Raw genomic sequence first — 144,179 nt, 5'->3', positions numbered from 1 at the left:
TTTGATTCCTGGTCAGGGCACATGCCCAGGTTGTGGGCTCGATCCCCAGTGTGTGGCATGCAGGAGGCAGCCAACCAAATAATTGATGTTTCTATATCTCTCTCCTACCTTCCTCTCTGAAATAAAAAAATATATATATTAAAAAAATAAAAACATGGTAGATGTTTTATTTTAAGGGTAAGAAAGTACTTTAAAGCATTGATTTTTGACTTGGGTCTCAGTTGTGATTGGATGGACATACAAGCATACATGTGCATATATATATATATATATATATATATATATATATATATATGGTAACCCTATTTTTTATTTTTTTTTAATTTAAATTCTTTACTGTTAAAAATATTTCATATGTCTCCTTTTCCCCCCATTAACCTCTCCCCAGCCACTCCCACCCCCCAGCACATGCCCTCACCCCCCTAGTGGCTGTGTCCATTGGTGATACTTATCTGGATGCATACAAGTCCTTTGGTTGATCACTTAACCATATTTTCAAGGTAATAATTTTTTCCTCTTTTACATTCTAAGTTTATGCTTCATTAGATCATTTTAAATAAATCTCTGTTTTGGTTCTTCTTCTTGGCCCTCAGTGTTTCTCAAATAATTGACTTAAAAATGGTACTATTGATTTAGTCCACTGACCCTATTTGACTCTTTCTAAGACTCACTGTGTGAGTAAATGTTCAAACTCTTAATGTTTTTCCCTTAAGGCACAAGAAAAACATTTTGTCACCAAATATGCTAGACTCATGCACATTAAATAAAACTACATTTTACTGTGTTTTTTTTTTTTTTTAAAAAAGACAGCTTCCACAGAAAAATGAAGGGCTTTTATGTCTTGAACACGATTTTACAGCAAAGTAAATCAGACCATTACCTTAGGTCAGTGGTCGGCAAACTCATTAGTCAACAGAGCCAAATATCAACAGTACAACGATTGAAATTTCTTTTGAGAGCCGAAAACCGACTTCTGCGCATGGGCCACAAAGTTTCAATCGCACTGTACGTGCGCGCCCGCATGTGGTGTTTTGTGGAAGAGCCACACTCAAGGGGCCAAAGAGCCGCATGTGGCTCGCGAGCCGCAGTTTGCCGACCACTGCCTTAGGTCTTTTTTTTAAATTTCTTTATTGATTAAGTTATTACATATTTGTCCTCATCCCCCCATTACCTTCCCAACCCCGCACCCACTCATGCCCCCACCCCCTGTTGTCTGTGACCACTGGTTAGGCTTATATGCATGCATACAAGTCCTTTGGTTGATCTCTCCCCATTACCCCTACCCTCCTCTACCTTCCCTCTGAGGTTTGACAGTCTGATCGATGCTTCCCTGTCTCTGGATCTGTTTTTGTTCATCAGTTTATGTTGTTCATTATTTACCATAGATGAGTGAGATCATGTGATATTTATCTTTCTCTGACTGGCTTATTTCACTTAGCATAATGCTCTCCAGTTCCATCCATGTTGTTGCAAATGGTAAGAATTCCTTCTTTTTTAGCACAGCGTAGTATTCCATTGTGTAGATGTACCACAGTTTTTTAATCCACTCATCTGTTGATGGGCATTTAGGCTGTTTCCAGATCTTAGCTATGGTAAATTGTGCTGCTATGAACATAGGGGTGCATATATCCTTTCTGACTGGTGTTTCTAGCTTTTTGGGACATATTCCTAGAAGTGGGATCACTGGGCCAAATGGGAGTTCCATTTTTAGTTTTTTGAGGAAACTCCATACTGTTCTCCACAGTGGCTGCACCAGTCTGCATTCCCACCACCAGTGCACGAGGGTTCCTTTTTCTCCGCATCCTTGCCAGCACTTGTCATTTGTTGATTTGTTGATGATAGCCATTCTGACAGGTGTGAGATGGTACCTCATTGTTGTTTTGATTTGCATATCTTGAATAATTAGTGACTTTGAGCATGTTTTCATATGTTTCTTGGCCTTCCTTCTGTCTTCTTTCGAAAAGTATGTATTTAGGTCCGTTGCCCATTTTTTTATTGGGTTGTTTATCTTTCTTTTGTTAAGTTGTATGAGTTCCCTGTAAATGTTGGAGATTAAACCCTTATCGGTGATTACATTGGCAAATATGTTCTCCCATGTAGTGGGCTTTCTTGTTGTTTTGTTGATGGTTTCTTTTGCTGTGCAAAAGCTTTTTATTTTGATGTAGTCCCATTTGTTTATTTTCTCTTTATTTTCCATTGCCTTAGGAGCAGTATCAGTGAAGAAATTGCTTTGGCATATGTCTGAGATTTTGCTGCCTGTGGATTCCTCTAGTATTTTTATGGTTTCCCGTCTTATGTTTAAGTCCTTTATCCATTTTGAGTTTATTTTTGTGTATGGTGTAAGTTGGTGGTCTAGTTTCATTTTTTTGCATGTATCTGTCCAATTTTCCCAACACCATTTATTGAAGAGACTGTCTTGACTCCATTGTATGTTCATGCCTTCTTTGTCGAATATTAATTGGGCATAGTGGTTTGGGTCGATATCTGGGTTCTCTATTCTATTCCATTGATCTATATGTCTGTTCTTGTGCCAGTACCAGGCTGTTTTGAGAACAGTGGCTTTGTAATACAGCTTGATATCTGGTATTGAGATCCCACCTACTTGTTCTTCTTTCTCAGGATTGCTGCAGCTATTCGGGGTCTTTTTTTATTCCAGATGAATTTTTGGAGAGTTCGTTCTAGGTCTGTGAAATATGCTGTTGGTATTTTTTTTAAAATATATTTTATTGATATTTCACAGAGAGGAAGGGAGAGGGATAGAGAGCTAGAAACATCGATGAGAGAGAAACATCGATCAGCTGCCTCCTGCACACCCCCCGCTGGGGATGTGCCCGCAACCAAGGCACATGCCCTTGACCGGAATCGAACCTGGGACCCTTCAGTCCCCAGGCCGACGCTCTATCCACTGAGCCAAACCGGTTTCGGCTATGCTGTTGGTATTTTAATGGGGAGTGCATTGAATCTATAGATTGCTTTGGGTAGTATGGACATTTTTTTTTTTTTAAATATATTTTATTGATTTTTTACAGAGAAGAAGGGAGAGGGATAGAGAGCTAGAAACATCGATGAGAGAGAAACATCGATCAGCTGCCTCCTGCACATCCCCCACTGGGGATGTGCCCGCAACCAAGGTACATGCCCTTGACCGGAATCGAACCCGGGACCCTTCAGTCCGCAGGCCGACGCTCTATCCACTGAGCCAAACCGGTTTCGGCAAGGGTAGTATGGACATTTTAATGATGTTGATTCTCCCAATCCATGAATATGGTATGTTCTTCCATCTGTTTATGTCTTCCTCTATCCCTTTATTCAGTGTCCTGTAGTTTTTTGCATATAGGTCTTTTACCTCCTTAGTTAAGTTTATTCCTAGGTATCTTATTTATTTTTTTTTTTTTGGTGCAATGGTGAATGGGATTGCTTTTTTAGTCTCTCTTTCTGTAAGTTCACTATTGGTGGGCGGTGGGGGAGGGGGATTGGCTTTGTTACTCACAGAAATCTGCAGCCGGGTGCCTGGAGTCCTGGTGTCCCTGGGTCTGCAGGTGTGGTTGCAGGTCTTCTACCAGAGCGGCTGTAGGGTCCCGGTTTGCTATAGAGACCAGACTGGGTGGTGGTGAGACTAGGATCCTAGTCTCAAGCAGTTCTATTCTTCAAGATGGCATGGTCTCTGTGCTGCTGGTGTTCTCCCCAGAGTGTTTGCAGCGGCAGCGGGGTTTTGCTGTCTAAGACTGCCTGGATTGGCAGCCCCTTGGAGGACCTGCAGGGTCTAACTGTGCCTATTTCACTCACACACACACCTCAGGTCCACACACTGCTCTATCGCTCCCTCACTCTCTCACACACTCTCCCTCCCTCCCTTCCTGCTGGTCGCCATCTTTTTTTTCTCTTCCAAGGATGCCTTAGGCCTTTATTCTCTCCTGTTATAAAAACAAAACTTCTCTACAGAGAATCCACATAGGACAGCACATCCTCAGATCATGCTCTTTGCAAACCTGGAAGGACTGTGGGACTCAGGATGTCTGATGACTTTAGCCAACATTTTTTTGAAAAACAAAAATGAGAAGCCTCTGTCAAACATGGTAGTTTCAATCCAATGCTTCTCTCTGTTCCATCTCGAATTCCCACTAGAATGACCTAAAAGAAATTAGTAAGAAAGGAATAAGACTGCAAGAACAGAGAGAGCTGGAGAGGAGGACAACAGCAGGAGAAGCCCAGGAAGCTGAAACCTAGCAGTGTACAGGGTGGATACTAATGAGAAATCAATGCCCCTTGCTCCACCCTGGAATGTTCCATGAACTGGAGAACCAATGCAATATGGATAAAGCCATGATGCTGAAGAGAAATTAGTTAAATTAATGTATAAGGTGCTTACCATTCTCACCTTCTGTAAGCAGCTCTCCCCATTCCTGAAAAAAATGTAGAGGTTCATTGCAAAGAAAAATGGAAACAGAGAGTGTTGAAACTTTAGACACATAGCACTGATAAAGTCAAAGGTGAAGAAAACAAAATAAAAAACAGGGAGATTACATGAAATGATGGGTCTCTGAGTTAGCCTTTCTCCAGGTCCTCAGAATAGCAGAATCAAAGCTTATAATTGCCCAAAAAGAAGATGATAGAATTCTCTAGATGCCAATGAGTCTCTCAATAAAACCTACAGATATTGACATTTGGAATGCCATAATAAAAGGCTGTATATGAATGACGTACTGAAATTGTGTTAAATCTACCTTCTCTCCCTCTCTTTCCCTCTCTGAAACACACACACACACACACACACACACACACACACACACACACTCACTCACTCTAGAGGCCCGGTACATGAAAATTCATGCATTAGAAGGGGGGGGGTCCCCTCAGTCCAGCCTGCCCCCTCTTACAGTCCAGGAGCCCTCAGGGGTGGGAGGCGACCCAGTGATCAGGGAAAGGTGATGTCCTATCACACCTCTGCTGCTGCCACTGCTAGCAGTGCAAGCCTTGGCCGGCCCTGGGTGGCTGGGGTGCTGAGAGGACTGGGGGACTCCGGAGGCAGGCACAGAGTGGCCAGGCCCGCCTGGGGTGGGCCCAGCCTTGCTGCGCACCTGCCACCTCGGCAGGGTTGAGGGGACTGGGCACCACCATTTTGTGGCTGTGAACACCGCCATCTTTGAGGAGTGTGTGGCAGTCAATTAGCATATTCCCTCCTTATTGGCTGTGGGTGCTGCCATCTCTGAGGGTGGGGCAGTCAATTAGCATATTCCCTCTTTATTAGATAGGATATATGTATATATATATTAAAAGTGTTGATTCATTCCACGTGAGAATTAAATATCTGAACAATTGCGAAATAGATGAGCAATGGGCTCATGATGTATTTTTTGGGGTCTCCCAGAAGCAAACCCTGAGACAGGGATGAAAGACTGGAAACCTATTTGGTAGGTGATCTTGGAGATCACTAGGAGGAGAATGAGGAAGTTAGAGGAGGAAGACAGCCAATAAACAGTTTGTTATTAATCCAGTTACCACTGTGGGTAAATGAAACTTAATCCTTCTGGGACCATGGAGCCAGTGTAGGACACACTTCAGAGTTATCCCTCTTGAGATGGGAGACAGCTGGGGTATTCACACAATGCCTCCAATCCTGCATTGCTGGAGGGCTGCTCCAGGGGACCATTATCTCTCTGGCCCATCCAACCTGCCATGTACTCAGCAAAGAGCTCCAAGAGCCAGGGAAACGTTTCATGTAAAGTAGGGATGCAGTTGGAAGGATAGCAGATTTGCAGAGTGGAAAGAGCTAGGAAATTTGGGTGGGGCACCAATATCACTTATTACACAGAATGAATTATTAATTTTCTCCCATTTGCTACATGGATTATGATCTATTTGGGCCCCACAGATGGTTAAAGACCATAACAATACACAATAGGCTTCTTTTTTTTTTTTAAATAAATAGATGATCTTTGTATAGGAGTCCTAATGAGTCTACTCAAGTTTGCACAGAAGACTGCTTTCAATTATTTTCTGTGAAATTTTCCCAATATTTAAAAGTATATTTTAAACAATCTGATCATAAACTTTCTCTTCTCTTAACTAGATCCCATCTTTATTTCCAGAAAAATAATATTTAAGATAAAAGATGGTGCTGGTCCCAACACTGCCTTTATTTTAAATATATTTTTATTGATTTCAGAGAGGAAGGGAGAAGGGGGGGAGAGAGAGAGAAACATCAATGATGAGAAAGAATCATTGATCAGCTGCCTCTTGCATGCCCCCTCCTGGGGATTGAGCCCACAATCCCTGGCATTTGTCCTTGACCGGAATTGAACCTGGGATCCTTCAGTCTACAGGCTGACGCTCTATCCACAGAGACAAATCGGCTAGGGCCTGCCTTTATTTTAAAATAAAAACCTTAGAATCTCTTTATATAAATAGAGGCAGGGTCTGAGGGTAAAATAAAACTAGAGGAGGAAAGGAACATCCCTTACTAATACTGGGCCAAGATGTACACAGGACAATCAGTTAAAAGTCTTTGCAGGTTTTGAGGTTGGGGCAAACAGCCTACCTGGAAAAGACTGATTTATTATGGCCCCAGCACACATAAGACACATCAGATTTTTATCCGAGAGCAATAGTGTTTTCAGCACATATGCCTGTATTTATTTCTTGTCACTGATTACACCCTAGGTTAGAGCTGGGTTATTTTTCATTATAGCCAGGCAGTGTTTCTATCTTTCTCAAAATGAAGTTTATAAATTTATTATTTGGATTAGTTGATGCTTGGCTTGTTTTGCTTCTATATTCTGAGGCAGGATGTTAGAAGATTATTTCATGAAATATTTTGAAGTGTTACAAATGTTTGGAGTTATGCACATCTTCATCATTTAAAGGCTATTACATAAACTTTTTTTTTTTCTTTTCCATTTGCTAAATTAATTGCCTGTTTTGCATTGGAATCATTACTTCAAAAAATAAATAACTTCTCTCAGCTCATTCCAGGTACTTTTCCAGGTACAGAATTATACTCACCCTCCCATTTTTCTTTTCTTTTCTTTTTTTTTTTGGCTTAATTTGATATTCCATAGGAGGGTGTGTTTAAAGTGTTTTATTGTATTATTTATTTTAATAACACAATAAAACAAAATCAATGACTCCTCTCCAATGAACTCAAGGTGTTTTTTTTTTTTTAAATAAACAATTCTTTACTACTTGTTATGGATTGAATGTTTCTGTCCCCTCATCCCCAAATTCATATGTTGAAGCTCTAGCACTCCAGTGTGACTGTGTTTGGAGATAGGATCTTTATGGAAGTAGTTAAGGTTAAATAAAGTCATGAGGGTGGTCCCTGATCCAGTAGGATTGGTGTTCTTATAAGAAGAGACAGCAGAGAGCCCTCCTTCTTTATCTTTGGTTTTCTGCAGTTTGACTATGATGTGATTGTGCTTCTCTTTTAATTTATCTCACTTAAGGTTTATATGATAGTATGGATAACAAGGCAGATGTCACAGAATAAATAGCTCAACAACAGACCCATATTTATATAGACAGTCCCTTGATCTTATGAAAAGGGTGCCACTGGAGGGGAAGTAGGAACAGGTGGTCTTTTCAATAAATGGTGCCAGGACAATAGAATACCCCATGAGAAAATGAAATCTTGACAATAACTTATAACACACACATACAAATGCACACACGCACGCACACACACACATGATAATTGGAGCTGCACTATACAGGAATAGCACCTAAAAAAGTGGAATTTTATGCTAGTGAGGGGCAGGTGGTGGGGAAGGCCAGTGGTAGAACAGTCCTTTGACAGGATGAAGAATGAAAAAGATAGAGCCAATAAGATAGAAGAAAACAGGAGAGAGTATAACATCCTTCCACATCCTTCAAGTTTTCATTAAAGTTAGGAAATTCTGAGTATGATTTAATTCCTTAGGGGAAATGGCTACAGGATTTACATCCGTCTACTGGTTGGCATGGGTCTGAGACAATAAATGTGCAATGATGCATGAATGCAACCTCAGAAAAAATGAGGAAAGAAATATTGGAAGTTATTGGAAGGATTCTGAAATGAAATTGCAATTGAGATTAATTAAGTTTTCCATGTACATGAGGCTATAGCAGATGTTCAGACTCCATTCATTGCCCAGTTCTTATCACATTAGCTGGCATAAGGTACGCACTCAATATAGGTATGTTAAATTGAATCACTGCTGAGAAACTGAGTAAAAGAAAGCATTGCATCCTCTTTTACAATGATCAGTGGATTCTGGAAAATGAATTGTTGAATGAATTCATTCTCTCTTAGTCCCTTTTAGTCCAAACAAATAGTGCATCTGCTGATATAACATCCTTAAAAAACTTTTGGGTCTCCTGTTTTATCTCAGGGATTGATTTCAGTAGACAAGTTGTTCCTCCATGAGTCTTTTCTAGATAATTTCATCTCTCTTTTTGGTTTCTTTTGGGATGGCTGAGGGGGTGCATAATTTACACACCTAATCACTTCAAAAAGCCTCCTGTGAGGCTGACTATTGTGCCCTTTTATCTCTTTCAAGGATCTAGAAAAAAACTGTCTCGCCACACCCTTGGATTTCTCTTTAGAGCATACCTTCCTGACAGGGAATCTCCTAATGATTGACATTTCAAATTTAATAAGTTCAAAACTGAACTATTGATCCACTTTATCAAACCTGCCCCTCCCAGAGATTTCCTCGTTTCAGTGGATGGTGATTTCATCCCTCCAGTTGCTCAGACCAAAATCTTGGAATCAGTGCCAACCCCATTCTTTCTCTCATATCCTACCCATTATGACCTTCTGTTGGCTATAGATCTAAATATTCTCAAAACCTGATGACTTCCCCCCATTTCTACTGCTACCACGTGGTGTCAGCTCCCCATCACCTCTCAGCTCTAATTGGACCTTCTCATGGAAGCTTAAGAAAAGTCATTCTCCTATCTTTCCTTTCTGGCCAGCCCCACCCTCCCTCCTGTGGCTCATTAAAATATACTAGTTTTTATTCCATTTGTAACTATTTTGTAAACTTTATAAAGTAAATTGGCAACATTTCCCTGGCTGGTATTATCATTGGAGAATCTAAAACATTAAACATCAGTCATAAAATCATCACAATGTACACAGGAAATCTGCCTACGAAAACATGAGGGTGATTTAAATGTTCAGTGGATGGTTAAGTTCCCATACCTTACCACATGCCAGGTAGAAGTTTGCTCCATAGGGTCCAGTTCCCTCTTCCCCCTAACGAAGAAGTGGTAAATCCAGGCGGGTCTGGAACTACAGTGAGGCCAATGAGGTGTGTGCAAAACTTAAGAGAGTCCCAAAAGCTCCGCAGTGAAGAGAAATACTATTGTCATGTACCATTCCAAGAGAAACAAGGCCGTAAACTGTGGTTCTTGGCATAACTACTTCCCTTTGTCAGTGACATTTAATGAGAAGAGAACTCTTCATTTCTGAGGGAGATGAGTGCCAACCCTGGAGGAAGAGCAGTAGGGCTCTGCGGGCAAGATGACCAGCAGTCTCTGTACCTGTCATCGAATCCCACCAACAGGCATCACCTTCCAAACGACCCTCATGCAATGGAAAGGAAATTAATTGGCTTGGGACGCTAATGCCCACTGCCCTGGGGCAAGACTTGTAAACTCTCCTCATCCACAAAATTAAAGGCTCAGACTCCATCATCCTCAAAGGTCTTGTACTTCCAAAATTCTACAAAATATATTTGCTGAACATTCTCTGCGTACTTAGTCATTGTTCCCTGAATCATCTGCAATCACACTTTCCTTTTTTTTCCAACCCAGTTCCTTTCATGCTTAGCTTAAACTTTGCAGTTGGTGATGAATCTTGATGCACTGTAGTTAAAGCGTACCCTGGAGCAGCCTCCAAGTCCCACAGAATACTGACCTACTGGCATCTCCCAACAGCACCCTCTTGCTCTTCTTTTTGTGTGACGATCAGGTATATGCTAGAATCCTCTGATTCTGTTACTTTCATTCTGCTTTTACATCCTGTTCATAAATCTGCCTAATGGGGGAAGGTCAATGGGGAAAATAAAGGAGATATATGTACTAATATATGTAATACTTTAAACAATAAACAAAAAAATAAGTCTGCCTACTAATGACAACTCTAAATTGGAGGCTCCTGGCTAGCATCCTTATTCTGCTCTGAAGGTTAGACCAAAGTGAATAGACACAAAGCAGAAAGATTTACAGGACCAAAAGGAAGAATGTGGAAGAACTCACTCAAGCAGGTGAGATACTCCTTCCCTGAAGAGTTCCAATCCTGGTTCTGATGAGTGGGATCAAAGCAGGGAGTAAGAATGGAAATTAGGACACATAGAGTTCAACACCCTTGAGCATTGCAGCTCATTCCAAAACTTCATCCAGGCTCTGTGGGGTGCAGATGGCTCTCTAAAAATCTGTTAATTTGCCATTATTTTAACCATGTGAAGACTAACAGAGAAGACAATATAAATGGAGGTCCCCATCCTCAAGCATATCAGCTTTTCTCCACCAATAAGTCTATTTCTTCCTCAAACGTCTAATGAATTTGTATGGATACTAATAGAAACCATTCCTTTACCTATCTCTCATTGGTTTCATTTCTAACAAAAAAGAAAGGTAACCACTCAGCTCAAATTAGCTTTTCATTAACCAATAGCAATCTCAATTTTCCACACTTTTCCTGTCAATGAAAACATTTTCCATTCACCACTCAGGGAACAATGTGAGAGCCTGGGACTGATTGCCGGGCATATATCTTGTACTAACTCCAGTGGCCAATAGGCAAACAGCCAATTAATCCAGTATCATTTGTCATTAGCGTTGGCTTAGGAAATATCTCTTCCTTTCCACCCAAAATGATATTTGACAGGTCATTAGTCTTCAGGTGACCTTTACATACACCCCTGACCCCCTGATCTGCCCCAAGCTAACCACTTCTTCATGAATGTAGAGCCTGGCCCCATCCACCTCCACAATCCATTCCTGGGAGATTCCCCAAAAGGAGGATGAAAGAACTAAGGATAATAAACTGTTAAGGCAAGCATTTGGGTTCCCTAGGAAGATATTAATTAACAGAAAAAATTATCTAGATGTTATTTAATATTTCATTTTTAAAAATTCAACACAAGTTTTTCTCTTATTTTTAATTCTACCCATACATCTTTTATTATATTTATAAATGTAGCAAAATATAAAAGTCAGTTTTAAAGGGACTTCAACTAATATTCTGTCCTATTTGAAATGTTAAATGTTAAACTCTTTTGAACACTTTAAACTCACTTTATAAATTAAATTTTCTTATTAAGAATTTCCAATAACAGACATGTAAAACATTTTTGAACACTTAAATCACTCTTTCAAATCTATAAATTAAAAATATAAAAATAGAAAATTTAGAAAATTTAAATTTATATTAAACAGTCCCACAATGTATATTGGCATAGTACAATTTTAACTTCAAATTACATGGCTAAATCAGTCAGTTACACATTTCACATTGAAACCATAAAGTTGATATGTTACTCTCAAAGGCATAATTCTTTTAAATATTATAAACTCTTAAGAAATTAAGCACATATTTAATACAAAATCATAAATCTCTTAAAAAAGCATGTCTATATTTTTTTCAATTTTCTCAAGGTTAAGATTCTTATTCGCTAACAAGGATTATATTATCTAAATACATTTGAGTTTACCTTCTCAACTAGTGAAGGTTACATAAACATTGGAGAAACTGTCTAGAACCTTAATTAAAATTTATTTGCAGGCTTTTAATGATGGCTATGGCAGGGACTCCAGAATTTCAACAGGGCAGATTGCCCATCATTCTGAGTGTCAGTCCTAATGGTATTTTCTTCTTTCACTATTTAAGGAAATTTGCAATCCATGCTACCTTACAGCTTGATTGGACTCATCTACTTGGTTATATTCTGAATTAATTTTATTCCTAGCTATGAGGGCTATACAACTCGTAGCTGTGTCTGATTCCACATATCTCTAGAATCAGACATATCTTTATAATGGCATGAACAAAAGAGGTTGGGGATGTATAGAAAGAGAAAAGGACTTAGGAAACTAGACTCAGAGTCTAGTTAACTAGTTTACTCTGAGGGTGTTTTTAATCTGTCAAGCTCAGAACCACTGCTATATTATGAAAACCCATCCTCTTTCATTCATACAAACATTCCACATTGACACAGTTAGTATTGGGCCAAACCAGATACAAACCTAGTAATGAGTGCATCTAAAATGTATAGACTTTGCCCCCAGAGAGGAACACATCACTGAGGGAATGGGAGATGGCAGTGACAGTGAAAAAAGAAAATAAATAGAAAATAGAATCTGGAAAATGAAATGCTCAATGCTTATAGACCTTGCCCCTAGAATTCAGATTGAGGGGTGTGTGTTGTGCCTCTGTTTCACACTGTCAATGGGAACAATAATACCTACTTCATATGTTTACTATGCGGATTAAATGAGCAGCTATATTCAAAGCATTTGCAAGCATGCCAAGTGTGTAACGAGTGCTAGACAAATATTCATGATGAATCTTATTTTATTAGAGCAAGGGCTGACACAGGTTGAGTAGAGAATGTAAATTTTGGGCAAAGGGTGCTGCTGTGGATTTTCCATTGGTCTGGCTCTCTGGACCATGAGGCCATGATTAGATGAGCATCAGCTGTGGATTTAGTTGCACTCCATTAGAATGAAAAATGTGCTAGAATTATTTCTATTTGGCCTGGATCCTTATCACCTTTCAACAGTGCCTCTTTTCTATGCTCAGAGCTTTCTTTGACTCAAAAATTAAAAATCCAACAACCACAATAGCAACCAAAAGTGAGCTGTGTCCAAGGAAAACATAGAGACTCAGTGGCCAAAGAATAGGAGCTGAGTGGCTGGAGGTATCTTTTTTGTTTGTTTGTTTTTAAGATTTTCAAATTGATTTTTAAAGTGAGAGGAAGAGAAAGAGCGAAACATCAATGTGAGAGGGAAACATCAATGTGAGAGCCAAACATCCACTGGCTGTCTCTTGCATTCCTCCCACTGGGGATCAAACTCACAACCTGGGCATGTGCCCTGAATAGGAATTGAATTGGCAACCTTTCGGTGCACGGGATAACACCCAACCAACTGAGCCATACCAGCCAGGGCCGGAGGTATCTTGATCTGCTCTGTCGGCACCATATTCTGAGGCCCAGAGATAACAATGAGTTGCATTTTCATTTTCTTCGAGGTTTGCTGGGAAGTTGAATCTATAATTCTGGCTTCTTTGGGGCAGGTTCTTTTGGAGTTTTGTTCTTATAGCATAAATCATGTTTTAAATTGTGACTCATCCTGAGTTACAAGTTATTAGTGAGTATACAATAAAGCCCTTGTTCTCTGAGGGCTGGGTCTAATATTTCTGCCCTTTCCTGAGGGTTGACCAAGTGGGAGGTTTGGGAATGGGGATCCAGGAGTGCCATCTGGCCAGCCAGCTCTCTCTTTTATTTCTCTTTGGTGGGGTTTTCCATTGTGTTCCTTGTTGCATCTGCTTGGTGGGTGAATACTGATCCCAGCCAATGCCTCCCTATTCTCTTACAAATGCCATCCTCATTATCATGTTTAGCAGACAAAGGCTACTGTTCTAGGCCAGAAGTCCATGCCTTGTCATCCTGCATTACACAGATGGTATGTGGGCATAGATTCAGAATTGTCATGTTAGGAAAGACCGGACCCATCATCTCTACCAGTGCTATTCCAAAGAACTCTCTGTGATGATGAAAATGGTTTCTAATCTGTGCTATCAATATGGTAGCCACCAGCTACATGTGGCACTTTAAATTTGACTGATGTTACCGAGAACGGACATTTTAATTTAATTCACATGTAGCTAGGGGCTATCAGAACTCTACTTATTTTATAAAGGAGAAAGCTAAGGCCCAGAGAGAGGAAAAGTGACTTGCCCAAAGAGCTGGTGCAGGGCAGAGCTGGGGGATAGGAGATTAGGGTCCCACACCTCCAGCTACTGCTTTCCCCTTTTATCCTCCGGAAGCCAGGAACACAGTTCTGGAATCCCAGTGACAATAGAAGACCCCAGGATCCCTTACTGCTGTGATATCCAGCTCCCAGGAGACAGATCTCAATCTCCTCCATCCTCCTGACATGTTTCCCTTCTGTGTCCATCAGGGCTGACAGGACAGTGTCTCCATTAATTCTATTGAGAGACTTTACCAAAGGCTGGATTGCATGAAACACTTGCTAACCTCATCTGCAGCCTGATGGGTTTTTTCTTCTTCAGAAATAATGTAAACTCATTCACTTCAGGCCCTGCATCTGGGTCCTTGTGGAGAGCTCTAGATGGTGAGATGAGATCGTGGTCTTGAATACCTTCCCCACAGCATCTTCTGGGGTTTGTCAGCCTCGGCAAATCCCATGATGAGTACGATCCTGATTGTCTGGCACGTTTCAAAGCAAATGTTTTCTTGTCAAAGTTTCCTGGCCTCTGGGTAGTTGCATATGAGAACATCAGTGTTTGTTGAAAGAGCCATTTTAAAACACTGGCAATTGGCTAAAGGCTCCAGCTCAGGAAGGTTTTCAGCTGCTGAGCAGAGAAGTGCAAAATAAATTAGTAAACAGTTTTTTAAAAGATTTCTTCCTGGGATTAGATACATATCCACCCGAGGTGGAATATTTCTCAGTTATCACGCTCTCTGGGACACAAAAACCATCATTCAGGACCTTTGCCCCTGAAACATGGCCCCTGCACCTGCTTTGAGGATGATCAGCATTGACAAGTTGACCAGCACTGAAAGGCACCGAGCCATCACAATTCACACCTCCTCCTCCTGCTTCTTGTTCTTTTAATGGCAATGCAGAGGGTCCCTACAAACAAAAGCAACCACATCTCACACTTTCTGAGTTGTTTTTATTGCATCATTTTTTTCTTCCTGGAAAAGTTTTATAGCCAAATCTATTTTTTCCACCTTGGCGTACAGTAAGTTCTTGGTAAAGCATTTTTAAATGTTGAACTCATGCAGTTATTCTGTGTGTGTTTTAAATCAATTTCTGGGAAGTGGGGTGCATGGCAAATAGTAAGCATGCTTTTGTGGAATTTCTTTCTCAACAAGCAGTTCCTTAGCGCCATAGTAGACTCAGAGTCTCTCCCAAATCACCTTGAGCCAAATGGAATGTTCTGCAAAGGCTAATATATGGGGAGTTGTTCAATGGACATAAAATTTCAGTTATGCAAGATGGGTAACTTCTAGAGATCTGCTGTACAAAATAGTTCCTATCATAATCTATTGTGCACTAACAAATTTGAGAGGGCAGTTCTTGTCTCAAATTTCTTTTTTCCCACCCCCACTCCCAACACACAGACACCAAAGAACACAAGGAAACCTTGGGAGGTGATAGTTATGTCACCTTGATTGTGGTATAGTTTCTTAAATGGGTATATGTATATGTTCAAACTGTGTACATTAAGTCAAATATACTTTGACATCAAATTGTATATATTAAATATGTCCAGTTTTTTGTATATCAATTTACTTTAATAAAGTTGTATAATAAGGTTCTTTCTTTAAAAAAAAAAAAAAAAGAACCTGAACAGAATGAGTCAAAGCAAGGACCCACAGTTAAAAGGAAAAACAATTTTCTCTCAGTTAAATAGATATAAAATGTTTCTGTCCCTCGTAGGTGTGAAGGGTAAATGCTCTTGGAAAAGGTGTGTATTTATATAGGTGAATTTATGTTTCTTTTTTGCAAAGTCAGGGAACAATTTTATCCCCACTTAAAATAACCTCAGATGCACCTGCAGACACTTGGTTATCTGATGGAGGATGAAGGATGACGATGCAGCTGAGATCACTTCCGTGGGCCAGTGATGACTCAGAGTTCTCCAAGGCCCCACACACTTGATAAACTACTAAATTCACTTTTGAACTTCATGAATCTTATAAAAATGCTGTGTCTGCAGAGTGTGAATCAGACGGCTGAGTAGGTTCTGGATAATTTTAGTGTAGATAAGCAGTAGAAATAATAATGGGACAATAAGCTGTCTCTTCTCCAGAACTCAGCTGGTGGTGTCCGATGTTATGGTCTGGTCTACACAGCAGGCCCAAGATCAACAGAGGAGGTATCAGCAGGCTTTGGAGTCAGTCAAGCTTTGGTTTCAATACTTCTGGGCAAGTCGCTTTTCTTTCTAAGCCTCTTTTTTTCCCATCTTTAAAATGCAGATAACAGTATTCAGCTTGAAGAATTTTCATGAAAAACTATACATATACATTATTTAGTGCACAGCTTGATGTGTCACCATCAAAGCATGGGCCAAAGTTGCAAGGTGGCAATGTCTATATTTTTCCTGAATTAATAACTAGTTTATATAAAACTATATAACACTCACTAGGAGTTAAAAAATCTGGAACACATGTCCCTGCTTTCCCAGAACGTTCCAGCCTATGAGGACAGAAGAAGAAAATGGTGGTGACATTCAAATTTCCCAAATTCTTACCCCTTTTGCTCAGGCCCTGAGAAGTATGAATTTCTAAGAGCCCTCTGGGGAAGTCCCCCATATACTCCAGAATGAATCTACACCCCCAGGCATTTTCTGGAATCTGTCATGTCTCTACTAGACCCAAGAGCCTCAGAATGACATGGCTGATGTGACATGATAGGGCTTCAGCTTTCTTTAATACATGTATAAAAATAGTATCACACCTCCCATCAAAGTTGCTTAGATGGATGAAAAATAATCAAATAGTCAAATCATTTTGGAACTTAGTTTTGCAAACTGATACACTCCTTTTCCTCATGCTTCCCCATGGCGATGGCATTGCCTCCCGCTGGAATCCCCTGCCGTCTGTTCTATTGCAGTAAAGGAAGATTTGTTGCTTCTTTTGTGCTACACACTGTTAGAGCCCCACACAGTACTGCTCAGGTCACAGAGCTTCTAAAAAAATAGCCAACTCTACATACAACTCACACATCAATAGAAGGTCTGCTGCTACAGGACCATTGCATATACATGTGATTTAATACACAGTCCTAGTTGGTGCCATTCTCATAGATGGTGATGTGAATGGAACCCCGTGGGTTGTGCAGGGTACAGCCTGCCCAACTGTGCACAGTGCTCCTGCATGGGGCATGGAGAGCAAGCTCCCCTCTCCTTTTCAAGATCTGTCCATGGTAACGATATACAAACCTCTTTCAGACCAATTTCTTCCGAGTAGAAATCAGTCCATGCAAATAGATGCTCAAGAACTGATATCCCTAGTGTCTCCATGGACATAGAAATGTCTTACTACCCTCTACTACCAGAAAGAGTTTTGAAACCAATTTGCTCCTCCATCACCCAAAGAAAGATCTTAGCTGGTGACTCACTGCTGAATGTAGCCTGAAGATAAACCTTGTTTTGTCAACATAATGCACACACATACATATACATACACACAACCACCCCCACCGCCCCCACAATTGGGAGAAGAAGTTCATGGGGTCTTTTGCTGTACTGTAACATTCTATAAAATGAAAATGTTCACATAACATTTGCTCAAGATTCTAGTTTGAGGAGTCTATGCTTTAAAAACTTGTCCATTGGAAATTTCCTTTACAGGCTCAGCACTGGATTTATATCTCAAAGAGTCTCCCTACAAAAGAGATTGATTTACCAGATTTTCCAATCCCCTACAGCATTGTAGAGTGGAATACACATAATGAAATTTTTATAAAGCCAGTACTTATTCTGCACTTATTAGGGAAGAGAACTACTAGCTAATATGTATTGAGTACAAACTGTATGTCAGACTCTTTATTATCATATATAATCTATGAAATAAACCTAGGAGTTAGGTACAAACTTACCCTCATTTTATACAAAAGTAAACAAACAGAGAGTTTATGAATTTGCCACCCTATTAAGTTCCCACCCTATCTAATAAAGAGGGAATATGCAAATTGACCATCACTCCATCACAAATATGGCAGCACCCATAGCCACAAGATGGTGGAATCCAGTCCCCTCAGCCCCGCTGGAGTCCCCCAGTCCCTGGGAGGGGGGCGTCGTGGCAGGCGGGCGGCATAGCCAGATCACCCCCAGGAGGTCCAGCTGTGCCACTTGTCTGCTGCTGGAGTCCCCCAGTCCTTTCAGTCCTGCCGGCAGCGAGCAGGCAAGCAGGCCCTGCAGACAGCAGACAGCAGGGCCTGCTTGCCTGTCACCCTGGCATCAAGCAGGCAGGCCCCCACAGAGAGCAAAGAACCACAGGGAGTGGGCCTAAGCTGTCAGTAGGACATCCTCTGAGGGCTCCCGGATTGGAGAAGGTGCAGGTCAGGCCAAGGGACACCCCCCCCCCCCCACACACACACACACACACCTCGTGCATGAATTTTGTGCACTGGGCCTCTAGTATTAAGCATATAAGATCAAGAATATAAACCTAAGCAGTCAAATTCTAGAACCCATGCTCTTAACACCAATAGTTGCCAGACCCTATTTTTATATCAGCTCATTATCTTCGGAACCACCTTTAATGGTCCATTTGACTGCAGTCATTTTAGGAAAATTAAATCATGCATCAAAATTCCATGTGTATAGTGCTGAACCAGAATTGAAACCTAAATCTGATTCCGAAGTTTGGACTCTTAATCACAATGAGATATCCCTTCCTCAATCTCTAGACCTCTGTTTTGAGTCTGCCATTAACAACACATGGAAGAAGTGTCTCCCTGTCTCATCTAGAATCTGCTCTGGCCTGTAGAAACAGAAGAGAATTTTTTTTTTTTTTTTTTTTTGCTTTGCTTCCCCAAAGTCATTCCAATAGACATGGAGCTATGGAAGAGGTGAGGTGCCTCTAAAGAATAGTGGAAGAATAAGTGTGCAAAGGACATCTTCTCTTATTCATGCCCCCACACAACCCAGTGAAAGAGTAGGGAGAACAATCTATTCAGAGTGTGACATATCTGGGTGTGAATTTCATCTTAAACTCTTACCAGCTATGCAATGTTGGAAAAAAAATTCTAACCTCTCTGAACTTCAGGTTCTGTATCATACAGCTATTCCCAACATGCTTTGTAACAAAACTCAGTTACAACAGAGGGTATTTATTCTAATGTTCATTGCCTGTAGTTCCACTGTATATTAGCCAGGCTCTTTTGAGTAGTTCTGTTTCAAGTTTTGAGCTGGGCTTACTTCCTCCCTGTATCTTAGAATTTCTCTACAGGGGTCAGTTGTGAGGCCTAGGCTGAAGGCACAGCAGCTATTTGGGGTAAAACTCTTCACATGAAAATCGGAAAGGCACTAGAGCAGGGGTGGGCAAACTTTTTGACTCGAGGGCCACAATGGGTTCTTAAACTGGACCGGAGGGCCGGAACAAAAGCATGGATGGAGTGTTTGTGTGAACTAATATAAATTCAAAGTAAAGGAGTGGAGGGGAGAGCAAGAGAACCGGATAGAACAGCCGGATAGTTTGCCCAAGGCTGCACTAGAGGCATGCCCATATCACAAACTTGATTCATGGCTTTGCTTACATTACAGACACTAAACATTTCATTGGCCAAAGCAAGACACGTGACCAACCTCGACATCAATAAGGATAAGGAAATATATAAGAGAAGTTAAATATTTGACAGATAATTAAAACAATCATGGTTTTCTTTTAAATAAATGGGAATGATAAAACTAATTTTAAGAAATATGAGGATAGAATGAAATAACATGCATCAATAGGTTTGTAAGGCACGAAGAATTATTTAAAAGCCAAGTATTGCAATTATTTTTCCAATGAGAGGTGTTGATAATGTCTGCAGAATGTATTTCTATCTTGGGAGAAGTTGATATTTCCCAAAGCAATAGAGCAGCTAGTGCCTAAGCGATGATAGCTGCTGAGCCCTTTAAAGTAACTGGTGAAAATGCCATTTATAGACAATAGGCTATGTCTGCCAGGCTTGCCATTTTAATAGTTCTTTTACTTTTTAGGGCAATTAAATGCTGGCAGTAAATATTCACACATTGCAGTGAACTGGCTAGTTGATTGAAATTTAAAATTAGCATTAGGTTAGATTGCAGGGAATCAAATCTGAAAGTACGCCTAGGTGTGCTGAGGGTGTCATTGGAGTAGCTGAGGATGAAGACATGAAATCAAATTGATTACATCAAGTCTTGGTAGGGAAGATAAAAGTAAGTGGGAATCATTCACTGCTTTCTCCATGAATCAAGTGGCCTCCATAAAGTTCTCTGATGGCTCTTCTGGCATTTCCTCACTTCCTCTCTGGAAACATTTTTCTGGAAGATGAAACTGATGTACAAACAAGCGAAGGAGATTGACTTCTGAAACTCTTAAAGAAAATGCTTACGCCTTTCCTGAATAAGATTGGGGGAACCCTTTTAATGGGGAGAGAGTGGTTTCTGTAGGTCCTTCCACTATAAAGATCTGAGCCTTGGGCTGGCTGGGGTCTTGCCCTGTGTCCCTATCCCCAAACCCCACCTTATACCCACAGCATCCTCCATTCATTTGCATTTTGTCAAATGCTTTTTCTGCATCAATTGATATGACTATGTGATTTTTATCTCTCAATTTGTTTATGTGTTGTATCACGTTTATTGATTTACGAATATTGTACCATCCTTGCATCCCCAGGATAAATCCTACCTGGTCATGGTGTATGATCTTTCTGATGTACTGCTGGATCCGATTTGCTAGAATTTTGTTGCGGATTTTGGCATCTATGTTCATGAGGGATATTGGCCTGTAATTCTCTTTCATTGTGTTGTCTTTATCTGGTTTTGGTATTAGGCCTTCATTCATTTGCAACCCGAGAACCACTGAATTTGGATCTGAGTCTGGGCTCCAGTTTCAGATTCATATTTAGACAATACACATCTTGGGGAAAGTTCATAACTGCCTAGGGGTTTATACACACAGTTGAGGGCTAATACTAACCTCAAGGTTGATCAGTGCATATGAAAGCCTGGGACACATCAGGCTACTACTGTGTGCCTTCAATATGTGGTCCAGGAACCTGAGTGGAAGGTAGGGCCATTTGATGCAGCGTCATGTCATGCCTGGGCCCTGTGGGGGCATCAGAACCCCAGGAGCCCCTTGCTGGTGGCTCCTCACCAACTCTGGAGGCCAACAATGTTGTGACGTGTTTCCTCGCCTGCATGTCACCACAAAACCCAGCCACAGCAGACCTCACGAGGATGCAACCCAGCATCCTGCCAGCCAGGTTTTCTAGGCTGTGGGGCACTTTTTTATGATGTTCTGCTTATGTTATTGTTATGACTTTCATTTTTAGTGGTTTTTATGCCTCCCAGCGCTCTTGAGCAAAGGGCAAAGAGGAGCCTTTAAAAAATGTCAAACCTCCTATTTGTGGCAACATGAAAGAAAGACGACAGGAAAACAAACCCTGGTGATGCTTCGGCAGTGCTTCCAGCACAGTCGCAGGGATTAATTTGGGACTTTGGCTGCAGAGTGTCTTAGTATGTTCTCTCTCTCTCTCTCTCTCTCTCTCTCTCTCTCTCTCTCTCTCTCTCTCTCTCTCTCTCTCCCCCCCCCCGCCCCTCTCCTCCTCCTCCTCCTCCCCATTTTCTCCTCTCTCTGCTGCTTCCTCCTCTTTCATCCTTGTGTCATTTCTATCTTCCTCCGACAGGGCTCTCGTCCCCACGGTCCTCTGTTTGTGCCGGATCCCAAGCTAAACCATCAATCCAGTGCTGCAGAAAACCAGTTCAAGCTTCTTACTAAGTTATCAGCTAAGCAGCACCCCCTTCCTTGGTCCAAAGTTTTTCTGACCTCCTCTCTTTCCATCACTTCTGAATATAGTAATAAAAATAAACATTCATGCTTATAAGGGCTTCATGTGCACTTTTTATTCTTCACTAATCTAGTACGAGATAAGCATCCTTCTCTCATTTTCAAGTCAAGGAAGTGAAGGCCTGGTGTATATACTGAATAGCTTTAAATATTTGCTCTGTTTCATTAGTTAAAAGTTGTGGCGGTTCCAATTATGAATATGATGGATTCTTTAACTTTATTATTTTTCTCTATAATCTATCTTACTCTTTCCTTCATTTCCATGTCCTTTCATTCAGTGTTCTTATTTCTATCCTTTAGTTGTCCCCTGTGACTTTTGCAGAGTCTGTTTTCCATTTGCTTCTTTCAATTCCAACTTCATTTCTGTAATGGTTCTGCTTTGCTTTATTTACTTCTTTCTCGAGCCCTGTCAGATCGCATCTCATTTTCTCCTTTTGCCTCAACATCTCTAGCTTCTAACATTTCTTCTTTGTGATCTTCCTGAATAGAGACGATTGCCTCAATAAGGTTTATAACATTCTTTTTAAATCCATGAAACAATGTTGGAAAAATGTATTATCTGCAACATGGTTCTAATATTTGCTTGGTAAGTTTGGGTTCTTTTCTCATATTTTTCTTTCTTTTTTAAAATATATTTTTTATTGATTTCAGAGAGGAAGGGAGAGGGAGAGAGAGAAACATCAATGATGAGAGAGAATCATTTATCAGCTGCCTCCTGCACGCCCCACACTGGGGATTGTGCTCACAACCCAGGCATGTGCCCTTGACCAGAATTGAACCCGGGACCCTTCAGTCCGCAGGCCGATGCTCTATCCACTGAACCAAACCAGCTAGGGCGTTTCTGTATTTTTTTTACTTTAGCTGTCTTCCATGGTAGACCCATCCCTTTTCATTGCTCATTAATGAGTAAGTTGGAAGAGATTACTTTGAGGAAGAAACTTTCCAAATCCCACTCAAAGGTTCTCTTTGTCTTTGCTGCTGCCAAGACAGACTGCCTCTTCTCAATATGGTGGGTAGGGGAAGCAGGGGGGAGGATTTTTGCCACTAGCGCTGCTCACCTCAGATCTGACACTGGTTGCTGCAGATGAAGAAGGCTCCACAGGCTGAGTCCTTCACCTTCACCAAGGACGGGTCTGTTGGGTGTTCTGATATCTGCCTTTAGTTGGCCAGCTCACCACCCTCTGAGCTGCTTCTTTCTCCTGAAAGGCTTTTGCACAATTTGGTTTGCTTGGGAAGCCCTTGGACATATTTTGGAGTCTGCAGATTAGACATAACTTGATTTGTAGTTTTGCTGAAAATTAATTTTATATTTTCTTGGTTCCCTCTGTAAGATACTCAGGAGGTAAAGAGGAAAACTACAGACTGATACAGCCATATTTATGCTGAAAGTATTGTATGTTTAGAAAATAATATTTCCAATACCTTGGTAGTTCCCAAGTCACAAAGGCTTTAGTGTAAAAGGTTTGCATTCATGGTTCTTCTGTTAGAGATGAGAGAGGAATGAGAAATAGGTAATAAGTGATATCTCTGTGCCACTGTCTGGATTAGGGTCTCTGCAGTTTGGCTCAAAATCAGCAACCGCCATTGGTGTTCACTTGGCTCAAGGGAAACTTACCCATCTCTGTCGTGCCACACCATGAACCCGGCATGTCTCCAATCTTTTCTCTCATGGTTCAGATAGGGAAATTGGGATTGCATGTATATTCTAATAAAGTAAATCACATTAAAAATGTAGTGAGTCCCACATAGAGAGACATGGTAGGTACATCTCTTCATAATGTGAAAAATACCCCCGTGTGATTTTTTTTTTTTTCAGTGAATCAGACTTGTATCCATCAGTTGTCGAAAAGAAGAGCGTATCTGCTCAGTTTGGTGTCCATGAAACATGCTACAAAATTGACTGAAATTTTTGAATAAAATAATAAGATTGAGACAAGAACACAAGAAGCTAGTATTTTTCTTGGCTGGAACCCTGGATACCCCCACATAAATATACCACTGTCAGATTTTCTACGTAAATGCTTGTTTATCTTCTCTTGCAATGCCTTTGGTGTCAAGTATCATTTTCAAAAACATTAAAGCTCGCCTATGATTTTTGAGTAACTTTCTCAAATGGGGCTGGGAAATGTCCTTTTTGCTAAACAATGGGAGGAAATGACTGATTTTACCTTTTAAAATATGAACATTTCTTAAAGAAAATGCTTAGGTCTTTCCTGAATAAGATTAGGGGAACCCTTTTCATGGGGAGAGAGAGTGGTCTCTGAATGTCCTTCCACTAAACAAACTAAATTGGACTGATGGAAAACAAACTAAATAGGACTCAGGGGGCTGTTCCTAGTTCTGGTGTCATCCGTGGGCTCAAAAAGTATTTATTAAAGTCATATAATGTTTCAGGCCCCACACTAAGAGCTGGGTGGAGATTTTTAAAAACTGTAAATAAGACATTGCCCCAAGTCTTATAAAGTGAAGTGTAGGAGACAGATGAGAAAGTCAGCAAGCAAAGAAGAGTAGAATGAACATCTTAACGGCTCCATTAGAGAGAGGTCTAGGAGCACGGGGTCGGGAATCCTGGTAAATGGGGTAGGGCAGTGGTCGGCAAACTCATTAGTCGACAGAGCCAAATATCAACAGTACAACGATTGAAATTTCTTTTGAGAGCTGAAAACAGACTTCTGCGCATGGGCCATGAAGTTTCAATCGCACTGTACGTGCGCGCCCGCACGTGGTATTTTGTGGAAGAGCCACACTCAAGGGGCCAAAGAGCCACATGTTGCTCGTGAGCCGCAGTTTGCTGACCACTGGGGTAGGGAGAATAAACTGCAGGAGGACAATGTTGCAGACTGTGAGCTCTGAAGGAACAGGAGCTAGAGCCCCGTCATAGAAGAAGGCAGTGATTTCAGAAAGAGGGAATTGCATGTGTGTGTATATGCAGATGGACCCCCATTGAGGTCTCTCTTTCCTTTTACTTTCCTGCCCTTGTCCCCTTCTCTTTATCAGCTTCTAAACTAGGCCTTCTTTTCCTCTTCTCACTACACTGACCATACAGTGTAGTCAGTACAGAGAGCTGCTAAAGCAGAGAAAATAGGAAAACTGTTCCCATTATGTGCAGGAGCCACTAGCCTGGACATAAAATTGCCCCTAAGATCAACCAATGAATGCATAAATAAGTGAAACAACAAATCTCTCTCTCTCTCTCTCTCTCTCTCTCTCTCTCTCTCTCTCTCTCTCTCCTTTTCTATCTTTCTCTCTCAAATCAATTTAAAAAATATATTGCCTCTAAGGACCCTGGCCCTGACTAACAGTGGAGCTGGGAACTGGGCCGACGCAAAGAGCACAGTGCAATCAGATACAAGTGATGGCTACAATGACCTCTGCCTGGAAAGGTGACTGAAGATTTCCCAGAAAGAGAGGTTCTGGGAAAGGAAGTCTCCCCCTTTCTGGAGCTCCCCACCGGGCATCCCAGAATTAAATCCAATTTCCTTTCGCTCAGAGGTACGCGTCAACCTATACACCTAGTGTGGGACACCCAAGAGCAAAATTTGGGATTCTTTTTTGGCTTCTCCTCCAGGGCAGCAGGAGGGTAACTTCCGTGGGAAGCCACAGGACCCTCCAACACTGCTGTGAGGGAGACAGAGTAGATAGCAAAATGCTAAGGAACTGCTCACACCTGGATTGATTTTTGTCTTGCAGCATTGAAGCTTTTTCACAGGTTAAATTCCAAGAGAGAATATGGACAATGTGCAGGCTGTAGTGGAGGTTAAATTAGAGACAGAGCTTCCCCAACATTGAGCAATGCTATTGTGAGGATGGGACCAGTTCCCTGGGGTACTGAAGGAGAAGGAAGAAGTATTCCCTTAGCGTTGCGAACAAAACATTTGAGTACAGGCCTTTCCGAGTCATTCCTATTCTCTAAGACTTTAAATAATCCTTTCTGAAAGTGAGGCGCCATCTATCTTTGCAACAGTAAATTTAGGTGCTTGTCTCTTTTCTGCTTCATTGTTATGTAAGACTGTACAAGTTTTCAGGATGCAAAGTTCTCTGAAAACTTTCTTGAATCCTGGCTTTGCCCTCTGCAGTGTCTGCATAACCTCCTGAGTTCATCTCTCTGAGACTTATTTTCTTCATCTGTAAATTAGGGAAATATTAAAAGCCTCAAGGACTTTCTTTAAGATTAAATGAGAAAAATCCTTCTTAAGGGGTTGCCTAATGATTCTGTGGCAGAGATGTCTCAGGGACAGTAATTGATGGAAAATGATTATCCATCAGGGAGTACATTTTCCAGCTCTCTTGCATCTAGAAAGAATGATAGGGTCAGTTCTGGCTAATAGTTGAGGGGTCTATTCTTGGTCCTAGGCATTAAACATACCTATGTACCCTCCTTACACTTTCTTCACTTCATCTTGGGCTGGTCATGCCCCAGGAACATTGGAGCTTCAGGGTGGAAGTAAATGTGTTCCTGAGTCAACCCTCACATGATAGTTACTCAAAAAAACTTCATCATAATGGGCTTTTCAGAAATGAGAAGGAAAAAAAAAATGCCTTAAAGTGCTGAGGTTTTCAGGTTATTTGTTATAAAGTTAGCATACCTTGATTAATAGGAGTTATTATTCCACAGGGGAGTCACTAATCTATTATCCACATAGTTACTAACATCATTTCACATTTTCCCACATAGTAATAAGCTTTAACATACTTTAATGTTAAAAAGAGCTACCAGTAGGTTTTTCACTAAATATCAGAAAGATGTTTAAGAACACTATACATTTTATGAGGGAAAAACTCATCTCTTCTTTGCCATTTTACTAGAGCCTAGTATAGTGTAAGTGCTTAATAAATACTTACTCATTAAATAATGTATTAGTTAGGGAGGATAACTATTGAATAACAATATACCCAAGATTTCAGTGGCTGACCCCATTAGAACTTTTTTTCTTTTTTGCTTATGCTTATACATCATTCACTGGGGTTCTTCGGTGAGCCACTTACCATGTGGAGATTCAGGGGAGCAGGATCCTTCCACAGTCTGGCTCTAGCCCCTCATAGAGTCTTAGAGATCTCTGCTGCATCATTTTCATAACTCTAGCAAAAGGAGATCATTAAAGATCACTAAAAGTATTTTATTGCCCATCAAAAAAGTGATGCAGCTCACTTTTTTGGCTATTCCATTGTCCAGAACTCAGTCACATGGCCACATGGTATCTCAGAGGAAGTTGGGAAATGTAGTCCAGCTGTGTGCCCAAGAGGAATGTATGTGTATCCTCTTGCTGTTGTAATAAATTACCACACATTTAGTAAATTAAAACAGCACAACTTTATTTACCGGTACTTACAGTTCTGGAGGTCAAAGTCTTAAAATCAAAGTGTTGGCAGGACTGGATTCCTTCTGGAGGTTCTTAAGGAGAATCTTTTTCCTTGACTTCTCTTCGAGCTTCTATAGGCTGCATGCATTCCTTGGTCCATGGTACCGTCTTTCATTTATAAAACCAGCTGAGTAGAGTCTTCCATCTCTACCTCTCTGACCTATGCTTCTGTCATCACACCACCTGCTCTTACTCGGACCCTATTGCTTTCCTCTTATGTGGACCCTGGTGATTACATTTGGCCCAGCCAGATAATCTAGGGATCATCTTTCCATCTCAAGATTCTTTTTTAAAAATTAATCCTCACCTAAGGATATTTTTTCATTGATTTTTAGAGAGAGTGGAAGGGAGGGAGGAAAGACAGAGAGAAACATCCATGTGAGAGAGACACATCAATTGGTTGCTTCCTGCAGATGCCCTGACCAGAGCCCAGACTGGGACTTGAGCTGCAACTGAGGTACGTACCCTTGATCAGAATCAAACCCGGAACCCTTCAGTCTGCCAGCCGATGCTCTATCCACTGAGCCAAACCTGTTAGGGCCCATCTCAAGATTCTTAATCGCATCTTAAAATTTCCTTGTTTCTACATAAGGTCACATATTCACAGGTTCTAGAAATTAGGTTGTAGATATCTTGAACATCTTAGTGGTAGGGGGTAGGGGTGTCATTCTTTTAACTACAAAGTGGGAACAGTTTGGGGTTGAATATATAGCAGCCTCTGACACAGATTATTTAATTATGAGAAGATAACAAGCATTTCCCTGGGCAGACAAGATAATCTTTGACTTTTTCAACAGAATACAGTTTCCTAGCAAAGTGATTAAGGTTGAAAGAAAGACTACACTCTGAAGAATTTAAACAAAAATAAAACAAGGACCTAATTTAAAAGAAATGGGACAAGTGTCCAGCTTCTGTTCTGAAACTAGGGGGTAATGTGAGGCCTGCTATCCTTCCCTCCCTCCCCCTCTCTCTTTCTCTTTCTTTCTTTCTTTCTCTTTCTTCCTTTCTTTCTCTCTCTCTCTCTCTCTCTCTCTCTCTCTCTCTCTCTCTCTCTCTCTTCTTTCTTTCTTTCTTTTGAAACATCCAGTTGCTAGAATGACCTTTGGCTAGCTTTCTCATCTAAAGTAAATACAGGTATCTCTGCCTTTCAATTATCTTCCAAGACTCAAGCCATGATTTATACATAATGTCTCAAAACCCTGAACCCAAAAAACTGAGAGTCCTCCAGCAGAAAGTCCCCAGAAGGGCAAAATATGATGAATGCTATTTAATTTTACAAATCACAATTTTAAAATATCTATTTGCAAATTAGGAGGCCCTCCTAACACCAATTAAAATATCCTTATCAACTTTTGGCAGGAAGCACTGTTCTTAATTTGAAGACTGGGTTTAGAATGAAGGTTTGGGAATATTAAAGGAAAATAGACTTTACTCCTCCCCCCAAAAAAAATTCTGACTACATAAACTTTGTATACATAGATAACTATATTGATTCCAATCATAGGAAAAAAGGACTCCCTCTCTCTACTTTATAATATTAGAGATATTATATAGAAATCATTATATATATACAGTATATTATATATATTTTTTACATTTATTTAACAAAACAAAACAAAAAATACACATGTCATTTGACCTTTTCCAAATGTTTAGTTAAATCTGAAAGCAGTGGTTCTTTTTAATTTTTGTAAGGATGCCATGATGGAGTACTCTTGGTTGAGGCTGTTAGTCACTGACAGCAGAATCCACTGTGGCTATTAATCAGAAAGAGAGATGAGATGGTAGTAAGCAGTAAACAGGGATTCAGGTTTAGATGTCACTCAATGCAGAACAATGCAGCCAAATGGATCAACACATACCCAGGAGCTCTCTACTAGGAGCATCACTGCTGACACCCCTTACCAGTCAGCAATATGAGGCCAAGGATTAGACCTTGAGCCATCCCTTTGGTCTTCAATAACCATATATCTGCTAGCCCCAAACTGGGTCTTTCCATTGTGGGGCACTGCTTTCATTTTCTCCCTTGACCTCTAAGACATATGGGTGGAATTTAGTTCCTCTGTGGATTTCGACCTTCCTGACAGTTTTAAAATGTAATTTTTAGTTTGACCAACTCTATAGCTTAGGAAAGCAAGCTAGAATCTGTGTTGAGAAAAGCAATATATAGTATAAGCCATAAATATAAAGTTTCCCTCTTTTGGAGTCTCTCCCCGCTAAAAGTAAAGCATTTACTGAGCACATAAAGGCATGCACCTGGCATTATGTGCTTTTGCCAGGATGGAAGGTCAATACTACCAATTACATGGACCCTGGGTACCCTTGACCCCTGCCAGATCTACAAGGATTCTGTGGCATCTCTGTGAAACAGCGATTGGATACTGTTTCCACACTGAAAGATTCTGTGATCATTGCAGTGCAGGATTGTCCTGCAATTCAGAAAGCAGGAGGAGAGAAGAGTTTTCGCCCCCGATGTTGTAGAAGATACATGTCATAGGGTGCATGAGGATAGCAGCCCATGGCAGCTCAGAAGAGCCTGCATGTGTTCTTCCTTCTGATTTCCTGTTGTCAATGAGGCCACGAATCAAGCATAAATCCTGTCAGGGAAATGGAGGGATAAATCATATTCATACACATTCATAGAACACTCATACTTATCAAGCACTTTCTTAAGACTCTTGGTAGGCAGTTGCAAGGGAAGTCTTTGATTTCAAATAGTGAATAGCTACTTGAAGGGTAGGGTAAGAGCATAGAATACAATGTGTTAAGTGCTGGTGTAGAATTAATGCATAGCATTTATTCTACTAACAGCCTCAACATATTTAATTGACCAGGATAATTCCTCCCTGGATAATTCTACATAAAAGGGAGATTGGCTGTATCTTGGCCCTGAATTGAGCTATTAGCTCTTGGCTAAGTTGGCTGCAAGTGCCAAACTCTATTGTGATGGGTCTTCCAGGAGTGGCCACTGTTTTCCCCAGTGGGTGGCCTCCAGTTGAGTGATAACAATTTCTATCCTTGGACACCTGGTCCTTCTCCTAGAAGAATGCTGTAGAATTCCAGAGGCCTCTTCAATGAAAGCATTTGTCCTTGAAAGGGCATTAGTTCTACAAGATTGCAACAAATGCTGCAGATTTCTTTCTTCTTTAGAAAGTAAATGGATCCATCTTTGTCCTCCTGAAACTTTTAAAGTGATAAAAATCATCTACAAGTGGAGCCTTGGACTGGAAGCGTCACAGCTAAAAATAGCAAACTTCCTGCCAGTCAGTTTCCATTCTTCCCCTTCATCTGCAGCTCCAAAGAACCTGAGAAGTCTTGAAGCATCCTGTAACCCAAGTGCCACATTTCTTTGTAAAGGAGATGTGATTGCAGGAAAAGAAGCTGTTGCTTTGAAAATTCAGAGGAAAAAAATATATTTCTCTAGAAATTACATATGGACTATGTGCTAATGTGTCTCTGTACGTCACGCTATTGCCAGGTTTACTTTCCTTCCTGGATTTGCAAGTCTGGACACCTTGGAAAAACTATTCCTCATATTTATTTAACGTTGACTTTCTTAGGAAATAATAACTTGGAATTATAATGACCAAGAAAATATTTACTGTTTCCCCTGAGTTATATGGAAAAGCATCTCATATTACCATGACAATGAGACTCTCTAAACCCAAATCACAAGCCCCTAATCCCTAAAAAAGTCTCAGTCAACATCACAGAGAATTTTTAACTAAAGAAAGGAATTATATACTTCAGATTATTTGGAAATAGTGAGATATTGAAACAAATTCATCAGACATAAACAGATGAAATTGTATGCTTGCATTAAAATGAAATCTCTATTCCAAAATAATAACTAAGGAACAGTGTGTGTGTGTGTGTGTGTGTGTGTGTGTGTGTGTGTGTGTTTAGCTTAAAAATTGATACTCAGAAGCTATTTACATCAGTCATAAAACATTTGTAAATTGCCCGTATCTTTCCTATCTACAATGGCAGTGGGATAATTTCTCAAGCTGTAACATTTTTTTTCTTTTTTTTACTCTGAAGGTTACCAACTCTTTTTAGGTTTCTAATGAAATTTTGTCCATTAATCCAGGCTTTTAATACTGTATTTCAATTTCTAATTCTAATATTTTGACACAGAACCACACCTACAGAGTAGAAGAGAAAGAATTGGCTTCAGGTCTTTTCCTAAAAGCATGACTCCTGTTTTTTTAATTCCATAATGAGATTTTTTGAAAGTTTGAAAGGAACCATTATTTTCCTTTAGTGATCGTATTTTATGTCACATTTCAACTTCTATGCCTCAGATATTTGTCACCTCAATACTGCTTTGTCAAGTCTTCATTGTACCATGGCTCGCTTTTTATTCTGCACATAATGAAAAAGAGCATTGAGTGGAAACTGACACTTTTCATGAGTTTATCCTGAGGTAGGAATTCATTTACATTATCTCAAGGATATTTTAGCATCACAGTGGGTACACTAAATTTCACAGATGAGAACATTTAAAATTAATAATGCTGCTGTTCAAAAGAAAGCTAAATGGGACACAATTGCTGCCTCTTTTCACAAGATCTCCTTTGATTTAATTTGCATGTATAGAGGTAATTTGTTTTAAAGGCTCACAGGCATTTCCTGCAGGACCTCATGTGGCCAGTCATCTACATTTTTTGCTTTCTTCTTCTGGAAATAGGGGCAAGGAACAAAGAGGATATTCTCCAATGGGAACACACAGGCATGTGTCCACCCTGTTCCACTCCCAGCTGACTCCTTGTTTTATCCTCATTCTCTTCTCAGATCTTTTTTTTTTTTTTAATTAAAAAATATTTTTTTATTGATTTCAGAGGGGAGGGGAGAGGGAGAGAGAGATAGAAACATCCATGATGAGAGAGAATCATTGATCGGCTGCCTCCTGCACGCCCCACACTGGGGACTGAGCTTGCAGCTCAGGCATGTGCCCTGACCAGAAATCAAACTGTGATTTTCTGGTTCATAGGTTGATGCTCAACCACTGAGCCATGCCGGCTGGGCTCAGATCTTTCAGATTCCATTCCCCACCTTCTGCAAGGAGCCACCACCAACTCTTTCCATATTGAGTTCCTCCAGCTCCACATGTTTTTGGATTTGGTCTCCTTAAGTTTAAGGACCACGTTTTAAAAATTTTACTCTCCTCTAGTGCTAGGTGCATAGTAAATTTGTTTTCTCTGCATTTATTCAATCAATAATTCATGTTTGCTGAGAGCCCTCTAAATGTGAGGCATCACGCTAAGTGCTATGAAGGCAACAGTGAACAGCATGGTCACTGCATCTTACTTCAGTAATGACTGAACCTTCAAAAAGAAGTGTTCCTTGGGAAGTAGTAGCGGCCAGCAACTGACGAAGTGTTGTCTCCATTTCTAGCCTCCTAAGACTCCTTGGAGGTCCTCTTTGCACTCCAGCTTCTCCTCATCCACCTGGGGTTTATGTTCAGGCTCACAGGCCAGAAAGCTCCCAGGATGCTGGGACACAGCCAACAACAGAGCCAGGATGCTCTGACACATCCCTTGGATGGTCCCAAAGGATCTCAGTGGGGCGAGATACCCTAGATATGGTGAAAGAATTATAGTGACTGTGGAACCTGGTATTTTTTATTTCTGTTTCCTATACATTATGGGTCACATGAAGCAGAAGTATAGAGGCCAAAGGCCCCTTAATCTCTCCCCATTTGTGGTCCTTACTCCCATCCTTTAGTTCCAGTACCCAAATTTCAGCTTCCGGGTGAAAAAGTACAGAGGAAGACCACCTCTCTGCTTTGGGAAAAGCAACTTAAAGGAATTTCTTAAGAGGCTGGGGAGCAATATTAAGGTTTAGTTTTTAATTCTGATATCATTTTCCATTTATTATTTGCATTGTTAAGTATGTGTTGTGATAATTTCCTCTTTACCTCATTGGTAAGAAAGAGATTTTTCCCTACAGGGATGGCCAAACACAAGACATCCAACATTGGACAAATAAGGTTGACAGCCTTTATTAGGCACATGTACTCACAGCCCAGAGGACACACGCTATGCAAGGTTACACAGGGGTTGCACCTGGGCACCGAGGAAACAGCCAGGGGCCATGGGCAGGCTTTGGAGGAGTAAGAGACTGAGGTGCTCACTGGTTTGCATGGGAGGAAGTAGTTGACTTGTTTGAATAATTCAGTGGCTGGCAGGAAATTGAAGTACACGGCTCAGGGATAATCAAAGACTGTGCCTGGTCCTGATGATAAAGGAGAATTGTTTGGTGAGGGGTTCTTATCCAGGGGATCAGAGTGTTCACAAGGGAACTTATCAGTTGGTCCACTCATTCCTTTCCAATTTCACCAGATGTCAAAGCAGCACATAATAATGAACCTAAATCTTAGGTCTTATATCTAAGCACTCTATTATGCACTTGACACACAATATTTCATTTAACCTTCATAATAACCCCAATAGATAGTTATTATTATTTCTCACTTTATGATCCAAAAAACTTAAGTTCACAGAATTTAAATCACCCCAGGTGATTTCCCAGGAAATAGAAAACTGAGGATTCAAAGCTGGATCTGTCTCACTGGATAGCTGGGACATGTGTAGTGATACAGCTTGTGAGGGATTTTTTGCAGGTCATACCAGGCCACACTTTGGACTATCAACGCATTTTGACACAAGGATGTGAACGAGGAAGCGAAGTGAAAATTCTTGGTGTTCCTCCCACCTACTTAGCATCTTTTCAATGTACTTTGGTCCTTAAACAAAGCACTAATTACTTTGCAAAACCTCAACATATTCCATTCCCCATGGATGACATGTTCTTTACGTTTAATGAAGGTTTCAGGCAATCTCGAGGAGATAGTCCAGATAAAATATAGACATATATTAGAATGATTCCAATAAACTTATTTATGGTGACTTTTGCAACTGAGCTGAACATTTGCTGATATTTATGCCTACCATAATTTGCCTTTTATGTGAGAATCAGATAAAACACACGAGAGTGACATTTTGTATTGAAAGAATTTTCCAAAGGAAGAACTAGGGTTGCTTCTATGCACATTGTTTACATAGTATATATCCTTTTAAAATAAAGGGTGTCCTCCAGGCTTAGAATGCAGTGGCATTAATCATTTTCTTGCCACTTATGTTGGGGACTATTAAATTAAAGCAGTAGACAAAATTCTTGAAGGAATTCTTTCGTTCAAACCTTTAGCTTTAGATAAACTGTTAGAGTTATTTCTTATAGATTGTAACAGTCAGCTATTGTTGCCATAATAGTGCATAACAAGAAACCTAAACATCTCAATGGTTTAAAAAATGTTATGGACTGAATTGTGTCTTCGTAATACCCATATGTTGAAATTCTAACCCCCAACGTGATGGATGGCTTTAGGATTGGGCCTCTCCAAGGTAATTAGGATTAGATAAGGTCATGAGGGCTTTGCCCTCAGGGACTGAGTGCTGTCTTAAGAATCATGGGAGAGCTTGCTTCTGACTGCTCTCCACCTTGTGAGGGTAAATGAGAAGATGGCCATCTATGAACCAGGATGTGGCCTCTTGCCAGACAACGTATCTGCCTGCATCCTGATCTTGGATTTCCCAGCCTCCAAAACTGGGAGAGTTTGTTTTCTGATATTTAAGCCACCCAGTCTACAGCATCTTTGTTATAGAAACCCAGACAGACTAAGACAAGGAGGGAACATTTATTTTTCTTGTTTATAGTTCTGAAGGTCAGCAAGGGTGGTTCTGCTTCAAGCTATGGTGATTTGCTCAGGAAGTTCGGGAATTCTGTTTCATGAGTCTCTCATTCTCCTTAGACCAGTGGCTACCTAAGATATGTTTTTCTCATGATGAATAGCAAGAGCACAGGAGGGTGCATGGAAGCATTTGATGTCTCTGAAAGCCTGGACGGTGAACTGGCACACTGTTACTTCTTACAGGGAGAGGTGCTGCAAGTCATAGGGCATCAGGTCATGGTCCAATCTCTACAGCGGTATTTGTTTTCCTCCCAGTGGCTCTTTACATGGTGCCTTCTGATTCCTATACTACCTATATGAACAGCCACTTTAAAATGTCATTTAAGCCCTAGCCGGTGTGGCTCAGTGGGTAGAGCATCAGCTTGAAGACTGACGGGTCCCGGGTTCGACTCTAGCCAAGGGCACATGCCTGGGTTTGCGGGCTCAATCCCCAGTGTGGGGCGTTCAGGAGGAAGCCAAGCAATGATTCTCTCTCATCATTGATGTTTCTATCTGTCTGTCCCTCTCCCTTCCTCTCTGAAAGAAATAAAAATATATTTTAAATGTCATTTAAGTTAGATAGGGCTAAAACTCTAAGAAAAAGAAGATTAGTATTATATGGCAATTACTTCATCCCCAAAGCTGCTATTTTTCTAATTTTTTATTTTTGCTCCCAGATGAATCCCAAAGTTGTGTTTTGGACATATCTCTCTTGTTTAGGAAAAATCAAAAACTAAATTTATGCATATTTCCCCAAGAAAAGAGTATACTTTATGGATGACATACCCAATGCTGTGATAGAAAAGTACAATTGGGATTCAGCATGCACCCATAATGTGATCATTGTAGTTTATTGTCTTAAGCAAGACCGTTTACAGAATCTCAGTACTGGCAGTGCAATGTAGTATAGATGAAAATCAAACATTCAGGTAGTTATTAAATTGGATATTCTATTACTTAGAATGACCAAGAGTTATTAAGCATGGCAGCTTGGTCAAGACATACAGATAATTAACACTGATGAAGTTCAACATCCCTTAATTTACAAAATGCCCAGCTATGCCTCCCTATGACAGGTGGTAGTTACCTTCAGGAGTGACAGCCAGACTTGGGATGGGACATGTGATGTTGACATAAGGAGATGCAGCCCAGAACTTTGAGTATCAGAAGATTGAGGTCATGGTCCCTGCTCTGTCTTACTAGCTCAGGGACCCCGGGGAGTCACTAAAGGTTTAGGGTGTATATACAGATCCTTACTTAGAGAATGAGGATGATAATGATGCATAGTGTTCTTGGGCTTAAATGAATTAGCCCAAGTGTTAAATATTTTGATGATGAGAATGTAGACCCATGTTCTCCTGGTCTGGAGCAGCACTGTGAAGCTGCCGTTTGGCCACATGGCCCCTGGAGTTGGATTGCTTGTACTGAAATCTCTGCTGCACCTGGAGGAGGTGTAACCTCAGGTGAATTGATTTTCTCTCTATGCTTCATTTCCCTCCTCTGTAAAATGTGAACATAATAGTATCTACCTCAGAAGTTTGCTCTGAAGAGTAACCAAGGAAGGCATGAAAAGTGCTTAGCATGATGGTACATACTAATTGCTTAGTATATACTAGCAACTAAAAAATAATTACTTTCATTATTTTGTGGTATGTGTTAGATTTCTGCAACAGAAAAGGACCCCAGAGAGCATTTGATTTTATTGAGTCTTAAGAACAATGCACTTCATTTTACTTTTTGACAACTAGACTTTAACCTTTTACAACAGTTTAGTTGCCTTTTAGACTCTGTGTAATGAGATTTGAATGGCATGGGAAAGAATATTCCAGTTGTTTTCATCCACCCTTAAAGAACATCTCTTTTTGTGAGCTCAAGGTACAAGCATCTAGTATCCTTGTCTCCTGAATGAATGCTCAAAGGTTGCCCAGACCACCTAAGAAACAGGTCCCCACATGGATGGAGATGTAGGAGGAGCTGTGAGGATGAAGATTCCAGCTGATTATGACTCTCAGGTCAAAGATTCGACAATAAATTTAATAATCTGCATTAACACGAGCTCAGTTATTTCCCTGCAAGGTGACAAGCGGGTAGTTTTTGATTTAAAGCCTTCATTAAAAGAGGTCATTCAAATAAAAGGAACTTCATCCTTTTCTGACAACCAGATCTAAGACCATTTAATTTCTGATGAAGTTTAAATCTATTTTTGGCTACCTCAGGTTAAACTCGACAGTGAAACCATTTTGCCTAGCTAGAGTAATTAGGCTGGTTTCATGAAGCCTCTTTGAGTCCATGTATTTGACCGATTCCATTCTTTTCACGTATCGTCATTAAACTTTAAGGCCATGGACCTGCCTTCTCTGTGGGCAGCATGGTTTTTATGGAAAAGGGCTTAGCTATGTTGGGGATGTTGTGGAAGGTGAAAACTCAGGAAGAGCCCAGCCGGTGTGGCTCAGTGGTTGAGCATCGACCTATGAACTAGGAGGTCATGGTTCAATTCCTGGTCAGGGCACATGCCTGGGTGGGGTGTGCAGAAGGCAGCCTATCAATGATTCTCTCTCATCATTGATGTTTCTATCTCTCTCTCCCTCTCCCTTCCTCTCTGAAATCAATATATATATATATATAAAAGACAAGCAGGTCGGCAAAGCCATGCCAGAGACTTACTAGTGAGAAAGATGAGGGAACTCCAGGGCACGTATTTGGAGAAGTTCCCACCTGTAGGACAGAGAGGCCGCAGCTCAAGAGGCAGGCCAGGTCCCTAGACGGGCTCACCTCTCAGCATGAAGGTCTCCGCGAGGACCCAGACCCCACTGACTGCCACCACCAAGTCTGCAATAGACAGAGAAGCGCAGGCCCGCAGGGAAACCTACAGGTCATGCCTGGTTAATTTCTGGGCCACTCCACACCCCCATGGGACAGGTGACCGCTTAGTGCTTTTACCATATGAGCTAAATCAACTGCTGGTTTCGCTTAGAAACAGCTACGAATTTCTAAAAGTCCCCTCTCTATCACTGCAGGGATACCGGTTAAGATGTTTTAGTAAAACCTACAGATTATTCTAAGTATCAATGATGGGCAATACACAAAGGATTGAGTATTGAATGTACTTGTTTTTCCTTAGAGATGCCTGGTTTTTAAAATGACTGTAGAGTTAACAAAATGCATATGGATCTGGCAGTTCACTAAGCAATCCCACTGCTAGGAACCCATCCCAACGAGACACCAGCAAACACACAACACCAGGTACCCAGAAAGCCATTCACTTGAGAACTACTTGTGACAGCAAAAAGTCAGTTACAGACATCCCCCTTTTCCTACCTCCCACCCAACTCTCACCCATTCTTCCCTCTGGCCATCACCACACCTAATTATATGGTTTTTATTGCTCATTGAGAAAAGAGAGAGGAATGAGCCACCAGTTACCATCCTGGTCAGAGTTTTTGAAGCCCCTAATCAGAGGATTGATCATTGGCATTGTAAACTGAGCTAATCTACTGTGAAAACTGCTGGAAAGGAACTGATTAAAAACCTTTCCATTTCAAAGCCCCTGATCTTTTTTTTTTTTTTTTTTTTTAAATATATTTTATTGATTTTTTACAGAGAGGAAGAGAGAGGGATAGAAAGTTAGAAACATCGATGAGAGAGAGACATCGATCAGCTGCCTCCTGCACGCCCCCTACTGGGGATGTGCCCGCAACCCAGGTACATGCCCTTGACCGGAATCGAACCCGGGACCCTTGAGTCCGCAGGCCGACGCTCTATCCACTGAGCCAAACCGGTTAGGGCTCAAAGCCCCTGATCTTAAGGACAACTGTTTTATGGCGTCCTTGGGATTTTTAGCTCTGAGAAAAATTCCTAATGAAGCTGGGAAAGGAAGTGGTGCAGGATTTTATTTTTATTTTTTAATTTCTTTATTGATTAAGGTATTACATATGTGTCCTTATCCCCCCAACCACCCCTCCCCCCCACTCATGCCCTCACCCTCCTGTTGTCTGTGTCCATTGGTTAGGCGTATATGCATGCATACAAGTCCTTTGGTTGATCTCTCCCCCTTACCCTCACCCTCCCCTACCTTCCCATTGAGGTTTGATGGTCTGATCGATGCTTCTCTGTCTCTGGATCTGTTTTTGTTCATCAGTTTATGGTGGTGCAGGATTTTAGATGTAATTTGGATATCATTAAATATGGGGCACACAGATAATTATATTCTTCCAATTAAGATGCTTTATTACCTATGGCCAAGTTTCCCTTGAAAATAGTCTGAGTTATCTGGAAATGAAGCAGCACAATCAGATCATTGATTCATTTTGTCTCCTTTGCTCTCATGTATCTGTTGTAGGTTTGGTCTGACTAGTGGAGTCAGACCAAACCTGGGTTCAGCAACCTCGGTATTTGGATTCTCGCTAGGAAAGAATTCAGAGTAAGACCCAAACTGTAAGAGAACATTTATTGGGTAAATTACAGAGGTAGAAGAAGTAATTCTTAGAAGAAATGGGCTTAGGAAACGAGTTAAGGAGATAAAGGCAGGGCCACTGGAGTTTGGGAGTGAGGAAGCTAATGGTAACATGTGGGGGGTAGGGGGCGGGGAGAAGAAAGAGAAGGTAAAGGCACGGGCATGCTCCCAGAAGGGAGAGCACACTGGGTCCTCCATCCTAAGGGTTTTAAGGGTGGAGATTTAGGGGAGCTCCCAGGGAAAGATCTTAAAAGAATATTCAGTCGTTTTCCAGGTGTGTCCTTTCAGGGTTGTGGTCTCTACTGATTGGCTAGCTGGCAAAAGGGCCGGGGGTCATTATTCAATGCAGCTGGTCCTGATATCAGCTAAGGCTGGTTTTGCTGCTTATCTGGACCTGGATCTGAAAGACAACTGAGGTATAGATGTTATCTCTAGGGAGGAAAGGTCAGGGGGTCCAAACCTCTTAATCAGCGATTTGCTATGGGAAGGAAAGTCACCCTCGGGGGAAATCCCACCCTACAATTGATTGTCTGATTGTAGGCACCTGGGGCTTTCCATCCCGATGACCTTCTGCACCTGACCCATAGTCCTCGCTCTGTTCATGTCTGTCTAACTGCGTACAGTACCGGTATCTATATAAACGTCACCTTTCTCAGTTATTATGCTTACTTTTCAGCAAAGGGGCATTTCTGTAGGACAGAGGTAGATCCATTTCAAAAGCAAAATTGTCTGTAAAAACTAAGGACAACACAGAAAAATCCAGGTGTGTGATGGCATTGATTAATTGCATTTCCTGCAAAATACTCCCTGGAAATCATGATTAATATGATGTGTTTGTTTGTTGAGGCTGCCATAATAAAATACCATTTGTTAAACAACAAAAATTTATTATAGTTCTGGAAGTCTAAGATCAGAATATGAGCAGGTTTGATTTTTCTGAGGCCTCTCTCCTTGGCTTGCAGTTGGCCACCTTCTTGTTGTGTCCTCACATGTCCCTCTAGTACACACATCCCTGTTGTCTCTCTGTATGTTCTAATCTTCTTTTCTTATGAGGACACCAGTCATATTGGATTAGGGCACACCATAAAGGCCTCATTTTAACTTAATTATCCTTTTAAAGGCCCTATCTCTAAATATAGTCCTATTCTGAGACACTGGGTGATAAAACAACTCTTGAGGGGAACACAATTATGGTGATAACTATGGCAGCAATTGGAAAGAGTAAATGGGGTGGGGGGGGAGAATCCCACAATAAAGTACTAACTATTTATTGCTTGTTGTCTTATAATATCATGAACAATGATGATATAATCTGCCAACTTTGAGTCAAGGTAAATGTGAACCTTTTCACCCACCAAAACTGGATGATGTCTTGAACCAGATCATTACTCTTCTCCTTGCTCTTCCCTGAAGTTTCTCCAAAGGCATTCATGTCTCATAAGTGAGAAGTGAATAGAGCAAGAGCTTTGTTGTCAACAGAGCTTCCTGCAAGTCCCAGCTCTCTCACTTGTTACCTGGAGACACTGTGGGTGGGTCACTTAGCATCTCTGAATCTCAGTTATTTCACTTGGAAAATGATGTTAACATATTCTCTTCTTTCAAAGTGGGTGGGGCAATCATATGACAAATAGCTATTGGAGGCTGTGGGATTGTGAGGCTTAAACTTGTGTTTGATCCTGAATCTTGGTGATTCAGGGATAGTTTCATAGAAAAGATAATGGATATCAAACTGTTTTGGAACATGAAAGCATGGGGAAACAAATTATAAGAAATCAGAACTTAAGCAATATAGAACAGGAAATGAGTCTGGAAAAATCTATAAATTTGAGGAAAATGTAAAAGGTAGGAGATAAACAACAATTTTTTCCCTGTTTCATTACATAAAGCATTTGAGGAGTCTTAAAGATACATGTAATAAAATAGAAAATTTCCAATAATAAATTTAAAACAATCAGAATAACTGATGTTGTACATATTGCAGCAGATGAAAAGTAGAGGAAATTAAACTGTAGCTTGATGAAATACAGCTACTAAATTAGAAGCACAGATTTCTTCTTTTTCTCTTTTAATTTCCTGGCATGTGAGGCAAAAGAGGAACTTTATCATGGGTTCCTATGACACTGTCTATGATGGACAGCAGTTTTTTAAGGCAGCAAAGTTTCCTCAAGCACAATGTTGGAGAAGAAATTCCCTGTAGAGGCTGTCCTATTGATTGCTGATCACTGACTGGCCACCCTAGATCTCCAGAGAAGAGAGGAGCCAACAGGAAACACAGAGACCCGAACCCAACCTTCAGGGATCACAGATCAGGAGGTCTGGGTCAGGCATAGGTACCCAAATCTTCCACAAACTGTCTCAGTCTGTCAGATCATTAGCCAGGCATGGGAAGCACTGATGTAGGGTATACTCAGGTATCTTAGTTTGAGTTCTTCCAATTAGTAGAGACTGAGGCAAGGATTGGAGTCCAAAGAGTTTATGTGGGAGATGGAGGGGATGCTGGTAGGGTAATGTAGAAATGAGACAAAGCAGGAAAGACCCCCAAAATACCTGGTAATGCCTCACCAAACACGTTATCATGATGGGCAAGCGGAGCTTCATCATGCTGGGGAGACTCTGCGACACGGGAAAGCAGAGTTTTGTTGTGGGATACATGCTTCCAGGAGCAAAAGAGCATGTTGTTTATATATCAAATCCCCAGTAGTCATCAGTTGAAGGCTGCTCCTAGAGGGTAGCAACTCCCTAGCATCTTCAACCTTCTTTGTAAATGGCCAGAGAAAATCCTCATGCAAATGCACGCAGGAGGTGCCAGTTAGAATTTGGCTGGTAGGAGTGAGGGTAGATGTGGCTTCCATAAAGCAATGCATTGGATACCACTGTCACCACCATCCCAGGAGCAACCATGGAACCAAAGGACATAATTTTCATGATTGAGCTATAGACATGTCTTCCCTTCCCAAGACCATGGTTTACTGTCAGTACACATGGGATTTCAGGGTTGGGCACAGAGGGATGGGTGTGAAGAGAGGATGAACCATTGTGGTCCCCAAATACCAGGTTCTGCTCACTGGCTGAGTAAGCTAAGGCTTGCCTTTTTCTTTTGAACCTCATGTCTCTCTTGAACAAATTAAGACAAATGTCTTACCCTACCCTCCTCCATTTTTTATCGTGGGCCTTAAGATGAGACTTCATAAAACTAAAGGATGACGCATGACTAAGAAGTGTGCCTTAGATGAAACAAAGGACATTGCAGGTAGCTGGATCTGGCTCCACTATTGCATATTAGCTGTGTGATTTGGGGCAGAATACTTTCAGGGTCTTAGTTTTCTCATCTGTAAGATGGGAACAATGATAATGTCTACGTGGCAGGGCTATTGTGAAAACCAGGGAAGGTAGGAACAGATGGAAGGAACACTATGCCAAGTGAATGATAACTTTGGTTAGGGAAAGGTGAAACCTTTTTCATTTGTAAAAGTTTATTTGTGATTTATACACAGGACTTCCTCAGTTCATGTTTCAATGTGAAGATAGGTCTTGTCAATAGTGAAGTACTGAAAAATGTCAGTTTAAGTCAGTCCTGCTTGTTCCCCCAAAGCCTTGCTTCTGGGTAGCACTTTTCCAAGTTTTTGTACTTTCTTTCTCATTTTAGATTCTCTTCTTGTTACTGCATTTCGCTCCTCAGAGAGACAGGGAATTGGCAAGACTGTCTGTGAGGATGAAAGACTTTGAGAGCTGACCAGTATCTTTCATGTATTTTTCATCCAGAAGAAATGTGGGCAACCCTAAGGAAGGTGGATTGGCCCCATCCTACTCATTATGGGCCTTTTAAAAAAATTGTTATTGATTTCAGAGAGGGAGAGAGAGATAGAAACATCAATGATGAGAGAGAATCATTGACCTGCTGCCTCCTGCATGCCCCACACTGGGGATCGAATCTGCAACCCAGGTATGTGCCTTGACCGGGAATCGAACCATGATCTCCTGGTTCATAGGTCGCCGCTCAACCACTGAGCCACCACGGCTGAGCACTATCAGCTATTTAAAGAAAATCTATTCAGCATTCAAGGCCACCAGCTGGCTTGTTCATCTTTAGACCAACAGCCAGATTTCAGATTGCCCTCCATTTTATAAGCTCTTCTCTGAAAAAAAAATAATAAATGAAATATCAAAGCAAAAAATAGAATGCTGATCCCAACTAGTGTATTCTTTAGGGGCCTAGCTTTTAAGGTCAGATCTAAAAAACTTTTTGTCAGTTGGATGCTCAGACATCCACAGGGAAAGAAAGTAAATGCATTGATTCTTTTTTTTTTTTAATAATGAGCAAAATTTAGAACATTTATCAGTCAAAGGAGGAGCACAGCTCACAAGCATGATCAACTCAGTTGCCATTAGTGAGAAGCATGACATTTTCACTGAACTTGGGGAACACATACACACACACACACTTCTTAAGTGATTCATACTAGCTTTGGTTCTTTCAATGTTGAAGAAGTTAGAGCCATACATAGAAGTGGATTTCCTTTTATTGTCACCCCTCTTCTCTGGGTTGGAATGCAAAAGTTTTGGACCTTGAGATGTACTCCTTGCTGTGTCTATGTGACCCATTAATTCAGTTGGTGCATTTGGGACCATCCATGTAATGAGTTTGGACAAATGTGGAATGAGGAATTCAGGTCTTCCTTTTCCCTGAATTCTGATTCACCTGTTTGGCTTTGGGAGAGGGCTGGGAGGGCATTTCCAAATGTGTCATAAATGAGTTTGCCTCTGGTTTGCTTTGTCTGGGTCAGACCCAGCCAACCTGGTGAATCAGTGATACCACTTTGGGAAAGGGCTCTGGAAATGGAGAAGAACACTGCTTAACCACACTCCCTCCCTCTCTGCCAGCAGGGCTGCACTTGACCACTCAGGATCTATGGTGTTAGTCAAGGGAATAAATGCTAATCAACTCTTCCTCCCCAGGAAGTTGCACCAAGATCATTTCCTTCTGTATGCGCTGGAAAACGAGATCGTTCACTATTTGTGAAAGGGAAACAGATCCTCTCACCGTATCTGAAAAAAAAATCAGAAGTTTTTTAGAATCATAGCTATTTCTTATTATAGCTCTGTGACAATGTAGAAACCTTAAATGCCTTCTGAATCCTCAAGAAACAGCTGCTGATAGCCAGTGATATTTTCATGGTGTATATTATAATGCTGTTCTGTTTCTCTGAAGATTGGGAAATAGTTTATTGGGAGAGGCAATTGGTTCTCTGAAAGGGATGCTTGAGGAGGACTATGGAGGAGGACTACGGAGACAACCTAAGCCTGCAAGGGTTTCAATTTCAACACTTTCAACACCTGTGAAATCAGTGCGTGAGATGATCTCTAGGACTCTTCCAGTCCTGACATTCTAAGACTTTGCCTGTCTCTAGTACCTTGAACAGTTAATTAAGCAGAGTTTTTCGTTCTCTAACTGTGCCAGATAAATGAGCGAACTTACTCTATAAACTGAACGTCTCAAGCCAATAAGGAAAACCTACCCACATCTCAGACTGCCTTATGCTTGTTGATGTCAGAACAAGAATTATTGTGGTTAATCAGAGGAGGACACGGAAAAGGACAGCGTGTACCTGGCAGAATTTGTATATCAGTGCATTACAATTTGCCAGAGTGTTCTTGAAAGTTAAATCTTGCATTACATAATTTTTTAGCCCTTTCTTCAAAATGTTCCAGTTGGGTTGCAATGTTTTATGATTTCCCTTGCTTCACAGATGAACGTATTGTCCATGATAAGGCTAAAATCCCAGATATTTTTTAATGTAAAAGGTTGAGGTTATGAAGCTAAAGGAGAAGGTTGAGCAAAGAAGCTGCTATTAAAAACACTTAGAAGGTAAGAAGGTATACGGTATTTGTGAAAGCGTTTCTAAAGTGAATGTGACTCACCACTCAAATACAAATTATTTAAAATTATAAAGGGTTATCTTAGCAAAGGCTTGATTTTCCTTTCTTTAGGGGCTCAAAGGGGGTATATCTAGGTAGGCATCTTCTATGGTAGTACTTCAGAGATATATTATAATGTTGTCCTCCAGGGGGCATTAAATCTTCAGCAAAGCTCCAAATTCTCTGAAGGTCTTCAAATCCATTAGCCTTCAAAGCAGTCTGGCTTCCTTCTCACTGGAATGCAGGAGTTCTGGGGCCCATATCCTGAATTTCACATCTCAGGCTTCTAGATTAGGCTTTACACTTTTTAGGAAGACTAGGGTGGGCATGAAAAGCCAGTGGCCTTTGGGGGTGGGGAGGAGGGAGTTGTCCCAATGTAGCCTGGTCTGAAAGCCCTACAGCAGGTCTGACCCTCATGGTTCATGCCAGTAACACTTTTAGAGACAATTGATATGTCTAAAATTATAGTGCTTTCTAAGGGCAGAAATGTGATTCCTGGAGGCCCAAAGCTAACCTAATATGGATTTAAAAAGGTGATGTAGGTAAAAGTATAGGCAAAGGATACTTCCTTCTTACCAAAAATGTAGGCAAAGGATACTTCCTTCTTACCAAAATACCACAAAGGGCTGTGTTTTTTTTTTTTTCTTTCTTATTTTTTAATGCAACCATAGCTCAGAAGTGTGCAAACCTCTAGGTCTGGGAAGCCAGCAACTTTATGTAGTAAAGTCTATGACTGTAAAGTAATACAGTACAGTGGTTAAGAGGTCTATAGGTTCTGGATTTGACTGACTGGGTCTCATTACCTGCTTTACTTATTATAAGCTCTAGGGAACTGAATTCATTACTTAAACTCCCACATCTCTGATTCCTCATTCACAAAAGACTATCTCATAGGGTAATTGTAAGGATTAATTAAGACAACCTCAAAAAAGTATTTGGTACATAGTAAGTGTTCCATAAATACCATCAGTTACTCCTCTTCCTAAGTCTGGAACTGAGATCCCCCTGGTCTGCCTCTAATTTGTCTTTCACTTCTCCCCTACATAGATTCCTTCATCCCAAATACCTCCCTACACTTTTATCCCCTTGCTCTCTCTGCTTCCTCTGCCTTCCTTGGCTACATCACCATCTGATGAAATCCCACCCAAATATTGAGGATTATCTGTAATGGCACCCTAACATCTCCCCGACCCCCCAAAAAAACACACACGCACACACAATTCCCTACTCCAAGAACTAAATAAGCTTTCTCCTATCGCTGAACAATATCAGGGACATAATATCTTGAGGTATATACATTTGTTAAACCCAATATGGGTGCATTTTTAAATATGTAGCTTATATCTCTTTAAACCAACCCAGTAGGAACATAATGAGAAGACCTCAATCTTTGGAAAGAGGAAGACTTGGTTCAAATTCAAGTTCCAATACAGGCAAGTCATTGAAACTGTTGCAACCACAGTTTCCTCCTACGTAAATGGGATACAGTTGTCACTTTTTCATCCTGTAGTGGGGCTTAGAGACAGAATAGTAGTATTAGAATGCCTTGCACCGTGCTTGCACACAGCTGATAGTTATTAGGACCTTCCTTTTTACCTTCTGTTTGTCACACACCCCTGTTCACCAGAAGGTAACATTGAAGACAGAATATTGTCTTTTTCTTTTCCACGTTTCTAGAATAGAGTAGAAGTAGTGTGTTTAGCTATAACAAGACCTTTATAGCTAAACACACCAACTTTTAGATAACAAACACCTGGAGGCATCCCAATTGATTAAGCCTCTGCAGAATGTGTATTCCCACCTGGGTTTACTAAGGCTCAGTATTCTAAAGTCTGACAGATACTTCACTTGGTAAATAATTCAGCAATGGCTCCCCAGTGTACAGTAGGGTTTATTCATTGTGATAGTTCTTTAGGCTCACCAGAGTTGTCTGTTTCTTTTTAAAGCAATGGAATGACTATACTGTTTTCTTGACCAATAAGTCACTCTGTTTTCCATGGTTCAAAGTTAAGCTTTTATTTGGTTTTAAATTAAAAAAATAAATTTCATTATTAAATAGTGAGATGGAGCTAACTAATGTTCAGATAGTAGCTGACTCGGGAATATACCACTGGGGGTACAATTAAGGGGTGGATCACCTAAACTAAAATCATTTGTTGTGTTGTCATGTCTATTAAAAGACCAACAGTGGCATAATTCAAAAGAAATGGAGATACAAAGTTTTAAATGTTTACAATGGGTGGGAGAAGTAAACCACTTATTCTACTGCAATTGCACATGAATTGCTTTCTCAATGCCAGTCATTTTGGACACTATACCACAGTGCTAATGTCATCGGGTTCATCCGCTTTCTTTTGCCTGCTTGGCAGGGATTTCAAGTATTCAAGGTGTCTCCGGGCATCCTCCTGATTTTGCCTCACGTAATACACCACATATGAGATCACCATGGTGAACCAGCCAAACATGGTAACCAGCATGGCATAATCGGTAGTTTTTTTAGGGAGGTTACAAAGGTCAGCATCATTGGCAGCATTGAGAAATGGTCTCCCGGCGTGTTCATCCAACACAGAAGTCTTACAGATCACATTGTGGGCTGTCTCATGATTGGACGCCATGCTCCTCAGAACTTGCTGTAGAGTACAGTCGCAGTGCCAGGGGTTGTTGGCAATTCTGGCCCTGGCCTTCAGGTTATTGAAGGCATTTTTGTGCACACTTTGAATCCGGTTGTCAGACAAGTCCAGAGTCTGCAAAGTTTCAGCAACTCCTTTGAAGGCATGCTCATCGATAAACTCAATGCCATTTTTGGACAGGTTGAGAACTCTTAGTTGATGGAGGTCCTTAAAAATCTCATTGGGAATAGATGTGATCTGATTGGAGTCCAGGTACAATAAGACTGTTTCAGGAGGAAGATCTCTAGGTATTTCCTTGAGATTGGCATTGCTGCAGGTGACATTCAAACCCCCAGAGGAAGAACAAAGACAGCCCTTGGGACACATACTGGCAGAATGAAAGCACAGTATCATAAGAACAAAGCTTTGTAGGAGGAGACACATGGAGAGGGAACGGGTCAACCACAGGTCTACCAGATTCATGCTGGAATGTCTGCATAATCACAAGCCCATTCCTCATTTGCTCCAACAAACAAGCATGGCAACGGTTCTAGCTCTGTCCACACCGTTGGTTTCCTTCTTGTGTAGTTCAAAAGGCTGCCGCTAGCACATGTGTCTCTTCATTATTCCTGTCCTTGCTTGAATACCTAAAGGAAAGGGAAGCAGATGCAATTAGCTTTTTTTTTTTTTTTTTTTTTGCAAAGGGAGGTACATTGCAATTAAAAGTGCTCTCAGGCATCTGGCATTCTATCTGGGCAGGAGGGTTGGTTACACAGGTCATTTCCATTAGCACCACTGGGAGTTATCTGCGTAATGGGAGTCTCCTGTTCAAATTCCAGTTGCTGGGGGAGAAAACTGTCAGTAAATGACAACATTTCTGAATTATGTCACCTTGTTTTAGTTGTGCAGAATTAGAGCAAACAGTCCAGATTTCTTACATCTCTACTGGTTCTTTTCCTGAACCCCTTCAATTCTACAGCTGTAAAATTTTAATTCCACCTTCCTGCCTTCCTACAATAATATGCATTAATGCAAGTTAGCCCTGCATTTGTGCAGCAATGAGAAATATTAATAATATTTCACAGGTAATGACCAGTATCTGTCAGGGCTTTTTAATGGATTTCCAATTTGGAATATTTTCTCTATAGACATATCTTACTTGAATTAAGAAATGAATAAATGCATTCCAACCTTCACCACAAAATGTTGCTAAAGACTGACAGCCCAGAATCTCCATAAGAATTGCCTCTCATGTGACCTCCCGAGATTACATTATGCCTAGAGGATGCCCTTAACTGAATTTCCAAAGGATTCTCTCTCTAGTCTCCAAATAACATATCCCTCCACAATGGATTTTCAACTATGATACATACCTACAAGCCCTTTTTAAAATATAAGATGAGAAATAAAAAATACTAGCCTTTATGAATTCCCCAATAGCCTATTTTTTCTTCCCAATCATAAATACATGTTAAGGCAAAAGTAGGTTTACAGTTGTTGAGTATGCAAAACAGAGTTTATTCTTGTATTATTATGTATTAATTATTGTATATTGCATATGAACAACTGTAAGTCTACCTTTGCCCCTTTGTGAATATAAGTTAATCCTCAAACCTACTCTGTTCTGCAGAGGACAAACATCTTCAGGGCCAGTATGTAGAGGAGGTAAGTAGATCTCAGAGAGATTATATGACTTGCCCAAGGTCAAATAGCATGTAGGTGGTAAAGAAAGGACTCAAGCCAAAGACTTTATTCTGACTCATTTTATTCTCACAACTCTCTCTTTCTGTCATCTCCACACCTCTCTTCCCAAATCCATTTGTCCCATGAGGACAATCAAGATCCAAGTAACATTGCTTGTTTTGATTTCTGATGCTGTTATGTTGTAGCTCAATCCCAAATGGAGGACCCCATGGACCTCCACTGAGGGGTCCCTCTGCACTGTGTAGGGAATCCATGCCTGCCTTCAGAGGATTCTCTCACAAGATTGGAGAAACATTTATTTCTCTCACAGCAGTGAGCAACAAACGTCTTTCAGCATGAGCAACAAATAACTCTCTGCAAACTTATCTTTTCTAAACATCCCAGATGGATAAATACAGAGAGAAATGACTCCAAATGTTACCACACTCACAGAAGATTAATGTGAGATGAAAATATAATGAACTGGGTTGTTAATCATGGAAAACATGAGATTGGCCACAGCAGAATAGTGTGAATGTGCTTTTAGAATCCTAAGTCCCTTAAATGCCAGAGAATGCTAAAGAAGGACCCCTAGCCTTACTAAGCCATCCATCAATAGCTCACATCATTTACAGTAAAATTTTCTCTTCCTTTCATGTTTTCCTTCAGAATTGCATTGCATGGCATTTATAGTGTCTAGTAATTGTCTAAATGGGAGAGATAAAAAAAAATAAACAGGTATGAGGGGAGAACATAGACAGGAAAGAGGGCAGCAGAACAAGGCAAAGGATGCTGGGAGTGGTACATGAGGAGGACACAGAAGATGGGAGAAATGAATGTGATTAGAGAAAATAAAGGGTGTCCATGTGATCAAGCAATTTCCATCAAGTCTTGCTGAAAGGTGGGAAGCCTTCTCTGGAGGACACTCTACATCTCTTCTGAGACAAATTAAGACTCTGTCTGAAGAAAAGTGTTCTCCAATTTAGACTGCAAGCTTCATGAAGGCAGGGACTTGTTTTGTCTCATGTAGAAACAATAGTTAACAAAAAGTAGAAAGTACTCTGGGTTTGTATTCTAGCAATAGTCTTTATTAGTAGTGTGCTGCTGAGCAAGTTATTTAAACCTCACTTCCCTTATCTTCACATAAAGATTTAAAAAGCACCTAATTACAAGGTTGATTTGAGAATTATAAGAGATAATCCACAATGCCTAATAGGTAGTTAAGAGCTCAATACTTTTTAGCTATAGTTACTATTATTATCCTAGATATATTCCCAACTCCTAGCCTAGTGCTTGACATATAGTAAGGGCTAAATATCTATTGTATGAATGAACCAATGAAGTACTAAAGAATCTAACTGTGCTTTTTCTTCCCTATGGTAATTACTTTTATTATTTTTAGCATAAATATTGGCTCATGAAATGTCTGTTGGTTTTAGATCTCAACACAATGGTTTTGAAAAACATCCTGAGTGCAGGCTGCTAATTGATGAAAAGCAGAATAGAATTTTTTCTTAGTAGGCTCCTCTAGACTTACTCATGTTTCTCCAGAATAGTCAATCCAATGGTCATAGTCACAGATAAGAAATGGCTAGGGCATATCTTGAGTTCTCCACATCAGTGTGCAATCCCTCTTGAAATGGAACGCTTCATGCCCCACATGGTCCACCTATACACTGGATGGAATGCTTATTAGCAGTACAAATCCAGAGTGTCCCTTTCATTAAGAGGTTGGATTCAAACAAAGAATTTCACTTTTATCTCTATGATGTTTGATAAAAGGGGAATAAAAGTTTTGGAGATTGGATAGATTGCTGGGTTGCTATGATTCAGACTCTAGAGCTTCCACCCTCAGCCAGGACAAAGTGACGAGATGCAGGATATAGAGAGCTGAGCCCTTGGATGTCCAGGAGGCAGACAGCCAGGCCAACAATAGCGAGTCAAGATCATCTCCAGCAGGGAGGATGCAAGAGCTGCCTCTCTACTCTAGTATATTGAAATACTATTTCCCAAAGAGATTACCATCTTGCCATTGCCCTAAATTACTGGATAAGTCAACAGTGGCTCTTGGAACAGGAAGACATGGGGATATGTGCCTCAGAATAAGAGTGGCTATTCTTCTGATATCAGTATTGTGCAGCAGAGTACAGAGTTAAAGACAAGCCTGAAAACCTACAACTGATTTGGGTAACAATAGCAGCAGCAGCCTACTTACTGCCTGTCCTGATAAGGAACAAGACCCACCAAAGGGACAGACCAAATTCAACAGCATCTTTTCTATTTCCTAACTCCCTATGTGCAATTCTCAATTCATTGGACTACTTTATCCTTATCCCTTCACCCCCTTCCAATAGGTCTGGGGGAATCAGGAAGCTACTGTATTTCTGGATATGATGTCCAGGGATGAGATGTTCCCTGAAAGAGGGCCATGTTATCCCCGGCCCCAGGCCTTGCTCACATTTTCCTGTCACCCATGTTTCTGAGCTACAGGAATTAATGCCAGGATTGGATGTCAACCATCAAATACTGCTTCCAGAAGGAAAGAAAGTGCCCTTAGCAGACTCTCCCTGAGAAGACTGTTCTTTCAGTGGTTGATTAACAATCCTGTCTTGTTTCCTGTTTCTTTCTTCTCGTCATTAGGGGACACTCAAAGCTTCTAAACCCAAAACTTTCATAAGCTCTTCTGAGATAATAGAGCACAATTCAGAGAGAAATACCAGACACTCCAATTTCTTCCAATTACATCCCATGCAATTCTGCTACCAAACAGAATAAGTTGATTAAAAAGCAAAATTGAATCTTTTAATTCAGGACATACAATTCAAATTAACGAGAAAAAAAACTTTGTGACTGATCCAGCCAGGTGTGGCTCAGTGGTTGAGTGTCAACTCAGGAACCAGGAGGTCACCAGTTCAATTCTCAGTGGGGTACATGCCCTGGTTGCGGACTCGATCCCCAGTAACTTGGGGCAGCCGATCAATGATTCTCTCTCATCATTGATGTTTTTATCTCTCTCTCCCTCTCCCTTCCTCTCTGAAATCAATAAAAATATATTAAAAAAAACAAAAAATTAAAAACCTTATAAATGTAATAGTTAAAATTAAAATTTATGTATGGCAAAGAGTAAGACCATACACAAAGTGAAAGAACAGATGATGGAATAAAGGCTTTAACAAACAATACAAGAAGTTCTTACAAGGACATAAGAAGCGGATCCAATGGAAAGATGGACAGAAAAATGATGTATACAAATGACCAATAAATCATATGAAAAGATTCTTGATCTCACTGACAGTAAAATACAAGTTAACACACCTATCATTTTGATTTAAATTAGGAAACGTATTTAATGTCAATAAAAGTGTGAACAACACACCCTCAAACACTTGATGAGGGGATAAGTTGGGGACTCTTTCTGTATGAGCAATTTAAGAATATCCATCAAAGATTAAAATTCAAGAACAAGGTAGACTGACCGGTACCAATGTAAAATTCTCCAAAGATAACCACAAAAAGCTCCTTGAAAAAAGGGGTTTGTATAGTATAATCCTATTGGTGTAAAATTTTTAAAAAGAGGGGGTAAATATGCAACTGTAGAATTTATATGTTTACATATGCACAGACCATTTCTAAGTGGATGTAAAACAAGCTATTAATAATGGTTAATTTCGAAGAATGGCACTCAGGGACTGGCAGGGGGAAAGGAAGTGTCTTTATTTTATGCCCTCTGTATGGATTTTTGTTTTGTTTTGTTTTTTAATAGAAAAGAACTTTCCTCAATTTTTTTTAGTTCTAAGTATTTTTATTTTATTTTATTGTTTAAGGTATTACAAATAGTAGTACATATGTCTCTCTTTTTTTTTTTTTCTCCCATTGACCTCCCCCTGGCCTCCCCTACCCCCCAGCACTTGCCCTCGTCCCCCCACCCCCAGTGTCTTGCATCTACTGGTTGTGTTATGTTTTAACTTACAGTATAAAGATGTTTAGTTTGTTTTTGTTTTACAATAAAGATTTAATACAAAATAATGAGGGATTAGCTAGAAACCCAATTCAAATGTACAGCTCAGAAAGCAACTTTTAAAAATATTTATTATGTTTTTATTGATTGAGAGAGAAACATCAATTGGCTACCTCCTGCACACCCCTTACTGGGGATCGAGCCTGCAACCCAGGCATGTGTCCTGACTGGGAATCGAACCAGCAACCTTTTGGTGCATGGAATGATGCTCAACCAACTGAGCCACACAGGCTGGGCAGAAAGCAACTTTTGAGCACATAAAAGAGTTGGACAGTGGTAGCTAAGAGGGTCAGATAAATGTGAAGACAATGAATTTTTAAAAGCTGAACATGTTTCAACAAGAGAGACTGGATAGCCCTGGACTATATTTGGCTCAGTTGGATTGAAGGGTCCTGGGTTCAATTCCATTCAAGGACATGTATCTTGGTTGTAGGCTCAATCCCCGGCCCTGGTCGGGGCATATGCAGAGGCAACCAATGATGTGTCTCTCTTACATCGATGTTTCTCTCTCGGTCTCTCCTTCTCCCTTCCATTCTCTCTCTAAAAAAAAAGAAAAAAAAAAGAAAAAAAAATCAATGGGGAAATATCCTCTAGTGAGGATTAATGAGAGAGAGAGAGAGAGAGAGAGAGAGAGAGAGAGAGAGAGAGAAAGTGAATACACCAGTGGGCAATCATGAGGCCCTATATAAAAATAGAAGTCTAATTCACAACCTGTGGCAACCAGACCCAGAAATCAAACTACAACCTCTGCAGCAGCCAGCCCAGATCAACCAGGTCTTGGTCAATAACTGCCAGCTTCCCTAATTTCTGTCCCCATTTCCAGCTTCAAAATAACCAGGGAAACCTCCCCTAACCAATCACAGAGGATGCTCTCCTACTTAGTCTGCCACCACCTTCCCCAAACCCAGAGCCTCCATCAGAGCATAATCTGAGGCTTTTCACTTTTCCTCAACTTTCTTTCCCATGTTTGAGTCCCTGCCAAATGCAAGTGATTGTGTTCCTTGCTATAAAAAGCATGGAAAAAAATGGCTTTTGCTTGTTCTCATTTGGGTAGTGTTTATTTTCACAAACACTAAAGTTTGAGTGCGTGATATTTTTCAATGCAATATTTCCAAAATTAGCTTTATACTCTATAATAGATGTTATATACTTATTTTATAATATGTTCAGATTTTCTATAAACTAACTATGGATTGCATAAGCCATCAATGTATGTAATTCCTGACCAAAAATTTAGGGAGAGTTGAGACCTGAATAACTCAGGTAATTTTCTCTACTGCTGTATTGAGATCATGTTGGTAGATAAAACTCTTTAGTTCACATCTTTAGCCCTGCAGCCTGCCATGAATTTTAGTTCTACATTTCTATTCGCAACCACCTCTCACCAGAAGATTTCACCAAGGGTTCAAACTGGGCACACCTATAAGTAAAATCATTTTCAAGCATCATCCCCACCCAAATACATGCCTCCTCTGCTATACATCACCTGTTCTTTCCTCCTGATTTTTAAAGAGTTTTCATTTTTATTTGTCCTTCTATATCTCTCCTATGCTTTATATTTTCACTGCCTCTTTTCTGTTTAAACCTCCATCTTATTATTGCAAAAGAAAGCAAAAATGCCTCCTTTCTGGACTGCCTGTGTACAGTCTTGCCCTGCTCTCAGTCCCCTCTCATATCAGGTTAAAAAATACTCTAATCATGGATTCCCACTGGTCAGCAATGACCCCCTGTTGTCCATAAGAATCCTTCTATTCTTATCCTATCTCCCACACTTCCTTACCCAGACACAGACACCTGAGCTCAATAAACATAGATCAATGATGTGAAAGCTGAAGATGAATGGCACTTCTCAAAGACATCTGTTTATTTTTATTATCAGACTGTGAGATTTCAGAGGGTAAAGTCAGTGTCTCACCCATTTTTATATTCTCACATTGCCCACAGTAAGAATTTAATAAATATTTATTGAGGCCTGCTGGCGTGGTTCAGTGGTGGAGCATTTACCTATGAACCAGGAGATCGTGGTTTGATTCCCAGTCAGGGCACATGCCCCGGTTGTGGGCTTGACCCCCAGTGTGGGACATGCAGGAGGCAGCCGATCAATGATTCTCTCTCCTCATTGAGGTTTCTATCCCTCTCTCTTCCTCTCTGAAATCAATAAAAATATATTTTAAAAAGGAAATGAATTAAGACCCATTCTCATTTCATTATAAAACAGTTGCCATTCATTTGGCATTTATTGCATGCCAGGTATTAAGCGATGATCTAATTTAACAGGATGGTAAAATTGAAATTCTGACTTGGTTCCTGGTTAAGTGGATATAGAAATACAAAGTGAGGTGGCAAGTTGCCATGTGAAGGTTGACTGAGATGTGTATCGCATCTCCTTGCCCACTTTGAGGGTAAAAAACATCAAGAGTTACCTACCCTATCACCTCCCCAAGAAGAGGAGAGTTATTACATGACCCATGGAGCTGTGGGGCAGAATGTCCTAAAATAATAACCATGTTGATGCATTGTTTAGTGGTGGGATTGGGTGATATTTTGATGCTGAGGTGAGCCTTTACTCCCAGACTTTGCCAGACAAGGGATGGCATCCTATTTCCTCTGGGTCAGATATGGCCACATGTAGGATGAGATCCGCAATGGAGAGTCTCTTGTGTTCTGTCTCATTGTCCCTTCAGGTTCCATGGTAGGACAGAAGGACCCCAGCAACAAGAAAATGAAGGGTAGATGGTTAGATATTGGGTAAGGGGCCATCTGGAATATAACCACTACAAGGGTCAGGGGAGACCTATGGGTGAGAGTTGGGGTGGGGGGAGTGAATATAAAAGAACCCTGGGAGGGAAGCACCAGGTTCATCCTATTATACCTTCCAGTGAGTCTCTGAGCATAGCAGCTAAAACCCAGTTATGTCAATGGCCTGGGAGAGGGATGGGGTGGAAGAGCAGAGAGGAGAAATCAAGCCACTCGCCACATCCCTTTTCCCTTCCCCCTGAGTTTGGAACAAAGAGGAGGGGAAAATAGTTGAACATTAAAGAAATTCAGAGCACAGGTTAATCTCTTGAACTAGACTTTGAAATTATCATATTTAATTTGTACTTTGGTTTAAATTAATTGAGTTTATGACAAAGTAATGGTAGGACAATCTATTACCTAAGACTAAGCACAAGATTGTGGGACTGATGGACATTTTCACTCAGAGACTAAAGGAGGATGATCATTCACACAGAATAGAGATTGAAGAAATGGTTAGGCAAAAGGTGAAGTTGCATTTTATTCTGGATACACATATATCTCCTTACACAATTCTCACAACAGCCCCGGAAGAGTACAATTATGACCCTTGTGCAGATGAGCAAATCAAGGCATAGAGAGGTTATGCAATCTTCCCACTGTCTTAGCTGCTCAGTGACAGAAGCAAGATCTTAATTCAGTCCTTTGGCTTCCAAAGCTTGTGTGGTCAAAAATGTACCACGAAGCTCTTTACATCCCAACTACAGTGGTTTTCTTTCTCCTTCTCAACTGATTCTACTAAGATGAGGAACCAGGACCAGGATGCATTTTACATTGGGGGAATTACTGCATGCTGAAAAGAAAGATGGGCGGACAGGAGGAAGGAGGCAGAAAGGCTTTGGAATGCCTACATTAGATGCTGTGGGGCAAGTCTATGGATATGCTCTCCTTATCTCTCAACAGCCCTGTCGGATACCTATGGTGGACATCATGAGTCTTACTTTAGTACAGCAGGGGGACTCACTGAATGGGCACTGCTCAAAGTGACACAGCTGATGAGCAGAGGGACGAACCTGGATCCCTTAGTCCCACAGAATAGATCCTAATCAATGCTCATTGGTTTATGTAATTCTTATACTGGGCGCTTTTTGATATAGAGAGTCTGTAAATAGAAGTGCTGAGTTTCAAATGCCAAGCCAGCTCTCTGCTGACAGCTTCCTACAAAGTTTGGGAAAGTCAATAAAAGGAGAAAAAACTCCCTTTTCCTGTGAGAATCTCTTAGAAGCTATAGGGATATAAAACTTTGGTCAAACCAACATGAAATCTATATGTTCCAGATCTTAATTAGTTTCAGGTACTAGTTTTCCTCTTTTAAAACCTATCTCATAAAATAAAGCTGTAAGCAAACTCTCAGTGTATTGGGGGAGGAGGGGAGGAGCACTCTTATGAACAAGTTGCCTCTTTCCTACATGATCTCCAGGGTGGATTTTAAAGTTCTTCCTACCCAGGAGCACACTGGAAAAACAACCACCACCACCAACAACAAAAAAATCACTTTATTTTTTGGACCCACCATCTATCTCTCTGTGGGTATTAGACATAGAATAAAGATAAGACTATGTCTTTGCTAATATCTGTGTTTATTATTCAACATGCCCATGTTTATAGGAAGATTGAGTGGGAACCCATCCATCTCAGTTTCTTTCTGCTATTCTATTATTTCCCAGAAAATGCCTATGGTATTAAAAATAGTGTCAGCTCTGCAAACTCTTAACACAGAATCTACATAAATGTAGACTCCCAAAGACTTGCCAGGATCCATAGGCAACTAGAAAGCTACTTTTAGAAAGCACTAACTTATGTTGAATTCTGTTGCATTTCTGAGTAGAATGAGTGATTGTTACCACTTTTTAAAAAATTGATCCTGCTAAAATTCCCTGGGAATCTACTATGTGCAAAGCACTGGACCAAATGCTTTAATTTGAAGACAAGAGAAATTTTGCCCTAGAGTGTTCCCATGTCTGCTTTAGATGACTCAGTTTATAAGATTTGGGACTTTTGAGCTGATGATATTTAGATGAGATTTTGAATTTTGAGTTGTTGCTATAATGGGTTAAGACTTTTGAGGATGTTGGGATATGATGAATATATTTTCCATGGGGGATGGATGTGAATCTTTGGGGGCCAGAGAGTGGATTATAGGAGGCTGAAAAATGTCCACCAAAATATCTAGGTCTGAATCGCTGAACCCTTAAATGTTACATTTTATGGAAAAAGAGACTTTGCAGGTGTGACTATGGATTTTGAGATGAAGGGATTATCCTGGATTATCTGGGAGTGCCCTTATATGAAAGACAGTTAGGATAGTTGACACAGAAGAGAATGAGGCAAAATGACTATTGAAGAAAGGATTGCAGTGATGTGGACACAAGCCAAGAAATGCTGGCAGCCTCCAGAAGCTGGAAGCAGCAAGGAATAACTTCTCCCCTAGAGCCTCTGGAGGGATTGGTCCGGTGAAACTGACTTCAAACTTCTGGCCTTCAGAACTGTAAGACAATAGATGTGTGTTATTATAAGCTACAAAGTTTGTGTTAATTTGTTACAACAGCTCTAGAAAATGAACACAGTAGTAAGTGGGAAACAGAACTCAAAGTCAGTTCTTCTGACCCCCTATTATACTGGGTTAAGGACTTTTGCGGCAACTACATGCCTGGCTTAGCTCAAAGTCTCTTGGCAGCCAAAGGAAGACCAGAATATCAAGTTACAAAATGGTTATTATCTAATATAGTAAAAGATGATTAGTATTAGCAGAGAGAAACTTCAAATTTTCAGAAATTTTATAAGATCCTTTAAAAGGGCTACCATATATAATATAATGAATATTTTTAAGTTTTCACTGATGATGCATATATAGTCTTCTTTGGCTTTTGGCATAAGGTGAAATCACTGCTCTGTGAAAGACTTTCTAAGCCATAGAAAGCTAAATTATCATCTAAGGATGATGTATACTAGAGATGCATAATAAAAAAGGGATAAAATAGCCCTAGCCAGTTTGGCTCAACAGATAGAGTGTTGGCCTGTGGACTGAAGTGTTCCAGGTTCGATTTCGGTCAAAGGCACATGCCTGGATTTCGAGCTTGATCCCCAGGAGGCAGCTGGTCAATGATTCTCTCTCATCATTGATGTTTCTCTATCTCTCTCTCTCCCTTCCTATCTGAAATCAATAAAAAATATATTTAAAAAAAACAGGGATATAATAGAAAATGGGGTAGAACAGGATGGTTAGCATGTCCCTTCAGGATGGTTAGCATGTCTTTTATAATGTGTGTGTGTGGCAGGGAGTGGTTCATAGAATTTATTATACAAACCAAGTCACTCTGACAGTGAAAAGAAGTACTGGTAACAATTGTACTGGGGCAACAGGCTCAAACAGAAACTGATCCAGACAAAATGAGACACGTGGTCATCTTTTTTTTTTTTAATATATTTTATTGATATTTTACAGAGAGGAAGGGAGAGGGATAGAGAGCTAGAAACATTGATCAGCTGCCTCTTGCACACCTCCCACTGGGGATGTGCCCGCAACCAAGGTACATGCCCTTGACCGGAATCGAACCCGGGACCCTTCAGTCCGTAGGCCAATGCTCTATCCACTGAGCCAAACCGGTTTTGGCATCTTATTATACACAACATCCTTAAGAGTGAGGAGAGAGCCTTGTCAAATCTATAGTGTCCCTGACTAAGATAAAAACAGACTTTTGTTCAGGGCTCACGCTCTTCTTAGCCATCAACAAATTATCTTCTGTGGACTATTAACTTTTAATTTTACAAATAATATTATAAAACAAATACAATTTTTATAAATTAAAAAAAACTATGCAAAATATAAACATCTAACAAATCAAATATTTTATTCTTCCAGGCCTTATAAAATATGCATATACACATATCTACACTAATAGAAGAGAAAGATGCAAATTGACCGTACCTCCGCAACACCCAGCAGCCATGAGTATGCAAATTAACCCAACAAAGATGGTGGGTTACTTTGCATACACAGGCACAGAGTGGCCAGGCGGGACGGGACGCCTGCTATGAGGGGGAGGGCAGGGGGCGGAGGGAGCTACAGGAGCGGTGCTCTGCCGGGAGTGAGGACTTGCAGGCTCCCGGGCTGCTGGGAGCGAAGCCAGGGAAAGGAGGGCCTATTCTTGCATGAATCTTTGTGCAACGGGCCTCTAGTATTTTATATTTGCAATTTTAGCATAGGTAACTTTTCTTTTTCAAGATTCTAAATTGTCATAACATTTATCATTTTAATGCCTGCACATATTAGACCTATTTAAACATTATTCTTTTGTTAGATATTTTGGTCTTCTCCCATATTTTGCTAAAAATGTACCATAAATAATGTGCAATTGAAATGCATGTTTTGAGTCAATACAATTTCCCTGTCAGATTATTTCCTTAATATAAATTCCTAGAGGTGAAATTACTTGAGTCAAAGGATTCTCAGCTTCTCATCTGAATTCTGCTCATGGTCTACATCATTGAAAGGGCCATTACATAACATGATGGGCAGTGTCTTTAAAATAACAGAATTGGCCCAACTGCTGTGGCTCAGCAGTTGAGCATCCATAATCAAACCAAGAAGTCACTGGTTTGATTCCAGGTCAGGGCACATGCCTGGGTTGTGAGCTTGATCCCCAGTAGGGATGTGTAAGAGGCAGCCAATCAATGATTTCCTCTCATCATTGATATTTCTATCTCACTCTCCCTCTCCCTTCTTCTCTGAAATCAATAAAAATATATTTATAAAAATAAAATGACAGAGTTGGTTACAACTGTCCAGATTATACTGAATCTGTGTCCATAATGTCAGAACCAAACTATGGAGAGTTGTTCCGGGCAAAGTGGCAGTTCCAGGAGGCTGTCTCCTTCTCCTAGTTTTAGCCATTGTGGATCTCAGCCAGAATGTTATCTTACAGGACCACTGGCTCAGTCCATTTCCTCCTGATCAGAGCAGACCAGACCAGAGAAGCAAGCTACTATTTGTTGGTCAACATTTGTATTAAAAAACCAACAACTGTTGCCCTAGCCAGTTTGGCTCAGTGGATAGAGCATCGGCCTGCAGACTGAAGGGTCCCAGGTTCGATCCGGTCAAGGGCATGTACCTTGGTTGCAGGCACATCCCCGGTGGGGAGTGTGCAGGAGGCAGCTGATTGATGTTTCTCTCTCATCGATGTTTCTAACTCTCTATCTCTCTCCCTTCCTCCCTATAAAAAATCAATAAAATATATTAAAAAAAAAACAACAAAAAAACAACTGTTTATTTATAGCCCCTTTAACATTTTTTTCAATAGTCCTGTATATAATGCCCTGTATATATATTTTTTGTTTTTCATTCAAAATATAACTGTGCAAAGATATATGCATAAGATTGTTACTTCAGTGAGGCACTGTTTGTCAGAGAAAAAGCAAAATAAAAAAGAATTAAAAAATAAACTAGAATTATCCTAAAAATCCATCAGTCCATCGCAAAAAGATTAAAAATGGTACATCAATACAAAAGAAAGATGCAATCTATAAATCATAATTTTAAAAAATCTAAAATATATGTTAGGTGAAAAGTGTACATGTAAGATCATACTTATGTAAGACAAAACAGAATGATCTACACACACACACAAGCACACACATACACATAATTAAAAAGTTATGGAAGAACAGTAATAATGGATAATAGTCTTACCTCTTTGGGCTGGTTCTGGAGCTGATGGTATGAAGAACAATTTTTACTTTTTATCTTATATCCTTTTCTACTATTGCAACTTTTGGCCACGAGCATGATCATAATAATTAGGCAATAAAAAGTTCCAAGCCTAGGCCTCTCTAAGAGTCCATGCAGACTCTTGCTTTTGCTCTTGGAATTGCCCCCACCCCCATCCCCAGCTACCATGTGAAAAATCCCTGGCTAGCCTGATAGATGATGAGTGATCATATAAAGGAGAGGCCAGTTGTCCCAGCAAAGGTACTCCAACCTAGAGCCAGGCACACTCCAAACATGTGAGAAAGCTCAGCCTAGACCAGTGGTCGGCAAACTCATTAGTCAACAGAGCCAAATATCAACAGTACAACAATTGAAATTTCTTTTGAGAGCCCAATTTTTTAAACTTAAACTTCTTCTAATGCCACTTCTTCAAAATAGACTCACCCAGGCCATGGTATTTTGTGGAAGAGCCACACTCAAGGGGCCAAAAAGCCACATGTGGCTCGCGAGCCGCAGTTTGCAGACCACGGGCCTAGACCATCACAGCCAACTCTCTGACCTGCATCTGACCATAGACTCACGATTGAGCACAGCCAAGGACTAGAATAGAGAACTCATTTGCACTAGGATTATATTTCCTTCTAGAATTTCATAATTTTTCCTTTCCAGAACCCCTATCAAACCAAGTAGGATTACTACTCCTAAAATTTGTTAGCAGAAAACAAGTGGTGTATAAATCATCTCCAACCTTCATGCAATTTGCCTTTTGATTTCACATTTAGATTCTTCATTCTGTTAAGCACTTTTAAATTTCATCTTCTCCAATATTTTGATCATGTAAGATCAAAGTTTACCTCATTTATTTTATCCTTAAAGAAGAAAACAGAATGGAAAAACCAACCAATATCCATAGAACAATAAAGTCATATGAAGAACGCACCTGGGTACTATTGATTTAATTATATCAGAAGGATCATCAGACAGGCTGCCTTCTGCTTATCTAACTATGCTAATGGATGAATGAGGTAGCCCTTTTTAGATCAATGAATTGGATATAGTCTTGAAATATTCTTGTCTCTTCCTGTTCTCCACCTGTGCTCTCTACCTTCTCAGTTATACATAGGCTTCTCCCAAATATAAGAAATCTTCCCTTCATAGTGAAGAAAATCCACAAAACAAAAAAGGAAGTCAGAACTGAGATGTATGGTTTATCTTTTCCATACTGTGTAGTTCATTGAAGTTCCACAGGGAAATGGGCGGTTTGATTTACCTCTGGGAATTGCCCGGAAAAATTAACAGCTACCCAGGGACTTAGCTTGTGTCAACAACAACCCAAATACAACTTTCCAAACTCATTTAATTGTCTGCATGATGCAATAGGACTTCTCTTTCTCCTTGCTCAGACATGATACACAAGTTGATTTTATTTTTTTGATACGCCAGTTTACATAAATAAAACTAAATTGGTATTCTCCATCCTAGCATTTACTCTAGCTCAGTGAACCAACCATCCAGAAAGAGCAGTAAAAAGTAGGACTCGGTCCAGGCACAGCTAAGAAAGCCAAGCCGGGGCGGGGGGCGGGGGGGGGGGGGGGAGGGCAGAGAGAGAGAGAGAGAGAGAGAGAGAGCCATTTCCAGAAAAAGATAACATAACACTTCACCAATTCCTACTAAAGTCACAAATGGGAGGGCTGGACAGAACAGCAAAACATTTATGTGTGGGTGAGCCTGTGGAGAATCTGAATGTGTCAGCCGCGGGGATGCCCACAGCTACCTTGGGGCCAAAACCACAGTGGATGCTCAGGGCATGTTTGCTCAATGAAAGACTGGGTGGCTGAAAACACTGCAAAAGCTTCTCAGGAACCTAAGAGCCAGATGGGGTGGTGGCTGAAGTCCTGGGACTAAGTCAGCCTCCCCTCACCCGCTTCTGTATGGCAGTCCCCATGGAAATGGAGGAGTTCAGAGAGCCATTAACTGTGAGCTGCTTCTTGTGCAATCAGGTTCAGAATGAAAACAGAGAGCCTCTCACACTGGGGAAATGAAGAAGGCAGCATCTCATTCATGAAAACCAGCATCTAGCAAGATCACAAGGATGACGCCACCGCTGCCCACAAACCACCCAGGGATGGGCATGGTCACAGGAGGTCATGCTCTGAGATGGCTTGTTATTCAGAACATACAGTCAAAATATGTAGGTAAAGTGTTTATGGGGAGTCCTGGTGGTGTGGCTCAGTGGTTGAGTGTTGACTTGTGCACCAGGAGGTCACAGTTCGATTCCCCGTCACGGCACATGTCCTGTGATTCCCTATCAGGGCACATGCCCAGGTTTTGGGCTTGGTCCCCAGTGGAGGGCATGCAGGAGGCAGTGATTCTCTCTCATCATTGATGTTTCTATCTCTCTTTCCCTCTCCCTTCCTTTCTGAAATCAATAAAAAAAAATCAATATATATTTTTAAAAGTATTTATGGGGAGCAAACAGCAGAGAGAGTGAATCTGTAGTAAGTGGATTTTTCACTTTAAATTTGCCTGCACTGTGTCTCAGCTCTAGCAGGTGAGCCTGCATCAGCATCCCTGAGGGATGTGGAGCATCTGAGAGTCTACAAAGCCTCCCTATGCTAGAACCCCCTGGAGTGGAGGTGAAGCCATGACCTTGGTCACGTGAAATGCTGATTCTTCTATCTAGGTAGCAGATTGTTGTCTGTTTAGGGGAGCCAGGTAGGTCTGTCCCCACTGGCCAATAATTATATAGGACAGAGGCAGCCCTTGCCCTTTAATAGCCAGAACTAGGCGGAGTGACTGAAAAGGGTACTCCAGGCAGTAATTATGGGGGTGAGATGGAAATGGTCATTATTCTCTACTGGTGCTGGTGAATATTCCCTGACTAGGCTGGACTTTTGCCCCTGGCGCAAAGAAGCAGCAGTTCCATTCTTCCTGTGATCCCTTATCTGAAATGTGTGCCTGTTTTTGCAGGGAGCATTCTCTTATCTGCTTACCAGAGAAGGACAGATGCCTGACTGTCTGGGTATGAACATATTTGTAAAGGTTAATCCCTTTTCTATGAATCTATCACTGTAAAACTTGCATGTTTTGTCTCCCCAGGTGCACCTGGGGCATCTGAGCCTTTTCTGAGAGGACCAAGATGGAAGCTTCCATGAGCTGTCTTTATAGTGCCAACAAATGGACAGAAATCTCTCCAGAGGCCACTTGCGGAACGTCTCCTTGTTTGGTGGCACTGTCCAGTGGCTGCACGAAATAAAGCTGTGTGAGATGAAGGAGCCAGGGCTAATTCGTGATTATTCAAACTATGGATTATCTCAATCCCTGGATTCTCTCCTCCTCCTGGGTCACTTTCACTGCTTACTATCACCAGCATCAGAGGGAAGGCAGAGGAAACCAGGGGAGATGAAATTCAAATGAATCCACTGTGCTACTTGTTAGCAGCTCAGCTCCCAAATACACAAGGGGAGGCGGCTGCAGCTCTTCTGTGGGTTTCAATTCTTCATGCTATTCTTGTTCCCCCTGCTGCCTGCAACATCGAGTGGGCTGCATGGAAATGATCTGTGGGATGAAAGAAGAAAGGAGGGGGAAGTTTTCTCCAACAGTAGCTTCTTCAAAGAAAAGGAAAGGGAATTATATGCTCAGTGGCAGCATGCCACACAGATTAGTCCACATTTTATTAAACAAACTCATGTTTGGAAGCATCTTATCCCCTCAGAACTAGAGGAGCAGGGATGCTGAGACCATATTTAGAGCAATTATAATGCAGAGGATGTGCTGATTGTCATAGCAGCACACAAAAAAATGAGAAAGTATTCTTAAAATATTATGTCAAGGATAGCAAAAGCAGAAACAAGCAAAGGCTGTACCAAAACCTTAAAGGATAATGAAAAGAAAGAAAGATACAGTAAGATGTTTAAAGCCACTATCACCAACACAGGTAAGATGGCAGGGAGAGGATAAGAAAAATCTACGGCATAGGAAGGGGTTGGACTATGGTCACCAATGACCTGTCCTTCTCTGTGGTGGACACTGAGATATACCACCAAGATGCCCCTGCAATGAAGGGTTTATCCCAGCTGCAGGAAATGATGGTGGTAGGGAATTTTCAGCTATGAGACCCTTTAGGGATCGTCTCCATGGCCGAGAGTTACTTTGCCTTCCAGCCAAATGACTGACCAAGTCCAATGACTGACCTTTACGTAGAAAGATTAAGGCCTGGCCATTCTGGCCTAATTTGGGTCAGCTCTGAAAGGCCATTCTAGATCAGGGCTGCCTGTGGGGATGGCTGAGGCTACCGCTGGGTCTGCATCACAGCTTGACTTCTCCCTCTCTCTAATCTGTCCCATCCCATCCACAAATGTTGATCTCAAGGGCATTTCTCAATAAACCTCTTGCATGTGGACTCCCATTTCCAGACTCTTCTCCCTTAGAAGCTTGACATGCAGTGGTCACTACTTGTTCTTCATCCTGTCTGGGATGTATAGCTTATCACATTCTCTGAGCTGAAGATTCACGTTTGTGTATGCTTTGATATATACAAGAAGAGAAGCTATAAAACACATCAAAGAAGAAATGCAAGTTTGTGGGGGAGGGGGAGTGGGGAATGCAGGAGAGAAAAAGGCTTTCAATGAGCCAGATGGAAATGGAATAAAGAGATTTGGCTTCAAATTTAATATTAAAAGAAATGTTAAAGTAACCATAAGGATCATGGAGCACTCAAAGTCAGTCACAACTATATAAGTCAAGAAATGTTTATGGCACCCATATCAGGTGCCAAGCATTGGAAAGAGAACAGTGAAGGGGACAGCATGGTGTTTACCTGGGAAAGGTAAGGGGCATCGTCTGTGTGAATCCTCTACCACAGCTAAATCCATTAATGGGCAGGTAACCTTTTTTTTGGCTAAGCCTAAGAACATGATTTTCTATTGGGGGTGAGGGAACTGCTTGCAGTTCAATGAAGAGCATATCCTTGGGTGAGAACATTTGCCACCAGATAAAGATATCAATAGCAGAGAGACTGGACTAAAGTATTGATTGATCTGGACATACTCCCCCACTGAATGTCATTAGACACAGCCTTTAGACCCTACGTCTAAGAGCAGTAATGCAGAAAACAGCTCAATCAATGGAGATTCATGAAACCAAGAGCTTCCTGAGTTGTCTTACAGGCATTTTCCATTGATTGAACTGCCTAAGAAATTTAAGGTAGAATAATATGCAGCTATTTTTAGAAATAAAGCAATACACACACTTGTACACGAGCACTCACATACATACATAGATAAAGTCTACCACATCCTAATATTTTTTAAAGCCAGCTGTAGAATAGTGTGGTTAGTAGTATAATTTCATTTTAATCAGCAAATACATATATGGCATCAAGAACTACATCTGACAATTTCACAATTACTAAGTCATTTACTACACATAACCACCCTTCAAGAAATTTACAAATATAGTCCCCATTTTTTTCCAGGTGGAGAAATTGAAGCACAGGAAAGTTAATTTCCCAAGGTCAAAGAGTTAGCAAGTGGTTAAGTCAGGCTGGGAACTGTTCTCTCTCTCATCAGCACATTGAAGCTGGCCCTTGCAAGCAGGAAATATAGTGGCATCCCTTAACATCTGGATGATGTCTTAGGGTTTACCATGTGTTTTACAGAGGTGTCATTACAGTGCTTCATAAAATTTCAGTGCTCCTTCTGGGTAGTAGGATTGCCTTCCTGACTGGGGATCAAACCTGCAATCTGGGCATGTGCCTGACCAGGAATGGGGCTTATTTATTATTGCAGCACTATCAAGTCCATCATCACCATTACAGTTGCTTCACCTCCTTCCACAGATAAAGAAACGAAGGTTCAGAGAAGTTTAATGACTTGTCCATGGTCACATTAGTAAGATGAAAAGCCCTTTGACAAGCAGAAATTGAGAATCAAGATCATTTTAGAAAAGAAGAATAACTTGAGCAATGTCAAGAAGGCAAAAAAGTATATTTAAGCAAGTATTAGTGTGTGGGGGAATGTTGAAGTGCTGACCAGGGTAGAATCAGAGTGCTGACTACCATCATGAACTTATTAAATATGTTTATAGAAAGTTAGTAAGAGAACTGGAGCCAAGGACCAGAAATTGTCAGAGAGGAGATAGAAAAGTGTAAGCGCAGATGCAGCTTGTGCCATGGTCAAGGCCAAGTCGTCATCAAGATTTTCCCACCAATTTGCCCAATCCCTGATGCTCCACTGTCCTTTCACCACCATGCAGATGGAGATTCAGCTGATTCTCTGGGAACTAGCTAAACTGACCAGTCCATGCAATCTGCTTTTACCTTTGCGTCCTTGACCACTGCCTTCCCAGAGAGGGCTGGAACTTTCCCAACTTTATTTTTAGAGAGAGAGAGAGAGAGAGAGAGAGAGAGAGAGAGAGAGAGAGAGAGAGAGAAAGCTTCCAAGGGAATGTTCATCCAGCCATCCTGACTGAGTAACCAGCAAGCCATCTAACCTGGCTGATCCATGAGAACGAATGGGACAAATCCCCCAGCAGACAATTCAGCCAGAGCATCCTGAGACAGCATTGAGAGGAACAAGCCTGTAAGCTAAGGATCAGCCAATGTCAGATATCACCATGCTTATACTCAGAAGAGTCTGAAGAACTGGCCAATATCTGCCTGGCAAGTTGCTGGAAAGTGAGAATAGAGGTTTATTTACATGAAATTCTGCTGTAGGGAATTTAGGAAGACTGGGTGTCCCAGCTCTGCATAAATAAGCAGAGGAATACAAAATGGAAGTCTGGCCAGGTTGCTCCTGGAGCCAGAAGAACTGGTGACTGCTAGGCTGCAGAGTGGGGGAATCTGTCCTGCAGAGTGGGGGAATCTGTCCTGCAGAGTGGGGAATCTGTCCTGCAGAGTGGGGCAATCTGTCCTGCAGAGTGGGGCAATCTGTCCTGCAGAGTGGGCAATCTGTCCTGCAGAGTGGGCAATCTGTCCTGCAGAGTGGGGCAATCTGTCCTGCAGAGTGGGGAATCTGTCCTGCAGAGTGGGGCAATCTGTCCTGCAGAGTGGGCAATCTGTCCTGCAGAGTGGGCAATCTGTCCTGCAGAGTGGGGGAATCTGCCCTGCAGAGTGGGGAATCTGTCCTGCAGAGTGGGCAATCTGTCCTGCAGAGTGGGGAATCTGTCCTGCAGAGTGGGGAATCTGTCCTGCAGAGTGGGGCAATCTGTCCTGCAGAGTGGGGGAATCTGCCCTGCAGAGTGGGGCAATCTGTCCTGCAGAGTGGGGGAATCTGTCCTGCAGAGTGGGCAATCTGTCCTGCAGAGTGGGCAATCTGTCCTGCAGAGTGGGGAATCTGTCCTGCAGAGTGGGGAATCTGTCCTGCAGAGTGGGGAATCTGCCCTGCAGAGTGGGGAATCTGTCCTGCAGAGTGGGGAATCTGTCCTGCAGAGTGGGCAATCTGCCCTGCAGAGTGGGGAATCTGTCCTGCAGAGTGGGGCAATCTGTCCTGCAGAGTGGGGGAATCTGCCCTGCAGAGTGGGGCAATCTGTCCTGCAGAGTGGGGCAATCTGTCCTGCAGAGTGGGCAATCTGTCCTGCAGAGTGGGCAATCTGTCCTGCAGAGTGGGGGAATCTGCCCTGCAGAGTGGGGAATCTGTCCTGCAGAGTGGGCAATCTGTCCTGCAGAGTGGGGAATCTGTCCTGCAGAGTGGGGCAATCTGTCCTGCAGAGTGGGGGAATCTGCCCTGCAGAGTGGGGCAATCTGTCCTGCAGAGTGGGGGAATCTGTCCTGCAGAGTGGGCAATCTGTCCTGCAGAGTGGGCAATCTGTCCTGCAGAGTGGGGGAATCTGCCCTGCAGAGTGGGGGAATCTGTCCTGCAGAGTGGGGGAATCTGTCCTGCAGAGTGGGCAATCTGTCCTGCAGAGTGGGGGAATCTGCCCTGCAGAGTGGGGGAATCTGTCCTGCAGAGTGGGGGAATCTGTCCTGCAGAGTGGGCAATCTGCCCTGCAGAGTGGGGAATCTGTCCTGCAGAGTGGGGGAATCTGTCCTGCAGAGTGGGCAATCTGCCCTGCAGAGTGGGGAATCTGTCCTGCAGAGTGGGGCAATCTGTCCTGCAGAGTGGGGGAATCTGCACTGCAGAGTGGGGAATCTGTCCTGCAGAGTGGGGGAATCTGCCCTGCAGAGTGGGGGAATCTGCACTGCAGAGTGGGGAATCTGTCCTGCAGAGTGGGGGAATCTGTCCTGCAGAGTGGGGGAATCTGCCCTGCAGAGTGGGGGAATCTGTCCTGCAGAGTGGGGGAATCTGCCCTGCAGAGTGGGGCAATCTGTCCTGCAGAGTGGGGGAATCTGTCCTGCAGAGTGGGGGAATCTGTCCTGCAGAGTGGGGGAATCTGCCCTGCAGAGTGGGGCAATCTATCCTGCAGAGTGGGGGAATCTGTCCTGCAGAGTGGGGGAATCTGTCCTGCAGAGTGGGGGAATCTGCCCTGCAGAGTGGGGCAATCTATCCTGCAGAGTGGGGCAATCTATCCTGCAGAGTGGGGGAATCTGTCCTGCAGAGTGGGGGAATCTGTCCTGCAGAGTGGGGAATCTGTCCTGCAGAGTGGGGGAATCTGTCCTGCAGAGTAGGGAATCTGTCCTGCAGAGTGGGGAATCTGTCCTGCAGAGTGGGGCAATCTGTCCTGCAGAGTGGGGGAATCTGTCCTGCAGAGTGGGGGAATCTGCACTGCAGAGTGGGGCAATCTGTCCTGCAGAGTGGGGCAATCTGTCCTGCAGAGTGGGGGAATCTGTCCTGCAGAGTGGGGGAATCTGCCCTGCAGAGTGGGGGAATCTGCACTGCAGAGTGGGGCAATCTGTCCTGCAGAGTGGGCAATCTGTCCTGCAGAGTGGGGGAATCTGTCCTGCAGAGTGGGGGAATCTGTCCTGCAGAGTGGGGGAATCTGTCCTGCAGAGTGGGGCAATCTGTCCTGCAGAGTGGGGGAATCTGTCCTGCAGAGTGGGGAATCTGTCCTGCAGAGTGGGGGAATCTGTCCTGCAGAGTGGGCAATCTGTCCTGCAGAGTGGGGAATCTGTCCTGCAGAGTGGGGGAATCTGCCCTGCAGAGTGGGGAATCTGTCCTGCAGAGTGGGGCAATCTGTCCTGCAGAGTGGGGGAATCTGTCCTGCAGAGTGGGGAATCTGTCCTGCAGAGTGGGGAATCTGTCCTGCAGAGTGGGGGAATCTGTCCTGCAGAGTGGGCAATCTGTCCTGCAGAGTGGGGGAATCTGTCCTGCAGAGTGGGGGAATCTGCCCTGCAGAGTGGGGCAATCTGTCCTGCAGAGTGGGCAATCTGTCCTGCAGAGTGGGGGAATCTGTCCTGCAGAGTGGGCAATCTGTCCTGCAGAGTGGGGGAATCTGTCCTGCAGAGTGGGGCAATCTGTCCTGCAGAATGGGGGAATCTGTCCTGCAGAGTGGGGCAATCTGTCCTGCAGAGTGGGGCAATCTGTCCTGCAGAGTGGGGGAATCTGTCCTGCAGAGTGGGGCAATCTGTCCTGCAGAGTGGGGCAATCTGTCCTGCAGAGTGGGGAATCTGTCCTGCAGAGTGGGGGAATCTGTCCTGCAGAGTGGGGGAATCTGTCCTGCAGAGTGGGCAATCTGTCCAGCAGAGTGGGGGAATCTGTCCAGCAGAGTGGGGGAATCTGTCCTGCAGAGTGGGCAATCTGTCCAGCAGAGTGGGGGAATCTGTCCTGCAGAGTGGGGGAATCTGTCCTGCAGAGTGGGGGAATCTGCACTGCAGAGTGGGGGAATCTGTCCTGCAGAGTGGGGCAATCTGTCCTGCAGAGTGGGGGAATCTGTCCTGCAGAGTGGGGCAATCTGTCCTGCAGAGTGGGGCAATCTGTCCTGCAGAGTGGGGAATCTGTCCTGCAGAGTGGGGCAATCTGTCCTGCAGAGTGGGCAATCTGTCCTGCAGAGTGGGGGAATCTGCACTGCAGAGTGGGGAATCTGTCCTGCAGAGTGGGGAATCTGTCCTGCAGAGTGGGGAATCTGTCCTGCAGAGTGGGGAATCTGTCCTGCAGAGTGGGGAATCTGTCCTGTAGAGTGGGGGAATCTGTCCTGTAGAGTGGGGGAATCTGTCCTGCAGAGTGGGGGAATCTGTCCTGTAGAGTGGGGGAATCTGTCCTGCAGAGTGGGGCAATCTGTCCTGCAGAGTGGGGCAATCTGTCCTGTAGAGTGGGGGAATCTGTCCTGCAGAGTGGGGGAATCTGCCCTGCAGAGTGGGCAATCTGTCCTGCAGAGTGGGGGAATCTGTCCTGCAGAGTGGGGAATCTGTCCTGCAGAGTGGGGAATCTGTCCTGTAGAGTGGGGGAATCTGTCCTGTAGAGTGGGGGAATCTGTCCTGCAGAGTGGGGGAATCTGTCCTGTAGAGTGGGGGAATCTGTCCTGCAGAGTGGGGCAATCTGTCCTGCAGAGTGGGGAATCTGTCCTGTAGAGTGGGGGAATCTGTCCTGTAGAGTGGGGGAATCTGTCCTGCAGAGTGGGGGAATCTGTCCTGTAGAGTGGGGGAATCTGTCCTGCAGAGTGGGGCAATCTGTCCTGCAGAGTGGGGGAATCTGTCCTGCAGAGTGGGGCAATCTGTCCTGCAGAGTGGGGCAATCTGTCCTGTAGAGTGGGGGAATCTGTCCTGTAGAGTGGGGGAATCTGTCCTGCAGAGTGGGGAATCTGTCCTGCAGAGTGGGGAATCTGTCCTGCAGAGTGGGGAATCTGTCCTGTAGAGTGGGGGAATCTGTCCTGTAGAGTGGGGGAATCTGTCCTGCAGAGTGGGGGAATCTGTCCTGTAGAGTGGGGGAATCTGTCCTGCAGAGTGGGGCAATCTGTCCTGCAGAGTGGGGCAATCTGTCCTGCAGAGTGGGGAATCTGTCCTGCAGAGTGGGGCAATCTGTCCTGCAGAGTGGGCAATCTGTCCTGCAGAGTGGGGGAATCTGCACTGCAGAGTGGGGAATCTGTCCTGCAGAGTGGGGAATCTGTCCTGTAGAGTGGGGGAATCTGTCCTGTAGAGTGGGGGAATCTGTCCTGCAGAGTGGGGAATCTGTCCTGCAGAGTGGGGAATCTGTCCTGCAGAGTGGGGAATCTGTCCTGTAGAGTGGGGGAATCTGTCCTGTAGAGTGGGGGAATCTGTCCTGCAGAGTGGGGGAATCTGTCCTGTAGAGTGGGGGAATCTGTCCTGCAGAGTGGGGCAATCTGTCCTGCAGAGTGGGGAATCTGTCCTGTAGAGTGGGGGAATCTGTCCTGTAGAGTGGGGGAATCTGTCCTGCAGAGTGGGGGAATCTGTCCTGTAGAGTGGGGGAATCTGTCCTGCAGAGTGGGGCAATCTGTCCTGCAGAGTGGGGGAATCTGTCCTGCAGAGTGGGGCAATCTGTCCTGCAGAGTGGGGCAATCTGTCCTGTAGAGTGGGGGAATCTGTCCTGTAGAGTGGGGGAATCTGTCCTGCAGAGTGGGGAATCTGTCCTGCAGAGTGGGGAATCTGTCCTGCAGAGTGGGGAATCTGTCCTGTAGAGTGGGGGAATCTGTCCTGTAGAGTGGGGGAATCTGTCCTGCAGAGTGGGGGAATCTGTCCTGTAGAGTGGGGGAATCTGTCCTGCAGAGTGGGGCAATCTGTCCTGCAGAGTGGGGCAATCTGTCCTGCAGAGTGGGGAATCTGTCCTGCAGAGTGGGGCAATCTGTCCTGCAGAGTGGGCAATCTGTCCTGCAGAGTGGGGGAATCTGCACTGCAGAGTGGGGAATCTGTCCTGCAGAGTGGGGAATCTGTCCTGCAGAGTGGGGAATCTGTCCTGCAGAGTGGGGAATCTGTCCTGCAGAGTGGGGGAATCTGCCCTGCAGAGTGGAGGAATCTGCACTGCAGAGTGGGGAATCTGTCCTGCAGAGTGGGGGAATCTGTCCTGCAGAGTGGGGGAATCTGCCCTGCAGAGTGGGGGAATCTGTCCTGCAGAGTGGGGGAATCTGCCCTGCAGAGTGGGGCAATCTGTCCTGCAGAGTGGGGGAATCTGTCCTGCAGAGTGGGGGAATCTGCCCTGCAGAGTGGGGGAATCTGCACTGCAGAGTGGGGGAATCTGCACTGCAGAGTGGGGGAATCTGTCCTGCAGAGTGGGGGAATCTGCCCTGCAGAGTGGAGGAATCTGCACTGCAGAGTGGGGAATCTGTCCTGCAGAGTGGGGGAATCTGTCCTGCAGAGTGGGGGAATCTGCCCTGCAGAGTGGGGGAATCTGTCCTGCAGAGTGGGGGAATCTGCCCTGCAGAGTGGGGCAATCTGTCCTGCAGAGTGGGGGAATCTGTCCTGCAGAGTGGGGGAATCTGTCCTGCAGAGTGGGGGAATCTGTCCTGCAGAGTGGGGGAATCTGCCCTGCAGAGTGGGGCAATCTATCCTGCAGAGTGGGGCAATCTGTCCTGCAGAGTGGGGCAATCTGTCCTGCAGAGTGGGCAATCTGTCCTGCAGAGTGGGGCAATCTGTCCTGCAGAGTGGGGGAATCTGTCCTGCAGAGTGGGGAATCTGTCCTGCAGAGTGGGGCAATCTGTCCTGCAGAGTGGGGAATCTGTCCTGCAGAGTGGGGAATCTGTCCTGCAGAGTGGGGAATCTGTCCTGCAGAGTGGGGGAATCTGTCCTGCAGAGTGGGGGAATCTGTCCTGCAGAGTGGGGGAATCTGCCCTGCAGAGTGGGGGAATCTGTCCTGCAGAGTGGGGAATCTGCCCTGCAGAGTGGGGCAATCTGTCCTGCAGAGTGGGGGAATCTGTCCTGCAGAGTGGGGGAATCTGTCCTGCAGAGTGGGGGAATCTGTCCTGCAGAGTGGGGCAATCTATCCTGCAGAGTGGGGCAATCTATCCTGCAGAGTGGGGGAATCTGTCCTGCAGAGTGGGCAATCTGTCCTGCAGAGTGGGGCAATCTGTCCTGCAGAGTGGGGCAATCTGTCCTGCAGAGTGGGGCAATCTGTCCTGCAGAGTGGGGGAATCTGTCCTGCAGAGTGGGGAATCTGTCCTGCAGAGTGGGGCAATCTGTCCTGCAGAGTGGGGAATCTGTCCTGCAGAGTGGGGCAATCTGTCCAGCAGAGTGGGGAATCTGTCCTGCAGAGTGGGGGAATCTGTCCTCAGAGTGGGGGAATCTGTCCTGCAGAGTGGGGAATCTGTCCTGCAGAGTGGGGCAATCTGTCCTGCAGAGTGGGGGAATCTGTCCTGCAGAGTGGGGCAATCTGTCCTGTAGAGTGGGGGAATCTGTCCTGCAGAGTGGGGAATCTGTCCTGCAGAGTGGGGAATCTGTCCTGCAGAGTGGGGCAATCTGCCCTGCAGAGGGGGGAATCTGTCCTGCAGAGGGGGGAATCTGTCCTGCAGAGTGGGGGAATCTGTCCTGCAGAGTGGGGGAATCTGTCCTGCAGAGTGGGGCAATCTGTCCTGCAGAGTGGGGAATCTGTCCTGCAGAGTGGGGCAATCTGTCCTGCAGAATGGGGGAATCTGTCCTGCAGAGTGGGGCAATCTGTCCTGCAGAGTGGGGCAATCTGTCCTGCAGAGTGGGGGAATCTGTCCTGCAGAGTGGGGCAATCTGTCCTGCAGAGTGGGGCAATCTGTCCTGCAGAGTGGGGAATCTGTCCTGCAGAGTGGGGGAATCTGTCCTGCAGAGTGGGGGAATCTGTCCTGCAGAGTGGGCAATCTGTCCAGCAGAGTGGGGGAATCTGTCCAGCAGAGTGGGGGAATCTGCCCTGCAGAGTGGGGGAATCTGCACTGCAGAGTGGGGGAATCTGTTCTGCAGAGTGGGGCAATCTGTCCTGCAGAGTGGGGGAATCTGTCCTGCAGAGTGGGGCAATCTGTCCTGCAGAGTGGGGCAATCTGTCCTGCAGAGTGGGGAATCTGTCCTGCAGAGTGGGGAATCTGCCCTGCAGAGTGGGGAATCTGTCCTGCAGAGTGGGGAATCTGTCCTGCAGAGTGGGCAATCTGTCCAGCAGAGTGGGGGAATCTGTTCTGCAGAGTGGGGAATCTGCCCTGCAGAGTGGGGGAATCTGTCCTGCAGAGTGGGGAATCTGTCCTGCAGAGTGGGGAATCTGTTCTGCAGAGTGGGGAATCTGCCCTGCAGAGTGGGGAATCTGCCCTGCAGAGTGGGGGAATCTGTCCTGTAGAGTGGGGCAATCTGTCCTGCAGAGTGGGGGAATCTGTCCTGCAGAGTGGGGCAATCTGTCCTGCAGAGTGGGCAATCTGTCCTGCAGAGTGGGCAATCTGTCCTGCAGAGTGGGCAATCTGTCCTGCAGAGTGGGGAATCTGTCCTGCAGAGTGGGGAATCTGTCCTGCAGAGTGGGGGAATCTGCCCTGCAGAGTGGGGGAATCTGTCCAGCAGAGTGGGGGAATCTGTCCTGCAGAGTGGGGGAATCTGCCCTGCAGAGTGGGGGAATCTGCCCTGCAGAGTGGGGGAATCTGTCCAGCAGAGTGGGGGAATCTGCCCTGCAGAGTGGGGGAATCTGTCCTGCCCTGAGCAGGCAGTATTTTAAGAGTGGAATCTGGGATTGGTTTTACTTCTTCAATAGGGTAGAAGTCTCAGGCACCGATGGGTCCACATAGCCACAGCCTCTCTGTATTGTACTGTCGAAATGGCTGTGCTTTCATTCCTGATCTGCATCCTACAGCCTCCCCATGGGGCCCTGCCATGACTCTCTGCTCCTTGGGGATCCAAGTCCCTGTATATCCTTGCCAACCCCTTCTTGATTTATCTAGACCTTACGAGACCTTATGCTTCATCTAAACTGATTGGGGCCCCAGGAACTGTGATGCTGCAACTGCTCAAATCTGCCTTTGCCAATGTCTGGGATTCCAGCTGCTGCAACTTACCCGACAGATAAGATGACTGTGGTGTTAATGCCATCCGCATTCAGCCAGTGTTTACCATGCCCCTAGTGGCATGATCTGAACTGCTGTCCCCTTCCTTGATGGAGCAAGGGAAGCCCTATAGCTTCATTCATTTCTCTTTCCCAGATCCTGACTTGTCTTAACCTTCCATTTCCAAAAGGGACGGCTGAAGTGTCAGCATGCCTTGGGACTGAGCATGATTAAAATATAACTGATCTCAAAATTGAGTTGCTCTGGTTTAACAGGGATAAAAAAAAAAAGAAGACAGATTGCTTTTGCATGTCACTTTTTAAATACATGCTGCAGAATCCCTGTGTAGAGAGACACAGGGTGTAAATTAGGAAATCTCAGCTCTTGCATTGTTTTGGGTAAACACAATGGAGAAGTGAAATAAGAAATAGAGAGCTAATTGATGTAGAAGAAAGTAAAACAGCAATCTTTTGATGCTAACATTCTGTGAGTGAACACCACATGTGATACTCAATGGGAAGGCAATGAACCAGCCCACTGGGATAATGACACTCTTGTGTGAGAACCATGAAGTGTGTGTGTGTGTGTGGGGTGGGGGGGATTTCATCGAGGTCCAGTGGGGCTTTAAAGTGAACAATGCCACCATCAAAGAGAACATTTGATTTTTCTCCAGGCCTGGAACTGTCTTTCTGGAGGCTCCTGGCCAGAAAACCTATTTTCCCATCTCAGTGACAGGACTTCCTGGGGAAAATAAATAACTCTTCCTACCAGGAACAGAGGCAAAAGGCAAGGTAGTCATGAACTAAACCAGATGACTAGAGAGTAACCAAAGAAGTTCTCTTCTGCAGGTGACAATGTGTGTATGCAGAGATGGAGGTGGGTAGGGAGCAAAGCAAAAAGAGAAAGTAAACTTGAGAATTTATGAGGGAAAGATGGCAATAAAGGGACACAGATTGCCCCGAGAGGAGGTCTAAATCCTAGTTAATGTAGAAGGAAAACAAAGCAGCATGAAGTAAATGGGTTGGACAAAGAGGAGGGGCTAGCTGCAAAGCTGTTGCCACATCCTGAATAAGAAAAGATTGAGGGTTAACTGTACAACTTGCCTATGGTGTAAAATGGATCTGGTTAGCTGCCAAATCGGTAAACATTGCACATACTGATTTATTAAATGAACTGTTCTGTTTCTTCAATTCAAGAATCTTTGCCCATTTCAGATATATACCTGTACTCATACCAGGTTCATCAACCATCTCAGTTCCAGACAGTGATTGACATTAATGATAATATAGTGATAACAATGATTATTATAATGGCAGTGGATAACATTTATTTAGTCCTTACTTTGGAGTCTATGCTTTAATTTATTTTTTAAAATATTTTTATTGATTTCAGAGAGGGAGAGAGAGATAGAAACATTAATGATGAAAGAGAATCATTGATTGGCTGCCTCCTGCAAGCCCCCTACTGGGGATAAAGCTTGCAACCCAGGCATGTGCCCTGATGGGAATTGAACTGTGACCTCCTGGTTCATAGGTTGATGCTCAACCACTGAGCCATACCAGCTGGGCTGGACTCTATGCTTTACACACGTCCTATCCCACCCTCAGAGTTATCAGGAAAGGTGGGAGCCATTATCGTTCCCTTTTACAGATAAGCAAATCAAGGCCACTGCAGACCCAGAGATACTGACTGCAGAGCCTGAGCTCCTGAATATTATGGAATGTTATCTGTTGCTGTGCAGAAGTAATGGGTTTATGTCGATTCTTCCCTATTAGACTGTGAAGAAGAAAGTGTCATGAGCTGCAAATAGGTTCTCATAAATATATTTTATTTAGCCTTGGTTTTCAAATTGATTTCCCTGTTATAACTGCATATTCAACATTATACTTTTTTAACCATAAAATCTACACCTATAATTTTTGTTAACACAATTTAATGCAATCCCAAAGGATTGACATCAGGTTATCTCTGCCTAAAAGAGCTTCCAGATGCACACAACACAATGAAAAGGACAAGCAAATGCCAATGAGAACAGGAACTCTGTATTTGTTACCTCACTTTCTAACCTCTTCCTAGTTCTGTCTCACTCCTTCAGAAGCTATATTTTTAAAAGCCTAGTCCAGACCACATTATTTAAATTGTCTTGCATAGTATGTGACAGAAAATATATATTTGAGAAAATAAAAGGCTAGGTTTTCTCTTCTTGGTCCAGTGTTACCTTTGGGTTGTAGCTTTCAAAGGGAAATCCTATGATTAAAAATGAAGTAGGAAAGATAAAGCCATAGTTCTAAATTAGGGTACTTCTCTGAAATATATGGAAACCTGTGTTTAAAGATATGCCCAAATAGGTCTCCTGCTCTGGGCTGGACCACACTTTGATTTTTTTTTGATGACAGGGAAACAAAAGATCTTGGAGACCAAGAAGGAGGAGCCAGCTATGGAGTTTGCCAAACGCAACGCCCAAACAATCTGTACACGGGCTTTTGGCATTCTGTCTGAACGTGTAAAAGGTCAGTCGTTTGACCACTTCTGGGCTTCTGCAGTGAGGGAACTGCATGTTTGTGACTTGGGGTGACATACAGAGGCTTCAGGAAACTAAAGAGGTGCCTTATGTGTGACATTTCTGGGCTACCCTTTCAGCAAGTGGATAAAAATGTAAAATCATATTTCTCAGACCCATTGAGAAGTTTCCAACCTCTGCCCATGGCATTAGATCTCTCTCATCCAGATGAAATGCCATCAAAACTTTTTAAAATTGTATTTGTTAAACAAAAAATGTAGTCGATTCTTAAGTAGATTAATGAGACATTTTTCAGGATTCTTAAACACAGACAGTTCAAGCAGAACATTTATGCTTGCAATTCTTCTCTGTTAGGAAATGTTTTTAGTGGGAAAGTTCTTGTGACCTTAGGACAATAGTCATTATTTATTGATATCTTTAGAGTAATGTAAGAAGGGATAATTTTTACATAGCAAGAACCAGGAGATTCAGATTCCTATGGAAAATCTCCTGAGATCTCCCAGCAATTTCAGTTAATACTAAAGCTCTGTACATCCCCTTTCCAATGAAAAAAAAGAGAGAGACTTAACTATAAGTACCTTTGCCATTTCTTCTACAAAAAACAAAATAGCTATTCCAAAAGCTAGAATCTGTAAGTTATCAACTATGTAACTTTCAGCAAGTTAGTTTAATCTCTCGGTACCTCAGTTTCCTTACCTGCAAAATGGGGACAACAATTGTCCCTACCTTAAGATTTACTTATCTGCTTCCACAGGTATTCTACTAATTCTCCATTTGATTCTTTGGTAGAGTAGTAAGGACCTGTGATCCAAGCCTGCAGGTGAAATGGAGGCGAACCTCACATGGACCAGAAAATTTTTTATATTCTTGCAAAGTTAGTGTTCAGAATGTCCTCCTCATAGAGTAAAAAACAAAATAATAATAATGATAACTTGCAGTGAAATGGATCCTCAGGGTAGCTATTTTCTGCATCTGGACAAAAATAACATGGATGTTACCTATATTAATCTAATAATGCATCCTTGAAGTTCTGAAAGAATGGATTTTCATGCTGGATTGTGATGGGTAGGTGGTAAACTGGTGTCTGGTTTCTAAATCACAGCCCTCTTTCATAAAGCCTCCCTCTGGGCTAGACCTGGCTTCTCTTGCAGGCCTCTGGGAGTGGTGGTGGGAGAACAAGGGTCTGAGGTTTCAAATAAGGGATACTGGACGAGGATGCCAGGGATGCCCATGTGCCCCTTGAGTTTTAGAGAAGAGAATAAACCTTTAGAAGACAAGGAGGATGTGGAATGCTACTGGAGGGGAAGAATGTGACAAGTGAAACAGCCACAATGTGTCAGAATCTTAGGACAGGTATTGCTCTATCTTGTGAGTCTGAACAGTTCCCTACAAAATGTAATATTCATCTTAGCAAATAGTAATGACATCCATTCATTCAGCAACTACTTACCCGGAGCCTACTATGGGCCAGGCACTGATTAAAGGGCTGTAGATGCAGAAATAAATACAACAGTGTAAATCCCTGCCTTTACAAGGCTACAGACTTCACACAAGCAAGACGGCACCACCTCTGTATTTGACAAATAGTTCCTAGGTCTAAATCTTAATGACCGCTAGGCATCACGGGAGGGGGGTGGGCGGGGGCGGAAGAAAGAGCTCAAGGTCGCATTCCAGGCTTGGCTATGTGGTTCTGGGCAGATGACCTAAGTGATCTGAGAGTCTGAATGTACTTACAAAATGAAAGCAAGACCATGAGGTCTCTCATGTATCTTCTTTAGTCTTCACCTGTTAATTATAAATAAAATACAGGGAGAGGATACTTTCTTGTTCTGGCGAGAAAATCTTTAGGACAATCATTAGAGAATGCTTAACACCATAGACATAGGATTCTTAATGCTGTCCCCCACACAGTTTTCATTCCCTAGAGCAGTGGTTCTCAACCATTCTAATGCCGCGACCCTTTAATACAGTTCCTCATGTTGTGGTGACCCCCAACCATAAAATTATTTTCGTTGCTACTTCATAACTGTAATTTTGCTACTGTTATGAATCGTAATGTAAATATCTGATATGCAGGATGTCTTAGGCGACCCCTGTGAAAGGGTCGTTCGACCCCCAAAGGGGTCGCGACCCACAGGTTGAGAACCACTGCCCTAGAGGAAAAGATCACCCACCATCACATTCACTGGCCACCGAGGACCCTGAGCTCTTCAAGGAATTAGCCAGTTGTGCTAACATTGTACCGAATTCCTAACCAGACTGTCACATCAGGTGTCTTTCTCCACTACCAGTGGAAGCAGAGTGAGAAGGGTAAAAAATTATTTATAAATTGATACCCAAATGCATTAAGGAACTATCCACATAAAAAGGTCCTATGTTATTTTGGCTCTCAGCAGAGATGAGACACATGAAAATTGAAAGCATATAATTTTAAGAGAGGAGGAGGATCCAGGACAAGCTTTTTTTCTTTCCCCCTAAAATACAAAACAACACCTGGCAAAGCAAGATTTATATTTTAAAATAAAAAATAGTCAAAAAAAGTAAATTCCAGAATTCCAAGTAGCCTCGGTTTTTGTTATTTTACAGTTTCCTTGACATTTAGTAACTTGCTTAAAAATAGAAAATAGCATGGAAATAGATACTCAAGAGAACTAATTCAAGGGCCATTTTTCTTAGTTGCCCTTGGGTGAGAAGCTGGTTCACACCTGGACCTTTGCCTCTTATCCTCATGACTCCATCTCACTTAAGATCTAAAGGTGCAGGCAGGGTATGGGTGAGACCAGGAGGGCTGGGAAGCTCCTGTGCCCTAGGGTGGCTTTGGTCCTTGTCCTCCCCTGGGCTGTGGTCCAGCATTCCTTGCATCCCTAGAAATGCAAAGTCTTAGGTCTCACTTGAGACCTATTACCTAAGGATCTGCATTTTCACAAAATCCAGGTGATGTGATGCGCATGAATGTTTGGTTCTCTCTGCCTGGACCTCCTCTGCAGGCTGAAGGAAGAAAGCAAGTGAGTGTTGTTAGGAGTATGGTGATGGCTGATGGAGAAAATGTAACAAAGGAATCCCTACTCTCCATGTAACATTCCTTTGCTTTTTCCCCAAACTCAGCCCTTTGATCACTCCCCTTTCATTTATTTATTTGCCTTTTCAATAAATATTTTATCAGGAGCCTCCTTTGTACCAGGTTGAAGATACAGCAGTGAACACGACAGACGAGGTCCCTGCTCTCATAAAGCTTCACATTCTGGTGGAGGAGGGAGGGCCAAACAAGAGACAAAGAAATCATTTAAAGTCAGGGAGCAACAACTCCTATGAATAATAACAAAGCGAAATAGAAGAATGGGGTGCGCTGACATGTGATGGTGCTATTTCAGATAGGGGGGTTGGGGAAGCCTCTCCAAGGAGGTAATTTTTGAGCAGAGAACTGACTGAAGTGAAGAAATGATCTATGAAGATAGTGAGGGAGGCAGTGTTCAGGCAGAAGGAAGAGCATGTGCCAAGACCCTGAGACACTTAGCTTCCTCGAAGACAAGTACTAGTAAAAAGTGCAGTGCAGGTGAAGCAAAGCAGGCAGGGGCACAATGGTAGAAATAGGTTTGGAGAGGTCAGCAGAGGCTCCATCACAGAGGACCTCATGATGAGAAGTCACTGGAGGACTGTGAGCTGAGAAGCAAGATAGCTGGTTTCTACATTGAAAGGATGACTCGGGCTGTTGTGATCACACCCAGGCCACCTGCCATCACCTCTCCTGCAGAAGCACCTATACCACCATAGATTGTCCATCCTGGAGAATTTTATACCCCCACTCAAGTATTTGATGACTGAATGAGTAACTTAATATATGCATAAATAAGTGATGATTCTAGTAGTCAAGATTTTGCTTATACAAGGCAAATAATCCTTATGCCATGACATTAAGATCTTTTCCCATCAAGTCTGTATGAATCTGGACAACAGACATGTCAATAGAAAGTTCACCCAAACGTTCCTAGAAGATCTAAGCTTCCTAGAGGAAGTCTAGTCTTCACTTTGTTTTCAATGAAAGACAAGGAGAAAATACACATTTGTCACACAGGCAAAACTTAAATATAAGAAAGCAATTCCTAATCCTTCTCAGAAAGTTTTTGTTTTTACTCTCAAAGGCTTCCATGCTAATCTTCAGCAGACTGTGGATTGGGTATTGGATGATGTCCAAAGTCATTTTTTATCTTTGATTCTATGAATCGATGATTTTATGTCCTCCGATGTGTTTTCTCAATCCTCCTTCCAGAACAAGCTTCAAAAACCAGCATTATACTTAGCACATGGCTTTGAGGGCCGCCTGGCTCACAGCTGCAAAATCTGGTCCCTTAGGCACCCACACTGACCTGCAATCCGACTACTTCTGCCCAACGTTCACAAGTTTCACCAAGAAGTAGTCTCTGGGGCTTTCATGTGCACCTTACACAACTTTTAAAAAATCCCAATCTGGCTACTCATCATATTGTTCACTCAATTTTGGCTAATAAAGAGAATGTATTTCATGTGTACAATGTGGTTCTTTGGAATTGTAGCATTATCGTCTTACATGCTCTGAATTAACTTTCAAATGTCTAGGGCATTAGCACAGGGGTGCTCCCAGTGTCTCCCAAACACATGGCCCACTGGCCAATCTGCTTTAACTCATACAGACCACCCCTTCTTCCTGTGCAAGCCCCTCCAGAGTGGCCAGAACCATGTTCAAAAGCTTGTCCCTAGCAGACATTTTAACTCTATGACAGATACACACACCCCTACCCCCTCCTTTGGGACCTTTGCCAGTCACTGGACAGACCTCCCTCAGACTTCGCCCTCATGTGGTAGCTCTTGGGAAGTGCAGTCTCTGCGGCATAACGGGTGATTAAATATTTTTTCTAACAACCTACACACATTCCCACTCCCCCAAAGGAAAACATGGTGCCTTGTATGATTAATGCCTTCTTTTTATGCAGCACTGTCCCATTTTCAAAGTGCTGCATGCACATTATTCTCTTTGTTCAACATCCCTGTGAGTAAGGTGAACATGGGTTTTGTCTCCACTTTGCAGACGAGGAGATTAATGACTCATCTTCATGACTAGTCCATGATGGAGCTGGAATGAGAATCCTGCTCTCTGATCCAGGACAAGGGCCACTTCCACTTCCCCATAATGCCTCTCCTAACTCCTGCTTTACACTGTGATTCAGAAGCACAAACATCTGCATTTCACACAGCCATCCAGGGAGTGCCTGCAGTGAAGACTAGACTCCCACCTTCCCAAACCACACTTCTGGACCAGTGTTCATGGACATGCAGAATTTCAAACGTCAACCAAAGACTGATATAGGGTTGCCACATTTTATTTTGCCAGCTATCACCATTATTTCCTAAAAGAAGTGACATCTTTTAAAATAGGAAGGGAAACATTTTAGAATAAGGGCTAATCTTTCCCAAGAAACAACCATTAAAGCAGTTCCTATCACTTTATTTTAAAAAATGATTGAATATTCAAGTTTAAAATGCAGGAAAAGAAAAATAAATTTCCCTTTATAATTTTTCTTTATTTCAATGGGTTGAAGCTTAGAGCTGGAGAGAAAGAGAGTGCACAGTCACCATGTTTCTCAAAGGTCTGTAAAACGAGTTTAACAATGAGTCATTGTTACTTTATTGGGTTTTCAATTTTCTAGCAAGAAAGCAGATCTTGTGTTTAAAATCCACAACATTTTAACTCTTGGCTCTTTTGTTCAGGAAGGATGTGGAGCTCAAGTTTGCAAATATAGAAGGAAAAAATCTAGAACAAAAACTCAAAGTTCCAGAATGTGGTCCTGGATAAACTAATTTGCTTCACATCTCTGAGCCTCAATTTTTCAATCTGCAAAATGGGGCTAGTCTTGATACTCTAAATATAAAAATTATTTTTGTAAGATACATGAGCAGAGACCTGGTTCAACCTCTCCCAACGCTGAGAACACTATGATGAAATTGGCAAAGTATACAACGAAGATGGATTATATAAAAACATTTAAAAATCAGAATTCTCTCGTTAGTTCTTTCAATCCTATCTAATAAAAAAGTAATATGCAAATTGACCGTACCTCTGCCACACACACAAGCCACGCGCACCAGCCAATCAGGAGTGAGTATGCAAATTAACCCAACCAAGATGGCTTAGGCCATGGAGGGAGCAAGAGGCTTGGGTTTCCCCAGCAATGGAGGAAGTCAAGCTTTCTGCCTGCCCTGGCCTGCCTTGGCCTCCGCTTAAAGCTACAAAGTTTCAATTATAGAAGATAAATAAATCCCAGATATCAGGGCCTCCGCTTGGGTCACTGGGGAGCGTGGCCAGCCTGCAAACCACCACAGGCCCCTCGCCCAGGCCACGCCATGCCCCACCCTGATCCGGGACAACCTTCAGGGCAAACCAGCTGGCCCCCACCCGTGCACCAGGCCTCTATCCTATCTAATAAAAGAATAATATGCAATTGACCGTCACTACAACACACAAGATGGCTGCCCCCATGTGTTCAAAGATGACTGACCCCATGTGGACACAAGATGGCCGCCACAAGATGGCCAGCAGGGGAGGGCAGTTGGGAGGGACCAGGTCTGCAAGGGAGGGCAGTTGTGGGTGATCAAGCCAGCAGGGGAGGGCAGTTGGGAGGGACCAGGCCTGCAAGGGAGGGCAGTTGGGGGTGATCAAGCCTGCAGGGTAGGGCAGATAGGGGTGACCAGGCTGGCAGAGGAGGGAAGTTGGGGGCGACCAGGCCTGCAGGGAAGGGCAGTTGGGGGGGACCCAGGCCTGCAGGGGAGAGAAGTTAGGGGTGACCAGGCCTGCAGGGAGGGCAGTTAGGGGCAAACAGGCTGTCAGGGGAGAAGTTAGGCATCAATCAGGCTGGCAGGGGAGTGGTTAGGGGTGATCAGGCTGGCAGGTAGAAGCAGTTAGGGGCAATCAGGAATGCAGGCAGGCAAGCAGTTGGGAGCCAGCAGTCCTGGGTTGTGAGAGGGATGTCTGACTGCCCATTTAGGCCCGATCCTAACTGGATTGGGCCTAAACAGGCAGTCGGACAGCCCTCGAGGGGTCCCAGATTGGAGAGGGTGCAGGCTGGGCTGAGGGACAACCCCCCCTCCATGCACGAATTTCGTGCACTGGGCCTTTAGTGTAATAATAATGGCATTAATGGTTATTGAGCTCCTATTAATATCACACTGAACTATTTATGTGGATTATTGCTTTTCTTTTTCCTAACTTAATGAGGTAGTAACAATGATTATCTTTATTTTATGCTTGGGGAAACTCAGACACAAAGTGATCAAATGACTTGCCCGAGATCACATAGTTAGTAGGACTGGGAATTCCTACAAGATTTGTGATCTCCTTCAAAAACAACAAAAAACAAACAAAAATAAATGACTTTTGCCTTCAGTTTATTATAAAAGCATTGATGCTTCAATAATTTCTGATATATTTTTAAAAATATATTTTATTGATTTTTTACAGAGAGGAAGGGAGAGGGATAGAGAGTTAGAAACATTGATGAGAGAGAAACATCGATCAGCTGCCTCCTGCACACTCCCTTCTGGGTATGTGCCCGCAAACAAGGTACATGCCCTTGACCAGAATCGCACCTGGGACCCTTGAGTCTGCAGGCCAATGCTCTATCCACTGAGCCAAACCGGTTAGGGCTAATTTCTGATATTTTTATGGCACAGGTGGTATTTCATGAGATTCCCAACCAAACAATCTGGAAATATCATTAGGTCCATTTTATAGATTAAAAAAAATATATATCCAAAGCTCAGAAAGAAGAAACATTTTGCCCTAAGATATAAGTGGCAGAGTGAATAAGAATTCAAGGCTTCAGACTAAAAATACAATGAACAGCCAGCCACCTGTGTCACTGACTGGTATTCAAGTAAGTAATGATATAGGAGGTAAGGGACAGGATTCAAAATCAAATTCCTTTAGCTATTTTGGGAGAAACACTACTAATAGGTCTGTCTGTATTCTAGGAGACTAGTTTACGTCTCTCATTTCTGGAAGGCAAAGTGATGAAATGACTTCTCTTTGAAACTGAGCATGTACTAGGAAATGCACATCCTTTTCTAACTCACCTTCACTTTTCTTGTGAGGCACACACAGGATAAAAACGAATGGGACAAAGGAGAGAAATGATTAGAATGAGGTGCTAAACTGATGGCAAACTCAATCAGGTACAGAAAGGGAAGGAATATTAATTCAAATAACTTGAAAAAAGAAAGCTAAGTAGTGTGCATGGCAAGGAAGCTCAGGGAAATAAGACTAAAGTTGGAATATAATGGAGGGATGAGGGACTTGATCTTTCACCTGGGAGCCAGTGCCTACTCCCCAAGTAACAAAACTGAAACCAAACAAACTAAACTGAAATAATTGGCTTGGAAAGGGTATCTGTTAACACATCCTGCTTATGGAAAATCCAAGGAATCATCTTCCACCAGCAGCCATGTGACTTTAAGATTCAACTTCAGGGAAAGAAAAGTAATGAAGTGTGTAAAAGTTTTTTCTTTAGAATGGCAAATGGGAAACCTCTTTTATTTTCCAAATTATTGGTTTGCTCTTCAAATAAGACAGATTTTTAACTAACAAAATAAATCTGAAAGAATAAATAACAAGCAATTTGTAAAAGATGAGGTTTAGCTCCATGACTCTGAGTTCATAATGGGATAAATAGGTAATAATCATCATCTTCTTATTTTATAGATACTGGTACATTTAGAATATATATATTCTAAAGCTTGGCTTCCTCCATCGTGCACTAGAGGCCCGGTGCATGAAATTCGTGCATGGGGGGTGTCCCTCTGCCCAGCCTGCACCCTCTCCAATATGGTACCCCTCAAGGGCTGTCCAACTGCCCTAATGGGATCGGGCCTAAATGGGCAGTCGGACATCCCTCTCACAATCCAGGACTGCTGGCTCCCAACTGCTCGCCTGCCTGCCTTTCTGATTGCCCCTACCTGCTTCTGCCTGCCAGCCTGATCACCCCCTAACCACCCCCCTGCCAGCCTGATTGATGTCTAACTGCTCCCCTGCTAGCCTGTTTGCCCCCAACTTCCCTCCTCTGCTGGCCTGGTCACCCCTAACTGCCCTCCCCTGCAGGCCTGGGTTCCCCCTAACTGCCCTTCCCTGCAGGCTTGATCGCCCCCAACTGCCCTCTCTTGCAGGCCTGATCCCTCCCAACTGCCTTGCCCTGCTGGCCATCTTGTGGTGGCCATCTTGTGTCCACATGGGGGCAGGATCTTTGACCACATGGGGGCAGCCATCTTGTGTGTTGGAGTGATGGTCAATCTGCACATTACTCTTTTATTAGATAGGATAGAGGCCTGGCGCACGGGTGGGGGCCAGCTGGTTTGCCCTGAAGGGTGTCCCGGATCAGGGTGGGGGTTTCCTTGGGGCGTGGGGTGGCCTGGGTGAGGGGCCTGTGGTGGTTTTCAGGCCGGCCACACCCCCCAGCGACCCAAGTGGAGGCCCTGGTATCTGGGGTTTATTTATCTTCTACAATTGAAACTTTGTAGCCTGGAGCAGAGCCAAGCCTTCTGCTTGCTCTGTGGTGGCAGCCATTTCTGTTGGATTTATTTATCTTCTATAATTGAAACTTTGTAGCCTTAAGTGGAGGCCTGGGCCCGCCAGGGTGTGCGGAAAGCTTGGCTTCCTCCATCGCCAGGCAAACCCAAGCCTCCCTCTTGCTCTCTCTGTGGCCGCAACCATCTTGGTTGGGTTAATTTGCATACTCGCTCCTGATTGGCTGATGGGCGTGGCTTGTGGGTGTAGCCGAGTGATGGTTAATTTGCATATTACTCTTTTATTAGATAGGATATCTATCTCATAACCTGAGGATATTTTTCCATTGATTTTTAGAGAGAGTGGAAGAGAAAGGGAAAGACAGACAAATATTGATGTGAGAGAAACACATCGATTGGTTGCCTCCTGCAGGAGCCCCGACCGGGGCCTGGGCTGGGGAGGAGCCTGCAACGTAGGTATGGTGCCCTTGACCAGAATTGAACCTGGGACCCTTCGGTCTGTTGGCTGACGTTCTATTCACTGAGCCAAAATGGCTGGGGCTAGACAATATTTTTGCTTCAATAATCAAATCTTTCATTTTCTGGATTGAGCTAAGACAACTCAGGTTTATTAATCAAACTATAGAACAATGACCACTCAACTTTGGGGGCAATTTCCTTCCTGTTAGTGAAAGAAAATAAGTGAAAGGCAAAGGCAAAGGTGGTGGTTCTGAAGCATGTGTGTCCTGGCAGCCTTGTGATATGGTGGAAGCAGCAATGACTATTCAAGTCACTGATATGCTCATCAAATTTTTATTTCCACCTTCACAAGCTCACGAACCTCTTGGGAATACCAGTACATCTGTGAGCCTACCATAACATAGCTGAACTTATTTAATATTCATTGACTGAAAAAAATAAATAATGACAGCAAGGTACTCGAAATTCAGTAGTGCTTTTGAATAAATTTGCATTTTTTAAATCTCAACAAATAGCATCTTTGTATGTTTACCCAATGTTGAACATGTGTGTGTGTGTGTATATGTGTGTGTGTGTGTGTGACATTAAAATGTTCAATCTACAGACAATGTTTGATAAAATGGATGAATTTGAGGACCCTTATAAGTAATCTGTGGCTCCCCAGGAATCTTCAGCTGCCAGATGGGAACTACTAAACCCTTTCTTTCTACTAAAGACTCCACGGTACAAAAATAGACTTTTAGAAGGCATTCCAGCATGTTATCCTGCAAAAATCTGCAGTCTATGTGCATTGAAAAAGAGCCAGAGGATTATGCACTGAAATGGTAATAGCATTCACTGATGGCTTAGAATTGTTTAGGGAGGTTTATTTGCTTTTCTGTATTTTCCAACTTTTCAAATATAATTATTTGTCCCTTTCACAGTAAAAACAAACAACAACAACAACAAAAATAAACAAAAAAACTTAACCAAAGGTCTCCTTGCCACCATATCAGGAAGGCCTTGGCAATCCTCTATAAACTTACAAACCCAGATTCTAGGGAAATGTCCCTAATAGCTGCCCTCACTGTCTCATGGGGACCCATTCCTGCAAAATGATGTAGGAAACTATGGAAATCTAAATGTGTATTCTACTACCCTGACATATTTATTGAAAACAAAATCTATGGCAAGAACAACTACATTTTCATCACAAAAGTAATCCTATCATGCTTCTGCCTAAATTCTTCAATGGCTCTCCCATTGACCTGTAGGGTAATTTCATGCCCCCAAACTTTCTGACCTCTCTGCTTAGTAACCGACTCTGGACCTGTCATGGTCCTTCAGAACCATCTTTCTTGCTACTTCTTAAAATAGTGTAGTCATTTCCCAGAGCACATCCTCTGGAACAAAGGCTCTCCAGTTCTTTTAATAGCGTTCACTTATGTAGGAACAAAGACAGCTTCACTATTATATGCATTCCCAAGATAGATTACATAGAAAGCAAACCCATTTTTAAAAAGATTTAACAGCAATCCAGATATGCCTCCATCATCTAATTATTTGAAAAATATAGGCCAAAACACTAGTTATGCAAAAATTAATGACAGGTCCAAAATAATGTTGAATTCAAAAACTCAACATTGATGATGCACTGAAAACTGTTAGTAACTCAGTTATCTATGTCTATATATGCAGGAGGGGTGTACAATAGCACCAAGTATGGTAGTGACCACTATTTATCCCCCAATTACCAGTCAATTTTTGCTTGGCACATGACCACCAAAAATAAAAATCATATACCCCAGTCTTCTTTATGGTTAGGAGTTTCCATGCAACCAAGTTTTGGTCAAGGAAATATTAAAAGCAAGTGCTGTGTTGTGCTGTACTTCCAGAAAAATCTTACCAGTGAGAAGGCACACCCATTCTTACTCCATCCTATTGCATGGAATGTGGATGTGATGAATGATGAATAGAGTTTTACTAGCCCTTCTGGACCATTAGGATGGAGGCATCCTCTAGAAATGACAAAATAGTGAGTTAGAAGACATTAGGTCCCTGAATGAATAATTTCTATAGCTCTCATTCCAGTTCTAGATTGCCTTCGCTGGATTCTTTCCAGGTGAGAAAAGAATAAATCTTTAAGTCTTGGTATTTGCAGGACAATTTCTTTTTAATGATCTCTATACTTGTAGGCAACCCTAAAACCCTAATCTTAACAGATATATGAAACTTTGTATGACAACTAGGCATTTTAGCAGAATACAGAATTAGAACTCCTAATAAAATTAGTAACTCACTAAGTTCACTTGGTTAATATCATGTATTAGTGATGCTTAGCAATTCATTTAGAAAGATAGCATCCTCGTCAAACCTCCCAGAGACTGAAAGATCAGGGGGTTGGGTATATTTGTTGAAACTGAGTGTTTTTCTTATCTTGTTTTTCTTGAAAGGAAGCCTTTACTAAAAGTGAAAAAATCACAGAGGGAGAGTTCCCAGAATTCAAGGAGCCAAGGCATCACTACAAAACAGCTCAAATTCATTCTTAGTTTTAATGTTGTTGCTGGCAGAAACTATTCGTGATATCCTTCCTTTCAGCCCAAATCCCTATCTTTGAAAAAAATGTTACAGATGATATATTTCTAAAATGTAAAAATAGTAATTTCTATTCTACAAAATACCTAACCAACATTCTTCAAAACTACCAAGGTCATGAAAAACAAGGAAGGATTGAGAAATTGTCACAGACCAGAGGAGATGAGGGAGCATGACAACCAATGGTAATGTGGGTTCTGGACTGGATCCTGGGGAGTGGGCGGGAGGGGGAGAGGGGGGAGAGAAACACTGTAGCAGGAAAAATGGTGACATCAAAATAAGGCCTGGAGTTTGGTTGATAGTGATGTACCAATATTGGAGTTTTAATTGTGACAAATAAAGCTAATATAATATGTGAATAATCAGGGAAACTGGGTGAGGATACACAGAAACTTTCTGTTCTACCTCTATAACTCTTTTATACATCAAAATCATTCTAAATTTAAAATTTTTATTTAAAAACTAGCAATACCTATTGATAAGTGCTTGATGAGAATGGCTGAGATAATAGGTATAAGGCCAGGGGCTTGTAGAAGGGATCCAATAAATGGTAATATCCTTCCTCCCAAGTAAACCCTTAAACCCCACCAACCTTTTTCTTATTAAATTTTTTTATATGTATTTCAGTCTTGGTATGGCTGAAAAACTTATTTTGTAATCATAAACTTTTATACATTTGAAGATGTTTTCCTGCCCTTTTCTTCTATACCATCAATTATCTATTTGTTGTCAGGTTTTTTTTTCATATTTATTTTTCATTCTTCCTTGGAGATTTTCTGTCTGTAATCTTTCTAAATTCCATACAAGAGACTAGATTTGGGATCTGAATCATACTAAGCGTCCTCACAAAGGCATTCTATAGTAAGCTTCTTAAGGACTAAGTTCTTTTCTCCCTCCTTCTTTCTCTCCCTGGGTCTCTCATAGAGGAGGTTCTCAGTATGTTTCTATTAAATTGATTTAAATTAATGAACTACAGTGAAATAATTGTTTCATGATTCTTGAGTGATTTATTACCTTTGCAAAATTTCAGCATGATGTCAGATTTAATTACAACACTAAACTTTTATTCCTCTCCTATTTATTTCAAAGCACCAAGTTAGACAGATCTTCCAGACCATGAGTTACTCTTGTGAACATAAGATGCCCCTGCAAGTTCATGAACTCTGTCAAACAACCAGCATGAAAATAGTGAAGAAAACCCTACTTTATTTTAGTAAAATAAAAGCATACCTAAGGTTCGACCAGAATTCCCACAATTGTCAAAAGATTCCTTGTTTATTTCCAAAGAGCGTCTGGTAAATCAGCATGCTATTTTTTAAATTCTAGTTTCTTTCTTGCTCAGTTAGCCAATTTTAGTGTATGGTGACAGATTTCTAATACCACATATATTTTATCATTTGTTGCCTCCACTCTCTTTTCTGTAGCTATCAGTAATAAATTCCACCCTTTTCTGATAGATAACAACATTTTGAAGTTTGTTTTGGTAAATTATGATAAAAGAGAACACACAGAGTCAACTGAGAAGAAAAACACATCAATAAGACAAAGCAGTGGTGCCTCTAGGAAATACTTTTTTTTAAGCAAAAATGAAAAAAACTAAATGAGGGACACAAGAAGAGAACTAAAGAAGACAGAAGAAATATTTTAGCATGTGTGATTTTTAATCACAGCAAAGTTAAGTCTGATTTAATAGTTAAATATTCAGGTAAGTTGGTCCTCCAAATCCCAGTTGGCCTTGGATGAGAAATGGGGCCAGCAGTTCTCTGCTCTGGGCAGCTCAGATCCTCTTGGGCATTAGTCAGGACCCATCCCTGGAAGCAGATGTTCTACCCTCATCACCATGGATCTCTTGATGGGCCCAAGTACACCAGGTTCTGTTAGCTTTCACTCCCTACAACCTCCACTCTCATTTGATGTAGGATGACCCTGAGGGTGCTGTAACCCATTTTGCTTAATCCAGTACTTCTCAAAGTGTGATCCACAGACCAGGAGATTCAGTGTCACCTGGGGACCTGTTGGAAATGAAAATTATTGGGCCATACTCCAGACCTACTGAATCAGAAAATCTAGGAGTAGGTCTCAACAATGTACATTTTAACAAGCCCTCTACTTGATCCTGACACATGCTCCATTTTAGCCTCACTGACCACAGTTGGAAAGCCAAGTTACTGGGGGTTTATATTTTTGGAAGAGGCAGCCCTTAGCCAATGCCAATAAATGTGGGAATATCAATACCCTGGCTGTCTGACCCCTGGTGGGAACAAAGCAGAGGTGGAACCCAAACTGTCTCTAGAACTCCCCTGTAGAACTGAACCCAAATGACCCTCTGTGGAATTCTCTTGATGCATAACCTTACTTGGCTTCCTTCCCTTCACTTCCCTGCCTCACTGCCCTCCTCCCTACCATTTTTTTCCCCCTAGAACCACATCCTAATAAATCATTTAATATGAATCTCCAAGTCAGAATCTGCTTATAGGGGACTAAACCAAAACTATCTCTTTCACTGAAAATTTCAATGTCATTGGTTATGGCCCTATAGCTTGGCATTACATTATCAATTGTTACTAGACTGTATTCCAGAGGCTGGATATAACAATATAAATAGGACTCTCTCTGCCCTCAGAAAACTCAGGGTTATTGTTAACTAGAGACCTGATGCACGAAATTCGTGCACGGGAGTGTGTGTCCCTCAGCCCAGCCTGCACCCTCTCCAATCTGGGACCCCTGGAGGGATTTCCTACCAGGATTGGGCCTAAACGGGCAGTCAGACATCCCTCTCACAATCCAGGACTGCTGGCTCCCAACTGCTCATCTGCCTGCCTTCCTGATTGCCCCTAACCGCTCTGCCTGCCAGCCTGATCACCCCCTAACTATTCCTCTGCCAGCCTGATTGATGCCTAACTGCTCCCCTGCTAGCCTGATTGCCCCTAACTGCCCTCCCTTGCAGGCCTGATCACCCCTAACTGCCCTCCCCTGCAGGCTTGATCACCCCCAATTGCCCTCCCTTGCAGGCCTGGTCCCTCCCAACTGCCCTCCCCTGCTGGCCATCTTGTGGTGGCCTATCTTGTGTCCACATGGGGGCAGCCAACTTTGACCACATGGGGACAGCCATCTTGTGTGTTGGAGTGACAGTCAATTTGCATATTACTCTTTTATTAGATATGATGGAGGCCTGGTGCATGGGTGAGGGCTGGCTGGTTTGCCCTGAAGGGTGTCCTGGATCAGGGTGGGGGTTCCCTTGGGGCATGGGGTGGCCTGGGTGAGGGGTCTGTGGTGGTATGCAGGCTGGCCACGCCCCCTGGTGACCCAAGTAGAGGCCAGGGCCGGCCAGGAAGTTTGGCTTCCTCCATGGCGGGGGCAACCCAAGCTTCCTGCTCTCTCCAGCTCTGTGGCTGCCACCATTTTTGCTGGGATTTATTTATCTTCTATAACTGAAACTTTGTAGCCTTGAGCGAAGGCCAGGGCTGGCCAAGAGCAGGCGGGAAGCTTGGCTTCCTCCATTGCTGGGGAAACCCAAGCCTCCTGCTCGCTCTGTGGCTGCAGCCATCTTGGTTGGGTTAATTTGCATACTCGCTCCTGATTGGCTTGTGGGTGTGGCTTGTGGGCACAGCAGAGGTATGGTCAATTTGCATTTTTCTCTTTTATTAGTGTAGATAGTGGTGGGGAGCAGACACATGCATGGATTTTGTCAATATAACAATACTGAAATTCTCAATAGTGCTAAGGAAACATTTCTCCCCAAAATGTCTGAATGAGGCAATAGTTCAACCTAATTGATGAAGTGTGGACTAGGATTAGTGAGTCGTAGTATGAAAAGTGAAGACAATATTTCAGCCAAAACCATGAACTAAAATGGGGAAATGAGGAACAGAGAAAAGCCATACATCCTTTGGTGTTCATGTGGTGTCAAGTTGAAAATGAAGATGGGCAGGTGATGGACTTGAAAAAATGGGAAAGTTCCAAAGCATAGGAAGATTTCTATACCTTGCTAGGCAGTGTGGATTTTATTATGTGCATGATGGGTATGCACTGATGAGGTTTAAGCATGAGAATAACATGTTTAGACGTATATAGAAAGATCCTTCTGGCTGAATTAAGAGGGGCAAGTCTATCAGCAGAGAAACCAAGTCAAAGACCATAGTGATCATCTAAGCAAGACATAACAAGGGCCCGAACTAGAGGAGCATAGGGAACTCAAGAAATATTTAGGATGTGAAATTGGCAAGACTTTGAATGAATGACAGGAAGGAGCCAGGTAAGGATAAACCCAGGTTTTCTGGCTTGAGTGATAAAATTAACTTAGAGTCAATCATTTTCATTTTGCTAGTTTAGCATGATGACTAAAACAGTCATGCTAAGAATTGCTTCCCTATCTTAGGAATGCCAGATACAACTAATATTCTAAATTTACAGTCAGTAGAAAACTTTGTCGGAGCTGAAAGATACAAGGCAGCTTTGATTAGCATTGATACAGAATTGCCACTGATATGAAGGGGTTAGGGTTGCCAGGATATAGTGGAAATGGGAGGAAGTTGAGGCTAAATAAGAACCCGTGAATGGGACATAGTGGCAGAAACTATTTATTAGTCCATACTAATGCATTTCAACATCTGGTATGCTGGTACCATGCATATCAGATAAATATCATCCCTAGCAAACAAGAATGTTTTTCTTGTATTAAATTCTCCAACTCTTAGAATGTGGAGTATGAAAGGAGTCTAAGAAGAGTAATAAATTAAGTTAAATTAAATCAACAAAAACACCAGGTACAATCAATAAGCCCTTTCAGTTAAACACAATTTATGTGTGATTACTTTAAATGAAAGATTATGAAAATGTTCAATATTTCTCAATTAATAAAATTCCAAGTCTGGAGAAAATGAGACAAAGAGACATGCAAAAGTTTACAAAAAGAACAAACAGTAAAATGAAGTTGTATGTGTGTGTGTTAACTAGGGGAGACAAAAACATTACCAATATGAGCTGTCAACATGTCAAACTGCAAAATGAATTCCACAAATTACTATTGGGAATGAAGCAAAGATAACACCTAACTCTGGCACATAACTATTCCTATCAAATGTGCCCCTTTCTCAAAGGCAGAACATGATTTATTAATCAGTACAGAGCTTTATTTATTAATCAGGTAGAACTATATATTAATCAGTACTAATGCATTTCAATATTTCAACAGGTCTGTTGGGACCAGGCGTATTAGATGAATATCAGTTCTAGCAAACAAGTATGTTTTCCTTGTATTAAACTCTCTTGACCAAGCTGAAAGATTCCTGCAAACAAGGGAGAAGCCTGTGGAGATTGCCTGGAAGAGGTTTTATACTGGTGCCTTTGTACCTAGAGGGGCCTGATGTACAACCCAGTCTAGTCCCATCCTCTTGCTCCTGATGCATTGGGAGCAAAAGAGAGAATAGCAGAGCCAGCACAGAACTCAGTTCCTCTTCTGCCCAAAGGTTCAGTCTCTTGATCCTTAGAAAGGCTCCCTGAGTAACAGAGATGCACATACCGAATCTCTATTTTCCTTCAGCTCCGTTTGACTTCAACTGCTTGGTATCCAAAACGAGAGAAATCCCAACAGGAAAGATCACTTTCAGGCTTTCACAAAAATAAAAGAAATATCAATGGGCCTCAACTTCTCACCATAATCTGAGAAAAGGTTGTCTGCTGGGAAAGCAGGCTGGGTTGTTAGTAAGAGTAAGAGGCAATGGTGGGAATCAAGAGATATCCCCACCATCAAAGGAGTTATTCTCTCCAAGAAATTTATAGTTACAGACTCAAATCCCAGTTTGAATAAAAGAGAGCATAGTGTTACACACACACACACACACACACACACACACACACACACACTATATCTATCTATATCTATCTATCATCTATCATCTATCATTTATGTCTATCAATCATCTATCTAAAGACATGGACAGAAACTGGTCAGCATGAACAATGCCATAGCTACAACAGAATTGAGGAGCTGGATGGTAGAGAGATTTCAGAGTCGGGTATGAAATTGCCAGGGTATATTGGAAATGGGAGGATGTTAAGGGCTAAATGGTGGCCCATTAAGGGGACATAGAAACAGAAACTATTAATCAGTACTAATGCATTTCAATATTTCAACAACTGGCCTGCTAGCCAAGCATATCAAATGAATATCAGTCCTCGCAAACAAGAATGTTTTTCTTGTTCTAAACTCTTCAAATCCCAGAATGTGGAGCCCAAGTAGGGCATGGAAGAGAGTCTAAGGTCAGTAATGAATTAAATTGATCATAATGATCTAGAAAACAAAGATGATAGGGCAGACCAGCATTAATAGCTAGAAGAAATGACTCAATTATCTAACTCAAGAGAAGACTAAAGAGGGACTCACTGAAAGATCTGAAATTCACATTTCTTTAATGGTGAGGTTAATATGACCAGTTTTCTGGAATGGATACTGGTAAGTAAATGCTGGGGTGATATGTTAAGGACAACAGCATTTCTCAGAAGAGCCTCAGCACCCTCAGATAATTACTAAGAGTTTCTGAGGCGTCACAGAGATCAGAACCTATAATGTGGAGAACAGTCATGAGGGCAAGTTATCTGGGCAGGATGAGTAAACTCTCTTCATTCTGGATTTATCTGCACTTTCCTGACCTTCCAGCCTTTGCAAGACACAGAAATGGCAGAGATCAACTTTGTCCTTCGGTCTTGAGGTGAAGGAATCTAAGAAAATCAGGAAATGCAGTTAAGAAATTGATGGCAGCTGCATTAAAGAAAAATGATGATGTAATTGTTTGGGTTCTCCTTTTATTAAATCATCCTTAAAGTGTTACCTATTCACATGCATAAAATCCATTACTTCTTCTTTGTTCTGTTTTAAATGTGCTAATTTATTTAAGAGAGCTAATTGTATCCAACTCTAACATTTATTCTCAAAGAATTGTCATGACTTTTAGCCTAAAAGGAAACAAATTCTGACCTGGCAAAATGAGATGAAATAGATGAAATAGGTTTAAAATTCACTAGTTTCGCTGCATAGCTTTGTGACAAAGAGAAAAGAAAATCAATCTCTACTTATGATTTTTTGATTGAAAAATCAGGAGGTACCTCTACCACATACATCCAGGAACCAGAAGCATGGAAATAAATCTTGGCCCAAGTAACACAAACAAAAGCCCCATAAATTCTTCCTCCTTATGTATAGTCCTCTATTCTCAAGTCCGATGAATTCTTGGGCTGAGTAGGGATGTAGTAATATAATGATGAGGGGACCCCTGTTTTATCTCCCACTAAAACTCAGAGGAAGAAAAGTATGTGCAGCTGGAACATTAAGGTTCTAAGTGAGGACTTTTGCAGAGTGAGAAATATGCTGGAGTGAGACAAGGCAACAAGAAAAATCATGGGCTAAATCTGAGTGTAAAATTCTATGATGAAATTGATTTCATGATGAAACACTTGTCCAAATGAAGAGCTAAATGTAAGAGGCATTGGAGAATCATTTCAGTTCAGATGGGCTAACACTGGAGAGAAGAATCTACAGGGAATAATATTTCACAAAATGGGAATGAATGAAATCAGCTGATGCATCTCCCATTGATTTTTAGCCTCTACAGAACATTCTATTTTCAGAAAACCTAAAGAAAGCAAATCCAAAATGATTTTTTGGTTTGTTTTTTGTTAAGTGTCCAGGCAAAACAAGTTCTTCCTGAGGAAGCGGCAAAAATATAGAATGTAAACTAAAGAGACATAAGTTGGCTATTTACACAATATTACTTAAAATATCCCAATAATAATCAAGTACTTCCACCTAATCCTAGATTCTGTCTGTGCAGTTATATATAATCTATACAATTTTATATGCATTATCTTATTTCGACTTCCCAACAATTCCAAGAGGTTGCCAGGGCATCATTAGGCTCATTTCATAGATAATGGAACTGAGACAGAGAGAGTAGATGACTTATTAAAGGACAAATACAAATTGTGGAATCTGAACTTGAACTCACATGTCCTTGCCACATGCAAATCCAGGAAAAGGATGGTAAGGGAGTGCTCTCAGCAGCCAGCCTGCTGGATTTGGGCTGTGTAAGAAATTAACCTCCCTATAACTCAGCTTCTTTACCTATAAAGTGGAGATAATAATAGTACCTACTTCATAGGACTGTTGTAAGGATAAAATAAGTTAATATTTGCAAAGTGCTTGGCACCTCATAACTACCATGCATGTGGCTGTTATCGTTAACATACATACACATATTTGGTTCCACCTCCCCTTTCAAACATAAAGATATATATTTGTGAAGTTCTGTTTCCAATATTTATACTTGTATTTACTAAAGCTCTCAACATGCTGAGCAAAATCATTAGCAAGTTAGCATCTGACACCAACCTAGAGCCTTAATTGTGTGTGGATCCTGATAAACCCCTGCAATAACAGCTAACCATCCCTTCTGTCAGGTAATTGATTATAGACATGCTCATCTCATCACTCAGATGGAATGAGATCTGTTATCTTCCTGTTTATTGTCACTGTAGATGCAATCTTCAAGTTGGTACAGACTGACAGCTGTCTGAGGGGAGGGGAGAGGGGGGACTGGATGAAAGAAGGTGGAGGGATTAGCTAAAGAACATATATGCATAACACATAGATACAGACAACAGAGTGGTGATGGCCAGAGGGAAGGAGGGGTAAGGGCGGGTGAGGTGTGATAGAGGAAGGTGGGCAGAGGGGGTTGGGGGGAAAGAATGGGGACATCTGTAATAGTATAAACAATAAAATAAATTTTTAAAAAAGAGAAAGAGAATTGGGGCTGCCTAAATTATGCAAATTCACAATGACCCAGAGGAGGCACTTTGTAAAATACTATAGATTGAAAAAACATAAAATATCCCACTTCCCTCTGATTGCAAATTTTTCTCTATCTCCTGAAGTGCAGCCTGGCATTTACGCCTTGTCACAGAGATCACATCATCTGAAAAGGTTCTGTATAAAGAATGAGGCCTTGGGAAGAATGGGTCCTGCCTCGCCCACTCGCCCACTCTTCCCTTCTTCTCAAAGCGTGGTGGCTGGACCAGGACCAGCAGGACCTGGGAGCTTGTGAGAAATACCAAATCCAGGCCCCACTTCAGACCCACGGCACCAGCACCTGCATTTCAACAAGATCTCAGGTCTCTGTGCATGGAAAGTTTGAGAAGCACAGGGCTACCTCTCTGCAGGTGGTTTATTTGCAATTTCTCTTTTACTGGAAGGGTCATTTAAAGAGTAACACCCTGCTAGTTGTTCTGTGTTTGGTTAGTCAAGATTAGCAGAAATGTGTTAGTTAGAACTGTGGTGCACTTTAACAGTCGTCTAGAACTAAAGACAGCCAGTCTCTTCTTGATTTTCTCTAATGTCTCTTGTTATTTACTTATTAAAGCTTGAAACAGCAGATGTGGCCTCACCTGCCACAACCCAGAAAAATACAAGAATGAGTCATCCCACTCCATAATTAGAGGAGCAGGCTTGCCTGTTGATTCATAGCTGGATGAGCCCAGAAATGAATGAAAAGCCAGGCCAGATAATCATCTCTCTGCAAAACTGGGCTCAGAAGGCAAGCTGGAAGGTAAAAAACACCTTGGCTGCAATGAAGAAGTTCCAAGAGACTCCAACCAGTGAAAAAAGGGGGCGGGGGAAGAAAAAAGCTTAGTGAATCACTCTAACTCTAAAACTACTTAAGGCAGGAAAGTCAAAATCTGTTTAAATGACTATCACCATCAATTCAGAGAAGCGACTTAGCAGATAAGAAAGTTGTAATGGGATCACTCAGGACAAGCCCTACCCTCAAAGAGAGACATGGAGCTCCAGGTCTGTCCCAGAGGAGTTAGTCACTAACCATTACTGTGCCAGCCCCCTGGTCACGTCGTCTATGGCAAGGAAGTATAGTTTAAAATTGAATATAATGCAGTAAGTGTCAATTAGGCAGCAACTATATACCTAGCGTGGTGGGAATTTCAAACATGGAAGCGATTCAGGCTGTTCTTTAAGTGCTCTGCAGTCACTCATGGTGTGTGTCAAGAGAAAGCCTCTGTTATAATTTTGAGAAAAATTATTATTTTTATGCATTAATACTCTACTTCATTTTGTGAGGAGGGGAGGGCGAAGCTGGGAGTTTAGAAAGCACTCTCCAGACAACAGGTCCATAAGCAGCAGGCCCGGTGAAAACCAAAACCATAAATTTTAATATCTCTTTGACATTTAATGGTTTTCAAACACTTACACATAGGCTACTGATTCGTAGATACTCTGGATCCCTATAAAGAAGATAAGGGAGGCATTTTTCCTCCTGACTTAACAGAAAAGGCATTGCAGCTCAGAGAACTGAGTGAGTGAGTCATGCTTGCATAGACATGAAGGGGCAGAAAAAGAATTTGGTCTCGGATTCTATATTCCAATGTAGGTATTTGTGGACTCTCCCATGCTAAGTCCTAAGTTGCTTGCCAAGAATATCTACACACCTTTCTTCACTCTAATGTTGACTGTCCCAGTCCCTGTGAAGTAGAAAGCAGCAGGGACTAGTGTTCTGATTTTCAGATGAGACGCTTGTCCAGTGGCTCTAGCAATGGGTCATCAGAAATGAAACTCCAGTCTTTGGGTTCCTAGACTGGGGAGCTTTTCTCTGCGTTCCTGATGTGAATACTCGCTGAAACCCATTTTCTAATCGTCTTGGATACCTGGCTTGACTATATTTCATCACCTGCCTTGCAATTCGGTTCAGCCATGTGACTTAATTCTGGTCAATGGAATGAGAGTGCAAGGGATATGCCTCTTCTAAGGCTTGGTCCATAAAAGTGTCATGTGCACAGTCCTCTAAGCCTCCTTCCCTCTCGCTAACTGGAATGGAGACAACAGTGACACTCTTGTAAGTCATGTATCGACACTAGCAGAGCCACAGTCAGCCTAGGTTCCTGAGTGACTGCAGGGAGCAAAATCACCTCTGTCTTCCACCTCACCACCAACCTCAAATGGCCCTGAACAATGATGAGATTAAGAAAAAAACTTTTGTTGGGGTGAGTCATGACACGTTTGGGTCAACTTGTTTTAATACTTGGATTATCTTGGCTCTGATACACAACCAGCCCTGCAATCCTGCTGTTTGGGGTATCAGCAGCAGCCATATACCTCTTGCTCTGCTTCACAGAGACTATCAGATCCATCCCTGCAGCGATTCTTTAGGACACTCATTAATTCATTGAGTCAAAATAATCCAGGAAGATGAGCAATCAGACACAGCTATTTGGAGGCAGTGTAGAGAAGTAGATGAGATCAGGCTTTGTGGGAAAAAAATCTCAGTTTGAAGTCCAGCTCTACTATTTATTAGCTGTGCAGACTCTGGCTGGTCCCTTAGCTTCTCTGAGTCTTGATTTCCTCATCTATAAAATGATGATAATAAGCAGCAATAATGTTATGGTGAACTTTTGTACTGATATATATAGAGACGGGGAGAGAGTGAGAGTGAGAGAGAGAGAGCGAGAGAGCGAGAGAGGCATTGATGTGAGAATATCGGTTTCTTCTCCTATGTGCCCTGACTGAGGATCCAACCCATAACCTAGGCATGTGGATGGCCTGAACATAAATTGAACTTGCAACTTTTTGGTGTACAGGACGATGTTCCAACCAATTGAGCCACCCGGCCAGAGCTGTTATGTTGAATTTTAAGCCATATCACAACTTATATGATATGCTTGCACAGACCCTGCCACCTAAAGGATTCTTGATAATCTATAGGCATTATTAATACATATTTAGCAAGTGCCCTGCTGACCTTTTCTGTCACCACAACACAGTTTGATTTGTGGCTGAAGGTATGGCTTGTCAATAATGGATCAGAGGCACGAGTTCTTCTTTATTTGGTATTCTAAAGAGGACACAGCTACGGAAAACAGTTAAGACAAGGCGATAAAGGTAAGTGCTGAGATGAGTTAGTGAAATGAACAGAAGCACATTTATCTCCAGCATGACTGGATTTTACTAATCATCCCAGATCAACCTGCCAAGTAAGATCTACTTATCAGCAAAATGCCTAAGTCAGGCAAGCGTAGAAGGTTCCAGACTGGATTTTACCAATAGTCTACATACACAAAGCAGCATATAACTCAAGATACAGACAATATTCTACTTCTAAGAGGCTTTAAGAGAACTCCAGAGGGTTAAAAAGACTTACATTTTCTTATCTACTGGTGACTGGCTTTCGGACAGGGTCATAATGTTTGCTCTGTGACTGCAGGATGATTTCTTTCATTACTATCTTTGTCTAGTAATTTTAAAACTTGACTTTGGAAACTTCCCATTTACCGTAGTGCTTAGTAAACATAACACAGACACACACACATGTGGACACCACAGGGTTTCCATTGCTTTCAACCTAATGAAACCATCACCAAAATAAAATGTGCCCATATAAAATGATAGCCATGCAGTATGTTATTTTCAAATTCCATGCCATTCCAAAGTCTCATGTTATTCAATATTGCATTTTCAAAAGGACAATCTCTAAGTTCAAGTGTATTTAGTGACATCATATGCTACCTGTTAAATGCATTCATGTTGAGAGCAAGTACATCCTTTCTGGGATTATCAAACCATCAGGAGCTGCCTTTTCTGCAGGCAGAACAAAAGGGGATGATTAGATCTGATAGCACCTTCAAAGATTCGCTGTTGTGATTTTTACTGTGTTTCTCAGCCACGTCCCTTGCCGGTATTTTAGCATTAAAGCTGAAGCATGGTAAACTGGAACTCCATTCACTGGGGTAACACTGACAAAATGCTCATCACCCCCCTGCACAGACATCAAGGACCACTGGCCAAAAACGGTGCATCTGCCTCTGAGCTGTCTCCTTTCCATTCCCTCTTCTCCATCCATATGGTCGCCACCCTGCTTAGTGCTACTCTGTCCTGAATCCACTTGCAAATCTTCCCTTTTCAAGAAGAGAGTAGGCCTCAAACTGGCAGGTGAGCATATCTAACAAGAAACAACTTTGTTTTATTTTTATGATATTATTTCCTAAAACTAAACCTCTATTTATGAAAAGTGATACTATTTTTTTCCATTAAGGGCATTATAGAAATATTTGATAGAGAGATGAACAGATAGATAGATATAGATAGATATTCTTTAAAGAAATATTTAAGTAAAAATAAATCAATTAAAAAAACATTAGGCAATTGTACACCAAAATACATAAAGATGTAAGGTAATAACTAAAGTTAGGAAATGTCATTTTAAAGCAACATTAGCCTCCTAATGTGATGTAGGTTTTATAGTTTCTGTTTTCCTTAAGCAATTTATTCACATTGGTGCTGTGTTCATTAAAAAATAAAAATAAAAATAAACCACCTTCTCTCTCCAATGGTTACCTTTGCCAATGAAACTAATCACACGATTTCCTCGGCCTGGCATCCGGCCCTTTACAGCATATTCTGATACTCCCTGGTATTCTCCGGCTGTTTCTTTATGCCTCCAGGCTACAGCCAAAAAAGAACTTTGTACTGACTCACCGCACACTTTCTTATTTCTCCTTTTGCTTAGGTTGTCCCTCTGCCAAGCACACCCGCCTTACGCCCTGCCAAGGAAGTTTTTGCTATTTCTCTTGTCTCTAAAGTACTCCTAGGGCATATCCACATTGCTCTTCAGCATTCATTATGCCTTACTTTCTTTTACAGCTGTGTATCAAAACCTCCTGGGGGATTTTTTAGATGACCGATGGTTTAGCCCCAGCCTTAGACACCCTGGTTTAGTGTGTGTAGAGTATAGCCTTGGCCTTGGAGGATTTGAGATGCTCTCCAGGAGTCGCTAGTGGGCAGCAAAGTTCAGGAACTATCGCTAGAGACATCTGATCTCTCAGCCGGCCCTGCTTTGACCTTCAGCCTTTTCCATCTGTTCACCTCGGTACCCATGGAATGGCAGTGGGAAAAAATCAAGAATCCATTTCAGCATTCTGACCAGATCTGGGGCTGGGTTTGCTAAGTCTGACCTGGTCTTGCTCCAGCACAGCACCATCTCTAATGAATTCCCATCATGAATCTATCACTTTATTGTGCAGGTTATTGGAGATAGATCACCAGAAACAGGAAAGCATCTCATTCAGCCAGGCTTTGGACTGCTTCTGCATCTAGGAGGTGTATCATGCAGGCTATTTTAGGTTGTTACTTAGACATGCCTGGTGCCATAGGCATGGATACTATGAACTCCTCAATATCCACATAATACAACTCATGTCTGTGTGAACTAAATGCCACCACTGAGATGAATCATGGTTTTCAATGTGGTGTCTTTCAGTATGACTGTGCCTAACACTTCCTGACACACACATGGGTGCAGTCTGTTCCTCAAAACAAACAAGAGTGAGTTTAAATGGGTAACATCCTAGGTCATAGTAAACTCTAACCCCTGGCCCTGAGCTATAATCAGAGACATGATTTAAGGGCCTAATACACCCAGTATGCCAGTTTCAAAATCTCTGCTGGAATTCAGGTTATCTTAGTGTGATTTAAAGGACACCATCAGCTCTATATTCTGTTAGTTCTTCCTTCTGATAGTTTACAGATTTTGTTTTATACTCCATCTCTCTCAGCCTCCCAGAGGCTTAAATCAGTGAGAGATGACATGTCAGAGTCTCCAAAAATATTATTAATGACAGGCCAATATCTGAACTCACATATATAACCAAGCCCATCTCTGAGAATATTTCAAATCAGTCTTTCTGCCGTCTTTGTTACTCTGCCTGTAGAAAAATGTCAGAAATTCTAGATTTCATGGAAAAACCATCATAATACAACATGAGTTAGCCAAACTTAATGTCAGAGAGATGCAAGTCATTTTCCTTTCATTAATTCCCACTAATAGCTTCTTCTTCCCTCATTTTTCTTTTCTCCCACCTATGTCTCTTCAATTTGTTTTTTAAATCCAGCCTTTTAGGCACTTTTGTTCTCTCTTCCCTAGTGTATCCATTCACATCTTGCTCATTCTATTGTCTCAAGCTCAGCTTTTGGGGTGGCCTCTCACTAAGCATGTGTCTACCAGGGATGCTCTCATCCCTTCACCTCCTCTGTGACCTTGGCCATGCCTTCCACTGATGGCAGTGAAACAGTTTCCAGCACAGTAAGGCTACAGGCTTACACCACAATAAAAATGGGCATGCATATGGATCAGCCTAGGTCCCCCCCAAAAAAAAAATTTAAAAATGTTTTGTAGTACTGTAAAATTTAGGAAGATTTTTTGTCTACTTTCCTTAGTGTTGTTATAACTCTGTTATGTTGTTAGAACTGAGTTAGTTGCATTTCAAACTTGTAATAAGAAAGTATGCACTTAAAAAATTTTTGTCTTAATGTCTCTAAAACATCTATAGATGGTTTTTAAAAAGTGGGGTTGTAGGTGAATGGTGCAAAGTGTGAGACAAAATAATGAGTACCTCTGCAGAAGCATACTTAGTCAGGGACATTTGAAATGGCCTGTCCCCTTCATGCGCAGTTGACTCTGGACTAAAGAATTCCTACACACCCTCCCCCAAGCACCTTTATTCTTGCGGAACTTGAGCTGAGTGTGTTCTCCTACCCTCTGAAGCCTGGCATTTAGTTCCCTGGCTCCTCTGTGCTATTCCATTTGCTTCTTGGTTCTGCCCCACTTCACAGCTGTGCGATGACATCTAACACTTCCCGGCAGCAGATGCTGGGAGAAGCCGGTGCCAAAGCAGCCGAGGCTGTGAGAAACGCAGGCCCCAGCTGTCCTTCCTTCCCGGTCCTGGGGACGGGACAGGCCTAGATGTCACACAGGTGTGGTTGTTTTGTCATCTATAACAAGGCCTTTTTGAGAATTCATTGAGATAATACATAATTATAGTAAACTCTCAATATATGGTCACGTTGACTGTGCTGCCCCCTTCTGAGTTAGGTTTGCAGGCTAAGTAGATGGGTAAGGAAGTTCGGGTGATTTTCCATCTATTTCAAGAAAACCACATTCTTTAGGATAAGCAAAAAGTACTTCTGTAACCCATTTGCTTAGAGAGAAGATAATCAATGAAAGGTGACTGTGGGATATATTATGACACTTCTCTCATTCATTCACTCAACAAGTATTTATTGAAAGGTGTCCAGGATACAGCTTTGATGAAGCAAATTTCCTTCTCCCATGGAAGCTGAGACTAGCAGAGGAGACAAATACTAACATGTGAACACACACACACACACACACACACAGAGAGAGAGACACACACAGGCTCTTGTATAATATGCCAGGGATGATAAGTGTTGTGAATAAAAACAAACTGGGATAAGAATGACGAAGAGTAGGGTGGGTGGGGGTAGGGGTGTGATCGCGTATCTCAGATGGTGGCAGAGAAAGCCTCCTAATAACGTGACATTTGTGTAGAGCCTTGTCTGGAGGCTTCAGAAGTTGTTCTTCGGTAAAACAAGCACATCTGATGCAGGGGAACTCTTACTATATATACATGCCTCTAGGAGTAGTCATTTTAACATACCCTCCTCTATATGGAAGAAATGATTCTCCATGATAATCATGAAATGGAGAAAACGTACTGCATGTATAAACTAAAATGTACACTCACCAAACAAAATTATATACTTGGAAATAGCTAACAGTTAAGCACCAAGAAAAACCACAAGTGGTCACAGAAAATGGCAGAATTAATGCAACTCAAGTTCTATTTAGTTTTACAACCACAGTGCTCCATTGTTTGTTCCAAATCTACGAGTTAAATGCGAGTATACGTAGTACCACAGGGCTGGAGATACCAGTTGTGCTGGAAGCAAGAGAAGGATCTGGAACCATTCAGTCCTTCTTGTTGAGTGGGTAACTGAGGCCACATGTGCCAGTCTGCATATCTGGGACTTCTCTGAATTAACTTCTGTGTAGAATACAGCACTTATTCAATAATAATAATAATAATAATAATAATAATAATAATAATGATGATGTGCTAATTTGGAGCTTACTTATATTATTAAAATTCAATAGTAATAAATATGCATATTGTGGGAGGAAAAAGTACTTCATTACTGACATTGTTTAGAAATGCTAGTGTTTGATGATAAGAAGCAGAAAAACTCTTAGTTCGTTTCATGATAGTTCTAAATCCTCTATGTGCCTTTATTGCCTGACCCTACAGTAAGCTGCTACTGTTGAGCTGGGTGACCCCTTTCTCCCCATTTCTGGATCTAGCATACTCCCGCTTCCAAATATGTTTCACACTCTCTTTCCTGGGCCTTTCAGACTCTGGATACAACAGCCCATATTCTGGAAGTAAAGTGACCTGATGTGGTTTCTGTGGTTCAACAGAAAAGTTTAGTTGACTCATGAGTCAGGCAGAAAAAGTCAAGAACCATATGATTTCATTCATATGTGGGATCTAAAACTGAAGGCAACAAATGAACAAACACGATAAATAAAGAAAAACTCCATAGACATAGACAATTGTGTGGTAGTTTCCAGAGGGAAAGGGGTTGGAGGGATAATAAAGGGTAAAGAGTGTCAAATATATGTTTATGGAAGGAGATTTGAGTTTGGGTGGTAAATATCAATGCAATACACAGGTGATGTATCATAGAACTATACACTTGAAACCTATTCATTTTATTAACCCATGTCGCCCCAATAAATTTAATTAAAAGTTTTTTTAAAGAAATGGAAGCCATTTAGGCTTCCTGTTTATTAGAAAGAGACTTACATCACTTTTGAGAACAAATAACAAATATCTGCAGAATACTTATCATGTGTCAGATGGCAAGCTACGCAGTGAATAGAGGTATACAAAGTTATGAGACATGGCCTTAGACCATAAGACATGTAGTCTTGGACACAGCTTATAAAAGGGAAAAAGTAGAGCAAATAATCTCAAGATAAAAAGTTTATTTAAAAGGAGGGATTATTGTAATCAGAGGTGGTCGACTATTTGCATTAGTTCTTGACCTGGGTCTAGAAAGGATGCAATAGGAATGGACAAGTAAAAGGGAAGAGGAAAGAGAAAGTCTTAAGCAGAGACTACATCAGTGGCATAGAAAACATAGAGTATGTTCCAAGACCATCAGTAGTGTGTATAACAACCAGCATGAGCACTGAAATGCAAAATGAAAAATATTAGGAGAAGTAGGAGGCTATGGTTGGCCTTGAATTCCACCATGAAATATATTAGGAGAAGGAGAAGGAGGCCATGGTTGGCCTTGAATGCCAGGTCAAGGAATGTGATTTAATCGATAGCTGAGCGTCACCAAGTACTTTAAGCAAGGAAGTTACCAACTCAGAGTGGTATTTTGGGAAAATGAATCTGGTGGTAATACAAAGTAAGCACTGAGGTAGAGGAAGAAGTTGAAGAACAAGCAAATCTGAGAATAGGCATAAACTGATAGAGACCTAAACTGAGGGAATTCTCCTTTAAATAGAGTGGGAATGTATGACCTTAGGTCAAACACCATAAAATTAAAACTCAGAGTTTGATTTTTTTAAAAAAAATATGGGGGACATGTGAAAAGGACCTGGAGAAAATTGTCACATCACTGGCATCTAGAAAAATTCTCTTTACTTGTTCTTGTGGTGTTCTGAACTAAAGACGAAATGTTCTGAACTGATGTTTCCAAAGAAACAGCACAGAGAAGTCAGAGGGGCAAAGCATTCTCTTTGAACCTTGGAGCTCAAATGTTAGTTTCTGCACAAAGGCCCGTGGAAGCTTTTCATCCTCAGAAAGAAGCCAACAAGGAAAAGAATCACTCATGTGATGTCCCAAGGAAATTCTGCCTGGTGGTTGGTCCTACCGGGGGCAGCCTGGCCTTGAGTTAGAGACTACAATATGAAACCCTTGGGCCCCTTTAAGATCCACCTTCTATTTCTAATTGTTTTCCTAAAAACATAAGGAGCCTCAAAAATAAATAACAAAAGAGGTATGCTTGAATCCTCTGAATGAGCTGTATTCAAGGCTGCATTTAATTTGTGATTTCTCCTGTGCTAACTTATTCACCACTCATCTTTAAACAAAACTCCCTACAAAAAATCTCCAGTTCTCCAAAAGAATAAAAATTGCCAGTTCTTATTTTTGAGTTGCTTAAAGGGAGAAATTTGAGTTTAAGAGAATGTACACAGTGTAATTCATCATTTTAAAGTATAGCCCATATTACTAATTTGATGTTTCCATTGTTCATTCTTTAAGTCACTCAAATAAAAAGTAATATAAAACATTTTGCATCAAAATCCTGTGCTATATATATGTCTTTTTTCAGTAGATATGAGCATTTTGATAAGGTTTTTCTTAGGTGTTTATCCAAGAAAGCCCAGGTCCTAGGAGGTTTGGGCAGGATTCTGCTCCTCTGAGAAAGGAGAGGAGAAAACAGATTGGACGTGCATTCTCCTTTTTTTGAGTCAGTTTACCAAAATTCTTAGACTTCAAAATAGAGGGGGATGATGCATTTTGAGAACCATAGGTGAAGTAATTGTCCCCAAATTCAAAATTTGGTTACATTTTCTTAAACTAGAAATGTCAAGTTCCACTGACCCTACAATGACCCCTTTTAATTTCCTGGAAAAACTGAAATGGGAAAGGGAGAAGGCACAGCGCCCTTGAATATTGTGTCTACAAGGTGGCAGTGAGGGAGGGGTTTTATCCTCTGAAATCAACACAATTTGCTACCTGATTCAGCCTTTATCAGGATTATTTTCTCACTTGTGAAAAAACAAAAAAACACACATCTTTCTAAACCATCATGAATAATGGATTGAGATTTCTGAAAACTCCCCTTCCTTTTCTTCCACAATTTAAATCAAGCTGTTTCAAAGCCAGCATACTACATGTTGATTGAAGACTGAAAAGGTTATAAATAGTAAAGGTTGAAATTTTTCCACCAAGGTAGGTAGATGAAAAAAAAATCCTTCTACTGTCCATGGGCAAGATGTCTCCGGCAACTCATTATTAGCACTGTCCTCCTTCACAGAGCTGCTGTCTTGAAAGAACATAAGGAACAGAAATGGGCCATGGCCATGGCCTTGGCACCAGTATGCCTGCCGCCAAGCAGAGCCCTCTGCATTTATTTCCTGCCTCCCCCAAACCAGGCATATGATGCCGTTTCCTTTAGGCCTGACTTGGCACAGGGAAGCTGTGTGTAGCTTGCGTTCTCAATACAGTCTCCCTCTGCTGCTGGGCATTGTGTAAATGCTGCCTGCTCTGTGTACTTACATCTCTAAACTGTTGGCTGAGTACCAATTTCCAAGCTGGAGAATCTTTCATCTTGCTTTAAATTCTTCCGAGTTTCATTTGAAACGCCTGTCAATGAAAGGTATCAGGAGTTAAATTATGTGTCAGAAAAGCAAGACTTTGACAGAAAAAGCCGCCAAGAATATGAAAAGGGCACTTCAGTCTGGGGTGATGGGAAGAGGTGCTTCATAGATGAGGTGGAGAAGACTTAATAATAAGTGTCTGATAATTTCCAAATGACTCTCTGAAATCTGCATCATCTGACCTTCAGAAGAGCCACATAAGGCTCTTCCATCTCTCAGGGAGGTCCCAATAACTTCCATGCAACAAATGTTTATTGAGCACCTAATATGTACCAGTGTTGGTATACCCACAATAGTCAAGACTCTGCTTCCACAGAGCTCAGGATGGAAACTGGGAGGGAGATAATAAAAGCAAACAAATAAATCATCAAGGTAACTGAAGACAGTGAGAGGAGCCATGAAGAAAACCCATCAGGGTAATATGTTAGAGAGTGACCAAGCGTGGGACGGCTGCTCTTAGTGGTGGCATTTGAGATGAGAACTAAAAGTGAGTAGAAAGCCATGGGGTGATCTGTGGGAGGGACATATCCAGCAGAAGGAAGTGCAGGTTCTGCAGCTTTGAAGCAGGAATATGTGTAGCATGTTCTATAGACAGAAAGAAGGCCAGCATGCCTGACAGGAGCTGAGGGGCAGAATGGTAAGGGAAAGAAGATGGAGGAGGAGGAGGAAATGGGGCTCATATTTGTTGAATGTTTACAATGAGCCAGGCCTTGAGCCAAGTTCACAGTCATAGGTGGCATGGCTGGGACTGCAACCAGGTTCTCTGACTCCAAATCCTTTCGTTTTGTACTAATACCACGCTGCCTGGCCCACACCTTGCCATCTGGAAGGCCAGCTTTGGTTTAGCCAGGTGGAAAGAGGGAAAAGAGAAGGAACATTGATATTCAGAATCCTACATAGGATCCTTTTTACTAGTCGGCCTATCTCCTGAGTGATTTTTATATGTGGGGCATATGTTGACCTGATTTTTAAAAACTGGAATTTCTCTAATGCTAAGAAATATTGGCCTCTGGACCAGAGAATCAGCTGATGGATTCTATACTCTGGGGGAAACTAAAGCATGGCCAATAGAATATAATTATCAGATCTAAGTGAAAAGGTGACTGAAAAAGAAAAAGATAAAACATATTGAATGCCTCTAAGAAATGAATCCAAATAAATCTCGATCTGTGTTACAGGAGATTGCAATATAAGTTCTTTCCTCCTGCCCTCCTTTAAGTAAGTTTGAATACTCTCTCTCACTGCTTTAACATGAACTCAAATTGCTTTAGAAACCTGTCATATTGAATTAGCCAAAGCAGATAGTAATTCAGAGGGGTGCCAATGTGGTATTATTGAAAATTGCTGGTTGGAAGGCTTCCTTGCAGCATTATTCAGGAACAATAACTCACTTTCATCACCATGTGTCAGTATGAGCAAATGATGAGCTTTGCATGGTTTGTGAATTAAACTTCCTTAAAAGTCCATCATAAAAGATGAGAAGTACACAGAGAACACCTGCATTCGTCAACAAGAGCACAGGGGAAAAAGAGCACACTTGTGCGTCGGCCCCACTCTGTAGTTGCATGGCGTGAAATACACCGGAAACACTGACCCTGTGGCAGCCCAGCAGAACAGTCAGGGTTCATCAGGGGCAAGCTCAAAGGCTGGGGGAATTAGGAATAAACGGCAGACACATTTAAAGCAAAATAGCTCTTCCTTGTGATATTAATGATCCATCAGCTCCTCAGAGAAGCCTTCCACAACACCCTGCTTCATCACTCCCTGCCACGTTACTCTCATACTTCCTTTTTCTTTACAAGACTTGGCCTTTTTTTATATTACCCGATTCATCTCAGTACTTGCTTGGCTACTTCTGTCCCTCTCACTCCAGAACGTCATTTCCATGAGAAGTAGATCTTAACCATCTTCCTCTACCCTAGGAACAATACCTGGACCATAGTAGACACTCAGTAAATATTTATTGAAGGACTTTTGAATTCACAAACATCTTATTATACCAGAACAGAGACTATTCTGTAATAGTATTGTTTTAATGGCTGTAATAGATAGGCCTATGCAAGGTAGAACCCAGGAAATCACCATGAACTGTTCATCTTTGGGTCTGCTGCCCAGAGACCAGCTTTATGTCTAATTGTTACTTGGTTGGTGGAGGGAATTTTAGTGGAGGAATAGCTGTGGAGCTGTTGTTGGTCTCTGCACCAATGTAAGCATGCGCCTTAGTGGGTTCAAGAAAAATGTTATCCCAAACCATCAACAAAACCAAAAGACAGCCTACTGAATGGGAGAAGATGTTTGTAAATAATAATTTGATAAAGGGTTAATATCCAAAATATATAAGGAACTCCTATAACTTAACAACAAAAAACAAGTAACCCAAAGAAAAAATGGGCAGAGGATCTGAATAGACATTTTTCTAAAGAGGACATACAAATGGTCAACAGATATATGAAGAGGCTTAGCATCACTAATCATCAGGGAAATGCAAATCAATTGAAAATTGGTGCAGCCAATATGGAAAACAGTATGGGGAATTCATCAAAAAACTAAAAATAGAGCTACCATTCATGCCAGCAATTCCACTTCTGGGTGGTATTTATCCAAAGAAAACAAAAATAATTATTCAAAAAGACATATGGCCCCTTATATTCATTGCAGCATTATTCACAAAAGCCAAGATATGGAAGCAACCCTAGGTGTCCACTGATAGATGAATGGATAAAGAAGAGGTGGTACATATATACAATGGATTATTATTCAGTATTAAAAAATCTTGCTATTTGCAATAATATGGATGAACCTAGATGTTATGCTAAGTGAAATAAGTCAGACAAAAAAAGATAAATATTGTATGATCTCACTTACATGTGGAATGTAAAAAAATGATGAATAAACAAAACAGAAACAGATCAAAAGATAAGAAAACAATCTGATGGTTGTCAAAATGGAAGGGGAGATGGGTAAAATAAAAACAACAACAAAAATTTAAAAATAGGGTGGGGTAAGCAATAAAAATAATAATAACTAGAGGCCCAGTGCATGCAATTCATGCATAGGTAGGGTCCCTGGGCCTGGCCAGCGATCAGGGCCAATCTGTGGGGCAACTGGCGGTGTGATAGAGGGGCCCCCCACTGGCACCCGCCTTGGCTGGCCTGGGGCCTGCAGGCTGGGGGCAGCTCCTGCATTGCATTGAGCGTCTGCCCCCTGGTGGTCAGTGCATGTGACAGCGACCGGTCGTTCCACTGGTCATTCAGTCAATTTGCATATTATGCTTTTATTATACAGTAGGTCCTCAGGTTATGTCGGAGATCTGTTCCTATGGTGCGATGTAATGTGATTTTCGTCTTAAGTCGAAACCCACCTACATAAGCATCTGCGTCACTTATGTGGAGCACATACACAGCACTAATGAAGTGAAACAGTAAAAAAAATTTAAAAGGTAAAAATTCCTGACCTTTACTTGTGGTAAATAAATAATAAAAAGCATAAAGCACATATGTACATACGTCGAAATGACGGAATTTTTTTTTTTTTATAAATAAGTGGGAGATGGCAACGTAACCATGAAACGATGTACGTTGAGTTCAACATAACCCAAGGACTGCCTGTATAGGATTTAAAAAAAAAAAGTGTTATCCAATTCCTGAACACCTACTTCTTGATTTACACAGTGAAATTCTTAGATTACTTCTGTTACCTATCTCAAAAAGTCTAATATTTTTTTGCAGCTTTTTATTTTAAAAAATTTGAAGTCTAAGTCTACAGAAAGGGTGCAAGAACTGCACAGTGAACATTAAGATTAACCAACTGTTAATATTCTGTCACATTTGCTTTCCCTATCCATGTACATGCATCTATGGCATATGTTTAAATGTGAGCACATATGTTTATGCATCTGTGTATATGTATGTGCATATGTGTGTTATGTACATGTACATATCTGTGTGTTTATATGGGCATTATGTGTGCACGTGAGTATATGTGTATGTATATATACTTTGGCTTAAACTGAGAGTTAGTTGCAGATAATGATATATTTCATCACTAAATATTTCAGCAAGATAATTCCCCCATACTATAATTATCATATTCAGAAAATTTAATATTTAGAAGTATACTATTTTCTAATACGAAGTTGGTTTTCAAATTTCCTTAAGTATATCCAAGTGTCCTTTACAATTTATTTTTTATCCAGGGTCCAATCAAGGACCATACATTACATTTAATTAGAGGCCCAGTGCACAAAATTCATGCATGGGTAGGGTCCCTAGGCCTGGCCAGCGATCAGGGCTGATTTATGGGGCAACCAGTGAGATGATGGGGGGGCACCCACCTTGGGCAGCCTGGTGCTGCCCATTCGCTGGCCCAACCCCTCGCCACCGCTGCTAATTGCCTCCCTCTGTGGGGCTACTGGCAGCCTGGGGCCTGCGGGCTGGGGTCAGCTCCTGTGTTGAGCATCTGCCCCCTGGTGGTCAGTGCACGTCATAGTGACCAATTGTTCCATCGTTCAGTTGATTTGCATATTAGGCTTTTATTATATAGGACTAGAGGCCCAGTGCATGAAATTCTTGCATGGGGGGGGGGGGCGGTGTCCCTCAGCCCGGACTACACCCTCTCCAATCTGGGACCCCTTGAGGGATGTCCTTCTATGGGATCAGGCCTAAACTGGCAGTTGGACATCCCTCTCGCAATCTGGGACTGCTGGTTCCTAACCACTCACCTGCCTGCCTGCCTGATCACCCCTAACTGCCTCTGCTTGCTGGCCTGATCACCCCCTAACTGCCCCCCTGCTGGCCTGGACACCCCCTATCTGCTCCTCTGCTGGCCTGGTCACCCCTAACTGCCTCTGCCTCAGCCCCCACCACCGTGGCTTTGTCTGGAAGGACATCTGGTCTAATTAGTATATAACCCTTTTATTAGTATAGATTGTCATATCTTTTTAGTTTCCTTTTGTCTAGAATGGTTCCCCAGAAATGGTCTTTTGGGCTTTGTTTTTATTTGTTTTGGTCCTTTATGACATAGAGATTTTTGTAGAGTCCAGTTGTTTTACAGAATTTCCCTTCATTTTAATTGGCCTTATTGTTTCTCCTAACTATATCTGATTAAAGTCTCACATTTAAAGTACCTAATATGACCAATATAAAGTGAATGTGAAATAACTCAGATTTCCTAAAGGAATTTTTAGACTGAAATGCCAAAACAATGAAGAATAAAACACTTCTGACATATGTTTCAGATAGTACTTGGTAAGACCTCTTCCGAATTGGTTAAAATCCTCATAATACAATTAAGTTAGTGTTTCCCACATGTTAGTCACTCACATACTCCCTTTAAGAATTTTGCTGCATCCAAGTTCTATTGGTATTAACATTAATGCAATCATTTAATTCAATTGACTTATTTAAATTATTTCTTAACCTAAGAAATAATATTGATATTAGTGGTTTTGCTATGCTTAGTGTATCTTTCTAATGCCTATCAAAGCATACATAAATATCAAAAAATATTTGTGTATATCTAAAACTACCTTCCATACCATAATGGAGTACTTGGGCAAACTCTGAGTAGAGTGTAATCAAATTGGTGTGTGTGTGTGCACGGGTGTGTGTTTATGTGCACATAGATAGAGTTGGCAGAAAAGCCTGCCTTTTCAAGAACTAAGGAAACAAGAAGGTGTCACGGTTGGCAGGCCAAGCTGGGGACAGCATCCAAACAAATGACAAGACCTGCAGCTCCTGAGAGACCAAATGTCTATCTATAGTTCCCTGATGTCAGATTGATCGCTTTTCCATTCATTTCCCAAACCCTTAACTGGCAAGACTGAAAACGAGGCTCAGGAAAAGGCTTGTCGGGCAAACTCTGACACTGATGGAAGATCACTCTTTGTGGCTGTAAAATATGCATACTGGATCACAGGATTCCTGATCTTTCACACCCTCTACATTTCTCAGGAGGAGATGGAGGCCCAGAAACAGTTAGCGGGTTGTCCAAGATCACACTGCCAGTTGGTGGCAAACCAGGAACTTCATCCACAACTTCAGATGCTCAGACCAGTTCATTCCACTCCCCATGCTGAGGCCTGAGCCTATATAGCTATTTATACATAAAACCACCTATACACATACACTATATACATACATAAAACCATATTTACACACACACATATAACCACATACATATATAAACCATGCATATACACATGTATATATATATAAAAACCCCATTCTGGCTTCCTGAGTCCATCCTAACTTCTCTTTCAACCACAAATGTGTCTAAGCCTTGTCATTTTTGTTAGTCACCAAACTGCCATCTTTCTGTGTCCCTGCATTTGTGAACTGCACAGCCTGCACTCAAATGCTTTTAGTAACTCTGGCCACTCCAAATTCTACCCATGTATGATCATACTATAAAAAGTCAGATTTAGACACCCCAGCTCAGGGCTGGGCCTCCCACTCCTTTTCCCCTCCTTTCTACCTCAGGTGAAACCCTTGTGAAATAGAAGGCTGCCCCAGGGATGGGTTGAAAAATACCCCACACCTACACTGGTAAATATCCAGCCATTCATTGGCTCAAGACTCTCCCCTCTCTTTCATCCCCACACCTAATTGGTTAATAAGGTCTATGGCATCTGTCGCCTGAGCATTTCTCTCCATCCTCGATTCTCCTTCCTGGCTGATATGCCTTTGTGTAGGCACTATTTTCCTCCCCAACACTGTTAGAAGAACTCCTTCCTATAGCGCTGTGCACTGCCTGCTCACCAAGCTACCCTCTGCATTAATGGCTCTCAGAGGTTGGTCCAGGGTCTTCTGGAGGTCCCTGAAACCCATACAAAGAATCCATGATGATGAGACTAAACCTATAATATTGTAGATATGATTTGACTACAGACATAATATAGACTGTTCCCATAGTATTACATCATAATGCTAAACATATGAGTGCCTTTTCTATTCTTATTTTATCACAATGTACAGTGGAGTTTTCCAAAGTCTTTCTAACATGGGATTTCATAAGAGAGTAAATGCAGAAGCAGATATGAGAATCAGACTGTCTTCTATTAAGCCAGGCACCAAAGAGATGTGCAAAAATGTAAAATGATGCCACTCTTCTCACTGAATTATTGTTTTGGAAAACAAATTATTTTTCATAAAAATGTGTTTTTATGTTAATACATTATGGGTTTATTGTGATTTTTAATGAATTAGTAAACATGTTTTAAATTTCTGTTTTAATTTCTAATATGGTAAATATGAATAATATAGCCCACATAAACCAAAAACTTTTTGGGATCCTCAATAATTGTTGAGCATCTAGAAGGTTTCTGACACCAGAAAGTTTGAGAACCACTGCTTGAATTATTTTCTTAAAGCAAACTCATTTTATCATGTTGCTCCTCTATTTATAAACCACTGCTGTCCAGAGGATAAGAGCCTAATATTTAGCAAGGCCCTCAAGGCCATTCATTGAAGCTTTATCTCTTCACAAGGGCCATCACCCACCTTACTACCTCACTACCCACCCCCATACACCCTGTGCCCATCCAGCCACCCCCAGCATAGGTTGCCTAAGCCAACTGCATTGGTTTTATATTGTTCCATTTGATTAGGTTTCCTGGAATTCCCTTACCTGTGGGGTCAAGTTAAGGTTGGCCACAATAGAAATCTGTGTGAAATTTGGAAGCAGAAGTGAAGCCTGAGCATTACGCAGGAAAGGCACTGTCACAGCTCCTACACGTTGTCACTGATCATCTAACTTACCTAGTTTGTGAGGGCAGAGGTGGACTCACATCTCTCCAGCTCCCACTGGCTTCCACCCTTAGTTCCTGAGTGTGTGTGTGTGTGTGTGTGTGTGTGCGTGTGCACGCGTGTGTGTGCAGCTCCTGGGTGAAGAGCACCAGCCTCTTTTACAGGCACAGGTTTCAGTTCATCCTCCCAGGCGCCAGTGTGTCCTTGCTTCCCCTCACGTCAGCCCTATGGCAACCTCAGGTCCACCACCAGCAGCAGAGGCGATGCCTTCTGTCGACCTCCTCATCAGCTCCCTTCATGGTCCTTGCTCAGTGATTTTTCTCTGCTCTGCCACCTGAGCCCTGCCAGACCTCTGCAGCCCAAGCCATTCCACAACTCTGCCAGGTCTGATCCCTACAGTAAATCCATTATTCCACATCATTCATAATAGCCTCGCTTCCCTGTTCACAACTAATTCATGCTAAGGCTCCAGGGATCTTTCCCCTCCTATCTAATGGAATACCTATCTTATTTTAGTTTTAATTGATTTTGGAGAGAGAGAGAGAGAGAGAGAGGGGCGGGGGGAGACGTTGATTTGTTGTTCCACTTATTTATGAATTCACAGATTGATTCTTGTATGTGCTCTGAATGGGGATTAACCTGAAATCTTGGTGTATCAGGATGATGCTCTAACAAACTGAGCAACCTAACCAGGGCTGGGATATAAATTTTATCTTTCCTAAATCAACTCAGGGCCTCAAAAGCCCTTTAAAACTGTGATCACAAACTCACAACCCAGGTGGATATGACCCTTGTCTTCCTTGTGTCCACGCTGTGCGCAGCACATACATGAAGCTCTCCACCTGTAATGCTTTATGAACTCAGTTTTCCACAGATACGTCTCCCTCCTGTGTCTGCAAACTCTCTGAGATCAGAGACAGGATCTCATGATTTATATCTCGGTATCCCCATTCTCTGGAACAAATGCCTGTTTGTTAAATGACCTGAACACAGGGGAGGCAGAATACATGCGGCACTGTGGATTTCTAAATGTCAGACATGGGGAAAGAGGATGGATGAGAAAGGGTGGGGTTGAAAAATTCTATTTTTCTAAACTGGAGGGTCTGCATAGAGTCTACAGTTTTTAAAGTCTCCTGGGCATAAGACTTACTAGAAAGCTTGTGAAAGTGCAGATTCCTAGTGCCACAGCTATTCTGTGAATATGTGGTATTTCAGACATTCTGATTTAGCTGGTTTAGGGCAGGGCCTAGAACTCTTCAGTTTAACAAGACACAGCATTCTGACGAAGGGGATCCTGGAAACACACCTATGAACCATGAGCACAAAGAATATCGTGGAAGAAGGGCTGCTTAGGGTAGTGACTTTTAAACTGGGCTGTTCTGAATCACTTGGTAGGGGGAGATAGGGAAAGCAAGGAAGACTTGATAAACATGCAGTGTCCCGGGTCCCACCCAAATCTTCAGACTCTGAGTTGCTTTGAGAGTGGTGGGTGTCCAGGAGGCTGAGGGTCAGGAAACTTGACTCCTCTGGCTTCACTGCTTCATCAAAAGAACCCGGGGCAGGGGCATTAACTTCCTATCTTCATCTGATCATCTAACTAGGCGTCCTCAAACTACGGCCCGCGGGCCACATGCAGCCCGCTGAGGACATTTATCCGGCCTGCTGGGTGCCGCTGCCTGTCCTGCTTAGCAGCTGACTCATCCCGGGCCCGCAGTGCGCATGGGAATTTGTTCATTGTTTTTTTTTTTTTTTTTTTAACTATAGTCTGGCCCTCCAACGGTCTGAGGGACAGTGAACTGGCCCGCTGTTTAAAAAGTTTGAGGACCCCTGATAAACTCACCCCTGAACTTTCCATCTACAAAGCAGAGACCACATGGTGGCCCTGGATGTAAACGATGAACATATTTAAGGAAAGGCCTTTTAGGGAGTCATATAAAAGGATTCTAAGGAGATGAGAGGAAACTTTTGGAAAAATACTGAATTGACAAACTAACAACTGATTCATAGAAAGGACAAAAAGCTGGAAGATAAGCATCCCTCCTAATTTTTCCAGGGAGTTTAACTGTCCCCACTGTGCCTATTGGATCCCTCTCCAGTTGTTCCCTCATATAATCTAGACCTGCACCACCCAATTCGGTAACTGCTAGGCACATGTCCCTACCGAGCACTTGAAATGTGACTAGTGACACTGAGGAGCTAAATGTTTAACTTTGTGAATAATTTAAATTTAAATCTAAAAACGAATACTCGATTCAGTAACTGGAAAACATTTACATATAGTTGAAACAACTTGGCTATGTAAGTCTGCTTTTTCAACTGTAAATTTTATGAATTCTAAATGCAGGTCAAGTGTTTCTGATGAAAATTCAGCGCTCAAGTCCCATATGCTGTAAGTATAAAACACACACTGGATTTCAAAGACTCAGATGAGAAAATAATTCAACAAATTTCAATTTGACTATATGTTAAAGTGATAATCTTGGATATATGGGGTTAAGTAAAATATATTACTAAAATTAATTTCATCTTTTTCATTATACATGTCTAACATGGCTATTGGAAATTTTTAAGTTACATGAGTAGCTAGCATTATATTTCTATTGGGAAGTTCTACTGAAGAATGTGTAGAATGTGACTATCAAACGTTGTTACTAAATATTTTGAAATCATCCTGGAATGTTACTTAATGGAGGGAAATGAGGGCCCTTCAGAGGGCTACAGGCTGATTTCATGGACACACTCAATTTGGAAATGCAATCTTTTCAGGGTCTCATCCCTTCTCTCCTCCACCCACTATGGAACAGCCTTCAGGGCAGCTGATGAGCCCCTTCCAAAAAGTAGCCTTAGGATTTTCAAGTCCCAGTCTGGTATTTGCACACTTTGAGCAACCTCTTCATTCAGTAGCCTTACTTCAAATGACTTTGGCTTATTTAAAAACACCTGACCCACTCTAAACCATATGAGAATTAACATTGATGAGAATGTTCAAAACATTTCACTGTGGTCTCTGAAAAAAGACCCAGTGCTGTTTTGAATAGAGACAACAGCATCCCTCTCTCCAAAGGGGCCAGTTTTGAAGCCAACCACACTCTGTAGGTAGAATTCTGGCATGTTTGTTACATAAATTATCAAACAGAAAATGTCATTCTTTTATAATCCCTTCTATGGGTCTCATCTATCTGAAAGCTGCTTTGGTTGTAATTTGCCATTTTATCAGGTGTTGACTTGCACGTTGAAACAGAGGCTTTTAACTCAGGGTCCATAGTCCTCCAGGGTGTCCATGGCTAGAATGCAGGGGATCCACAACTGTGGAATGCATTTTCTGATTTTTTCCCATTGATCTCCAAAGGGAATCTGAGCCCTAGCTGGTCTGGCTCAGTGGATAGAGTGTCAGTCAGTCTGTGGACCAAAGGGTCCTGGGTTTGATTCCGGTCAAGGGTATATACCTTGGTTGCAGGCTCCTCCTTAGCCCGGGCACTGGTCAGTGCTTGTGCAGGAGGCAACCAATCAATGTGTTTCTTTCATATCCATGTTTCTCTCTGTCTTTCCCTCTCTCTTCTACTAAAAATCCATGGAAAAATATCCTTGGGTGAGGACTTACAAAAAAAAAGGAGGGGGGGGAATCTGACATTTCCTTTCATTATAAAGGCAAGCAACAGATTACACTACTATTATCAGTATCTATCATGTCACCAATAAAACTCACAGCTTTTTAAAAATACGACAACACAGTTGTTCCAGAAATCCTGAAATATCATTTATACACATCATGACTTTAAGAGCATTAGAATTCATTCTTCTGACTACAGACTCTCACAATACACAGAGGCAACTATTGGCCACCTTCTCATCTAGTCACAAAGCAGGCAGCTGCATCTCCTCACTGTGACTCCCACATCTATGGTGCTTTATGGTCTTCCCTGCCTGCACTCGTCTGTTCTTTATGGATTCATGAAAAGAAGTCAGCCATTTAAATTATTTGTTGCAGTTTTGCAAAACTGAACAATACCAATGAGAATTTTTAATTCTCCTAAGTTATCATTGTCTTTTGAAATGTGACAGGCATGTGAGCCACAAGTCTAGACCAGGCAAGTTCAAACACATCAGATGGGTAAGTTAACTACTGAAGTGTTATTGAAGGTAAATTCTAAAAATATTTTTGACAGATTGGGCAGAGATATAGGTTATGCAAAATATTGTAAGTTCTGTGAGAATCAGTGTGTTTTGTGTATTTTTTTTGTTTCTGTAATCCTATATACTTACAAAAATATAGGATCCTATATACTTTACATCTAAAAACATTTTTACATTTAATGTAAACAAATTTTTTAAAATAAGAAGGGGTACATAGGTTTCTCTAGACTTCTGAAAGGAAAAGCAGTTAAATAAAACCTGCCCTCCCCCTGGCAGTGGGCAAGGAGACACCTGATTGGTGATGTTGCTCTTATATCAATCAGGGGCAAAGCAGACATGCAGTCCTTAGTTCATCCTAGCTTGATGCCTGTCTTGGTGGCCAGAGCTGTTTCATGCCTGAGGCACATTAAAAAAATAAAAATGGAAAAAATAAAACCTGCCCTAGGTATTACGTGACTAACCCTAGAACTTTGACTAGCCATGTGTTTTTAGCTAGAGATGCCTGCTGCATGTGGAATCTGCAAATGTTACCTCTCAGTGGTCACAGTCATGCTCACACTTCCCACTCCACCCACAACTGAGTAGAAAGAAGGCTTCTCTGTATTCCTCCTCTGTTGTCAGCACACACACACAAAGGTAGAGAAAGGAACATGAGTTTTTTAAAAAGTCATGGTGCACAATTTCACATGCAAAAAGCCCTTGATGATGATGATGATTTAGAGGGAAAAGCAAGCAGTCACTTCCTAGTAACTTAATAAATTGCCACCAATTTTTGTAGAAACCAGCTGACTCTCCCACCTTCAATATGAACAGTGAACTCAAATCTTACCTGTTATTATTACTGAAGCTATTTCCCTCTGTCAGTTGAATACAATACGCATGTAGATTTAGAAACACCACAGCACCTACCACTTAAAAAGAAAGCTATGCATGGTTTATACAGTAATATTGGGCTAGGCAGAATAAAGTGATGCATACTGGAGGCCCGTATTTCTCAGCACTGTTGTCCCAACATTTAGAAACATCCCGGCATAAAAACAGGGCTTTTAGAAATTTTGTTCTGGGTTTTTTTAAACACCAAAAACAAGATTCAGCCCACAATTTAATATTGTCAATACATGTTCTTCATTATACAACTGGCACGCCAACTGTTACCTAAGCACTTCAGATTCTTCAAATCCCACACCCACACATTCTGAACTCATCTGCACCCAGATATGAATAAAGATGAATAGCATCTTGAGGAAACAGCTTCTCCATTCTCAAATGGCAAAGCCATGGAGCAAATGCCTCGTAGAGTCGGTACGATTTCTCAGACTGATGAGAAAGAAACCTAAAGCCACCATGCTTTCAGAAAAATCGCATCTTTCTATGCAACCTGCCAATCAGGGATTTAAAATGAAAAGGTGCCTCAGAAGTCCTCTCCAATATTGAAGTGCTATGATTCTCCTATAAATAAAGCACATTTTTATTTTGCTAAACTTAATTGGATTTTGGTAGGTCAGCAGACCAACTCAGCCAGCATCATTTGCTTACATGCTGGGTAAACAGGAAACCACACTGACTGTATTTATTTTACTATCATTACATCTCCGTGGGGTGAGATGGTAAAAAAGTGCAAGCTGTTAAAAGCTTGATTTTACATATGTATATTTATTTACATATGTGTACATAGTATACATATATACATATATATATGTATATATATATACACACACAATATACTTAAAATAATTATTTCCCTTCATCTCAAACCACAATTTCAGGAAATCCCTAACACTTGAATGGTTTTTCCAAATGTTTGTTCATAAATTGGATGTTTTCACTCCATTTATTAGTTTTCATTCATTCATTCAACAAGTATCAGGTATGGTGGTACAAAAACAGGCACATTTTTGTTCAAAGAGATGTTTCACAAGGTGGCTAGGAACCCAATCTAACCTATAGTAACTTCCTATATCAGTCAGCCTAGGCTGCCATAACAGAATACCATAGACTGGGTAGAACAGGAATTTATTTCTCACAGTTCTTGAGACTGGAAGTCTAAGATCAAGGTGCCAGCAAGAGCAATGTCTAGTGAGGACCGACTCCTCAGGTTGCAGATGACCATGTTCTTGCTGTTTCCTCACATGGCCTTTCCTCTGTGTTTTAGGTGGAAAGAGAGGAAGCAAGCTCTTTGGTCTCTTCTTATCAGGGCACTACTACCATCACGAGGTCCCCACCCTCATGAACTCATTTAAACCTAATTACCTTTCAAAGGGCCCTCCTTCAAATACCGTCACATTAGGAGCTAGGGCTCCAACACTTCCTTAATAACAAAAGTGTTATTTCACCTATAATGTTCATTCAATAGACCTACATGTTTCCAGTTCATCTCAGAATAGTGGGACCTTGGCTCCTCTGGGGTTCAGCTCCTGCAGTGGATAAGGGGGACAGGGTCCCAGACACCAACAGGGGAAGAGAGCTGCAGGAGCATCAGACACCTTGGTACTGAGAGCCCAGGGAGCTTAGGCTGTGGAAGAGAATGAACTCCAGGGGTGGGCAAACTTTTTGACTCGAGGGCCACAATGGGTTCTTAAACTGGACCGGAGGGCCGGAACAAAAGCATGGATGGAGTGTTTGTGTGAACTAATATAAATTCAAAGTAAAGGAGCGGAGGGGAGAGCAAGAGAACCGGATAGAACAGCCGATCCGGCCCGCGGGCCGTAGTTTGCCCAAGGCTGAACTAGACTCTGAGGCTCAGGTCAGCTCCAGAAGCAGAGGTGGTAAGATCAGTGCAGTGGGGCCAAAATCCATAACTGATGTGCTTGTGTAAATCAGGTATCTGTACTTCAAGGCCTGCCTGCATCTTTGAAGCTTCTCAGGATCAAGTTCAATCAAGCTATCCAACAAAACACATAATGATAACACAAAATCAGAATGACACAGATATTCAAGCCTGGGTTTTTGCAAAGCTGCTGTTACACTGTGCTTTTAACCAGGTCTGATGGAGTAGGCTGGATGCATAGCCACCTCTCAGCTGTGTGAACATTGACATCTACCAAGCTCAGCTCCTCAACTAGAAATAATTCGACTCTTCTAAGGCTGATCATTCCCTTAAAAGCCTACATGATCAAAGCCAGCCTGGAATGGAAAGAGATCAAAAAAGGGGAAATTACACAAATGCAGGTGCAGATTTTGACATGAGCTAGACTGACACGTAGGGCTGATTTCTCAGAGAATCCCTCCTCACCTCAGAGAAACAATCAACACACACCACGCAGAGGCGGCGTGTGCCTTTCCCCCATGATTCTGGACCCATGCAGGAGCGATCAATAACTTTTAGTGGATCTCTGACATACAGACTTCCAAAATGAATGTCAAGCTCCTTGTGATATTTTTAACAGAAGGAAGGGGAAAAACGACTCCTACATTTCTCTTCCCCCATCTACTGTTAAAATTAAAAAGGCAGGTGAGGACATTCGGGAATATTTGGGTGTGATTCAAATAAGGCTTGGTGCTGCACTAAGTGTAGGGCTCTGCCACAGCGTATAGGGCTGACAAATAATTCCAAAGCCTGTGTGATTCTTTGCAAGAGCTTTTATCTCCATGGTCCAAAGGCTCCTCACAGCACGGTATGTAGGACAAGAAATATGATAGCCATTTGGCAGAAAACTAGGGCTCAGAGAGCTTAAGGACTCTCACCTGTGGTCATACAGCTAATGGCAGAATTATATTAAAAATCAGGAATTCCAATTGTAGACCTTATCTTAAAAAAAAAAAAAAATATATATATATATATATATATATATATATGATATCAGAGAGGGAGAGAGAGAGAGAGAAACATCAATGATGATAGAGAATCATTGATCTGCTGCCTCCTGCATGCCCCACACTGGGGATTGAGCTTGCAACCTGGGCATGTGCTCTAACCTGCAATTGAACGGTGACCTCCTGGTTCATGGGCTGATGCTCAACCACTGAGCCACGCAGACCAGCCTGTTTCTACAAGCTGGGAAACCTAGGACTCCACTCTCCACTGGGGGCTGAATAGAGCCTGTGGATGTGTTTTATTGTTAATTGAATTAGTTCTACCATTAGACATTAGGAGCTTTCACATAGAAATCTGGATTTCTGACTGTTGGGGGGGAAAAATTCAAAGGTCTGTACTGGTGCAGGCAACAGAAACAGAGGGCACTGCAGCTCACTTCCCCGTGGATTTTGTGATAACCCAAATATAATCAAAAACCCCCCTGCTCCCTCCATGATCTCATACTCAGCCACATACAATTCAGTGCTCAAATGACTTCCCTGCTCCTGGGATGCCTCTGTCTGTCCTGCCCGTTTGGTGTGTGTGTGTGTGTGTGTGTGTGTGTGTGTGTGTGATCAATCAATTCAGTTCAAATGCCCCTGGCTCCATGAAGTAAATTTCAATATCTCTGGAAAAACTAAATAGGCTTTGTTTGAGGCTCTTGAACATTTTCTTGTGCTTGTTTTACTAAACCTCTTTTCACATCACATCAGTGTATTCACTGGGCACATAGTAAGCAATCAATAATATTGTGATAATTCCTAAAACAAAGACTAAATCATATTTCTCATGTGCCAGATGCCATTCAAAGCACCTTATGCATATTAACTCATTTAAGCCTCACAACTACCTATTATTATACCCATTTTACATAGAGAAAACTGAGGCCTATTAAAGGTTAGGAAAATTCCCCCACGTCACTCACTCAGCTATTAAGTGGCAGAAGAGAAATGAGAACTGAGTCTGTCTATTTCTGGATAGATGGGTGGATGGTTAGTGGATGGACAGTTGGGTGGAAGGGAAGGGAAGAAGAAGAGAGAAAGAGAAGGATTGAGGAACAGATGAACCACCAGGAATGGGGAGTGGCAAACCAAATGGAGAGAGATGTGACGGAGCACTTTCTATTATAGAAACTTCAAGTCTTTTGGTGAGGTGGGGCCAGTGCTCCGTGATGGTAAATTTTAACAACAAACTCTTGGTGTGTGTGTGGTGGGGGGTGAGGGGGGGTAAAGGGGGACCACGTCTCTGAAGTATCTGATGGTTTCTGTGGTGTAAATCAGCTATCACAGCTGATTTCAAGCTACCAGAGTTGGAAAGAAGACTCCTGAACAATTGCCTGTGCTAACCAGCTCTAACACATCAGGCCGCAGGATATGCCAAGGAAAATGACAGATGAAGTGACAGGCAGGACCAGGTGAGGAAGGACCTGTTAAATCATACCATGGGGTTAACCCTCCTCTATGCAACCAGGAGTCATTTAGAAGTTGTTAATAGGGAATGACATGATTTATGGTTATAAAGAGTTAGACACAGGATGGATACACAGTCAACATTTTAGAAACCCCTATTCCTCTTTCCTACATCTTTCCTGAGCAGCAATGATTGCTGCAAGGAAATTTATCAATGGTTCCACTTCTTTCCTACTCTATCTCTTTACCTGTCAGGTGTTTTCCCCTCCACCTCCCCACTCCCATGCCCCTATTCTAGGCTCCCACATGTGCTCCAGGTGTCTTAGACCCTCAGGGTCATAGTGTCCACTTATCATTGTAGCACCTGTGGCATGTAAGGGCTGGACGGCCTAAGCAAAGAAGTGGGCCTGAACCAGCTTAAACACAGAAGCCACCATATGAGGATAAATAAAACAATGCCAGACACATCTTTGACATTATAGAGCACAGAGCTTGAACGGGCTTTGGGGACCATTTAGCTTCCAATCATCCTCTTCCTGGGGGAGAGGCAATCAATTTAACCAGCCCAAGGCCATCAAGCTGGTTAGAACCAAAACTGGAATTAGAACCAGGTCGCCTGGTTCCCAGTCAAATACTCTACATGCACATAAAGAGAGTGTGTTCTTAGATCTGGCCTTGCCCCTGCCGCGTCAAAAGCTTTCTTAAAAGATCTTTTTCTTCTACTGAGCAGGTTCCACTTTACCAATTGGAACAGATAGAAACATGATATCTAGGAGCAGGGGCATCCTGTCATCCTCCCCCAACACAGTATTATTGATGAAATCACAGCCCCAACGATTTCATCAACAATACAAATCAGGTATTTTCATATCCTGTAATGATGTCACAGCAATATGGATGCTCGTCCCGCCTTCAAAATGATGTAGCCTTTGGTCCCACCATTAGATCTGGACAATATGAGCCGTCTATTTAGGAAACTCTGCATGCCCTCCCTCTCACTCAAGGCCTTATTGTCCAATTTAAGAATTCTCTAGATCTTGGCCTTTTCCATCAACCTGCCTGTACCAAGGCAAGTTCCTGATAATGAGTAAGTTACAACTTTTGGCTGAAATGCAATATAGTCTGATAGTTGAACTTCACTACAGGTAAAAATGGCCAAGTTTACAGGACACCTGGCCAAAAGGGCCACTGGAAACTGAAATACAGGTCAATGTTCACCGAGCCAGAAGCCGGAGCCTGCTGCCCTGATGAAGCCCATTTTTCAGTTCTTACAAAGGCATCCCATAGCCTGGCTGTGGCCCTGACATGTGACCCTCTTTCAGCTAAAGCTATTCTCCACTTCCACTTCCAATGCCAGTCAGTATCCACAACCATCATCCGTATGAACAGGGCAGAGCAATCCAATTCCTTGGGCCAGAGAAGTGAAAACTGGTCTGGTGAGAAAGATCCCAGAGAGGGGCAAGCTGCTAAGAGGACTTATGTCACAGTTTTCTCTGTCCAATTCACACTTGCTGCTTCAGGGTAACAACTGGGACCCCTTTCATTCTCAAAAATACTCCAGTTGTAGATAGTAAATTAGACGGTCACCCCAGTCCAGGGGCCTTGGGCTGGCAGACCTCCAAGACACCTATCAATAGAATTCAAGGGATCCATAAACTCGATTGGAAAACTGTCACAAATTTGTGAACACTGAATGACAATTTAGCATTTCATTGTATAATGAATGCAGGCCACAAACCTCAAATGCAGTAGCAGCCCCAATGATTTCATTAACAAATCAGATACTTTCATATTATAGCACAGTTCCTGCAATGATCTCATAGCAGTATGTATACTCATTCCTCCTTCAAAGTGATGGCAGCAGTGGTCCCACAATTAGATCTTGTTATAAAGACATGAATAGGTCACATTGTTTTATATATTCGATATCATTATCTCAATAAAATTTGTACTACAATCTTCTATATTACATTTCATGCATTTAAACACATCATTCTGGGGACCCTCAGCCTGTCAGACCATCGGAGGGCACTAAGACATAAATAGGATTAAGAGCCCTTGACCTGGTGATTGAGAAGCCACATTAACAAGGGACAGGGGAATGTGAGAAAGAGACAGCATCCCCTAGCTGAGGAGTCAGCCTGCCTTTGAGTTATCTAGACCATGAGGAATTATTTAGCGTTATTTTTTTTTATACATACCTCTTCTTCTTTATCACTCCTATTAGCCTTATTTATCTTCTCTTATTTTTATGCCTTTCATTTCGTTATCTTTCAATTTCAGCTTACTCTCAAACACCTCTTCATTTTCCTGTGCCAATCACTGGTTTCTCTTCCTTTGGGTGGTTTCTTTTCCCTGATTGCCTGCCTCTCTCATCCCTCCCCCTTTCCTCTAACGCCCATCCCCAGCTGCTTCTCCAGTTACCTCCCTGGACCCTCTTGACCTGGTTGGCAATCAGCCACCCCTCTTTCATGAGTTTTATAGCAGATACTTTGGGCACCAAGCATCTATACTATCCCTTCCATTAGAGAAGGGTATTAATTTTGTTTCTAGACTCACCACCCGAATAAACAACTATGAAACATTAGGGCAGGAGGCCACATAACTTTGTAAACTCAAGTTTGAATATAATTTGTAGAAAGGATGGAAAACATTTCTTCTTGATAATTCCTGATGATCAGTCATGTAGGGGAGGTCAGCAGACTGGGCTGGGTTCTTCTCATTGCGTAAATTCCCAGTCTAGCAGAAGGAAGCGCACTGCTTAGTCACTGCTAACAGGGTGAGCCCTCTGTAGCAGGAATGCTGTTCTAAAGCAGGACTGAGGTTAGAAGATTAGAGGAAAGGCCAGTGTGACTTCATGACCTTTGTGTTTTAGCTTTGGACAAATATACAAATGCACTGTACCTTCTCCCTGCCCCCACCAGGGAGATATTTCCCCTTAAATAGCTATCTCTCCCAGCGAGGTACTAAATACTTAAATGCAGACTAAAAATTCTATCAATGAACCAAGAAAGGAAGAAAGAAGGAAAAGAAGAATGGAAGAAAGGAAGAAAAGAAGGAAGGAAAGAAATACAGAAAAAGGGGAAAGAAGGAAGGAAAAAAGGAAGAAAGGGAGGGAGGAAGGGAGGGAGACAAGTAGGGAGGGAAGGAGGGAAGGAAGGAAAGAAGGAGAAAAAAGCAAACCAATCTGCATTTGAAAACATACTTAGTTGTATCAAGTGTTACTCCATGTGTGAGAATCGCTCACCATATTTTATTTTTTATATTTGTTTCCATTTTATTTGTAATAAAAGGGACAAAGCCTTTTATAAAACCTGAAGTGTAGGAACACTTGCATTTGACTAGTGTTAACATAAAAAGCAGCTCAGGGAGCTTAGGATAAAATAAAACCATAACTTTTATAAACTGTACTGATGTATTCATTTATCCTCTTGAGGAAAAATGTTTTTATCAATGTGGTTCTTTTTAATATTTATTCATTTATATTAAATGAATTGTAGGGCCCTTACTGATAACATACTCCCATTGGGAAAATAGTATGCTCCAAGCCTTTAAGCTCTTGAGAAAATTTCAGACTTGATTCTCATATTAAAAGGCATTTCAGGTGTCATGTTGTGTTTTAATTCACTAAGTTTTTATAAAGCATATATAGCTATAACTAAAGCATATATAGCTATAAGTAAAGCATATATAGCATACAAGATATAAGAACTTCCATCCTGATTCCCAACCACTTGTAGAATAAAGCTCATCAAGGTGGCAATCTGCAGATAAATTTATTAATCTTATGCTATTCAAATCTAAATATAGATTAAGATGTCATATATTTATTTAAAATAAAAACCATGAACATAAAGCCTCTCAGGTTCTACTTAGTCATCTTGTTTTTTTCGTTTTTTCCCTTTGCTAAGGTCTTCTTCAAACTCCACAGAACCTTATTATTTGGCTTTTCTTGTTATTTTTAAAAATAAATTTTTATTGATTTCAGAGAAGAAGAGAGAGGGAGAGAGAGATAGAAACATCAATAATGAGAGAATCATTGATCAGCCGCCTCATCACACCCCACACCGGGATTGAGCCCACAACCTGGGCATATGCCCTGACCAGGAATCAAACTGTAATCTTCTGGTTTATAGGTCGATGCACAACTACTGAGCCACGCTGGCCAGGCATGGCTTTTCTTGTTATTTAAATGAGGTTGAGTTCAGGTGTTCTGGTTCTTGGGATTTTTTCATTTTTACATATCTAAACCCAAACTGAGAATTTTCATTCATACTATGTATTGCACAAACATATTTATTCACTGTGTTCTAAGTAAAAAAAGTTTTCTTTTTTTCATAACCTTTCCCCCAGAGCATGTTGCTTAATAGGAATTGTTATTCCAACTGTCAACAAACTCATATATATATATATATATATATATATATATATATATATATATATGATTTAAGATAAATACATACCCCCAAAATTTTCCCAGCAGAGGTGTTATGTTTGACCTTTAATACTACCCCACACAGAAGTAAAATAAGTAGAGGGCCCCATAAATAGGATGAGGTTACAGTTAACTCCCCCATCCTCCCTGGAAAAGCTAGGAATTGGAATCCAAGATGTATATCAAGGTGCAAAAAGATTCTCTTGCTGTGGTTCCTACAGATAGACCATTTCCTTTAGATTTTGTCATGCTTGATTTCAATGTTACATCTTTTTACTCTAACACCCCTGTAATACAACTAAAGAGTATCCCACCTTCACAGAGTGCCCTTGTGGGATGATCTGATGTTTAACAGTTTTTCCTGAAGAGTGGACCAGCTGGTGCATATTTCCCCCACTTACATTGTAAAGACCATGTTCGTTTCTAATGCATTCTCTAGAAAGTGAATGCTTTCCTTGAGATAACTGGGGATGTTGGGATTCAGATCAGTCAACCCAACACAGAGGGCAGACTGAGGTGGTGGAAAGCAGGGAAAGGGAGAAGAGCATCTCTTGGGCAGGCTCTCCATGGCCATTTCTGTCACACCAAAGCCCTGGATCCAAACCCCTTCTCCCTGACCCCATGCCTCCTTGCCAGCACTGCTCCCTCACCCTCCCCTTTTCCTCCTCCACCCCTAGTTACTGCTAGAGGGCCTCTGACCTGGCTTGTCACAGCATCAGGGATGAAAAATCTGTCCCAGTGACATAAATGCACCAAGTTTCCACTCTATGCCTGTAATTCTTACCCCCACCCCAATGTGATTCTGAGAAACAGGCTTTTCCCTCCCTCCTCTCTGTTTACTCTAGCTGACTGTTGACTTATCTCCAGGGGGAGTTCATCTTGGTAATACAGCCACAGAGAACAGACATGGGATGTTCTTAGAAACCAGATTTCTGTCCTACAAGAATGCTTAGGGGTACATGGGAACCCTAAGCCCCTGGAGAAAGCTCCCTTTGTCAAGGGGCTCAACGGATGAGAAAGTAGCAAAGAACTGTTTTTCCCCTTTCTGAGCCCCAAGTATGTTTGGCCTCAGATTTACATCAGCCTCAATTTAACCCAAGGGTCAGAAATCCAAAAGAAATAATAACAAATCATTTCATTGGGTTCAAAAGGATTTTCTTTCCTCCTTTGATGTGCTACATTTTCTCTTATTTTCAGCAATAATTGGGAAGGGGCAAGAAAGACCTACTCAACGTGACAGAAGAACTTTGCTAAAATGGTTGGGAGTCCATTTAATTTTTATTTAGAATCATCTAAAAAGGCTGCATGGTTAGTTGATTTAGTTCATTTGAAGATATAAATATTCTACTGCAATCTTTTGCAAAACAGGCAATTTGTGGTGATTTATTCATTATATATGATGGTGACTTTTTCTGGTTATGCTGATTGAGGCATTTATGAAAAATTAGCAAAATGATCTATTTTTTTAACAACCATTTCCCCTAATTAATTTTAAGATGTGAGAAATAGCAGCAGTGAACATAATGTATTGATGCACGAACACAGTTTATTTTGACCAGGGTCAGAAGACAGCGGTTCCAATACTAGTTACGCTAGGAACACAATGAGTGGCATTGCCCACTGCATCACCTCCCTGCCCCTGGATTGGGAGGGGGGAGATCTGAGCTCCCTTTAGCTCTAATATTCCGTGATTCCATCACTAGAAAGAGATTCATTTGCAGAATATAGTGTCTGTAGTTTCTGACCACACAGGAAATCTCTTCTCACATTTGGATCCCTCCTTCCATTTCTCCTCAAATTTCAAAAGGGAATGTCTACCACAAGGTTCAGAAAGGAAGTCCAATGTCAGCAGCCAGTTCCCTAAGTCTGCTTTCAGTATCAGGATCCCAGCCTGCCAAGATCAACCCCAACAGACTCTGAGGGGGGTGAGATGTACCCTCAGTCTCCCCAGTGCCACAGCCATAGGGACTCACAGGCAAGGGCTGGCACTGACAGTATGCCGCTGGGGTTAGGAGTAATGAATGGGTTTGAGGCTCACCCACACTTCCTTGTGGACAAAGGGTCTTTAGTACCAAACAGGGCAGGGAGTGTGGAACACACCCAGTGTTCTCTACTCGAAAGAGAAACCAGCCCCACCACTTACTGGCTGGATGACTACGAGGCAGATAATTTCTCCCTGGCTTAGTTTCCTCACCAATAAAATGGGATTTAAATTATCTTCCAGGGTTGTTGTGAGGATTCAAAATAAAACAGTGAACACACAATACCTAGAATAATGTCGGCACAGAGTAAAGACTTGATAAATGCTGGCGCTGATTATTATTCCTACCTGTCTCCCCAGAATAGTTCTATAACTCGGTCAAACCATCTTGGTGTGGGTCTTCCTTCAAGGGTTCTCAAAGGACATGCTCCAACTTGTTTCTACTGCAAAGGGAAGTGGCCTGTGCACAAATCCAGGTGGTAAGCACCCCCCAAAAATACCAGATCCTGGGGCATCCGAAGCTAAATCTTGCCCATTGAGGGATTGAATTCTGGGGTCCTACCTCAGGTATCCAGGTAATTCAGAAGAAGCCAACGCTCTCTCCCCGACTCAGGAGCTGCATCCGGAGCCAGCTCAGAGGGAATCCCCGGTCCTGCTCCTTGGGGCTCTGAAGCTTGAGGCTGGGCTACAGGGAACTCCTTGCTCCTGGGGTGCCCCGAGACGGGAGGATCGACCTCAGGACTCCTCCCAGGAGCCCTTGCAAGTATATGTCTCTTGCGAGAGGGTCTGGTCAAGGCTTGGGGCCCCAAAAAAGGAATTGCGTTGAGCTGAGCTTTCTCCCAGTTGGTACAGGAGAGCCTGAGATATCTACCAGGCAACCGCAGAGACGCTTGTGCTCCTAAAAGCCTGCACGTGGTTGGTTTGGACAGGGAGGACCAGAGGGTTTTACAGGCTCCAGATCCACGCAACCTCCAAATTCTCCTCTTATAGGTGCAGTAGGAACCCAGAGCTGGACTCTCAGCCACAGGCGCCGCCAGGAGGGGCGTGTGCCAACCCAGAGAGAGAAGGGTTAAATGGGGTGCGTTCAGGCTCTACGCAGCGAGTGTGTTCCCCACCAGGATAAATGGGGTCCCCGGGGGCTGCCCCCGTTTTTGCAATGGCAGTCTAGGCTCCCTCCCGCTAATGCTCTTCCATTCAGATTGCTGGGTTGCAAAGGAGAAAAAAGCCTCGCCTTCCGGCATTGGCCAAAGCGACTGGAACAAGCAAAAGGATTTGCCCAGAAGGGGCTGCAAAGTGGGCAGCCCACCTCCGCTCGGGACCGGGTCTGAGGGGCCTTCCCTCCCCCAGTGCCCACACCCCTTCGCCCTGCACGCCCTGCTCTACTCCGCTCCACGGGGCTCCCCGACTCCCTTGCTCCGCCCAGGTGCGATTTGCCGAGGGGAGGAGGGAAAGGTGGTTCCCACTGCAGCCTCCACCCCAGGGCTCGCCTTCAACCGGTTCGGTTCGGACGGCTGTCTACTTGCTAGGCGCTGGGGATTCTCTTCCTACCCTGCACACAGGTCTCCTTGGGGGCCAGGAGTCCCCTTCCCACCCTGCGGCTGTGGAGACACCCTTAACTCCCGGGCACCCGCAGGGAAGGTGGGCGTGGGTCTACAGACCAACTCAGGAGATGGAAGGGCGTAGAAGCCGGTGCTTGAGAAGGAGGGGACCGCGGTCCTCATGGAGCCAGGAAAAGCATCCCTGGTCCATGATCTGTTCTAAACCACTCATTCGCCGTCCAAGACATCAGCGCATTCAGAATCTCGCCGGGAGGTTCGTCTCTCCTGAAGAGGGAGAGCGCCCCATCCCAGAAGCCTGCCTTCCCAGGTCCCCAGCCCGCATTCCAGGGCTCCATCCTTCTCTCTGCGCCTCCCAGGTACCCAGCCCCTCCCCCTCCTCAGTATTTGCACATTCGGGCCAGCACCCTGGGGATTCAGATCCCCTTTCCTGCCTATCAGATGCCTGCTGGGGACTGGCCCCTGGCCTGCATGCATTAGCTGTGCCTTTTTGGTTCCCCCTCAATCAGATCTAACCCTGACACTCAGTTTCCTTCCCTACCCCTGCGAGCAACGTTTCCCTCCCCAAACCACTCACTTCCACCCTGCACTTGCCGTTCCCAGGGCGCACAGCCTCAAGCCCCTCCAAGGGTTTCATTACCGAGTTGGGGGGTGGCATATGGAAGGACTCCCGCCGCGCTGAGCAGAGCCCCCTGGGGTGGCCGCAGCCTTCCCCCACTTCCCACCTCCCCTGTTCCACCACCTGGGCTCCTAAACTGTCCCTACAGGCTGGATGGGCACCGCTGGGTCTCAAACCCTCGCCTGTCTAGCGGTAGCTGCAGGGAGTGAAAAGTCCACCGACAAGAACACAGAGTGAAACGGGCAGATGTATACGGCAAGGGAGGGGGCGGAGAAGGGTGCACGGGAGAACTAGACGTGCAACTTGCCAGGTATAGGGTGAGCACCGCGCAGGGAGGGGGGGCCCAAAAGTTTTCAGACGATTGCGTGGTAACCAGCTGCAATGAGCTAAGAGAGAGGGCCGACTCCCCCTTCTTCAGAAGGGCTCTCTCCAAAGTCTGCAGGGGTTTGGCCGTGTCTCAGAAGTGGTGTGATAGTTCTCTACTTGCTCGGCCTAGGCACCCGGGCGGAGGGGTGATGCTGCGCTTAGCGAAAAGCAACAGGCGGCCGCACCTTACCTTGCTCCAGTCCCGGGCTGTGGTGGCAGCTCCATCCTGGCGGCGCAGGGAGGAGGCGTTGGGTGCGTCTGCCTGGGGGTGTGGGCTCTTCCAGAACTGCAGTGGCCGCTATCTGCTACCCGCACCCGACCGCTAGCCTAGCCGGGTTGCCCACTCCGGACCCGGCGGGCGGGCAGTGCTGGTTCCCCTGCGGCGGTGGCAGCAGGGTTGGGGCCGGGCGGCTGGAGCGCGGGTTGCGGGGGGCGGGTGCGTGGCTCCGCGGGCGTCCTCTGGTGCCTCCACCCGGCGCGGGTGCGCCCCGGGCTGCCCGCCGTGTGATGCACGGCTTGGCTCCAGCTGCTGCGGTGACCGCTGCAGACCCTGCTCCGGGCGGGAGCCTCGCTGGAGGAGGAGACAAAGACGTGAGGGTGGCGAAGCGCAGCTCGTCCAGATGCAATAGGCTCAGTCACTAGAGGGGAATCGCCTCCAAACCTGGGCTGGGGAGGAGGGAGGAGAGGCGAAGGACTGGAAAAGCAGCAGCAGGGAATGAGCGTGGCAGAGCCCTGCCGCTGCCTCGCCCGTGCTGCCCTCTCATCTCCCAGGTGGGGGTCCGGGATGGAGAGAGAGGGTGGGGGTTTGCAGCGGGAGGCGATGAGCGGAGGTGGGAGTGTTAGCACCCTCTACCGCCCTCGCCTTTCTTTCTAACACCCCCTTGCATAGCTTCACTCTCAGGATGCTATGGCCCCATTCTTTCTCCTGTTTCCTAACTACTGAGATCAGGGCTAAATTCAGCAGGCAGGGAAACAAGGTGGTGCTGGGCTGGTTGTCCCCTATTGGGGAAAAAGGAGAGTACTGTGCTAGGCTATTTTGGGGTGGAGGGAAGATGTATAAGGTGAGACGTCCCCCTGAATGCTCCATGGGCATATCTCAGAAGATCCCCTGCAGTTCCTGCAGCCCAGAGTTTTGGGGCTGAGTCCTATTCCCTGATCTCTAACCCCAACCAGTTCAGTTTCCCAAAGCAGAAGGTGTTAGAAGAATTCATTTTTCCCCCTTGCCTTCCAGGGATAACGGTAAATGTGCAGCTGAAATGGAATCTATACTCCCCTTAGTGTGTTTTCAGATTAAAGCAAATTATTAGTTTTAGCAATGTTCTTCATAATTTAAATTATTGATCAGATTTGCACCAAAAAACAAAACCAATTTGGGCCAAAGGAACTGTCCTGCCCAGCCATTACAAGTAGCTCATTTTTCATAGTCCCCACACCTCACCCTTTACCCCAGGCAGAATTAATCTTTCCCCTTTCTTTGCTGTCATAGTTGTGTTTGCCAATCACTTGCAGAACTTACATAATTCTAGATTTTAAAAAAATAGATTTATATTGCTTTATTCACCTGTATCACCATTTTCCTTCCTTCCTTCCTTCCTTCCTTCCTTCCTTCCTTCCTTCCTTCCTTCCTCCCTCCCTCCCTCCCTCCCTCCCTCCCTCCCTCCCCCCCCTCTCTCTCTCCCCCCCCCCCCCCCACGGCAATACCCAGCATTCTTTTGTATCTAATGGGTAGTCAAGAGAAGCTTAACCAGTTGAAGGTCTTTTTCTCCTTTAAACATAGTTAAATCTCAGTGTCTCTAGAATTAATGGGACTCGATGATGAAATTTTTAAGAGATTTGGAGGGAGGAGAGGACATACATAGTTATATTCACAGCCCCTTTGGCCTAGAAATGTGAAACTATCTATTTTTGTTTCTAGGCAATCTTTCTCTCCCACTGACCACCCACCTCTATTTGTTGAACTCCCAAAGGCAAAGGAAACCAAGCTATTGCTCAACAGCATAAAGCACGAGATGTGTACTCAGCTGCCAACCTAGAGCAAACCCATTCCAGGCGAAGAATGACCAAAAAACCTTTATCACTTAGTGACCTGTGTCAAGTATGTTAAAAGCTGGCAAGGTCTCCTGATTTCCAGTGACACTCTCTTATTCTGGATGAATTTTATGACAGTTTGGGCAATATTTCATTGCTGAGGGCTGAAAAAATGTGCTTTGCAGTTTAGGGCCATTTAAAATCATTTTTAACATTTTCTGTCCCCAGAATTTCCTATACATTATGTAGGATAGAAGATAGATAACTCAGATCGGGATGCTCTATGAATGGTCCATAATGTGTAGGATATTGGAAAAATGACTCCTAAGATATCTTCTATTTCTAAGATAATACTGTGATTAGGAGGGTTGTGGTTTGAAGTTTTGTTTTGCTTTTGAAAATGTAGTTTTAGGACCCAGATATAGGTACATATGGATGGCAGGTATGTAATTTGGTATAATTTCCCTGAAGGGAAATTTGGCATCGTTATTGAAAACATAAAATTTTGGTAGGCCATTATCCCAATGACTTGACTTCTATAAATTCATCCTCAGGAAATAATTCATGATGTATAAGATTTATCTACAAGAATATTCATTGCAGTGTTGTTTATACTGGGCGAAAATTGAGAACAAACAAAACCAAACTCAAATGTCTAGCAAGAAAGAAATGGTGCAATATATTGAAACACTGTAAATGGAATACTAGTTGGACATTAAATTGTTACAAGTGAATAGGTGAATATTGTGATGAATGATGATTATATATAATTTTAGTTTAAAAAATTCAGGTGCACAAGATGAGAGATAGAATAGCAAAAATTAAAATCTGGACTAGACAAATTTAGGTTTGGAGCTGGACATTTCTACTTGCTAGCTGTGATCTTGACCTCTAAGACCTCAGCTATATAATTGGATTGACGTTATTTATCTCAGATTGCTGTTTTGCTTTAAATAAAATAGTATTTATGAAGCACTTAGTACAGTGCTTATTACTACATAATAAAATCTCAATATATTTTGGGTTTTTGGCAATCATTAAATGTATAAAGGTTGAGTTCATGGTATAGTGCATTTTTTTTTGTTACATATGTATGTATTTAGCTCATGTCTAGACTAAAATACACCCCCAGAGTTAATAGTATTTATGGCTGTTAATACTGAGATTATGGGTTTCTTTTTAAAAAGTTGTCTAGTAATCAAAAGCAGTGAATTTGTTTTTAATTTAGTTTTCCTTTTATTAAAAAGAAAACAATTTCTGATAATTAACACAGGCAATCTGTAGACTTAGATGTTTTCTGCTTTACTAGTAGTTGACTCACATAATCATCAACAAGACTTGCTGACTATTGGTGTCACCCATGCTATAAAAAGGATAAATGACAGGGCATGGAGTTTGTCACCTCTGATATAAACTTAGATTTGTTTTGTAGCAACCAGTAGTCAAATCCAGCTCAGCAAAATTCACTGTTAAAGACTGGCTGCTGCCCTGCCTTGTCTTGACAGCCAATAAAAAAAGAAGAGGAGAGGTATCAGAAGCTATATTTGTAACTTTTCATTAGTGAATTAGAGACAAAAGCCTAGCATTGAAAGGTCATGAGATTCAATGACCTTCCCATCTACAGTAGTGCCCTCTGGGTCAGAGATGGAGATTTTGTAAAACGTGTCTGTGTATATTACAACTGTTACATATATAGAGGCAAATACCATTTATTGGTGGTTTTAGTTTAACTTTTTTCTTAGAAATGGGAGTGCATCATTTTAAAATTAATGTTTTAGAAATTTTGCATGTAAAGGAAATTCTTTGAATTTTGAGTTGTATTCTCCCTTTGAAACTCTATAGAGAAATGGAAAAGCATTCCGCCGAGCTCCTGAGTTAAATTTCTGAAATCTCATTGGTTGGGGTTTCTAAAAGCTTGCTGTCTAATGAATGAATGGAATTAAGGCAAAAAATGTTACTGTCATGAATTCCTTGTGGAAGGTGTTCCAATTAACTATTCTTAATAACAAACCACTCTAGAACTTCTTGGCTTAAAATAATAACAATCTTTTATTAGCCTGAATCTGGAATTGGGACAGGGCTCAGGGAGGAAGGTTCATTTCTGGCCCACTCAGTGTCAGCTTAGGGCCACTGAACTCAGAATTGGAGGATGTGCTTCCCAAATGGCTCACTCTCATGCCTAAGGCTTAGAGACTGGGCAGGCCCGCTGGCATTAAACAGGAGCTGAGGGCAGGGACATCACTTTCTCTCCATCTGGACTTCTCCATATGCATCTCTCTACAGTTTCTCATAGGTTTCCTCACTTCATGGCAGTTGGGTTCACAATGAGAACCCCAATAGAAATAAGACCTTCCCCGAGTAATGAAAACCCAGGTTGCCCATTATACAAACAATCTAGTCTTCACTCACTATAATAAATTTTACTCCAGAACTCACAGGGTAAAATAATGAGTGAACAAGCTCATTGTTTGAATGATTTAGGCAAATGGATCAATTTTTCTTTCATTTATTGAGATCATACCATTAAGAATTGAAGAACTGGGGATGTAAATTGGTGCAGTCATAATGGAAACCAATATAGAGGTTTCTCAAAAAATTAAAGAATAGACCTGCCATATGGTCAAGCAATTGCACTTCTGGATATTTATCCAGAGGAAATGAAATTATTATGTATAATGATATGTCTGTACCCCTATGCTCATTAAAGCATTATTTACAATAGCCAAGACATGGGAACAACTTAAATGTCCACTAATGGATGGATAAAGAAAATGTGAGACACAGACACACACACACACACACACACACACACAAACACGACTATTATTCAGCCATAAAAAAGAAGTAAATCCTGCTATTTGTGACAACATGAATGGACTTCAAGGACATTATGCTAAGTGAAATAAGTCAGGCAAAGACAAATATTATATGATCTCACTCATATGTGATCTAAAAATCAAATTCTTAGATACAGAATAGTTGGTAGATTGGTGATTGCCAGAGACAGAGATTGGGGATATGAGAAATAAGTTTATTATTCATTTGAAAAAAATAAGAGGACTAGTCATTTAAATGAATTTATAACTCTACAGGAGCAACCAAATTTTATATGGTTTTCATGAGTCTCTGCAATTTAACTTTCTTCCCAGACCTATCTCATAGCTTCCTCTAGCTTGTTATGTTTATCCACCTGATCTGGGCCTTATGTTGACTTGTATTACAGCTAGCTGTTGACAAGTTCACCTTTCCTACCAGACTATGAGTTCCATGAGAGAAGAGACTTTATTTCAATCAGCTTATACCCCCAAAATCTTCTGCCCAGAGCCACACATGGAGTGGGTGCTTGATACCTGCTTATTGAAAAGATGAATAATTCAATGCCCCTTGCCTTTCCAACTCAATCATTCCATCTCCAAAATGGCAATATTGCTCCTGAGCTGCTCCACAGGGCAGCGAATAAAGTCTATGAAACTGGAAAATGTTTGGAAGTTCCACAGTACTTTGGAAGCACTCAAGAACATTAATATGATCCATAAAGATATTACTACTTCTCCAACACATAAATGGTGAATAATCCATTTTAATGTGTTTGTTTTTAATATCCTTGACCAATTTACAGGAAGTAATCTACTCATGGATACCTATGTGGACTAAGATGTGGCATCTTCCAGCTCTATTGTTTTGTTCATTTCTTCAGCTTCCAGAGCTGCTATTTATAGATAAATATATAAACATTTTTTATATTCTCACATCATGGACACCTGCCAGAAGGTGTCCATGATGTGAGAATCAGCCTTTTGGATGTTCCACGTCTTGACAGGTCATATGGGTACCTACAGGATTCCA

At 42.3% G+C, this 144,179-nt stretch overlaps 1 protein-coding gene across 5 annotated transcripts; it reads right to left on the bottom strand.

Annotated features, from left to right (window-relative positions):
* Positions 1-47,237: 47,237 nt before the first annotated feature.
* LRRC3B (leucine rich repeat containing 3B) lies at positions 47,238-139,207 on the bottom strand. 5 transcript variants are annotated; one of them, XM_080672206.1, is made up of 3 exons: positions 138,496-139,201; positions 112,167-112,253; positions 47,238-48,499 (listed from the first exon to the last, which is right to left on the bottom strand). In XM_080672206.1, exon 3 carries the CDS (start codon positions 48,333-48,335, stop codon positions 47,556-47,558), a length of 780 nt encoding a protein of 259 aa, XP_080528332.1. In that variant the 5' UTR covers positions 48,336-48,499; positions 112,167-112,253; positions 138,496-139,201; the 3' UTR covers positions 47,238-47,555. The 5 variants fall into 5 exon arrangements, with proteins under 5 accessions (XP_080528332.1, XP_080528335.1, XP_080528331.1 ...); XM_080672209.1 differs by lacking the exon at positions 138,496-139,201 and adding an exon at positions 136,327-137,478 and having other exon boundaries at positions 47,244-48,499; XM_080672205.1 differs by lacking the exon at positions 112,167-112,253 and having other exon boundaries at positions 47,244-48,499; positions 138,496-139,207.
* Positions 139,208-144,179: the final 4,972 nt, after the last annotated feature.

This window comes from Plecotus auritus (genome assembly GCF_963455305.1).
Source record: "Plecotus auritus genome assembly, chromosome: 6".
NCBI lineage: Eukaryota > Metazoa > Chordata > Mammalia > Chiroptera > Vespertilionidae > Plecotus > Plecotus auritus.
The sequence above is the reverse complement of the archived record's forward strand: the minus strand, read 5'-3'. Positions and strand labels throughout refer to the sequence as shown.

Coding starts and splice junctions, on each gene's coding strand:
- LRRC3B (XM_080672205.1), bottom strand. CDS start 48,335: ATGAATCTGGTAGACCTGTGGTTGACCCGTTCCCTCTCCATGTGTCTC.